This window comes from Anolis carolinensis, chromosome 1 (genome assembly GCF_035594765.1).
Source record: "Anolis carolinensis isolate JA03-04 chromosome 1, rAnoCar3.1.pri, whole genome shotgun sequence".
NCBI classification, from domain to species: domain Eukaryota; kingdom Metazoa; phylum Chordata; class Lepidosauria; order Squamata; family Dactyloidae; genus Anolis; species Anolis carolinensis.
This window is the reverse complement of record NC_085841.1, coordinates 255,833,612-255,977,790: the sequence shown is the minus strand read 5'-3', so window position 1 is coordinate 255,977,790 and position 144,179 is coordinate 255,833,612. Positions and strand designations below refer to the sequence as shown.

General features: G+C 38.0%; 2 protein-coding genes across 6 annotated transcripts in view; one reads left to right on the top strand and one right to left on the bottom strand.

Annotated features, from left to right (window-relative positions):
- slc35f5 (solute carrier family 35 member F5) overlaps positions 1-48,919 on the bottom strand; it is a 51,301-nt gene extending 2,382 nt beyond the window's left edge. The window contains exons 1-18 of one of the 5 annotated variants that reach the window (XM_016993891.2): positions 48,735-48,919; positions 42,401-42,455; positions 39,957-40,029; positions 37,832-37,938; positions 30,534-30,681; positions 28,285-28,428; positions 26,574-26,636; positions 24,988-25,069; positions 23,523-23,713; positions 20,767-20,848; positions 19,317-19,404; positions 17,925-17,989; positions 17,517-17,621; positions 14,298-14,457; positions 10,463-10,553; positions 4,048-4,202; positions 2,228-2,319; positions 1-1,773 (exon numbers count right to left, since the gene is read on the bottom strand). The exon at positions 1-1,773 is cut by the window's left edge and continues 2,382 nt beyond it. In XM_016993891.2, the coding sequence (XP_016849380.1) occupies positions 2,235-2,319; positions 4,048-4,202; positions 10,463-10,553; positions 14,298-14,457; positions 17,517-17,621; positions 17,925-17,989; positions 19,317-19,404; positions 20,767-20,848; positions 23,523-23,713; positions 24,988-25,069; positions 26,574-26,636; positions 28,285-28,428; positions 30,534-30,674 (1,452 nt within the window). In that variant the 5' untranslated portion in view covers positions 30,675-30,681; positions 37,832-37,938; positions 39,957-40,029; positions 42,401-42,455; positions 48,735-48,919 and the 3' untranslated portion in view covers positions 1-1,773; positions 2,228-2,234. The remainder of the gene's footprint in view (positions 1,774-2,227; positions 2,320-4,047; positions 4,203-10,462; positions 10,554-14,297; positions 14,458-17,516; positions 17,622-17,924; positions 17,990-19,316; positions 19,405-20,766; positions 20,849-23,522; positions 23,714-24,987; positions 25,070-26,573; positions 26,637-28,284; positions 28,429-30,533; positions 30,682-37,831; positions 37,939-39,956; positions 40,030-42,400; positions 42,456-48,734) is intronic. The other 4 variants (XM_016993896.2, XM_016993890.2, XM_008109612.3 and 1 more) reach the window with 4 other exon arrangements.
- A 27,987-nt stretch (positions 48,920-76,906) lies between these two features.
- On the top strand, positions 76,907-123,636 carry actr3 (actin related protein 3). The gene is made up of 12 exons (XM_008109634.3): positions 76,907-77,200; positions 100,448-100,503; positions 107,365-107,489; positions 107,925-108,035; positions 110,471-110,566; positions 114,466-114,573; positions 115,451-115,594; positions 116,998-117,171; positions 118,845-118,937; positions 119,532-119,657; positions 121,977-122,060; positions 122,698-123,636. Exons 1-12 carry the CDS (start codon positions 77,157-77,159, stop codon positions 122,791-122,793), a joined length of 1,257 nt encoding a protein of 418 aa, XP_008107841.1. The 5' UTR covers positions 76,907-77,156; the 3' UTR covers positions 122,794-123,636.
- The last annotated feature ends 20,543 nt before the right edge of the window (positions 123,637-144,179 follow it).

Here is a 144,179-nt window from a genome sequence, read left to right as displayed (position 1 = left end):
TGTGAAAGGAAAAAAACACACACAAATAAAGATTTCTTTTTTCCTAGTAAAACACCTCTCTTGTAATTTTTAGGTCTTCCAATGCAATTTTGTGGAAGCTTACCATAGAATCCCATTGGAGGATTCTCTAGAAATCTCTGGATCAGGCCTGCACAACCATGGCCCTCCAGTTGTTTGGGACTCTAACTCCCAGAAGCCTTAGTCCCAGAACCTAAAGAGAAAGCTTAATCAAATTTGTGAATAATCAAATCTGCAAAAGTCAACACACAAAGTGGAGGGCTGACTATAGTATTGAGCCCATATGATTAGCAGCCATTTCTTCTGCTCTCTCTATGCTGAAAGCTACCAGACAGATTTTTTCCTTGACTGGGAAATCAGTTGTTGTGACGCCAAAATTCTTTTGCTGTTGTGGATTTGTTTTTTTATATGTGGCACCATCAAGTCAACCAGAACTTGGAAAAACATTATAAAGACATACTTCAGCAGCATTTTATATCTATAGAGATTGGAAATCCTTTTCTATCCCAGAATGCATTCCATGTGTATAATGTTTTTTTTCTGTTTCCAAACCGACACCTTCATTATTTTTCTTTAGGTGTGAGCAAAAATTCATTTAGGAGTAGCAGGATTTTTGCTCTCGCTGTTCAAAAATTAACCATCCTACTATAGTCTACATTTAAAAATCTTTCAGTGATAAAACTCAACTATCATGCAGACATGGTGCTTTGGCTGAGAGGCAAAATTCTGCCTCGAAAGATCCCAGCATATGATGAACTCTTTGGCCCCAGAGGTGACCTACAAGTGCGATCCTGTATACTTTCCTCTTCAGAAGAACAGTCTGTAGGAAGAAGATGGCAGTGCTGAGCAGATAAACAAGGTAAGGGAGACGATGCAGCTCCAGTCACTCATTCCCAATTCAATCTATTGTGGTTTTTCAAAAGAATTAAGAAGGAAAATAAATAAGAGAACTTCCTTGTCATATAATTCAGCCCACATTCTATTGATGCAAGATTAGAATTTTTTCCTCCTCTGTCTTCACCAGAGCATAATTTTGTTTTCAATTCCAACATGAAATAATTTGGTCCGCATCAACCGTTACTGGATTCTAATATACTTTAGAGGATGTTATTTATCTTTTACATTACTACTTCTTTAAAGTCTTGAATTTATCAGAACATGATGGGTATTTAAAGCAGCAGACAACCCACACAATAACAAGGTCTCTCATATAGTCTCTCAAAATGTGGAATATTAGGGACCCATAATAACTTCAACAATAACGAAGTTATTCAATAAATTAAAATAATTTTCTTATCTTTTGTTATTTTTCAAATAAAGACTATACAGCATACAATGGTGATTTGTACAAGTTACTAGTACATTTTAGATTTTCATTTTAAAGTTTGTACAAAATTATGAATCACACTTTTTTACAGATTTTGAAAAGTATTTGTAAAAATATCCAGCACTTAACAAAAATAGGAAAGCTTTAAAATGTCACTAGAACAGCATTCACTTTCTCGATTGCATCAAGTAATTTCACCAGCTGAGTTCTGTAAGGCAGGCTGGCTTTGTAAAGAGACTGAAATTTCCTGCAGTAATGAAGCTCTTTAATAAAACTGATTTGAGATTGGGAATAGAGAAAGTGAGAGTATATTTTAAGTTTCAAAAGAACTGAAACATTTAAAGATTCAGAAGAGGCACTGAAACATTATTCCATAAGGACTCTCCAGGAGATTGTCTCTTCGCTGAGTTATCAATCCATCTTATGCGCTATGAAGAAATGGGAAAAATATTATTAGCATTACCATATTACAATCTGCTTTCCTTTGACTGGGCTTCCTAATCTATGTAAACTAGTCATGTAACGGAAGATTAAATAGCGCTGAGGCTATGGTGCACAGCACCCTTTAAAAGATTTTAGACATAATAGAAAGAAGTAGGGAACAGATTTATGATGTTGTATGACTGTTAGACAAGTATATTTTGAAGAGTTGCTACCATTCCAAATCATTGTGACTAAATTATAAAAATAATTTACATATTGAAACTTCAAACATTTAAAAACTGAAACCAAGGTAAGCAGTTATTCAAATAGTACAGGCATTCAGCAGGCATATATAATCAACAACAAATAACAAAAAAGAATGGGGGGGGGGTCACTCCATTTTGGTAGCTCGGCAAGTTTTTCTTTCACACCACAGGTGTTAAGTCTAGTCATACACACCTGCTGCCTAAGGACAACCACTTTCTCCATCTTCTTGAGAAACACTGTGCATTGCAATAAGACTTTCACATTGTTCATTTTCTTCAGATGTTCTATGAAATGAGAAAGTATTACACAATAATTATTTTTAAGAATCTATGCACAGTTTCATGGACATAAACTAATTTACATTTCTATGAGAGATTCCCCAGTATAAATAGAATTATCTCAGGAATCTACAAAAAAAACCCAACTCTCTATAATCTACTGAGGTGATGTTGAATTCTAAACATTTCTTCTGGAGTATTAGCTATCCTAATTTGGTGTCATCTGCAAACTTGATAAGCAGGCCTTCTAAACCTTCATCTAAGTAATTAATAAAGATATTGAAACAGCACTGGGCTCATGACAGAACCCTGCAACACCCCACTAGTCATTTGGTGAGCACCTGTTGGGTTTGGTAGCTTAACCAATTACAAATCCACCTAACAGTAGTATTATCAAGCCCACATTTTACTAGTTTGTTTGCTAGATCATGGAGAACCTTGTGAAAGGCCTTATTGAAATCAATATATGCCACATCCACAGCATTCCCTGCATCTATCAAGCTTGCAACTCCATCGAAAAAAGAGATAAGACTGGCATGACTTGTTTTTGAGAAATCCATGTTGACTTTTAGTAATCACAGCCGTCTTTTCTAAGTGATTACAGAATTTTTTCTGGTATTGCTGTCAGGCTGACTGGATGGTAATTCTTTGGATTCTCTTTTTTCTCCTTCTTGAAGATAGGGACAACATTTGCCCTCCCTTCCAGTCTCCTGGGACTTGTGTTCCTCTTTGAGAGCACCTCTTCTTCAAGAATTCTCAAGGATTATTGTCAGTGCTTCTGAAATTACTTCTGCCTATTCCTTCATCACTCTTGGATGTAGTTTATCTGGCTCTGGAGGCTTGAATTCATTTAGAATAGCCAAGTATTCTTGGAATATTTTTAAACCTATTTTGAGTTGCATTTCCCCGCTCCATATTGTTCAGGTTGAACACCAATTCCCTTTTGGGAAAAGGAAGAGGCCCTGCCATTTCCTTGTTCTTCCTTTTTTAACTGACATAACAAATATTCTACTTTTATTGTTTTTAATCTCTTTGGCAAGCTTTAGCTCATTTTGCACTTTACCTTTAGGACCTTTCCCCTCTTTGGTGATTTCCCATCTTTTCCATTTCTTGCACATGCTCCTTTTAAATCTTAGCTCAGTTGAAAGTTCCTTGGACATCCATTTTGGTTTCTTTAGACTTCTCTTATTTTTTCTTCTTGTTGGCACTGTTTGCATTTATGCCTTCAGTATCTTACTTTAAAATAAACTCCCATCCATCATTAACTCCCTTCTCTTTTAGCATTCCTATCCATGGGATCACACTCACCATTGCTCTAAATTTTCTGAAGCCAACTCTCCTAAAATCTAGAATGCATGTTTGATTTCTACAGTTTTATCTGTATCACAAACTCCAGGAGCACAGTCACTCCCACCTAAAAATCCTACCACTTACATTCCATGAAACCCCATAGATTTAGGGTTAGTACAGATAAATATTACATGGAGGCCTAAATACTTCGCAAGCTCCAGATTCTATCTGATTAGGAAGACAAGCAGGGTCAATCTTGGTTAGTATCTGGGTGGGAGACCACTAAGGAATACCAGGTGGTGGGTGCTATATTTCAGAGAAAGGTAATGGTAAGCTATCTCTGAGAATTTCCTGCCTCTGACAATCCTACGAAATTACAGACAAGTGACTTGAAATCCTCCAATCAGATGAAATGCAGGTAGAATAGGGTAGAAGTTATATCACCTCTGAATGCGATGTTTTCGGCAGATGAATACAAAAACTCTTCTAATTCCCACCATTACTGGATCCCAGTTGTTGTAGTGGCATAACAGCGTTGCAATGAAAAATGAAAAAAACACAGGAATTGCTCCAGCAAAAAATAACCAAGAAAACTGGACCTGAAATTAGAACAAGGAACAGCAGGCTTGTCATTTCATCAATAGTAAAAGCAGAGAAAAAAGGCAGGCAACTATCTCCTGGATTAAATAAAGTTCCTCTGGTCACGTGGTGTAATTTGGACATATTTTTAAGTGCTAAAGGACACAAATATTCAATATAGCTGCCAATGACTTATATACAAGCAGCTATAACATAATGCATTCTTCATATGAACTAAATACAAAACTAGGCACATTTTGAAATACAAAACTAGGCACTTCTCTATTAATCTTATCTAAGTAATACAGAACAAAATAGCATGAAATGTATCCAAGTGTGGGTCTTTTTCTCAACTGTCAAAAAACCAAAACAAAACAAAAACCCTCAAACAAATCTACAAATTTTATCAACAACTGGGGTAGCCCCCCAAAATTCTGGGTTGAGAGAACTGAGCTAGTCAAAAACACAAAGTGAGGCAAAGCAGCACGAGCAGAGGAAGGGAGTATTGGAATATGGCAGAACATGTTCTGGGGCTGTCTCCCCAGGCCCTATGGAGGAGGGAAGTGGGAGATCACTTAGCATTGGGATGGTAGTTAGGATGATCCAGTGAAGGACATGCAGGAGGGGGATCCTGCATTATATCCAACAGTGATAATGAGGATCCACAAAGTATTTACCTCCTTTCGAAAACCAGGGAGCAGATCCTGTGTGCATATGATCTTCCTGCAAAAAACCCCAAATGAGGAGGAGCACAAGGTGAAGTACCTATGTCACAAAATGGAGAAGTAGGAGAGACTTTGCCAAAAAAAAATCTCCAACTACAGGAAATGCCAGAAGATCTACAAGTTTGGGCATAACTGGGGCCGGGCTGTGGCGCAGCTGGCTAGTAACCAGCTGCTATAAATCACTACTGACCGAGAGGCCATGAGTTCGAAGCCTGGGTCGGGTTAAGCCTCCGACCATAAAAAAATAAATAAATAGCCCCGGCTTGCTGTTGACCTAGCAGTCCCGAAAGACAGTTGCATCTGTCAAGTAGGGAAAATTTAGGGACGCTTTATGCGGGAGGCTAATTTAGCTAATCTACAACACCATAAAACTGCTCACGAGGAAAAGAAGAGGAAGAACAGCCACCAATGGACGGTGAAGCAACAGCTCCCCCTGTGGCCGGAAATCGTGAAGCTGGAAAGATGTTAAAAAAATGCCTCTGTGTCTGTCTAAAACTGAATGTTGTTTGTCTATTGGCATTGAATGTTTGCCATATATGTGTTCATTGTAATCCGCCCTGAGTCCCCTTCGGGGTGAGAAGGGCGGAATATAAATACTGTAAATAAATAAATAAATAAACTACTTAAGGAGAATTAGTGGTCCGCCATCCTTTTGTGGTTCCTTGCCCCCCTCCCTCCCATTTTGGCAATGGAAAGAAGGGAGGTTCTAGCAAAGCAAGAACCTGGGATATTCTACAAGTAGAAAAAAATAATGAAACTTATACCTCTGCTCATGCAAGAATCATTGAATTGAGCTGGAGCTTGCACCCAAGAGTAACATATTCAGGAAATTCTAAATTCAACAAAAGGTTTTGAAGAGTTGAGAAGGAAGGAAAACAAACAAAATCTGCTTGAGTGAGACCCGCAGCCATGTTGAATAAGATGAAGGGAGTTGTTCACTGTTTCTGAGTGGCACCAGCTTGGGAAGAAATGGGTTGTGTTGCAGCTTTATACATATTTACTCAGAAGTTACATTACAGTCAATAGACCTTACTCCCAAGCAACCTGTTCTGTATGGATGCTTCAGAAATTTAGTTTAAATTGTGAACAATAACAACACAAAAATATGCATTTGCTACCTGGTTTCCATAAGGAACATTAATTTTTTTTAAAAAAATGGACTAGAAAAAAGAAAGCAATGACTATATTATTTTTATTTTCATTTATGCTGAGCATGAGTGAATATGCACTGAATAAATCGGTTCTGTTAGTTTTATTTTATGCTTAGTAAAACCAAACAGCATTTGTTAACTTTTACCAACTGAATAACTTTTAAGCTTCTAACTTCTCCTAAAGCTTTGCAGACTACTATAATTTCATACTACCTTCTTCCATTTTGTACCTTTTAGATGTTTTAATATGAACAATGCAAGTTATAATAATCTAAAACCTACTGTGAAAAAGGACAAGCTTAGACACTAAACACAGTAGGCATAAAGACACAATATAAGGGGCAAGATAATTTATAAGGAAATCTCACTGCCTGACAAAAATAACATCTGAGTATTGGCTATTACAGTGCAAATACACATCCTAAAAGAGGGCAACTCAAATCAAACATCTAAGGGTATGTCTTTATTTACATAAGACATCAACTCTTGAGGGGAAAAATATTTCCATGCAAAGTTCTTTCAAGAGCTGGAACTTGCACACAGTTAAAAGTAAGAGAGTGTTTCCAGTTTCATACCTTTACTGTTGCTTTTTTATCCAGTTTTATCAGGGAGAAAGATGGAGGGCTGACCCTTTTGCAATTTAGGATAGCTTTGCAATTGATTCTATTAGTTTGTCTGGGCATATATTTATTTCCTGGAGGAAAATGTGCAGCCTATATAACAGCCTCTCTCGCCTTTTTTTAACCTCTCAGGGAATTCCTGAATAAAAAGTATTACAATATATCTAAAAATCAAAAATGTGTATTTTTCCATCACAATTTAAAATTATCCATGGTGTTAATTTTAGCATTGTTCACTACTTTTGAGTCTCTTTTAAGAGGGAAAAAGCAGCATATAAATCATCATCCCTGTATCATGGAATCCCTAATAACCTCTCGTAGAATGCCAGGGTTCCAAGGAACTCTGACAGAGGAACTCTGCCATCTAAAACTGCCCTTCTATTCTGTTTCTGTTGTATTTGTTAAACGATAGATTTTTTAAAAAAACATAATCACAGGAAGCCGGAGGAGCTGCCAAATATTTAAAACTTCTGCGCTAGCTGCAACCATACTTGGAAATGGCTGATTTGGCCATGGTAGTCCATGCCTTAGTCACATCTCGCTTGGACTACTGCAATGTTCTCTACGTGGGGCTGCCTTTGAAGATAGTTCGGAAGCTTCAATTGGTTCAAAGATTGGCAGCCAGATTACTAACTGGAGCTCCGCACAGGGAGAGAGCCGCTCCCATGCTGTGGCAGCTCCATTGGCTGCTGATCTGCTTCTGGGCTAAATACAAAGTGCTGGTCATTACCTTTAAAGCTCTTAACAGTTCAGGCCCAGGCTATTTGAAAAACCACATTTCCACCCATAAACCAACTCAGACTGCAGTCAGTAGGGGAGGCCCTGCTCTCGGTCTCACCCCTGTCTAAAGTACGACTGGTGGGAATGAGCAAGGGCCTTCTCCATAATTGTCCCCCACCTCTAGAATTCCCACCCTAAATAAATAAAAATGCCTCCTCCCTTCTCTTCTTTAAGAAAACAATTAAAAACTCATCTCTGCACGTTAGTATATGGAGAGGAGGAGATTTAAATTATTATAAATGGCAAAAATACCTCTGATATGGAATTACTACTGCTACTTGGCTTGCAGGCACTATTGGCCTGTTGATATAACCGGTTACATACTTAATCTACTTTTTTAAAAAATGAACGTTTGGTGTTTCTGTAAACTGAGGTCTATGTTGATGTTTTTATGTTGAGATAAGCTATTTGATAGGCTATGCCACCATTTAATTAGAGGTTGTAAATTTATAATTTGAGTGAAGATGTTGGCTTATTTTGGGCTTTGGTCGGACTGTTATTTTATTTGTATTTATGGTTGTGTCATGTCATTGAATGTTTGCCTTTTGCCTGTTTGAATCTGCCCTAAGTCCCCTTGGGGAGATAGGGAAGAATACAAATAAATTGTTTTTGTTATTACTATATTAAATATAGACGACAAATAGCACACTCTGATTTGGAAGAAATGAGAAATTATGCTTTACCATTTTCAGTGCACATGAGGTTCATATAGGCTGCACAGTTGTACAAGGAATAGAAAGTTTTGTTTCCATTTTTAATACATCACAATTTAGCAATAAACTGTGGTTAATCTTAACTATGGCTTGTTGAAACAGGGCAGCTTTCCATCTCCTTGCAACCACACCAAACAAGATAAAAAGCAGACACATGCACTCCCAAGATGCTCTATAGTTAGGTTCTATAATGACGACGATAAAGCCAGGCTGCAGCCATTGTAGCGAACAGAAAGTTTGGTGCCAATAGTAATTCTTCTTTGGTGGTACTTCTTTTTTAGATATATATGGCAGTGTCAGGACTCTGCTACTTCTACCCATTTCCTTATCAGTATTAAGTGGGAAATTCAGTTTTTAGTTTTAAAGATGAGGAGGGAGAGAAGGTAAAATCCTAAAAGGAAAATAAACTTATAATATCTATCAGAAACATTTCTTCAACAGGAACAGCAGAACGAAATATCAATCTTTTAATTTGAGGGTCTGAAGTCTGTGAGTTACTAGGATATCAATTCAAAACCATTTGTGACTACTAAAATTTGAAGCTATATCAGATAATAATCTTGCACTATATCTGCAACATCTCACTTCAGAACAGGTCAAATTCTGCCAGCATTAAAAACGATTATTAAACAGGAGCAACACCTCTATTATTTCATGCTAAAATACATATACATTTCACACACTTGGGATTTCTAACATGGCTGTCTATTTACATAGTTTTCTAGCAGGGAACCTAACACATTGATATAGCAATCTCCTCAAAATGTATACATGCCTGCCTGTGCTCTGCACTACTATTAAGGGAGGAAATATAAATTTAATGAAATCTTTGCTTTGAAATCGAGAATACAACTCAAACTATATTATATGGCAGCCTGCAGCCTATCTGAATGCCAACTTAGCACCTATAGGCAAATTGTACTACTGTGGTCCCTTTCCTTCTGCCTACAAAGAGCTTTCAGCAATGAAGGCTAAAACCAAGGTATGTTCGCAATAAAGTTTTCACTGTGATGGACATCAGAAAGTGTGAATAAATCCTTTTTAATGGAATGACAACTACACACTATGAAAAAATGCAATGAGGGAAGCAGCAATACAAGAACATGTCCACAGAAACATTCACTTCTACAATGAACCTAAACAGTCCCATTCTAGTGCATTCTGTTAAGAAGTCATACACTTGAAGGCATTTTAGGCTTCCTGAAAACAGAAATTTAAATAAGAGGCCATCAGTACAAATACAACCACTTTATCTACCTGGCCCAAACCTTTGCTTTAGATCACTCTAACGTCTTATGATATGCCTATTTAGGTAAAGGTAAAGGTTTTCCCCTGACGTTAAGTCCAGTCATCTCCGACTCTGGGGGTTGGTGCTCATCTCAATTTCTAAGCTGAAGAGCCGGCGTTGTCTGGTAGACACCTCCAAGGTCATGTGGCCAGCATGACTGCATGGAGCGCCGTTACCTTCCCGCCGGAGCGGTACCTATTGATCTACTCACATTGGCATGTTTTCGAACTGCTAGGTTGGCAGAAGCTGGAGCTAACAGCGGGTGCTCACTCTGCTCCCGGGATTTGAACCTGCGACCTTTCGGTCTGCAAGTCCAGCAGCTCAGTGCTTTAACACACTTTGCCACCGGGGCTCCATGCCTATTTATTTTATAAAATACATCTTATTTTTAAACAAATATGTGAAGCTTGATCCCTTGACCTCTGGAGAAGGATTCACAATGGAAGCTTCAACCATTCAGAAACCACAGACAGCCTGCATCCTGAGAAATGAAAGGTCCACATACAACTACAATGTTCTCATATAGCCTATGTCTACTTTACTGTGTCATTAAATATGAGTATGACAGAGATGCACAGCCATCTCATTTCTTGGATACTTGCTATTTCTATGTGATAAGAAAAACCGTGACAAGAGAAGAAGCGGAGTTCTACAGTGATCCCATCATGTGTGAGATTGAATATGAAAACACAATTCCCACTGTATTCTCTCCTTCGTGTGTTAAAATTATCACCAAATTACTTCTCACCATTTCACTCCACTATTTTCCTTCAGAACATTTCATGTGGTGCTGAATTACTCAAAAGAGATAAATGCACTTAAAGAGAGTGAACATTAAATAATATTGCTGGAGTAACAAAAGCTATTATCTGCAATTAAATATAATTATTTCTCCTTACCAAAATCTATTTTAACTGTTCCTGTTCATGCAATATTGCCCTTAATCAATCTATTTAAGACTCTCAGCAGAATTTACAATTGTCACGAATAAAATGTACATTACCTTTTGCATACACATGTCAGCTATTATGGACAGAGGTATTGTAAGGCTCAGGGCAAGTGTGCCTATCAGTGATGAGGTAAGGAAGCAGCCCCTAGGGAGATATTAAAATAGAAAGACTTGGATTTAAAACAGCTGTAGCATTGCTGAAGTACAGAAGCCAGTTTTCATAAGAGTATACCAGGAATTAAGAATTTTGCAGGACCAGGTACTATGTGTATATGGAACATTGGTATTCACCAAGAAGATCCCTTTTCTGCAGTTGTTGGGATGGAATCCTTAATCTGAGTTTGTCTCCTCCTTTGTGCTTCACAGGCAAGGCTTTTGATTTATTATTCATCTTTACCACCCCAAGATGGAGGGCCGGTCCCATCTTCCCAGTGATGGTCTAACAGAATTCAGGACAAACAGAATGCATACCAGTAGCGCCTAACACATAAAACGATCTACTAACCAGGGTGGGAAGGATTCCCTCCTTACAACTACAGAAAAGGAAACTTCATGTTGAATAGCAATGTTTTATTTTACTGCAGTGTTGGGAAGCAATCCTTCATGCTGGGTCCTACATGAGCAGTCACCCCACCACCTGGTCAGATAAGCTTTCAACTACAATGATCTTGGACTGTGAGATTGAACAAAGAAATTTGAGGGCTTCTGAATGAAATCGGTGGTACCCAAGCATCAGAAGACATTTGTTCACCGCAAGGGGAATAATGCAGCAGACAAGCCTCCCCTGGGAACTGCTCCAAGTCAGAAGAAATCATTGGACTTCCCACCATGATATTTGGAAGATGCAGAGTTGCCTTTACTAAATGCCCAGGAACTGGTGATGGATGTATTGATATGATGCAGCCTAATCCAAAATTTTTGCTGCTAAAATTTGAAAGGAACAAGTCCCAGTATGAAAGGACTTTTTTTGTCCTCTTTTTTTAGTCGATACAGTTAGCATTTTCTTTTTGTCTTTGGTCTCAATCACCACTTCATCCAAGACTCCATGAAATAATTCAGAACCCCTAAAAAGCAATAAATTATTTTTGAGTTTATTATACACATTCTAATTTCTCAGCCAAAGCTGATGCTTGGTAGAATCAAAACTGGCAGGCGCCTTGGCTAATTTATTAATCCCCTGCTAAAGGATAACCACTTCCTTTGGAACCAAAGAAAGCAAACCTTTTGCTGAATGAACAGGTGCCCGAGCAAATAATGATCCTGCAGATGCAGCTCGAATGGCAAGAAATGATGCCTCATGAGACCTTCTTAGAAAATGATTGAGGTTCTTATCTTTTGGTTTTTTAAGTGTGTCATCTCAATCTTTAGGGAACAGAGAATTTGACCATAAACTAGCCACAGTGGCATAAATAAGGGATAGTATTAATTTCTCCACTACCTCAGGTTACCATAAATATAAGCTCAGAGCAAAAGCTGGCCTTGCCCTTTTCATACCAGGAAGAGTCCCTTCACTTTTCACAACTTCTGCAAAAACATCAGGGAAAGAAACAAGAAAATGATCCTGCTTAGCCTTAGCTCTGATCTTTAACATTTCTTCGACAGTTGTACCAGCAATCTTATTACTAGCATTAAAACCCAGCGTCTTTTATGCTTTCCACAGAAGGATTGGAAACTGCTCAGACTCAAACAAATGGGGAGAAATATATTTAAGTAGAGGATAACTCTCCTTAATCTCTGCCAAATAACAGTGGAATCATAGAAGACTTTGCATCATCAGCAACAGTGACAAACTACACATGCTTGGTCTTTCTTTTCACATTTTTAGGAGGAGAAACCTCTGCACACAGGTTTCCCAAATTCCCTCTTCTCCTCCTAAGATGAGGAAGAGGACTCTACAAGATGATACTTATTTATGCATCTTACCCTCTTCTGGTCACGAGAGCCCATCAGAGAGATGGTGTAATTTTACAATGTTCTTTTTGTGCTCAAGCCACTTGTCATATTGGGCTGATAACAGACTTGTTGCCCCTTCCCCTCCACCCCTAGAATCACCAAGAACCACGGCCTACCTAGCTATAAGGGAAATCCAGCTACATAGCTTCTTTTCCCCCCCCCCCTTCCCAACCTTCCTTTTTTTTAACAGGTTTTTTGTGGTTTTATTTCTGAAAATCATACAGATAACAATGCATTACAGTACATTGTTATTTGTACGATTTTCAGAAATAAAACCACAAAAAACTGTTAAAAAAAGGAAGGTTGGGAAGGGGGGAAAACAGCTTCTGAGTAGCTCTTGTTCACTGATTATCAGAAAGGAAAAGAAGCAGAAGCATCCAACATACAGTATATACCCATGTGGTCAAAGCCACACTAGCCATATCGCATGCATGGCCTGGTGTACAAAACCATGCTGCCTGCCTTTATGGCCACAATGAAACCTCCATCCAAACCCCCCACATGGGCTTCCACAAGCAATGTCCAAATTTAGCCAGAGTGTGAAAAACTCTGACCTAATCCAACCTGAGGCAGGAAAAAAAACCGGGAAAGTGTGAATGGTTTTTCCCCTTATGGTGGTAGGATGATTGAAAGCCCTGACTGTGAAATATGAGAGGAGCCAGGTCCAGCATAAAGGATTCCCTCCACACTGCAAGGAAAACTTTCTGGTGAAACACAAAGTGCATAGCAAATGCTTAATCATTTCTCTGTATATATTAAACTAAATATTTCTGGTCACATTTCAAAGCAGAGAGGGGTAATGCAGATCAATTTAATAATTTCAACATCCTTTCCCCTTGAAACTCAAGTTTTTCAAACTCTATTAATGATTTATAATTTTCACATTTGGAATTATCATTTCAAAAACACAAAATGACTGACAACTATAATTCATGCTAGTACATCTGGCATGTTTTCTATGCCCTCTGACTCAAGAAAAATATTCACTTGGTCCCCTAGTATGCAATCTGTTGTCTAGCTTGGGTGATACTTGAGTGATCTACTGCTTATTTTTTTATCTTTGTGGTAGTTCACAAGAATATTTTCATCTTTCAGAAGCGCATCTTAATATGATCAGGCTGTCTTAATGACCCACCATAGATTTACTATAAGATCTAGATGCTATTAATTAGTATGATATAAAGGCAAATAAAATTCTCAGTGAAGACATTTGGCCCTGAGACATTAAATAATTAATCAACTGAGGAGAGATACAGTGATGTTCATAAATGGCAACATCTGTATTTGGGTCTTGATTCTCCCAATCTGATTCTAAGGAATCAATTCAGGCTAATGGAAAAGTATTTTTCAAGTGAGTACTCTGTCTTAAAATGTAGAGGAACCGAGAAATGCTATGTAGCAACGTCTAAATATATCTCAGAGTCTCTGTGTCCATGCATAGCTCTGAGCAGCCATGTTGTCTGTTGACTATTTACAATGAAATGTTTCTTTTACATTCTTATTGCTGTGGCCAATACTGTACTTTAATTTATTCCCGGTCAAGGACACAAAACAAGAATAGAGTTCCATATAGTATTGGCATGGAGTCGCCTGTACCACCTTTGTTCAGAGTGTTCTTCCTATTTCAAATGACCCTTGCTTTTCATGGCCCATTAATTTCATAGTGTTGTGCCTTGACAAATAGCTACGTGTCCCTAAGAATCCACAAACATTTTAGCTTTCATTCAGTGAATAGGGAACACCTAATTCTTGTGTATGACAAAAGGTAATGTTATCCCTCATTACAGAGTAGCTTGCATTAACCATTGCTCTCTGAACATAGCCATATTTGCTCTTTTAGTAAAATGAAAGACAATCTCTTTTGCTGAGCTACTGCTAATAGTAATGATAATGATAATAATAATAATAAGAAGAAGAAGAAGAACAATGCACATACCACAACCAGAGGAATTCGGACAGAACAGTTCCAACAAGGCCATTGATGACAATGCACATAAGGACTAATTTACTGGGAAATTCAAAGGCCTCAAATCCAGTATAGTGTAGTAGAAAGAAACCTGGCCACAGCAGCAGCAAATTAAACAAACCTACAAAACCTGCAAAACCCCAGAATAATAACAGTGTTAACAAGAAAAGGAAAACAATTTACCCTATCTTTAAATGCTCCATTTTTCTGGAATTATATTATTACTTTACCACATATTGAGGCTGGGCTCCATAAAAAAAGTATTTTGTATCAGGCTAAGTGAGGCATGCCATTTCAGAAGTCAAAATGAAACATCATTACAGAGATTTTTAAAAAGGACATATTGCTAACATTTATACCCTTCTCATCTACGATTGGATATATCCTACAATTTAATTAGAATGTGTTAGATATGTATACTCCACTATTCAATTATATCACTTACTTTTTAAAATCTTATATATACACAGATGGCCCACTATATCCAATGGCACCTTAGCTTTTAATAAGCACATTTTGGTCTGCAATCTCAGACAGCTAACAAATAGGTCTGAAAACTTTTCATGAATCAAAATAAAGCAAGTATCCAACAAAATAATAAAAATAACAGGAGCATGACAGATCATCTTAGTACTCTTTACTGCAGTAAGCAACACATGTAGACAACCACATATATCCATATGCTTTCTAGAAAACTGTTTTGCTGCTGAGCACCTAATAAGCAACAGAAAAGGAAAGAGGGTGAGCACTGCCTTTGAAAAGCACCTATCCCCATATAGCTACCCACTCACTTCAGATGGTGAAGACTTGTAAAACATTTGCTTCAAATAGTGATGGCATGTAAAACAAAGATGGTGATGGCATATAACATAATTTTATTAGGACATCTGAGCGAATTCATTAAGATTTTCATCTATCATAATAACTATGTTCACATGTCACAATAACTCAGGCTTCCTAGGAAGTCGTGTTTTGTTTTTCAGATTTGCTGTCATTTGAACTGCAAGCAGGAGTCTCTTAACAAATCATTGACTATACAGCTGGCCCTTCTTCGCATTTGTGGGTTTGAGTTTTGTGGACGTAATTATTCATGGATTTAATTAAAATGTTCTCTCTAGGTCCTCCAGTATGACTATCATAAACTTATTGGCAGAAGTTGTGCTGGAGAATCGAGAGATTCCTAAAGAGATGTCCTCGCAAGTAAAAAATTAATCATTTTAAATTTGTGGTTTTTTACTTTCATGGGGGTCCTTTGCCCCTAAACGCAGTGAATGTGGAGTGTTCACTGTACATCTGTAGTTTGCTTGCTGTGGTGCTTGAACGTGCCTTATCTTTCACCTCAACAAGCCAAAGAAATAAGCCAACAACAAATAAAGGATTATTTCTCAGACTTGTAAAGAGAAATAAAAGCCATGGTATTGAGTGCTGCCAAGGTTAAATGTCAAAAGAACCATAATTTGTGTAGCCATTTTGATTTGACATAATGCATGCATTTTTTTAAAAAATTAATTCTAGAAGATATCCAAACAGGTTCATTACATGGTACATTTATGTACTGTAAGACAGAAACATGGGACTTTAAGAGAAAGGCAGCTTCTAGACATCAATTTAAAGTTATCTATGACGCATCACCAGAGCCAAGTGATCCAAATAATAGACAAAATACGGTTTTTATTTTTTATATTTATTTTTTCCTGCCACTTAACTAAAACCACGCACATTTAAATTTTGATCAAAAACATAGGAACTGCGTGTGCAATGGTATAGAATTCGATACTAGTCCTTGAAAAATATGAAATGCACATATAACAAAACGAATCTTCTCAAAAGTTTTGAACCCAGGGAAACCAACTTTTGAAAAGCAAATTTATGCTTCCACATGTCAACACTAACTGATGACTGTAAAGAGCAGAAACACCTGTATTGTCACATCCAGCCTTTTGAAAATTTAATGCAAGGCAAATGGATTTTCTTACATTCTATTCTGCTCCCACAACTGTATAAATATGTTTGATAATCTGAAGCTTTAATATCACTCTGTACTGCATCTGAAGAAGGGGGTTCATACCATGAAAGCTCAGTTTAAAATAAAAACCTGTTAGCTTTAAAGGTGCCAGGCTATACCTTTTTGTTCTTCCTTTTCCTTCCTTCTTTTTAGGCTGCAAGCAAAGATAGCTATTACGTACTTTGAAAATTATAACAAAGGTTCAAGCCAGATTTAAAAGTATATACGTGAAATGTTGGTTTTATCTAGCTTTGAGATAATTGTAGTTCAGGTATTTGCTGGTCCGAGACCTTTGGAGGCAATGGCAAGTCCCAGCTGCCAGCAAGTGGAGTAACCTGAGGAATGCAGTGAGCCTACCCTGTTTCCCCTAAAATAAGACATCCCCAGAAAGTAAGACCTAGTAGAGGTTTTGCTGAATTGCTAAATATAAGGCCTCCCCCGAAAGTAAGACCTAAAAAAGTTTTTGTTTGGAAGCATGCCCGCCTAACAGAACACCAGAGCATGCAGGATCGGTAAATGTATGTACCATAGAGTGTTGTACATGGAAATAATGGTAGTAACAAGAAATTCTTGATAGGATTCAGTTTGTCTGGTTATGCTGGTTTGTGATGACAACTACTGTACAGTATATAATAAACGTTCATTTTTTTGTTCGACAATAAATGTGAATTCTTCTTCATGGAAAAATAAGACATCCCCTGAAAATGAGACCTAGCACATCTTTGGGAGCAAAAATTAATATAAGACACTGTCTTATTTTCGGGGAAACACGGTAGCAGCTGAGATTTGCCATTGTCTCCCTTACTGCCCTACACAATTTTCAGGAGGGACTTGGAGGCCTCTCCTAACATTCTCAGACTCCCATATAAGCCAATATAAAAAATGGGCAGCAGTGGAGGCAGCGGTAAGCCCCATCAGTCACCCGCTTCTGTTTTGAAGGAACCACACCACCTCAAAGACAAGTGAGTGGCTGGTGTGTTCCCTGCCATAGATTCAAATGTACACTACTGTGTACATTTGAGTCCACAATGAGTTGTGTATGGATTGTGAGCAAGCAGATACAATCAAACCCAATTGAAAAACTATTCAACTTTATCTTGCTTTTTTTTTTTGCCAAGATAGAACCTGTTAAATAACACCAGTGCTAGAAAAAAGACAATTTTTCTTTAAAAGTATTTTCTTACCAAAAAACATTGGAATATCAAGCTTGTCTTCTCTGTCTACTTTTCGTTTTATCATAACAATGTAGATTGCATAGAGCATAGCTCCCACAAGAGACCACAAGGACCCTGCATATGGAGAAAATCCCATTTTAAAGTAACAGGTTTTTGCCACTGTATTATAGATATAATTTCCTAGCACTGCATTATACATTTCTCACAAGTTAACATACTTTTCAGATCCTGCTTCAAATGAATCACATGAAACAGAAGGGAAAAATTTGGCAGTCACACAGCTCTGCTTCTAAAATTGCAATATGTTGCAAAATATATATAAATGCATTAAAACAGTGCTTTGTTACAACTTGATAGCACATAGTACATACCTAGATATTTCATTTCAGAAAGATAAGATTTTGGGGGGAAATATACCTATTGTATCTCTTCCAGCAGACTTCTCAGAGCCGGATAGATTTACAAGGACAACTCCTCCAATGCTGTTTGGGAAAAAGACCAACAGGAGTATTGTATTAAACTATGTAAAACCAAGAATTCTAAATGGAAATCAGTAAATAACAATCCTAACTCTTTATAATTATAACATTTTGAAGGGAAAAGACCTTTTAAAAATGATTTTATATTTAAAAATTAAAGTACATCTCAGTCTTAAAGATACTACTAGACTTCCTGTATCTCTCTCCCTGCCAACCACAATTCTATTTTACTTGGTGTTGCTGAATGGGTCCTTCAGGTGAAGGAAGGTAGCTGGCATAACATGACTAGGCAAGACATTTGTTTATTGGCAGTATAAACAAAATGAAAATGTTGTTTGAAAAAGGAGTACAGTCGAGTCTCACTTATCCAACACTCACTTATCCAACATGCTGGATTATCCAACGCATTTTTGTAGTCAATGTTTTCAATATATCATGATATTTTTGTGCTAAATTCATAAATACAGTAATTACTACATAGAATTACTGCGTATTGAACTACTTTTTCTGCCAAATTTGTTGTCTAACATGATGTTTTGGTGCTTCATTTGTAAAATCATAACCTAATTTGATGTTTAATAGTCTTTTCCTTAATGCTTCCTTATTATCCAACATATTTGCTTATCTAACATTCTGCCGGCCCGTTTATGTTGGATAAGTGAGACTCTACTGTACTATGAAATCCAATCTATTTATCCTATCTCTGTAAAATGTAATGTTCAGTGAAGCCACACAGTTATCTAGTCTTCCACCTGGAAACCGATGTCCTCACTGCGGGAGAACATGCGGATTAAGAATAGGTCTCTTCAGCCACCTACAGACACACCACCAAGACACCAGAATGGAAGGACCATCATCCTCGGCCTACAAGGGATCGCCTAACTAAGTACAGTTCTCTAGTTTAAAAAACTCATGTGATTACATCATAACCTAAGTAGCTCAGGTTAGGATTGATGAAAATTCTGATTTTCAGTAGTGTGTAGTAAAATTAACAATTATTGCCAAAGCAACAGATAAAACAAGTGTAACAGTTTTAGCAACATTCTGAATATGTTCCCCTTTAGCTCTACCATGACCTCCTGTTTCTAAAAATAGTGACAGATATTTAAAAGAGTATAGGAAAACCCAAACTATTGGGGGAGAAGAAGATTGGATATTTAGGTCTCTTCCACACTGTGCTATATCCCAGGACCTGATTCCAGATAATCTGCTTTAAACCGGATTATATGAGTCCCTACTGCCAGATAACCTGGGGTAAATAGATAATATAGGATCAGATCCTGGAATACAAGGATAATGTGGAAGGGGCCTAAGTAGTCTATAGTCCTACCTTAAAACAACAGCTAACAGTTTTGAAAGTGTAAATCTGTCTCCACTGTTACTTGGAAACACTGCAGCTAGGATTAAGGTAAATAATCCTGTGAAGAAAAAAATGCCACAATGTTTATTTTGTAATTAAATACACAATAGTAATGCTACTAATAAAGACACAACATATAATATGATAAAAGGAATAACAAATGGTTTAAATTTGCTTAAGCATACATTTTTGAAGAAAGGCAACACACAAATCCAATCAAATAGAGAACTAAAGTAATCTCGTTTAGGCCCTGTTGGAATTAATGTCAGAAATAGTTAAAACCTGCCTGGTTTTCATTTATTTCAGAAAGACGTCAGTGTTATTAACAGTCACAGTCTGATCCCAAACATTTCACAGCATTAAGGGTATGTGGTTTTAATTACCACATGAAATACAAATCCATTTTAAAAACAAAAGTTGAAGACCACTGTTTTCCGTAATTTTAAAATAAATATATATACATACTGTGAAAAACAGATGCTTTTATTTATTTGTTCCAACAAAGGGAAACAACTTTGTTTTGAACACCTATGTGATAATGCTTTTCTTACAAACATTTATAATGGAGTTCTGCATGTGACTGATGGAAAATAAGCTCCACTAATTCAATTTGACTTACTCCCAGATAAGCGTGCGTAGGATTCCAACCAAATTCTTCAAAGAAAAACTGCTTGACTTCAGAAGGTGTTTTCTAATTCCTATTTAATACTTTAGCCATCACCAGGCACATATTTATTGTTAGAATAGAGATTACCTGTCTTTGGCATCTTGTGCTCATGTTACCATTCCTTCTTTTTCATGCCTGCCAACTCTGATTCAACAGGGAAAAGCCTTCTGAAAATTCAGCTGGCATTCCATGCTACTGAACATGTATTATAATTTAGTATCAAAATGTGTACTTCACTGTACCTCACTTTCTAATAAAACACCCACAACAGCTTTTTTAAACAATTGCAAGGAGATAAACTGCTAGAAGTACTATAATTTATACTCTATATTTTATTAAGTTTTCTTTAAATAATTTGCTATGTGGATTAGAAAATTCCCAATTTTAAACACAGGCTGAGACACGCCGACATTTCTTGTAATCTTTTACCTATGTTTTTAGCCAGCATGTTTTAAAGCAGTTTTTAACATTTTTGTGTTGTTAATCTCATTATTCTGCATACCGTGTACACCTATTGCAATAAGGTCTTTGACCATAATAACATGCTGTTTTTTCTATTAAGTTTCTAACAAATACATTCCCACCACCATTTTTCTCAGTAAAAATGATGTGGGAGGTCCCAATCATGAAACTCCCTAACAACACAAGAAGAGACAACCATTTTTTAAAACATGCAATTCATGAGGGAATTTAAACACTTACAAAAAGTTTTAGGTGTGTTAACAGTCTGTGAATACATGTTTCATTTCTTACCAGAGGTTGAAGACAGAATATTAACTATGGCCACTTGGGTGTCTGAAAGCGCTTCTTGATAAGAGAAGTTTGCCAAGAACCACTAGGATATTAAAGGATAAGTGTTTTAATTTCTGTGATTTTTAGTTTCCATTCTGCGTTTTTAAAACTTAGGGGCAGGGGACTAACCAAACACCCTTCCCCGCAAAAAATAAAAAGTCTTTGAAGATGACAAAAGCATGCTCAGAACAAAAAACAATTTACATTGAAATTAAAGATTAGACAATTAGGACAAACAATAACTTAGTCCATTAATGCTCTAATATACAATGAATGTTATGAAAGTTAAAGGAGCTATTTTTAAAAGACAATTTGATTTTAAACTTCATATAAAGAGATAGCTATTTTGTTCTGCTTTGTGAAACACTGTTAAATACTATGACAATTTAAAAAGTCCCTCAAAATGCCTAAACTGGAATAATCATGAAGAATCTAGTCAATTCAAAGTTACATGTAATTTATCCTTAAGTCCAATTAAATAAAATTCATGGATTTAACAAGACAATTTAGACATGACTAATTTAAGTACAACTACTTCCTTCTGGACTCAAGTCAGTTAATGACAAATATCATTGTTGGAAAGATGAATCACTTTCATATTAGGTTTACAGACCTTCCAAAATATGCTATTTGTTAAAACATTCTGCACTGCTCCAGTTCTTTTTTGGAAATGGGGGGACATATTTCTGGCATCATCATATGATTACCAGATTCAGTTATACAAAGTCATCTAAGTGATGGCAATTCATTAACTCTACCAATACTACAAGTGTGTTTCAAACAATGGATCCAATTTGAAACCATGAACCTCCCACGCATGAAACTCTTACCCCTTGAAAGCGTGGGGCATGGAGTTTCAAAGGATTACCGCTACATGCCTATCTTGGAGCACAAGCAGCCTCAAGCTTCAATCATTTTCAAGATGGTGACCCCACAACATAATGAGATATTTTCCATTTAAGGAGTTATTTTTATATTTATTTTTGGATCAAAATGATTAGTAAAACTTAACAACTTGATAGTTTGTTAAACTGTTGTAACTTTTTGCGAATTGTAACATGTTGACATCATAAAACATACTGCTTTGAAACTGGGTCCATTATTCTGAAACACTGTATATATCCTAATGTCATAAAATCATTAATTACATTTAATTTGTGCTGAAATCCATGACAGATCCGCGTACAAAAATGTCAAGTACAACCCAAATGCCCCAACCATATGGATCTAAGATGAGTATAGCCCAACTCCTATAAACTGGAATGTATGTAAATAATAATGGAATTTTGCCACTCCTGCAGTCGTGCAGACATGGAAAATATGAAAGCATTAAAAAAAGAGCTCTGTGGCATCCTAAAACTAACATGTGTACTATAATAGCAGCACTGCTCAGGAGAATCATTAATTATTATTAAAGATTGGTTTCAGCTGCTTATTTTGGAGGGTACTTAAATTTCCCTACAATGTAGGTTACTCTATAAACATGAAATTTTATCAAAAAGCCAAAACCAAAAATCTGGGTCAACTTATCCATGAGTCACTGCAAAAACTGCACATTTACCTCTTCAAAAAAAGGAACTATCTCATTCTCTGGGCAGAGTAGCAAAGGGCATGAGGTCAGTCCTGGGAGGAGCTAAAGGCACCAAACGGCTTTACTCTCTCTGCATTGCTGCCACTTCTGTCCTTTTTGAATGTCTGGCTAGGGAAATGGCAGTGGAGGTCAGGGGTGGCTTTCTCATTTCTGCAGAGCAGTGGTTCTCAACCCGTGGGTCCCCAGATGTTTTGGCCTTCAACTCCCAGAAATACTAACAGCTGGTAAACTGGCTAAGATTTCTGGGAGCTGTAGGCCGAAACACCTGGGGACCCACAGGTTGAGAATCACTGCTAGAGAATGACCCTCAAATTATTCATGACCCATATCAAAATCTATAATTTTGGCCCCAAAGCCTGCCCTCAACTTATACATGAGGTTAACTTGTACATGAGTATATATAATATTCTCAGTTGCTCTTAAGAGAGCATTCATCTCCACAAGCTGCCAAAATACACAATTCTGTATAAATGGAAAAAATATGACCTTGTGAATCTAAGCCTACTTGACTGGAATTGTGCGTACATCATGTAGGCTAATTTGCAAGTTAGACAATAGTAGACTTTACAGCCCACATATCATGAACATCTGTCCAGCCGTTTTCATATAGTATGAGAATAAATAGAAACATGGCATTGTTTATTTAAAAGCTTTCCTGGATTCTATATTACTAAAGGTGGCCATAGTCTATGAAACCTCATTATACAATATTGTTGTTTGGTTTAAGGTGTCATAGGATTTTGTTTCCTTGGCCACAACTGAGTAAGACAGTTACTGTTTTAGAAATTATTAAGAAACTACTGCACAATAAAAGCTTTTAAGTTCAATGCAAGGAATAGGTAATAGCTTTGTCAATCTTCTACTGTGTGACCAGTAGTGGCAGATTTCAACCAGAATGAGAACATTTCAGCCAAAAGAACTAAGTATGATGGGTACAAGTTTATTTTTGAATTTCTATTCATTTTATTGATTTATTGTACCAGAGAATGAAGATGCTGAAGGTGGTATACTCTTCCGGTAATGAATGATAGGTTCTTTTTAATAAACTACTCTTATGTCAGAAAGATTCTTATGGTGCTTTTAACCATATTTAAATGTGATCAATCAAGTATTTTAAGCAACATACCACAAAACAGAAGAAAAAGCTGATTTTGGCCACTTGCGACGCAGTAAGCTTCCCTACAGCTTTTAATATTGAATCCTGCTCCTTTACTGTTGGATAAGACATACGAGACAGCTTTGCTTCCAATGCATGATTTGATGGGAGTTGTCGAATCTCCATAATATTACTGAATCGTACCCGAGGCTTTTTGGAAGCTTTAAGAGAGGAAATGGGATGCAGGTCATAAAAAAAATATTAGATGGACACTGAAAAATAATCTGTGAGACTAAACCTAGATTTCTACAAAATCACAATTCAGTATTATCTCTTCATGTTCAACTGCTTACATATTTAGTTTAATGACAGCAATAAGGCTTGTGCCAGCAGTAATCTGTGAAAAAGACAAAGTGTAGCCACAAAATGCACCTTTTTCTACCTCTGCTGAATGTATTGAAGGGACAGATGTGCTCAATTTGAGGACACTTGATTGTCTATTCTGAAAGAACATACGTTTTCCTATATTTAGTTCTGAGCTGAAAATCAAAGTTAGGCATTTGATATTAATGCCTTGTCTCAGAGTTAGCTTCTGCATGGCTATTACACCATCTTGTGGTTATTCCAAAAGGAGACTCAGATAAGCCATTTGTTAAATTAAGTTACAAAATACCTTCAGTTATTAGCCTGTTTCTAGTATTATGCACTTGCTTCTTAAATAAATAAAACAACAGTTTGAAACAGATAATCAATGGCAAAGTAAACTTACAGAATCTAAGAACTGGCTGTAGACTATGTGCTGCAGTGTCCATGAGATTTTATGGAAGCAGAAAAACTTTCAGAACAACTAGAAGAATTTATGTTGCAACATGAATACTCTCAAACCCAGGATGGTGGTGTTAATTTGCCATAAAAGCAAGATCAAATTATGAAATATTATAGTGTTATTTTAGAAGGAATTTATTATTTATATTAGTTAAATTATTGTCCTATCTTTAATCAACATAGCACTAATTAGGCAAGCTGTTTTTTCCAAAATGTAATGTGCTATGCCTCTTTATTTTCACTGAATACTGTCGAACTATATTAACTAGGCTATACTGAACTTAGGTTTTTTCTATGCTTGCTATTTCAACAAAATATGCCAGTCAAGTTGCTTATTGCATCACTTGCCTTATGAACCAAGGTCAAACGGAGGCAATATAAAGCTTTGAAAAAAACATCATTTTTCTGTCTAAAGGTATGTACTCCCCCCCCCCCCACACACACACACACTATTTTATATCCTTGGGTACATACAGTAGGAGACATGTAGGAGAGACATAAAAATGAACTCTTTGGGTATAATAGATCTATCACCCTAATAAAATTATGTATGTTAGGGAAAAAAGAAAGAAAACATGTTCTGCTCTCGGCTTTCATATCATCAGCACTAAAATGAACATAAGAAAAGTTGTATAAAAATAGAAAATTAGATTTTGAAATAGTCACTCACTTTTTTCATTATCACTATTAGTGTTGCTACTTTTTTCAGCTGGCAAGTCATTAAACTTTACAGGAACATATAAAGGTTCGCTCTGAAATGCAGCATAACAAGTTCCAAGTTATGTATCAAAGTTGCCAGAAAAGACAAGCAAACCCTACCAACATTGCAACGCTGTGAATGTTTTTACATGAATACACTCAAAGAGATAAACAGACTAAATTAAAAAGCATTAATTAAATTAAATTAAATTAAATTTCCACGATATATGGCTTGTTAACTTGAAATATAATTATTAACTAAATACAGTAGAAACCATCCACATGAATGCTTCAGAATAGAAGAATTTAGTTGCTAGTACAGGTTGAGCATCCCTTATCTGAAAAACTACAAAATCCAAAGTAGTCCCCAGGGTGGCTGAGATAGTGACACCTTTGCTTTCTGGTGATTCCGTATTACACAAATTTCATTTCATGCACAAAATGCTTACAAATAAAGTGTATAACATTATCTTCAGGCTATGTCTATAAAGTGCATATTTCACATGAATGAAATTTTATGTTTAGATTTAGGCCCCATCTCCAAGATCTCGTTATGTAGGTATATGCAATAGCAGGCATTCAAAAACAAAAATAAATTCAAAATCTAAAGTACTTCTGGTCCCAAGCATTTCTGATAAGGGATACTTAGCCTGTACATTTTTCAAGTACAATTAAAAGCTATATCAAAACAAAAAAGGGATGTGTATCTTCCCATTGACTCTTGATAACTTTAAATTCATTGGACAATAGAAAACATCCTTCATATTTCTAGCCTCTTGCATTTTTATTGCTATGGAATGAAAGTTGTAGTTTTAAAAAATCTGCGCAAGAGTACTGGTGCCTCACCAAGCTACATATCTCAAAATTTCATAGCATTGATTCAGAGCAGATAAAGTGGAGTCAAGCTGCAAGGTAGATGCACCATAGTTCTGACTTCTACTTGTTCAATGCAGAGATAGGTAACCTGTGGCCCTCCAAATATCCTGAGATTGTAACTTCCATAATCTCTAGTTAGCATAGCTAATGGCTCCAACCTCATATCTGGAAGGCTTCATGTTATCTCCCTGATCCAAAGATTTCAGTTCGGAAAATGTCTTTCCTCAGGCTTCCTTCTCAAAAAATCTCTCTGATGTTTTCCATGTTTTAATGCTGACAATACCAAAATAGTAATTAGATCAAAATTGCTGTACCTATCAACCACTTCTAACAAATAGAATTATCTATAATATTAATTAGTATTATAATAAGACAGAATGCTAAATATTTTTATTAAGAGAATTGTTAATTTGCTTTCTGATTTAAAATTCAATTACTCTAGTAGAATGAAATCCTGAACTAGATTACTGAATTAGGTGACATAGGTCTTCCTAAGTATTTCAGCTATGTTCTTCTTCCTTTCCTTATTGATAGCCATTACTGAGTTTCAGATACTAAGCATAATGGAAGCTGCAATCCTAATAATTACTTTCATAGAATAAATTCCACTGAATCTAATGAGAGTTGCTTTTGAATAGAATGGCACTCTTGCATATTTCAAATATTCCACTTAGAACTTACCAAAGAACTGTTTACAGAGTTATCAGTTGTACAAGCAGCAAAATAACCTTCGGCATCTGCAAACTAATAAGAGATTTAACATTTAAGCATTTAACTACAGCACTACCAGCAGTTTAGATTATATGTGTGTGTGTGTGTGTGCGCGTGCTTATAGAATTTACAGAAAAACATGCTCACAGAACAATGCCATCATTAAAACATTAACATGTTTTGGATTTCAGAATTTTTCAGATTTTGGAATACCTGTATTTGAATATACACACATAATGAGATCTTGGAGATGGGATGCAGGTATAAACCAAAGATTCCTTTATGTTTCATACGCATTTATACACATAGCTTGAACATAATTTTATAAATATTATAAATAATTTTGTGCATGAAACAAAATTTGTAAATATTGAACTATCAGAAGCAAAGGTGTCACTATCTACGCCACCTACCTGGACAATTTCAGGTTTTGAATTCTGGATAAGGGATGCTCAAGCTCTTCAGGTGAGATCTACACTCAGGAAGGTTGGCCAAGTAGCCAAGATCTTCCTTCTTACTACCACAATAGTCTGTGCTGGTCTCATTTTAGCTGTTCTAGCTTCAAAGTCAAGATCTTTGTGATATTACCTCAGTTAATTTTACTCAAGAATTATTGCTTCAATTCTAACAAAATTACTAATTTCATTTTACAGAGATAAATATCTGAACAGTTCCTATTCACTCAACAGTCTTTACTACTACTTTACTACAAGGAGTTAGGCTTTTGTCCATCTCTGACCACTTTTTTTGTCTTGACTGGGAATGAAACTAAACTCCAACATCATCCAGAAAGTCAAGTTTGGGAAAGGTTTTAATCAGACCACTTGCAATGGGATCACTTACAGAAAGAGTTGAGAAGGTTAACTTCTTTTGAGTATTTTTCACCTTTAAACTACACTACAATCCTAGTTAACCATCTTAGAAGTCAGGGGACATCAAAAGAGGAATGAACACGCATGCAACCTCCTTGTGGTATTTCCTCATCTACAAAGTATCCAAATACTGTGTGGTGCAACTATTCCCTTCTCTCTGACAGAGATCACAAAGGACTGTAATGTTATCACTACAGTGTTATATTCAGCCTTTTCTCCAGCAAAGACAGAAAGTCAGCCAGCTCACCTGCAGGATGAAAATCCCAAATTTCCCATATAATGTTAAAACAAACTGATTCAATAGTCTACTCCGAATTTCTAAAATATGGGAAACATGAGAATCATGGTGGAGAAGCAATTCATTCAGTACTACTTTTTATTAATAAGTACATTTATTCAGAATCTTTGTAGAGCAATTTGAGAAAAATAGTCTCCAAAAAGAAGACATTTGCTGACATTTCCTTTAATGGGCTAATAAAAATGTTTTATAAAGGAAAGAAGAATATAGCAAAGAAGATAAATCACTCATCCCAGGATTGATTCCAAGGATATATTAAATTTCACATCATTTATTCCATTTCAGTTCCAGTACAAAGCATCACCACAGTGCAATTATCACTTCTGTTTATGCAATGATTCAATCTGAAATGTGAGACTAATGGAGGAATTATTTTACGCGCTGAATATCTGGGGCTTTAACTTACATTAGTTTATGAAGCCTTTTCTTTTTAACATATGCTCTTATTTTATTAGTTTACAGAAGCCACAATGTTTATACCATTATTAAATTGAAATATAAGGACACTTACAAAAGCTGCATGCCTGCCACGAAGCCCACGTGTACACTGTTGCCTCCATGGTTTCCAAACAATAAATCCCAGGAGGTAAAGAACAAACATTGATGTTTTCGCAAATGTGCTAAAGAATGGCTTGTTATACGTAGAAAAAACATACTGCAAAACAGAAAGAAAGGGGGAAGTTACTACTGCTGTCAAATCATGACATATCACACAAAAGAACTATAACTATAGTGCTCAGCAGTTCTGCATCATTCACACTTCTCTTGAGAGCTGCAGCAAGTAGATAATTATTCATAAATACAACATGCTGATTTCAAACCAAAAAAGGCTGCATGTGTCTTGGGAAAAGAGAACGAGTGTGGCAGATAGCTGGCAACCTATCTAAAGCTTCATCGGAAGCTAACTGAGAAGTGTTTGTAAGAATTTGCAACTAAAAGTTTAGTATTCTGCTTTCAAATCTAAATTGCTATGGAGGAAGCTATAAAAGAACAGAATCATCCCTACACCTTAGGACAGAAGAACATGAGCTTTTAAAGTGAGGATCAACTCAGAGGACTTCTGGAGCCACCAAACACTTTCTGTTTGTAGCGGTCAATGGACGTGAGACATTTCTACCTTGGTAAATTACTGAGAAAGTGATCCTGAGATCACTACGTTCTATTTGCATTTTAACATGAACTCAAGAGAAGTTTACATAAGCAACATTTAGAAATTGTTACGTAGGATTCATATGAGTCCCAGACTGTCAGACAGGGCAGATTACTGGTCAAATCCCCACAAAGCCCATTGAAGACATTTGAGCTTCTAATTCTAAACTTACTGTGAAGATAGAAATGGAAAAATCTCATATACAGTGTTCCCTCACTACTTTGCGGTTCACTTTTCGCGGATTCGCTGTTTCGCGGTTTTTCAATAAACTCTAAAAGACTATTATAAATCATAAAAAATTTACAGCCTAAGGAAGGGAGGAAGGAGAAGCCAAAGGGAGAGAAAAGGAGCCCAAGCAGCAATGGGAGAAGGAGGCGATTTATCAACACACTATTGGTTGATAAAGACTTAAAATAGTGTATAACTACTAAAAAATGTATAAATATTAAAATAGATATAGTGTTCCTACTTCACGGATTTTCACTTATTGCGGGTGGTCCTAGAACCTAACCCCAGCGATAAGTGAGGGAACACTGTATACTATATTACACTCCTCAGAGAAAGGATAGGATGATTACACACACACACACACATATACAGAGAGAGAGAGAGAGAGAGAGAGAGAGAGAGAGAGCTTGAGGTATGTGTTATAGATTATGCTTTCAAATCTAGTCTTCTGACCATTACGGGCTATTTTCTAACACATTTAGAATATGTAGAAGATGGCGCCAGCTTATTTTCGGCTGCTCCAGAGACTAGAAAATTAACCAAATGATTAGATCCAAGAATATGGATCCAACCTAAAGGAAGAACTTTTCAAATGTAAGAGCTGTTAGACAGTGGAATGAATTGATTTGGAAGGTAGTCGACTTTCCATCCTTGAAGATTTTTAAACAGATTGGATATGTATCTTTCTGTAAAGCTTTAACTATGTACTCCTTGTCTGCCACGGGGATGGACGAAATGGCCCTTGTAGTCCCTTCCAACTTTGTTATTCTACATTAGAAATATGTATTTCACTATAAGAAACACATAGATCCTAAAAGTAGCTCTTGTTGGACCTTCAAAACACTACTTTTAGAAAATCAGTCCAATAACTCAAGTTTACTTCGACATCTTCTGAGGATTGTTGCTTTGATCAAATGTGCTGTGCCCAAATTTTAATAAATGCTAATGCATGCACTATTATCACCTATTTATACACCATGACTCAATTTCCTGTAACTATTTGAGTTCCAGGGACCTAAAGTTGTTTCTTACACAAATTTCATGCAGCTCAAATTGGAGAAAACTAAACTTGTCTAATTTGTAGAAAACAAGGAAGTTTTAAAATATATATAGTTATACAAGAGAGGCACTGAAACGAAACAGGACAGATTAATTATATCTAGGTATTATTTAAAACAATATAAGTGCTGGGAAAAGCTAGATCATAAAATGTTGTGAATCAGGTTATGAAAACCTGTCTATCCAGCACTGGTTTTGCTGGTTCAAGCATGTGCCAAGATTACTACACATATTAATGGATTAAACACAAACATTTCTCTTTGTGTGGAATACAGTTACTTTAAGGCTACATTTTCTGATGGTATTGCAGATTAGAAACAAACCCTTACTGAAGTGAGTTCAGAAGAAGCAACCCATATAATGTCAACCAGGAGAAGAATGACAATTCCAAGAGCCATTCGTCTACGCTGACTGGGAGAACTGCCTTGCGGGTTCATCCGATTCATGATAAAAATCCACACCATTTGTGATCTGTTTGGGAAACAGCAGTTTAAAAAAGTTCTAAAACAACAGGCTTGGTATTTCAGAAACTAGGTGAAATTCAAAGCATGAAATGCAGTTACAATGTAAAATAACAGCCAGTTTTCATGATGTGACATATATAGGATGCATTGTTAAAATAGTCTATTCATTTTAAAAAGTTATCAATCAACACATATAAATACTATTTTGCTAGTAGAGTCTCTGAGATTAATTCATAATTCCTATATTTCAAGCTTTTTCATGGCAGAAACATTCACAGGAGGGCAAAAGCAGGGAACTTACAGGAGCACGATTTCATTCCTGAGACGGCAAGAAACTTACTTGTGTCTTTATGACAGTGCTAGGATTAAAGGCAATCCATTAATTCTGTTGTCTATATACCCTCATAGAATTGCTTTTTTATATTTCTAAACAATTGTATAAAAACCAGGAAAACAGTAGAAAAGTATACCAAAATATTATCAACACATATTGTAGTACAAATAATTACAGCATAATATGTTTTTTTTAAATGACACAAAAATAGATACAGGCCTTATGAATAAATATTATGTACCCAAATTAACTTAGCAAAAAATACTATTGTACATTTCCAACAAAAAAGATTCCGATTCAAACAACTGAAGACATATATAAATCCTGTTGATCCAATTAAGACTACTACTGGAATGACAGCAATCCAAAAGATAGAGATAGGAATCATTACATGTTGACGAAGAGCATTCACCAACTTATTGAATGTAACCATTGTGACCCATGAAGACCTTCACTGTTTACCCCTAGTTAAGCCGTTTTCAGTGAGAGGGATTAATATTTTATTACACTTTCTGGGGGGTCAGTCTAGACAGCCCTTTTGCATTTGAAGCCTCCGTTGCCCTGCCCCGTTAATAATCCCCTCGGGGCGGAGCCTCTGTGAAGGCACTTCTGGCTCTTGGAAGAGTCAGTCTTTTTGAGACTGGAAGGTGAAGAGAGAGGAAGGCCAGAAGGTCTACAAATAGCATGTCCCGTTGGAGCTGTATGAGCTGTATTCAAGTCCAGTCAAAGTTAAATAGTGAGACCATCTTAGAAAAAGTTGAAAACCATTCAAAAAAGAGAAACTAATAAGAAATAAATATTCAAGAGCCTCAGTTCGGCCAGAACTGTGTCTGTTTCTCAAAGACTTTACCTCTCCTCATAAAGACTTTGTAGTGAGAGTCAGGAGGAGAGGAAGTCTAAAATTCTTGTCAGTTAATAAATTCTTCTTTGATTCAACTATATAGTCTCTGATCTGTTCCCTGCGCAGCCAGTTCACCTTCCAAGTAGCTAGAACAGCGTGGGGACAGAAGAGTAACAGCTTACATTATTTATAATTATTTGATGCTTTACACAACAGAAGTACAGTAGAGTCTCACTTATCCAATATAAATGGGCTGGCAGAATGTTGGATAAGCAAATATGTTGGATAATAAGGAGGGATTAAGGAAAAGCCTTGAAAAAACATCAAATTAGGTCATGATTTTACAAACTAAGCACCAAAACATCATGTTATACAACAAATTTGACAGAAAAAGTAGTTCAATACGAAATAATGTAATGTAGTAATTACAGTAAAACCCCGCTCATCCGAGCCCCGCTCGTCCAAGCCACCGTGCAATCCGAGCAGGTGAATGGGGAGGGCCGCAAAGGCCCTCCCCGTTCACCTGCTCCCTGGCTGGCTAAGTGTGTGTGTTGCTAGGTAGATAGCACCTTCTAAGGGGCGAGCGCCCCGCGCGTGTTGCTAGATAGCTTGCTATCTACCTAGCAACACACACGGCTGGAAGCCTCTCCGTTTGGCGGGGGCTAGGACCCAGAGAAGAAGCCTGGTAATCCGAGTGATCCGGGTTGACCTAGCTGTTTAACACAGGCTACCGGGGTTCTACTGTACTGTATTTACAAATTTAGCACCAAAAAATCACGATTTATTGAAAATATTAACTACAAAAATGCGTTGGATAATCCAGAACGTTAGATAAGCGAGTGTTGGATAAGTGAGACTCTACTGTTTACTATATTAGAAAACACAAGCCAAAATGATAAATGTATATCATGCAGATACATGAAGAGAATCAAACTACTCCATTTCATGGAAGATCTTCAGGTTTAAGATTATGCAAACAAACAAATAACACAACCACTGTCTATCTTTGGTACTACCATTAGACACTCTGTTAACTGTGTGAAGGTGAATAAGAAGCTTCCTACTACCTAAGGGGAATACCGGATAGGTGTCTCATTGGCTGTAATAATCATAAAAGTGTTATCGTTTTGGAATTGCAATGAGCAATAAACAAATTATTATTATTATTATTATTTAAACATGTTTGCAAAAAGCCTGCTAACACACTATAAGCCTAAAGTCACCATAAAGGTAAAGGTAAAGGTTTCCCCTGACGTTAAGTCTAGTCATGTCTGACTCTGGGGGTTGGTGCTCATCTCCATTTCTAAGCCGAAGAGCCGGCGATGTCCATAGACACCTCCAAGGTCATGGAGTGCTGTTACCTTCCCACCAGAGCGGTACCTACTCATCTACTCACATTTGCATGTTTTCGAACTGCTAGGTTGGCAGAAGCTGGGGCTAACAGTGGGTGCTCATTCCGCTCCCCGGATTCGAACCTGGCAACCTTTTGGTCCGCAAGTTCACCATATCAGCCACCATATCAGGTCTGGAAATCGGTAGCTGGTTTCTGAATTTAGACATGTGGCTTATTTATCTGCTAAGCTCACGCATTTATATAAAAAAAACCTCCAATAACAGATGCAGATGCCATACCAGCTACTCGGCCTTATATGAAATATACTCATCAAGAGCAGAAATACTGCATTTCACCACATAATAGTAGCAGCCCCCCCCCCCTTTTGCCTTCAAAGAAGCGGTGTGCTGCTATTATGTCATGAAGGTGAGGTCTATGGGGCCTCCCCAGCTGGCAGCCAAGGGAGCTCCCATAGGCCTCTCTCACATGTGCACATGGGCAAGCGGAGTCTGCAGGGCTTCCTTAAGCTGTTGGCAGCCAAGGGAGACCCTGTAGATCTCTCCTGCTGGCATGCATGGGTGTGTAAACCCTCATCTGCCTGCTTGACAGAGCTAACACGTCTCTCTCAGCTGGTAGCCCCCAAGAAAGGCCTCCCTCAGTTGACAGCAGTTGAGAGAAGCTCCCTTGCTTCTCTCAGCTGCATTCACCCACCTGCGCACCTGCTGTAAGAGACAGGTAAGCTGGCAGGGGCACAACGATTGTCAGGACGATTGTCAGGACGATTGTACTGTGATGATGACTATTATGCAATGAAATACAATACTTAAGAGTATTTAATATATGTACAAGTTTAAAATGACAACTAAAAACCAAATTCAAATATAACCTAATGAGATCAAGAAAGGCATTTAACAAAGTAGTACTATGCTATGTTATGTTATTCATAGCAGGCAGCTTCTTATCCATCTCATCTCATACCCTTATGGTCTTTTGAAAAAGATTAAAAGGTTAATAAGGCAACAGGGGGATAAAACAATCAAAAGAGGAAAATCTGCTAAATGCTTACTTAACATCTAAAAGTGATTATGAATTTTCTGGTGTAGGTTACATAAGGCCTTCCAAAATGCTCTGTATTTCATGTAGAACTGGTAAAAATATGCCTCAGTTACAGCCCTGATAGATTTATGGTAACAAGGAAATATGTATGTGAATCAAGTTATCTAGAGCAGTGGTGTTCAACCTGTGGGTCCCCAGATGTTTTGGCCTTCATTTCCCAGAAATCCTAACAGCTGGTAAACTGGCTGGGATTTCTAGGAGATGTAGGCCAAAACACCTGGGGACCCACAGGTTGAGAACCACTGTTCTAGAGGGATGTGTGTGTCATTAGATATTCTGGTTGAAGGCTGTTTAGAACTCTAAAAGTCAGACAGAGCATCCTGAATTGAGTCATCAATCAGTGAAGTTGGAAGACTGGTATAATGTGACAAATTGAAAACTTGAGATCATTAAAACTTTCAAACGAGGCTCAAATGGAGTTGATAAACTTAAAAATGTAGTCTTAATCTAGAAGTGACAGGAGCATATATGGCTGATATAAGTTCTAGTTTCTTCAAAGCACATACAATAGAGTCTCACTTATCCAACACTCGCTTATCCAACGTTCTGGATTATCCAATGCATTTTTGTAGTCAATGTTTTCAATATATCGTGATATTTTGGTGCTAAATTCATAAATACAGTAATTACTACATAGCATTACTGCGTATTGAAGTACTTTTTCTGCCAAATTTGTTGTCTAACATGATGTTTTGGTGCTTCATTTGTAAAATCATAACCTAATTTGATGTTTAATAGGCTTTTCCTTAATGCCTCCTTATTATCCAACATATTCGCTTATCCAACATTCTGCCGGCCCGTTTATGTTGGATAAATGAGACTCTACTGTACATACAATAACACCCACCCACAGACTTCCTTTATTTTCTGTAGATGAAGTCTCAATTTGCACAACCTTAGATAATTAAATCCAAAAGTGACATTAGACAGCTATTCAAAGGTTCCACGTTCACTCCAGGACTGGAACGTGTGGAACATGGGGAAGACCTGGGAGTCATCTGCATATTCATTATATTGAACTAAAGATCTCCGGATTCATTTTGACCTCACCAAAAGGGAATATCAAGATAACAAAGCTATTACACTGGTGAAAGAAGGAAGAAAAAGGAGGCGATAGGGCCACTGCAAGGAGAAGATGGGGTGATGGCAACAGGGGATAGGGAAAAGGCAGAACTGCTTAATGCCTTCTCACAAAAAGAAAGTCTTCTCACAAAAAGAAAGCCATCTTCAACCTCAGCAACATGGAATGGACGAAGGATTGGGGGAAATCCAACCCCAAATAGGGAAACAAGTTGTCCAGGAACACCTGGCAGCTCTAAACGAATTCAAGTCCCCAGGGCCAGATCAGCTACATCCAAGAGTATTGAAGGAACTAGCGGAAGTTATTTCAGAACCACTGGCAATTATCTTCGAGAGTTCTTGGAGAACGGGAGAAGTCCCAGCAGAATGGAGGAGGGCGAATGTGGTCCCTATCTTCAAGAAGGGAAAAAAGAACGATCCAAACAATTACCGTCCGGTCAGCCTCACATCGATACCAGGCAAGATTCTGGAAAAGATCATTAAGGAAGTGGTCTGCGAACACTTAGAAACAAATGCGGTCATTGCTAATAGTCAACACGGATTTACCAAAAACAAGTCATGTCAGACTAATCTGATCTCTTTTTTCGATAGAGTTACGAGTTGGGTCGATACAGGGAATGCTGTGGATGTAGCGTACCTGGATTTCAGTAAGGCCTTCGACAAAGTCCCCCACGTCCTTCTGGCAAACAAACTAGTAAAATGTGGGCTAGACAAAACTACGGTTAGGTGGATCTGTAATTGGCTAAGCGAACGAACCCAAAGGGTGCTCACCAATGCGTCATCTTCATCATGGAAAGAAGTGACAAGTGGAGTGCCGCAGGGCTCCGTCCTGGGCCCGGTTCTGTTCAACATCTTTATTAACGACTTAGACGAAGGGTTAAAAGGCACGATCATCAAGTTTGCAGACGACACAAAACTGGGAGGGATAGCTAACACTCCAGAAGACAGGAGCAGAATTCAAAACGATCTTGACAGACTAGAGAGATGGGCTGAAACTAACAAAATGAAGTTCAACAGGGACAAATGCAAGATACTTCACTTCGGCAGAAAAAATGGAAATCAAAGATACAGAATGGGGGACGTCTGGCTTGACAGCAGTGTGTGCGAAAAAGACCTTGGAGTCCTCGTGGACAACAAGTTAAACATGAGCCAACAATGTGATGCGGCAGCTAAAAAAGCCAACGGGATTCTGGCCTGCATCAATAGGGGAATAGCGTCTAGATCCAGGGAAGTCATGTTCCCCCTCTATTCTGCCTTTGTCAGACCACACCTGGAATACTGTGTCCAATTTTGGGCACTGCAGTTGAAGGGAGATGTTGACAAGCTGGAAAGCGTCCAGAGGAGGGCAACTAAAATGATCAAAGGTCTGGAGAACAAGCCCTGTGAGGAGAGGCTTAAAGAACTGGGCATGTCTCTCAGTCTCTGTTTGATGTGTTTATGGGCATTGAATGTTTGCCCTATGTGTGTTATAATGTGATCCGCCCTGAGTCCCCTTCGGGGTGAGAAGGGCGGAATATAAATACTGTAAATAAATAATAAAATAAAATGTTTAGCCTGCAGAAGAGAAGGCTGAGAGGAGACATGATAGCCATGTACAAATACGTGAGGGGAAGTCATAGGGAGGAGGGAGCAAGCTTATTTTCTGCTGCCCTGCAGACTAGGACACGGAACAATGGCTTCAAACTACAGGAAAGGAGATTCCACCTGAACATCAGGAAGAACCTCCTCACTGTGAGAGTGTTCGACAGTGGAACTCTCTCCCCCAGGCCGTGGTGGAGGCTCCTTCTTTGGAGGCTTTTAAGCAAAGGCTGGATGGCCATCTGTCGGGGGTGCTTTGAATGCGATTTCCTGCTTCTTAGCAGGGGGTTGGACTGGATGGCCCATGAGGTCTCTTCCAACTCTACTATTCTATGATTCTATGATTCTATGACACCACACTTATATCAATGTGATCAAACGGTTTGTGGTATAAACAATATGAGAGATAGATCTATAAAAGGACGTATTTTCAGACACTTTTGCATCTTATCTATTTTAGCATTTATATATTCTTATTACGATCAACAGATAAGATAAAACAAACAAATGTTTATACATAATTAAACAACCATATATAAATGCCGAAGTAGGTTAATGCCGATGTGTGAGAAAACTTTTAAAAACAGTCAAACAGCAAATATCTCCCTTGTAAAAACATATAATGTAATATTTGTAGTGGATGACCCTTAGTGTGGAGTAATATCGTGTTTAACATCCATAAATATATCACCACTGTTCATTCAGAAACTACTACCCTGATATTTGCTTTAAAGAAGAAAAGATAAGAGAAAGAAAAACATCAGTACATACATCATACTTTTTCTGATTCACATTGAGCTCAGCCAGAAAAAGTGATATATTTTAATTTATAAAATCCATATTTGATAAGGAAACTTCTCCTGCTATAGAGGTACCTGCTATTTCAAAGGAATACAGCCATACCTTCTCAGTAACCGTTTACAGTCAAAATGTCTGGGCTTTAATCACCTTCATGGCATCATATTAAGATGAAGATCACCTCCTAAAAATAATAATAAATATGAAGAGTGTCAGTAAGTACTGCAGAGCATGTTGCCTCCAAACTGTTAAATGCATGTCATGGATGCTTTCACTTATGCTCTTGTATGGAATCAAGATATTCTCCAAAATTTGCATTCAAAGTGAGCAGCAAAACTAAAGGACTATGTCAAAAAGCAACATAAAAAAAGGGGGGGGGGTAAAAACCTCAACACAAGGGTATGAAGTATATGTGAACAGTGAACATCTGTTTTTATGCTAAAGTGAAGAAAAGAAAATTATTGATGGCAATACAATACAAAATATACTGCATTCACTGCATAGAAACAATTAATTTAAAGACACAAAAAATGTTCCTGAAAGATGCCAGCGTGAATACATTCTTTTTAAACAAGGGTGAAACAAAATCACCCATTCAGATGTTGCTGGACTTCAACTCCCATGAGACTTTCCTAGCAATGCCCTTAGTGGAAGCTGCACTTCTAGGAACTGGAGCCAAACATCTAGAGAGTGGCACTTTGTCCACACCTCTTTTGAATACAACACGGTCAAATTTTCAATTGTGATTTTGCAATTTTCATATTATGTTATTACAATGTAATACTGATGCGTTAGGCTGTAATCACTAACTCAGATTGTGTTCTTAGTCAGATATACTGTTTTCCAGGCACTAAATATTTTATTGTAACTTTTATTTGTTTCATATTGTAGCCGATATTCAGAGACTATTTCATTAAATGTAGACATAAGACCTGCATGAGTATGTTGCAGTGTTCCTCATACACCATGCAGAGTAACAGCAGCTTCATAGAGATGAGTTTAGCAATAGATAAGAGATACACAAAAACTTTTTTCCTCTTTTCCAACTTTCTACTACTGTTTTACATTGTGCTGAAATGGAGGAGGTATACACAATGTGTTGGAGATAAAAAAAAACACCACATACACCAAATTCCTTCTTACTATAAAGAATATGCAATATAAACAGGAGCTTGGTTGTGCCAATTGTCCCTTTTCCACCTTTGGCAGCATGGTGCCAAATTACAAATCATTGTCAAACTGCTTTTGTTACAAATTCATTGCCAAGATCACACAATACACGGTAATTTCAGTGTTTCCTGTCAGATTTATTTTTTTAATATGTTACTTTATGAACAATTCACAAGCTAATGCACATACTACAGGACAAATGGGAATACGGTTGGTAAACTGCAAGTCCCAGCAGCCTTAAGCAGAATACCCAATTGTGAAAATGCTTCGCTAACAATCTCTGAAAGGCTTCATAACTGATGCTCTCTGTAATTTGACTTAGCTTTATCATGTATAATGATAAAATCTCATTTCAAACAGCTGAGCATTGACCCTTTTAATTGCAAACACTAAGTTTACAAGAGTTGCTAATATAGAAGCTCCTCATTTTTCTTAGATCAACCATGTGAAGAATACTTTGTGGCATGCATTAATCTACAGAACATTTACTGCTCTATGAGATCAGACTGAAATGTGCAGAATATGTTTGTGGAAATGAGGATTGAAGAAAAAGGAACAACTTAAAATATACTTCCAACCAGACTTAATAAACCACTTGCAGATTGTTTTTCTGCTAAAAATGTTTTGAGCCTCCCACCCTACTCTCACCCCCCCCCCCCAATGTGTCCCTTTATATGGCAGAGACTCAAAACAGCATGCATGGTATCACTATGCTGTTCTAGTAACAACCTCTAAAACATTGCAAAAAGCTTGCAAGGGTATCACACCATTAAGTACAAGCATCTGTCACCAAAAGAAAAAATTAGTGACCTATCTGAGTGCATCAGTTGACAAGCAACTTGAAGGCACACATATTGGGTGAACTAAAATGTGCTTTGCATTTGCTAATGAGCCTCCCTGAATCCAACCATAGTTATCTGGGGAAAAATAAAAACAATACAAATATCTTGGTATGTACTTAACTTTTAGGCATATACTGGGCAGCAAAAACACATCTTTAAAACATTGATGGCATGATTCCACTCTCCTTACCTTTTGGATTTCTACTGGTGTCAAACTGACATTTTGTATTGGCCACATGCTTTATCTACATGTTTGGACATATCTGCAAAAATTCGAAAGGAAATCAATCTTTAGCAATCACACAGCTTAGCAATGTTTTACAAGATACAGATCAGCTAGCTTGTCCCTTTCATTCAATGATTATTTTAGACTGGAGTTATTCATTTAAGCAAATGCACCCTTCAATAGATGATTAGAAGTTTCAGATAACTCTATAGATAGATCGACATATTTCGATCATACTTCAAAGCCTCAATCCAGAGATTGAAAGTATATCCAGTCCTATCTGCTGAGATCAGTCTTGATGTGCAAGGGAAATTGTTGTATAACAGCACCTCTAAGAATTGCTTGCTGTTTTTACTGTTTATGCTTGGTTTTCCAAGTGACTTCCTATTTCCCAAATAAGCTTCTCTTGCTCAAACTAAAAATGGTAATATTCCAGGATCCATTTGTTTTTTCCCCTTTGCTAGGAGTCTCATTACATTATAAGCAAAGGAAACAGGGATTACTGGTAAAAATGAGTCAGCATCTGCATGTGCTCAGGGTTGTGAGCCAATGATATTAAGCTTTATTAACTAAATAGAGACGTTACTGGTACAAGTTTTAGTGAATGTACAGCTGGAGTTAAAATATTTCTGTGTAGGTGTGCTGAAATTGATATTTTATGATATTTATAACAATTTTTCATTCTTGACAGGCCACTGAGAATTGATTTTTTTCAGGATAAAATGGACCTCTTATAGTGTGCTGGACTTGCATTGTGCTGTTTCAAAGATTTATATTTTTATTGGTTTTATTTTCTAAGGGCTTAATTGGTTTGTAACTTTTGTATACTGTGTCTTTTTAATTATGTTTGCCTTAAACTGTTGTAAACCTCCTTCAGTCCCAGACTGGGAAAAACATGGCTATAATTGAATATCGTCATTGTCATTTCTTTGCTCTGTTTTATTTTGTAATTAAATTGGTTGTTTCGCAGCACCCTCTTCATTAATCTTAGTTATATTGTATGGTGATTAAGTGACTTCACAAAGGGGGAATATACACAACTAAATCATTGCCCAAAGCAACTGGCTGAAGAATTCTGCAGCTTAAAGAAAACCACATTTTCTGCATGCTACTCAATAAAGACTTAATTCCCTCTTCCTATAATCTACTGAATGTTCAAGATAAATAACTCAATAACAGAAATCAGGTCTTAAATACAATAGGGATCCCAGGTTCAGTCTCTCTGGACAGACTATCTGAAAAAACTGCATCTTTCTTGATAAACTGCCAATCTCTTAAGATCCACAGAGGAAGGCTTCTCAGCTCCATCAACTTCACAGGTGAAGGCATAAGAGAAAGCCTTCTTGATGGCCACTCCTACCCTCTGGAATTCCCTTCTACAAAATGTTACGCTGGTCCCTTCCCTGCTGTCATTTCAGTGGGCAAACACTTTTTTTTTATTTAAACAGGTTTTTAATGTGGAATTTCTTTATTTTTAACATTTGTATGAATGGTGTAGTGATTTGAGCATTGGGACTATGACTCTGGAGATTAGGTTTCAAACCCCACTTAGCCATCTGGGTTACCTGAAGCAAGTCACATTCTCTCAGCCTCAGAGGAAGGCAAAAGCAAACCCCCTCTGAACAAATCTTGCAAAAAAAAGTTTTGACAGGCCACTTTAGGGTCCTTATTAATCAGAAAGAAATTGAAGGCACATGGTAACAACACTTAAAGATTTCATACTGTTCATAATCTATTCCTGGAAACTGGTGATTGAAAGTGTTAAAACTGTATTGTTTCTAGCTAATTCTTTTTTTAGACATCTTGGGTCCCACTCCTATCCAAGTACTAAACAAGACTAACTTTGCTTAGCTTTCTAGATTAGTTGGAATCTGGTCCCTTTAAGATATAGCCCACATATTCCTGCATAAGTCTAGAAATGTTAGTAAAGAATCAACCCCCCAAAACAGGTTCAACTTCTTCATGCATCAGTACTGTACCTTAACTCTTATAACTATCCGCTTCTGTGAGTAGAGTGGTGAAAGGCAGGAGTTAGTCCATTCTGAGAAAACCTAAAAGAAGGAATGAACTCCTCCCCTCTCTCCCTTGTGGTACTGTTTCTTGCTTTTTTGAATGCCTGGGTGGTGGTGGAGCGGCCAGGGGCAGCTGGCTCCTGAGGCAGCAACTGGTGCTTTCCCCTCTCTGTGGATTGACCCTTGACTTTTCAAAGGATCATATAAAATGAGTACATAGTGTATGAGAAGTACACCAAAAATTGTGCTCTTTTGCTATGGCCTTAAATGTCAATGCTCATACCTGCCATGTCTACCCAAACATAAACAACAGATTATAGTGTATGGACTATTACATATTTAATGTATTTAGACAATTTGAAAGGATTCTATACATCTCCGTGATTGAATACTTACCTGGAAATATTTTTACAATGGCACTGATGTAGTTGTTACTGGAACTGTTCAGTGTCTATAAAGTAAGAATATTTAGCATTATTACTGAAGTTCTCTAGATTCAAACATAACATTTCCCTGATTATTTTTTTAAATACTCTATCAGTTAAGTTTTTACAATGTTCATACTCATCTTGTAATTAAATAAAATCAAATCTTTCAAGACCTTAAATCACCACATATCTGCATGCACACCTGATTATGAATCACTAAGGAAAGGCCTCTCAAATCTGATCAGCAACAAAGGAATCCTTGCCAGTCGTACTGACCACATGCAAGACCAGCGCTATAGGTGTTTTGATATGCTTTACATATTGAACTTAATATTTTGTAAATCCAAGTATCAGGGGAAAGATGGAATATAAATTAATATAATAACCATTATGCAATGTTTCATTAGAGGAACTACAATCATTTGGTGGTGGATGGAGAACAAGAAGGTAGCCATCCTATCTTTTCTAGAGATGAAGCTTCAATGGGAACAGCCATTAAGAATACCCTATCTTTCGTCCGTCCCCCCACACATGCTAGGGATGTTGTTAGGATTAAGAAAGGTCTTTATGTCCTTGGATATGCTGTGTGGCTGTCATAAGCACCTTATGATGCATGCACCATCAGTCTAATGTGGAACGTCAAGATAGCCCTGTTCTAGTACACAGCAACCAATACAAGAAATAATAAAACTGATCTGAGATATTTAGAGGGAGTAAAACAAAATATACAGTAATACACAACTAGGTAAAGGTTTTCCCCTGACGTTAAGTCCAGTCGTGACCGACTCTGGGGGTTGGTGCTCATCTCCATTTCTAAGCCGAAAAGCCGGCGTTGTCCATAGACACCTCCAAAGTCATTTAGCCGGCATGACTGCATGGAGCGCAGTTACCTTCCCACCGGAGCGGTACCTATTGATCTACTCACATTTGCATGTTTTCGAACTGCTAGGTTGGCAGGAGCTGGGGCTAACAGTGGGCGCTCAATCCGCTCCCAGGATTTGAACCTGGGACCTTTTGGTCCGCAAGTTCAGCAGCTCAGCGCTTTAACACACTGTGCCACCAGGGGCCCCATACATAACTAGACTATATAAAAATTAAGGACATACATATGTAACTTTTTAAATAACAGCAATAAACATTACTAAATTGCAATTTCTTTTTTTGAGCTGCAGTAATATACTTGACTGTTTCTGAATTCTTCCTGACAACAACAGAACTGTCTGGATTTACAGGAAAAGTAGTTAGCATTTCATTTGCTTTGAGTACTCTGCCATGACCCGTAGCTTGAGACTTGGAACACTTCCTTGACAACAGGGGTCACAGCTCAGCATTCTGCATGTAAAATTTCCAAATTAATCTCTGATAGCAATATACCGTATGTGCAATGCTATTGTCTGAAAATGACCTCTACTTGATAGCTTTCAAAGTAAATGCCAGCCAGAGTGAACAATATTGGACATGGTTTGACTGCAACTTTAACTGAAATGTTTTTGTGTGCCTGCAATAGATTTAAGCTTACTTGCTCTTATTATATAATTCATTAAACTGTACTCAATATTTCCTGGCTTCCTATAGACCAAATGGGCTTCCATTTCCTCACTATCTTTTTCATTTTACTTCCAGAATCTTACCAGCAGTGCCTGTATAAGCCCCTTCCTATTTTCCCATTTTTCAAACATCATCATCAACTTACAGGAATCTTCAAATTAGTATCACAGTTATCTTCTATTTGTCTGTCTTTTTTTCCTGACTGGGAATCTTGGCTGTGGTGCCTTATAGAGAACTCTCTCAATTTTAGCTTTTAGAAAACTGCCTCTTTAAAATTTTGACACAGACTGGCCACTGCAATTGAGGCAATAAACACAAACTCTATTATACTTTGAATTATCTGTCACAACATCCTAATGAGCTGTGGCGGGTCCCCGCTTGTTGCTTCTAGAAAATCTTCCCTTTTGAATTTCAATTTGGACATGTCTCCTTGAATTTGGACAAGGACTAAAAACTCTTGCAATGTCTTGTTTAGTTGTGGCTGCCAGACATTCTCACTCTTAATTCGGGAGGTGTAAATTTACTTAATGAGACAGGCTCATTTCTCAAAGTTACCCACAGTCCAAAACAAACAATGAAAGCAAACAATACAGCCTCAGATGACATCTTCACAATCAATGGGGGACACCAAATGCCTACCTAGTCAAACATCCTGGTTCCTACAGTGGCCTTGGAGAAGGCCAAACACAAGTCAGGAATGCAATACCCATTTTATGCTCTTTTCCAGCTGCTACCATTCAGCAGCCCAAGACCTCTGACCTTAGAGGGTTTTTTTAATTACAAACATGCTTAACAGCTCCTCACAGAGTGATCCTCAATGCATCTGTGTAATCCTATTTTCAAACCATCCAAACCGACAGCCATCATATTTTATGTCAGTGACAACAATGCTAGATTAGATGCCTTCTCTTCTGATGTTACGTCAATCCATTCACTTCTCACTTTTGCTTCCCACATCTGTAATGGAGTTTGCTTAATCAGGGCTGCATCTACATTGTAGAACTAATGGCTATGCTGGGAGATATAGTTTACAAAGTCTTTCACCTTTTTTTACTAAAGAGAGCTGGTGTATCACCAAACTGCAACATCTGGAATTCCTTAGCATTGAGCTAAGTGTACTATAGCCTAAATGCTCATGTCAGTTCTGCGTAAACTAAATCAATTTAATTCTCCATGTTGAATTACCATTCAACAATTGGTCTACTCTAGTTGGGAGTAGCCAACTGAATGCCAGCTTGTATCAGAATTTATGATTTAAAATCCATCAGCTGTACATCTATGCATGCAGCTAATCCCATTATAATTGTTCATGAGTTTCAGGTAGGTAAGGTTTGACTCCATTAAGTATCATTTTGCTTATAATGCCCTATATCTCCCTCCAACACATTTCAGTTTCCTGTAATTTTGTACCTAGTTCTGGTTTGTAGCCTCTGGAGTTCTCCTAATTTTTTATTTTTTAAATCACCAAGCAGATCTCACAACATCTTGCTGTCTGCAACTTGAACACATAGGAGAAGGAGAGCCAAATTTTTGAAAAAGCAATAAGAAACAGTCAACATTCATGACATGCAAGGTTAACAGTCAGAAAATGGCTATTAAGAAGACTGTGTTCTACCTAAATAACAAATGAAAGTACATGCTGAAAATCCCTTATCTGGAATTACAAAATACTTCAAAATCATTCACGCAGGTGGTAAAGATAGTGACAACTTTGCTTTCTGATGGTTCAATGTACAAAACCTTTTTCTCATGAACAAAATTATGGGAAAAAATACTGTGCATACAATTAACTTCAGGCTATATGTATAAATGCTTATGAATTTCATGCTTAGCCTATATGCAAGTATTCCAAAATCTTAAAAAATTAGACATATGGAATATTTTTGATCCTTAGCATTTCGGATAAAGACTCAACTATTTTGGATGCAATTAATGTTGCCATGCATTTATCTGTAGTATTAATATATTGCCCTCAGTCACATATTGTATCATGCACATATTTCTGTCTCTGTGAAGGGCCCATGCTCTCGAAATGAGATTTTTGCACGGCTGTATTTACATCAAAACCAACTCAACTATGATGTTCAAGGCGACACCCATGATTTGACTCATTACACACAGTACATCCAGATGAAATGGCGATAATTCAGATTTGAGATACGGTAAGTTGTCGTCTTCCCCCCCCCCCCCCCCCAATATTATGTCTGTTTTTTATGCAATTTTTAAAAACATAATTAAAAACATCATACCATACATAGCTCTTTCACAAACTTCATTACTAATTTCAACACCAATTCCATTCAATCACAAAAGCCAGGTGCAGTAGCCTGTATATCAGAGGAAGGAACTGGCAAAGGCACTCACAGCAACCCAACCTACCGGTTGTTAGGAATTGTGAGAGTCCAAAACACTTAGAGGGCCCAAGTTTGCCTATGCCTGTTCTACAATGTGGAATTAATGCAGCTTGAAACCCACTTGAACTGCCATGGCTCAATGCTTGGGAATCCTGGGAGTTGTACTCTGGTGAGGCCCCAGCACTTTGGCAGAGAAGACTGAAGACCTTGTAAAACCATGGCAGTTACAATAGTATCAAGCTGTATGAATTCTACAGTGCAGAACAAATTTTAATTTTACCAGGCAATAGTTCTAACTGTTGTCGAAGGCTTTCATGGCCGGAATCACTGAGTTGCTGTGAGTTTTCCGGGCTGTGTGGCCATGTTCCAGAAGCATTCTCTCCTGACATTTCTCCTACATCTATGGCAGGCATCCTCAGCGGTTGTGAGGTCTGTTGGAAACTAGTCAAAAAGGATTTATATATTTGTGGAAGGTCCAGGGTGAAAGAAAGAACTCTTGTCTGTGTGAGGAAAGTGTGAATGTTTCAACTGATTTCTTCCTGCCTGGGGGAACCATTGCTGGGAGGTGTTAGATGCCCTGATTGATTCATGTCTGGAATTCCCGTCTTCAGAGTGTTGTTCTTTGTTTAGTGTCCAGATTTTAGAGTGTTTTTAAAATTCCAGTAGCCAGATTTTGTTCATTTTCAGTTTCCTCCTTTCTGTTGAAATTGTCCAGATGCTTGTGAATTTCAATAGCTTCTCTGTGTAGTCTGACATGGTGGTTCTAACTCAGAGGTTCTCAACCTGTGGATCCCCAGGTGTTTTGACCTACAACTCCCCAGAAATCCCAGCCAGTTTACCAGCTGTTAGACAGTGGTTCTCAACCTGGGGTCCCCAGATGTTTTTGGCCTTCAACTCCCAGAAATCCTAACAGCTGGTAAATTGGCTGGGATTTCTGGAATTTGTAGGCCAAAAACATCTGGGGGCCCACAGGTTGAGAACCACTGTGTTAGGATTTCTGGGAGTTGAAGGCCAAAAACATCTGGTGACCCCAGGCTGAGAACCACTCTGTTAGGATTTCTGGGAGCTGAAGGCCAAAAACATCTGGGAACCCACAAGCTGAGAACCACTGTAATCTAACTCTTAGGACCTCAACACACTAGAAATTGGATCAACTTTAAATCCACTTTAGAGAGGGGCTTTAAACAGCTCAGCCAGACAGGTCCTGGGCCTCACCGAACTATAAACCCCAGAATTTTGCAGGAGGCAGAAACCGGATTTAAACTGGATTCATAGTGTGATGAGGCAGTCAGTATCTTTCTGCACTGTATGGCTAAGGGCCTTGTGAAGCTACACCCTCCATGATTCCAAAGGACCGGGCTGTGGTTGGTAGCCAGATGCAACAAATCACTACTGACCAAGAGGTCATAAGTTCGAAGCCAGCCCGGGTCGGAGTGAGCTCCCGTCCATTAAATAGTCTAGCTTGCTGTTGACCTATGCAGCCCGAAAGATAGTTGTATCGGTCGAGTAGGAAATTTAGGTATCGCTTTATGCAGGGAGGCCAATTTAACTCATTTACAACACAATAAAACCTTCCAGCAGCCTGCGGAAGAATGAAGAAGTACTCCATCAAGGACTTGGAGCCTCAAGTGGATGGTGAAGCAGCACCTGTGGCCGGAATCGAACATACCCTCATGAAGCCGGAAGCTGGAATGTTAAATTGCCTCTGTGTCTGTCTATATATGTCGTATGTCTAATGGCACTGAATGTTTGCCATGTATATGTGGATTATGATCCGCCCTGAGTCCCCTTCGGGGTGAGAAGGGCGGAATATAAATACTGTAAATAAATAAATATTACTGCACAAAAGGCAGTTAAAAGGGAAGGGTAGCAACTCTATTGGTTCTGCAGTGGTGATGGGAAACATCAAAGCAAGTTGAGGATGAGAAGAAAACTCATCTGAGGTCATTTTCTGGATTCCTAAAATATACATACATTATATATAGAGATACATCTATCTAATACAGGCATGGGCCAACTTGGGCCCTCCAGGTGTTTTGGACTTCAACTCCCACAATTCCTAACAGCCTACCGGCTGTTAGGAATTGTGGGAGTTGAAGTCCAAAACACCTGGAGGGCCCAAGTTGGCCCATGCCTGCTCTAATATAAACGTCAAGTTCCTATCAAACCACCGGCATATCACAAATATATATATTAACGACCCTTAATTTGTTAGGCCCTGTCAAAAGAAAGAGAAAGAGCGAGAAGTTTCCTTGAGGAGAGGGCTGTTCCCGCGCGGCGGCGCCCCTCCCTCCACGGCTCGTCCCCGGAGGCGCCCCCCCCCCCCCCCCCCGGCCTGTTCCCTGACAAGAACAGGCTTATGTATTCCCGCCTGAGTTTGAAGGGGAAAAAACCACGTACCGGGATCGTCCCCGTCCTCCCACGCGTGGCCACAGGTCCCCTTCTTCCTTCCTTCTCCAAAAAATAAATAAATTACATTAAAAATGGTCGCGACCCGCCCCTCCACTCCCACAGCTGACTCCGGGCGAGAGGGAATCGATCGCGGAAAGGAGCCGCCCGAGTGGCTTCAAGGCATCGATGCGCTCGGAACTCTCCTCGCCGCCCTGGCCGCCTTTGACGCGGAGGGAGCGGAGCGCCCAGGTGGGAAGGGCAGGGAGAGGGAGAGGCGGAGGGAGGGAAAAGAGCCAGAGCCAGGCTCGGGCCTGGCTTGGAATAGCGCTCTGTTTTTTCTTTCCTGCCATGATTAAGGCTACGTATTGCAGGAAAATATTTCCATATTTTTAAAAATTCTTTATTGGTTGCATGCTGCATGCAGCCAGCACGCCAATGCCATAAATCAAGAAATAGCTTCCTAAGATCTACAGAGATACTTGCAGGAACGCCTCAGCAAGCAAGAGTCCAAAAGCGGCAGGCTAAAACCTGGAACCTCAATCAGCACATATTTCCATATTTTAAAATTTTTGTTTATTGGTTGCATGTAGCCAGCATGCCAACACCTTAAATCAAGAAATAGCTTTCTAAGATCTACAGAGATACTTGCAGGAACGCCTCAGCAAGCAAGAGTCCAAAGCGGCAGGCTAAAACCCGGAACCTCAATCAACACATATTTCCATATTTTCTTTATTGGTTGCATGTAGCCAGCACCTTAAATCAAGAAATAGCATGCTAAGATCTACAGAGATACTTGCAGGAACATCTTAGCAAGCGAGAGTCCAAAAGTGGCAGGCTAAAACCCAGAACCCCAGTCAGTGGCTGAGACCGGATGAGAAACTCCCCCCTGGGCACTGAACAGACTGCGCTCTGGCACCACGAGATGCAGAGCCAACCTTAAGAAATGGGGCCACAAAGTGGAGTGCACAACATGTCAGTGTGCAGAAGAGCAAACCACAGACCACCAACTACAATGCAGATTGAGCCCCGCCACATGCACAATGGAAGACCATCTTACAGAGACACCAGTGGCACTTCAAGCGGCCAGCTTCTGGTCAAAAGAAATGTAGTATAATGCCAAATTTTTAACTTTGTGGGTTTTTATATATTATAACTGTATTCCCATGTTGCTTCTGACATGATAAATAAAATAAAAATGTATATGTGTATGAGTATATATGTATATGTGTGTATGTGTGTGTGTGTATATATATATTCTATATATCTACAATACAGTAGAGTCTCGCTTATCCAACATAAACGGGCCGGCAGAATGTTGGATAAGCGAAAATGTTGGATAATAAGGAGGGATTAAGGAAAAGCCTATTAAATGTTAAATTATGTTATGATTGTACAAATTAAACACCAAAACATCATGCTTTACAACAAATTGACAGAAAAAGCAGTTCAGTATATGGTAATGTTATGTAGTAATTACTGTATTTATGAATTTAGCACCCAAACATTGCAATGTATTGAAAACTTTTACTACAAAAACATTTACTACTTAAGGCAGACTGTGTTGGATAATCCAGAACGTTGGATAAGCAAAGGTTGGATAAGCGAGACTCTACTGTATAATATAAAATGGCCACTGGGGCAATATTTTGGCCATCCAGCCTCTGTTTGAGAGCCTTCAAAGAAAGAGCTTTGACCACACTCTGAACAGAGAGTTCCACTGCTGAACAGCTTTTACAGTCAGGAAGCTCTTCCTAATGTTCAGGTGGAATCGCCTTTCCTGTTATATATATTACATGATTTCACAACACCACTATATGTAATGGGACTTGAGCATACATAGATGTTGGTATTTATAGGGGCTTCTGGAGCCAAACCCCAGTACCAAGGGTTTCATATAGTTCTGCATATCTACATTTCTCTTCATCTATATTCTAATCTATCGATCTATAAATAGATATAAGTGATTAAAAAGAAAATCAACAGCACCTTTCCCATTTGTTCTGGATTCCAGAAGGATACACTTAATTACTAGAAATGTACAAATTATGTTTTCTGTACATATCTACATATATATGGTTTGTAATCACTTCAAAAATATACACAGCCTTAAATAGCTAATAGTAGTAGCCATGATGATTATTTGAAGGTTATGTGAATAGATTTATATTGAAGAATACATGCCATAATAATGATTTGACTAGTTATTTATTCCATTTAAATATTGTATATGTAAAGGTAGAGGTTTTCCCCTGACATGAAGTCTAGTCATGTCTGACTCTGGGGGTTGGTGCTCATCTCCATTTCTAAGCTGAAGAGCCGGCGTTGTCCGTAGACACCTCCTAGGTCATGTGGCTGGCCTGACTATAGGGAGCGCCGTTACCTTCCTGCTGGAGCGGTACCTATTGATCTACTCACATTTGCATGTTTTCGAACTGCTAGGTTGGCAGAAGCTGGGGCTAACAGCGGGAGCTCACCCTGCTCCCCGGATTCGAAATGCCGACCTTTCGGTCAGCAAGTTCAGCAGCTCAGCAGTTTAACCCTCTGGGCTAGGGCTAATGCAAAGAAGTAACATAGAGCCTGGGGGGGGGGGGGTAAAATAAAGTGCAAGGATAAAGCTTGGGTTACTCGATTGCAAGACCTGCTAAGTAGCTATAGGTTAAAAGTAACAGGAAAGTAACATAACATCAGTAACCAATACAATATATACAGTAATCAGTAAGTAATTTCACATTTGAAGGCTTTCATGTTTTAGCATATTCTCTGCCCAGGGTGACTTTCATCTAAAACAGTATTAACAGGCAACTGCACTGTGAGATTATATAGGACTGAAGCTTTTATTCTGAATAAGTGTTTGTCAGCATACAAGGCTGCAATTGGTATCCTTTACTGATGTTAGCTAGACATAGCCTTCAAAGACCTCTAAATGCTTTTGAAGGAAATATTAAATCTCCTTAATGTAACACAGTACCATTGATTGCAGTTAATCTGATGTGGGCTAAGTGTCGTTTTGAAAAAGGTCAAAAGTTTGAAAGCAATGTAGCACAAATGGGCAGAAAACAAACTGCACGAGGTCTGATGGTGCAATTTTTAAAATTAGAGTTTGAACTCATTGCCAAGTATTTTTTGTCTTTTAAAAAAAGCCTAAATTGTGTAATTGAATGTTCACACATGTAAAAATCCAAAGATAAATAGCAAATAAACAGCAAAACCAATAATCTGTCTCAGTCACCTGATTCTATTTGTTTCCCAAAGTTCTGACAATGAACACTTTGCCCGCAAATAAAATTAGTCATAGGTCATTTTTACATTGAAAAACAGTGTAAGAGAGTGAAAATTCAGTATAGTAGTACATAAAGTTCAAAATGCTACAATGTCATGTCCAGCTAATTTCTTGAGAACTCTTCTTGAGACTAAATGTTACATAGTGGACGATGAAAAGGTACCAATATGGGACTGGTTCTCAACCTGTGGGTCTCCAGATGTTTTGGCCTTGAACTCCCTGAAATCTTAACAGCTGGTAAACTGACTGGGATTTCTGGGAGTTGTAGGCCAAAACACCTGGGGACCCACAGGTTGAGAACCACTGCAATATGGTATATGCTTTTAGTGTTGGACTACAGCTCTGGAGACCAGGGTTTGAATCCTCATTCAGACATAAAAACCCATTGGGTGACTATGAGCAAGACACAATCTCAGTTTTGGGGGAAGACCATGGCAAATGTCCTCTGAATAAACAGTGCTAGGAAAACCCTGATGGGGTTATCATAAATCAGAGTTTACCTGAAGGCACGTAATAGGCACACTGTGTCGCTGCCTTTGCCCAAGCTAGGCTTACTAGTGTTTTTGCATTAATGCCTAAGTTCAGGAACAATTGGACAAAAGAAATAGAGTATCCACATTGTAGATGCACATGAATGAATTGTAATTCTATGGTTCCTTAAACCCAACGTTTTCAAGAAGATTAAGCTCTGGAGATTATAATTAATAATAGTAATATTCATTCTTAAGAGCCCCAGTGGTGCAGCAGGTTAAACCACTGGTCTGCTGAACTTGCTGGCCAAAAGATTGGTGGTTCAAATCAGGGGAGCGGAGTGATCTCCCACTGTTAGCTCCAGCTTCTGCCAACCTAGCAGTTTGAAAACATGCAAATGTGAGTAGATCAATAAGTACCGCTCCAGCGGAAAGGTAACGGTGCTCCATGCAGTCATGCCGGTCACAAGACCTTGGAGGTGTCTATGGACAATGCTTACTCTTCGGCTTAGAAATGGAGATGAACACCAACCCCCAGAGTCGGTCACGACTGGACTTAACGTCAGGGGAAAACCTTTACCTAGTTGTGTATTACTGTATATTTTGTTTTACTCCCTCCCAGCAGTTTCACTTAGATGTTAAACAGCATTGTGAACAGAATGGCACTTTGTGGTATGCCATATCACAGCTCCTTTTCTGGAGCAGCAGCCACCCCTGGGCACCGCCATCTGGAACCTGCCTGAGAGATACGACTGGAACCACCAAAGCATACAGTGCCTTTTGAGTCCAAAACCACTCAGGCATTCCAGGTCAATGCTATTGAATACTGCTGGAATTCCAAAGGGACTAGCAGGGGCATTTTCCCTTGTCGGGAGTAAATCAAAACTGCGAAGCTGTGCTTCACAGATCCATAGGGATGAAGATGTTCTCTATACAGTGTCTTGTCAGATATATCATCGAATCATAGAGTTGGAAGAGACCTCACGGGCCATCCAGTCCAACTCCCTGCCAAGAAGCAGGAAAATTGAATTCAAAGCACCCCCGACAGATGGCCATCCAGCCTCTGTTTAAAAGCCTTCAAAAAAGGAGCCTCCACCACACTCTGGGGCAGAGAATTCCACTGCTGAATAGCTCTCACAGTGAGGAAGTTTTTCCTAATGTTCAGATGGAATCTCCTTTCCTGAAGTTTGAAGCCATTGTTCAGTGTCCTAGTCTCCAGGGCAGCAGAGCTGAGTTTTCAGTCCTCATCCTTTCCCCTGAGGTCTTTTGTTAGGAGCCTTATTAGGAACAGGTTGGAGAGGATAATTGAGAGCAACAATGTTCGTAGCTCTAGTCAGATCTTTATTCCATCTATTGACCATGGTTTCAACAGGACTGGCAGTGATACCTGCTGTAAAACCCTATATCAGAGCTTTCCAAACACATTAGTATGTTGGCTGCAGTGTGTAGGTGTATCATGTGAACATAACAATAAACCATTGAATCTATATGAAATAAGATTCATACATTAAAAAATATATAAAGAAAAGGTTTTCATGAGATACTGTATGTTGTGTCTCCATATATGTATGTGTCTGTATCTCTTGTAAGGGGTTGGCTTAACCTCCAGTTTGCTATAAAACTGAATTACTGTGTTGTGAAGTGATGCATGTCTAAAAAGGTGTCACCTTCATGAAATGTTTGGAAAGTTCTGCTTTAGATTAATAATAGCTGCAATAATAAATATTGATAGATTAAACTGCAGTCATCAACGCATTTACACACAAAGACAATCCCTATAATATTCATTTTTGCCATTAAACAGTTAGTTGTTTGTCCCTTCAAAAGTTAACTACCAAAGATGCTCATCTTTTTTTTAAAAAAACTTGGTAAATCTGCTTTAAAAGCAATGAAATGGGAGATTAAAATTAGCCTGGGTGTTATGCTTCATTCTTTGAGTTCACTCTGGCCATATATTGAACTGTTGTGATGCTGGAGAACTAAATAGTTTTTTATTGTGTCAGAAGCGAATTGGGAACATACTGCAAGTCACTTCTGGTGTGAGAGAATTGGCCGTCTACAAAGACGTTACCCAGGGGATGCCCAGATGTGTTACCATTCTGTTGGAAGCCTTCTCACATGTCCCCGATGGGAAGCTAGGGCTGACAGACGGGAGATCATCCCATCTCGTGAATTCGAACCTTCAAATTTCATGTCAACAGTTCAGCCACCACAAGGGTTTAACCCATTGTGCCACAGTGGGTACTTAAATAGTGATCTATACTTCCAACCACCGCCAAAAAATTACTGTGATGTTCTGGAATGACCACAAATATTATAATAGGTCAGAAAATAACTGTTTAGACGATGAAACAAGGAACAGAAGGCTATTTGTTGCAGTTGTCGAAAGGATGTAGATATGTGAGAGACTAAATCCTGAACTCCATCCTCAGTTCTTCCACTCAGATAGATGTCTCTTAATTATAGTCATTACAGAAAAATGACCGGAATTGGGGCATGAAAGCATCCACATCCATGCTGTTAATAGCAGGAGAGCAATAAGCTGTATTTAGAATTAATTGGAATGAAAGTTCTGCATGCCCACACACAGGCGTGCTATTGAATATTGTTCCTTTTAAGTTCAAATCATCCTTAATGCCAAAACGTTGCTCTGCCTATAAGAAAAACCCCAATCCTCACACATTTTTTTCATTCTCTGTCTTCTGCCCACATGTGTGCCATTTGTTTATTTCTTGGCTTGTAGAAAATCGTAGTTTGCTGCTTAACGTAAACTGGCAATTTCCAATACTTACTCTTCAAACCAAGATGGCAAATGTTTATTTTGAGATGGTTATCAAACTGGGTTTAGGGTACCTCCAGACAGTGCCAAAATTGTCATCCTCATTTCCCTGCCCAAAAACCTGGGCTTTCCCGGAGGGCGGTGGCTACATGCCATCCTGAAGCCCCCCAAATGAAATAATGAAATAATTAAATTAAAAAAAAATGAAATAAAACTTACTTGGCCACCATAACTTTGCTCCTCATGCCAGGAGACAGGGGTTGGAGGAGGAAAATACCCCCCCCCCCCAGTTTTCTGGTGCATCATTTCTTCATGCCAGGAGGGCACGATGACAAATGTTATCCAGCCAGGTAAGTTTTATTTTATGTTTAGGGGAAAATGGAGGGCTGGGGAGGAGGGGTGGGCACCATCCCAGACCTTTGGCTTCCAGGAGCCCAAAAGGTTTGGGATGGCAAATGGAGACTCACCTCCCGGGTAGTCCCAGGATTACCTAGAAGTGAGCCCCCTCAGGCCCTGTACCCCATCAGACATGGGTCTTTCAGGCCCGGATCTAATAGGGTATCTAATTAATTCAGAATAACTTAAGATATATTTTACTGGAGATGTCGTTTGGATGCTTCCGTTAAAAACCCAGATATGCCCTGGGATAGGGGGCTTGTCTGGATGGGCCCTTAGAGAACAAGTTGAAATGGTAGACTGTTAATGCGGAGGTAATAGGGAAGACCAGTTACTACAAACTATGAAGTCAGTAATTAGTAGGAAACCTAAGGCTTCTTTATGTACCACCCCCATGATTTGCAATAGGTAACACAAACACTATCCTTATTCCTGCCTGAAAAGGTGGGGCTGTGCTATTGTTTAATGCCTAGCCTAAAATTTTAATAGGTTTTGAAATTAAATATATATGTAAACAAAATCAAAAACTATGTTGTTTTGGTTAGGAAAAAGGGACTTAATGACTAAGAGTCATCCGACTGACTGGCACAAAGCCTTCCAAATCAGACAAAGAAACTACCATTTGTTTCTGTATGATTTTCCAGATGTTGATCTTGGAGCGTTTCTTAGTCACCCAGCTGCAAAACAGCAGGAATTCTGGCTGGCTGACGTTCATCTGAAACTAATTTCTCTTTGAGGTAAATGCAAACAGTAGAAATAGTTACGGTAAGTTATTCTGCCAGTCCTCTGCAGGATGTGGTATTGAAAATATGGTTCTTAAGGAATCTGGAGGAAATGGACCCAACTGATAACAAATCTCAAAGTTTTGGAAGAATGATAAACAACAAAAATAAGAATATCACAGGATCTGTGTTATAGGTTTCAGCTCCTGTTGATTTTACAAGATATGTCAGATCTGTAATAAAATATTATTTTAAATTGTTACATTCATCAATGTGAAAAAAGAAAAATTAAGGGTCAGGATCCAATAGTGGCTGTACCTTTGTATTGTGAGAGCAGTGCATTTTCAGTTTGCTCATTGTACTTTCCTGAAGAAGCTGTTCTCCATTCTCTATTTATATGCCACTTGGGCAAAGTTCTTCAACCACCCCCCCACCCCCCAACCCAAGTCCGTCGCGTTCCCAGGCAACTGGGCAGATACTGAAGTATTTATTACTCTGTTAGCTGATGTTACATATATTGAATAGTCTTTGTTCTTGTAAAATCCTGTTAAGGTGATATATCTTTAAAAATGATAACTTTTGAGGAAGCCTCACAAATGAGTGAAAGATAACCGATAATGATTGTATGAATGACCATAATGTTGTGTTTCCAGAGTTCATAAAAGTGAGATTATGAACTGATTAGCATGTGTTTATAGGAAGTCTGTGGGGGGAAAACCCAGCATAATTTGTACAGGTTTGTATATTGATAGGTAGTAGCATTTTAAAGATACGTTATCTGTTTTAAGCACCATATATATTCATGTAGGTCTAGAAATCTTTGTCCAAAATTTAACCCTAAAAAAAAGGCTTGACTGGCACAAACACTTCAGTATATAGACACCAAGTTAAAGATTGACTGTCCACCAAATCCTTTGGGCCTCATTCATTGAACCCCAAAACATTCTATATAGTTTAAAAATATTTACATATATTTTAAAATCTTTTTAAAATTTATGTTGTTGAATATCTAGTTTAGCCTATTTAAATTATTTTACTAATTTTAACCTGTTTAAATGCTACAGTAGAGTCTCATTTATCCAAGCTAAACGGGCCGGCAGAACCTTGGATAAGCAAATATAAGGAGGGATAATAAGGAGGGATTAAGGAAAAGCCTATTAAACATCAAATTAGGTTATGAATTTACAAATTAGGCACCAAAACATCATGTTATACAACAAATTTGAAAGAAAAAGTAGTTCAATACGCAGTAATGTTATGTTGTAATTACTGTATTTACGAATTTAGCACCAAAATATCACGATATATTGAAAACATCGACTACAAAAATGGCTTGGATAATCCAGAAGCTTGGATAAGCGAGGCTTGGATAAGTGAGACTCTACTGTATTTGCGAGCCACCCTGAGATCTCTTGCTATAGCATGGGATATAAATATTTACATTTTATGCAATCCAAAGGTGAACCTATCATAGGGCTTTCTTGGATAGATTTGTTCAATGGAGATTTGATGCAGCTTTTCTCTGAAGCTGAGAGATTGATTTGACTAACATCACCCCAGTTGATTTCTATGGCTGAGTGGGGATTCAAACCCTGGACTCCAGAGTTATAATCCAGCACTCAAACCACTGCACCACACTGACTACAACATACTATGCCACACCATCATTCAAACTACTGCACCATGCTCCCGCCATGCATACAACAAAAACATTTATTAAAGTAAATAATAATTTATGTCAAGAAAATACGTATGTCAAGGATATACTGGTCTTAGTCCCACATCCTTTGCAGGGGAACGAAGGACAGGGCCTTCTCAGTGGTGGCCCCATGGCTATGGAACTCCCTCCCCAGCGATATTAGATCGGCTTCCTCTCTCCTGGTATTCAGAAAGAAAAACCTGGCTGTGAAACCAAGCGTTTGGGAAGTAGCACAACCACAGTGCAATATGCAACCACGGAGTCTACATAAACAAATCAACTTGGACTATAATTGCGGGATTAGGGGCTAGGTTTTTAACAGGTATTTATCTATTTACCTTTGCTTTGCTTGATTTTAAAATCTATGCTTTGCTTGATTTTAAAATCTAATTCACTGTGTATTTGTGTGCATTTATGTTTTAATGTGGCATTGAATAATTGCCAAAACTGAAATCCGCTCTGAGTCCCCTCCGGTGTGAGATAGAGCAGGGTATAAATGCAGTAAATAATTAAATAATAAGTATTCATGTCCCCGGGGAAACTTTTCTGGTCTCTTTTTAATGTCTAAACTATATTTGAAACATCCAAATTATGTTTTAAGTTGCTGCAATGGTGAACAAAAAATGAGAACTAAAAGACAGCTACACCTCTGATTATTGTAAAATAAAGAGTGCTTCCTATTTTAACCAAAATGGAACCAGTACTGCAAGGATTACAGTTTTTAAAAACACTGAAGCAGGTTATTTTTTGAAATGTGGAATACTGATTTTTGTTCTGTTATGAAGGAGCAGGAAATCACTCGGACCCTTCCTTGAGAAATCCAAGTGAAAGCAGAAATGGAAGTGTCCAGCTGTTTATAACAACACTTAGACACAGAATATTCTTAGAAAGGGCATTTGTGAGTTTCCGGCTACAGATCAAAAGCCTGCAATTGAAATGCCAGCACTTGGCAAAGGAAGGACATCCTTATCTTTTATCTTGAAAAGCCTAACAATTTAAATTTAAGTGGCGAGCAACCACCAGCTTCCCATCAAACATAAATTGAGCTTTTCTCAATTTTTTCAAACCTTTTTCCCCTTCTAGTAGCAGATACAGAGATTTCATTTTAAAAGCTAAGCTGCAATTATTTTTGTATTAATTAACAATTGAGACATTGTGCTGATGTCAGTGATAGGACCAAGGAAGCCAAGTTCAACTCATTTAGGTTGATTACTCTCCCTGAGCTGTTGTGATCATTAAATGTGTTAGAAAATCCAGGGTGCTGTTCTGAGCAATTTGGAGGAAGGGTAATATTAATATGTGATTAAAAATCCAAAAATACCCAGATATTCAGAGATTTCGACATCTGGGTATTTTTGTTATTAGTACTTTTGAAGAATCGCTTACTATTGATGAGAGGTTTTTCAAAAACATGTCAATAAGGCATTCTTTAGCCATTTTTTGTTGTAAAATAATATTAAGAACATCTATCTCTCTTGTTTTCCATTTTCTTGTTTCTCCTTTTTTCCTTTATGTGATATTGATGTTTTTTAGGGGCAGGGGCTGCCGTTTTATTTACCTGGAATCTGCTCTGGTTGAAGAAATACTTTAAAAGCACAGGAAGAGGTTGCCAGATCTTTCTATATAAAAGTCTGCTGAAATCTTTTGAGTGCAATCTAGCAGAAGTATTTTTATTAGTATACAAGCTTACACTATGTAACCTGTACATGTACACAATGAGGACATTGACCTTAACCATAGTCTGCCTTTATAGTGCTGCAAGATGAAATGTGGCCAAGTGTGTATGTCTTTTCTGGGTAGCTTTACCATAGTGTTAAGGTGGGCAGCGGGTGATGACAAAGAATCATGTTAATTTGGCATTGCAACTCATAAGGAATGATCTAGTGCCCAGAATGTAAACACAGACCATTCTCATTGCATTTTTCATCTCCAGCCTCTGAACGAACAATAAAATAACAAAATAATGTTAACTTTATGTAGTTTGAACCAACTGAAATGCACAACATACATTATGCAATCTTTCAAAACTCTGTTGTCTCCTTCATCAGGCAATCATACAGGGAACAAAGGTGATGATAGTATAATCACAGACTTACGTTTTATGCCAGATATTATAGTTGGGTTTTTCTGGAATGATCTTGATATAGGCAAAGGTCAATCCCGTTCATGGCCATGTAGGGACCAGGGACAAAGGGCAGTAAAAGGAAGGCAATAAAATTTCAAGTTCATTAGCAACAGCAAACTAGTTTCTCTAGTGACCTAGCTTGCCCCTGTCATGTACAAAGCAAACAAACAACTTTTGCTTTAAAGGGAAGTATATAAGAGAGATTTACAGTTCTCAAGGAAGTATTTCACTACAGGGTTAAATATGCACAAGGGACACACATCATACCTCATGCTCCTCTTGACCTACTGAGAGAGCTAGAGTGTTTGCAAATGTTATGCTCTCTGCCTAAACTCCTTAAAGGCACCAGATTCTGTCTGATCTTGGAAAATAAGCAAGATCAGATCTGCTTAGCATTTGGATGGGAGACTGCCAATGAATACCAGGAGCTGAAGGCTATATTTCAAAGGAAGGAACTGGCAAAACCAGCTCTGAGTAATTCTTGCCTAAGAAAAACTTTAGAAATTAACAAGGTCAGTATACGTTTTTTAAATTTTTTAAATGTTTACATACATTAACAGCTTACATACATTAACAGCTTATAGTTCACCTCCAATGAATTAGCACTTCAATAATGACTATATTTTTAATCTTTCCTTTTAAGGATGGTTTTGTGTCTCTTTATGAAAACTTTTACTCCCCCTCCCCCACCTTACCCACCCCCCTGATGTTGCTGGTACTATTTTCCCTCACTGAGGCAAAACTACCACCAACAGGCTTTGGCCTACTCACTCTAACAGGCGTGACACATACAATCCCCATGACCTACTATACATCCTGGCGCTGTTTAGAGTGGGATGGACCATGGATGATAGACTTCCATATGGGAGTTGTAGTTCACCTGCCCCCACTGACCCCAGCTGACATTAGATCGAGACTACACTTGAAGCACAGCAAACATTGCCTTTCTCAAATGACCCGGGCACTGTTAGCCCCCCCCCCCCCCCGCCCGCCCCGAACACTCTCATTTCCATTGATAATTTATAATTTAAGGCTACGTTCCATACCTCCCCATACCATGCTTCCAGTGTGAGATTGGTTATAGTGACAAGGCCACTATAAGTTGACAGTCACTTTGAAAGCACACACACACACACTATATCAGGCCCCTTCAACACTATCCTATATCCCAGGATCTGATCTCAGATTATCTCCTTATCCAAGTTGTAAACTCATATAATTCAATTCAAACCAAATAATATGGGATCAGATCATTTATTATTATTTATTTATTACAATATTTCTACCCCGCTCTTCTCACCCCAGAAGGGGACTCAGGGTGGCTTACAAACATAAAACACATGTATAAAACAATTACAATTACAATTCATTACAATTTAAATTAATTAGATTAAATCATTCATATAAATATACATTCAAGGTGCATTCCGTGTTCAATCTGGGTCTGTCTTGAACTATATCATAGTTCATTATAGTTGTAATTGAGGCTGCTTTTATTGTTCAAAGGCCTGGTCCCACAGCCACGTTTTCACTTTCAAATCATGGGATATAGGGCAGTGTAGATCAAGTTTCAAACACACAATAATAATAATAATAATAATAATAATAATAATAATAATAATAATAATAATTTTATTTATAAGCCGCCCTATCTCCTTGACGGGACTCAGAGCGCTTTCCAGCAAAGGATGGCCCCATGAATAAAACATCTATAACAAATTATAACAGCTACTCACAAAGTTTAAATAATTAAATGAAACATATAAACCTATTAAACCTACAAAGCAACAAAACTAATCAATTAAAAAATGAAACTGAGGCCCCTTCCACACAGCTGAATAAAATCACATATCATCTGCTTTGAACTGGAATATATGGCAGTGTGGACTCAGATAACTCAGTTCAAAACAGATATTGTGGGATTATCTGCCTTGATATTCTGTGCTATATGGCTGTGTGGAAGGGCCCCCAGGGCATCAACCTCATCACATTGAGAAATTTCCCCCTCGTAGGACACTTCAGCCTCTTTTCAAGCATGGAGAGGCACGGAGCTCATCACATGTTCCAGGGTTTGAAAGAGGCAGAAATGTCCTGAAAGGAGGGAACTCTGAACACAGGCCAGCAATCGTGTTCAGAGCTTCTACCTCTTACTGCACTTTACTCTCATCTTAACAACTGAAAAGCAGGTGTGATGGGAACTGTCAAATTTTCCCATCTGGTTTCATTGCCCAACTGTCAGCAATCTCTTGTATCCTATGGGGTTTGATACAAATCAATAGGATCCTGTGGAAAGAGCATACACGAATGGACTTGCATCGTAAGTCTCATTGCATAGTTTTTTTTTTGATGCAAGTTACTGCTTTCCCAGAGGAAATCATCATATGCTGGCAGGTAAATATATAGAGATGTGTAGAGTGAGGTACAAGCTACATAAGACCTAAAGGTGTGGTGAGTTGGTCAGTTTTCAAACAATCTCTGATGCTGATAATGGTTCTTACCTTGAATTAGCCTGCAATGAATATGCAAGACCTAAACTGGAAAGCATCTTGATTTCGTTGCTCTTCTTTGTTTTTGTATCAATAACTTCCTCACATTGCACAAGTATGCACATGAACATTTGAAGTATGCTTGGCAGGGTTTTAAAGTAAACATGGCATTAGTTATGCCATAGCACCTTTTGACTTCACTCAGTGGAGTCTACAATGAACAAATGCACTGGAAACTCTGTTGGAAAGATTGGGTAGTGATAACAGGGATATAAAGGTTGGATGCTATCTATTTTGTTTGTTTTGTTTAATTTACATGCCACCATTGTCCTGGATTAGGAACCAAGGTGACTCACAAAAAAATCCAGCTAAAAGCAATAAATTTTAAAACACAATTATGACTATTAAAACTATAGATTCAAACAGTATGAACTGATTAAATTATTGCAGTTTTAGGTCATTTTTCTTATCTGTGTAAGAACTCATTGATTTTGTACAGCATATTTAAAACTGTTTATTGACTGTTATAATAGCCAAGGCCCTGTGTTGCTTTAATAAAATATATAGATTGGAATGCTAGGCATTGTAACTAGGGAGACAGTCTGGTTGATTCCAAATAGGGAAGAGTTGTTACCTTGACATAAGAAGTCAATGTAACAAGGTATTTGAATCTAATCTTTAAAGGGTTGTAGCGACAGTCCCAATGTCAACTGGTGACTGTCATTATTAAGGTTATTTCGTTATCTCACACGCTGTTTTAAAAACAGAACCTTTTTGTTCCTTACTTCAGATCATATTCCAATTTTCTATTTCTATAAACGTTGCTGAATTCTAAAAAAGAGGTGGGGCTATTCAACATATTTTTAACTTGCTTGCCATACTGCATTAGTATTGATCTTGCTTGCATATTTTACAAGTCAATATGTTACTGATTCTAAATTAATGTGTAGTGAGTTATATCCTTGTTATAATAGTAGTCATTCGCCTATCCTCTAACTATCAAGTTTAATTTTCTGTCCTTCCACTGTAATTGAGAAATCGGACTACCCCAAAATTATGAAGTATATAAAATATTTAAATCTATCGACGTGGCTCCGAATGTTATCTAAAATCCTGTCGGACCCCAGGAAACAATCCTTTAAAATTTTCATAATCCCCTCACAATGGACTCAGAGATGGAGCACATAATGAAACTTGTGTCAGAACTCCTGGGTCTCTTTTCTTGTTCCACTGATATGATCAGAGCTCTCAGCAAGAACAATCCATCTCCCATGCCTCAAGCCGGCTTCGCCCTCACAACACTTATTGAAATGGTCATCACCTTGAAGCACCCATTGTGTACTTTGGACTAACACCATTTTGTTTACCAGACCCCATCCATTAAGCCCATCATCTGCTCCTTTCTGGTTGCATTCCTCTCAATAAATTGACAGACACCAATGTTCCAATTACAGTTTATTACAATTTATTTTATTTCCTACCACCAAAAACAGCCAACCAGTGATGGTGTCAGACAGAGTGCTGAATCACTCTGGACTTGGATTCTAGCTGAACAGTTTCATAATCAATCAGGAGCTGACGTAGGTTTTTTGAATAGCTGTCAAAATGATATAAAATTGCTCCATGTTCACTATTGTGGCATGTCATTTCTTTGAAGGGCCATCTCTACTAGCATCTTATCTGGCCAATGAGAATAAAGCTTCTGATTTGGCCTTCTGTGTCCTATCTAGTCCTTTGGAAGCTTGGCACTCTGGGCCCCAAATCCATGGTTTTAGCGGGGCTGAAATCAAATAAAACCACTCCATCAGCAGATGTGCCAGTTACTCTGTCCTTTCACTACCACCTTTCTTCTTAGCTAACTGCAATTAATGTAAATTGAGTTGAAAGTAGTTTGCACTCTGTTAACTAAGCATAAGGGAGAGGGAAGATGAGGGCACACTTGCCCTTTTCAGTGGGCTCAACCAAGACTTAAATGCTGCGCCATCTCCTAGTTTCTCTTTATTAATTATTATTATTATTATTTTGCATTATTGACCAAACTCTGGATTACAGGTATCTACGTTTTCATATGCAAAAAGTATCTTCATGTAATTCTGGGCAATTTTCTTTACCCAAAACTCATAGACCTCTCAGTTTAGATAGATCCTTTGGTTCTGCAAAGACTAGTGGGGGAGTTCTTACCCATGCAAGCGTTTATTAAAATCCAACATATGTGTGTTGCAATTGTGCATGCACGTGCATGTCCAAGCATACCACAATTTGCTGTAACATGCTAAAGATGTTGTTTAGATAAGGAAAGAACAGAATAATCAACTTCTTAAACCTAGTTTCTCTCACTGGATGGCAAACCTCTATCCTTACAGCCCCATATCAAGATGATATAGTCTCCAACCTTCCCAATTTTGCAAGTATAGTCCTGATTGATCCTCTGCTGCCTTACTTTTCCAGGTGGTTTTAAAATGTCCTAATTTTTCTCTCCTGTTACTACTTTGTCCTTGGCATATTTCATGCCTCTTCCACACTGCCATATAAAATCCAGATTATCTGCTTTGAACTGAATTATAAGGCAGTGTAGACTCATATAATCCAGTTCGAGGCAGATAATGTGGATTGTCCACTTTGATAATCTGGATTATATGGCAGTGTAGAAGGGGTCTCAGATGATGCAAAAGTAGCTTGCACTTTTGGGAGATGAAAGGAGAGGTGGAGTCTTGTCATCCCCCAATGATTCAATTAAAAGCAAACTGCTGCAGCCTCTTCTAGGTTATGTGTTCATCATCACTTTTGCAATCTTGACCACACTCCAATATTGCTTGGACACATGTCCCAGTTTTAATCCATGTAATGTTGCAGAGAATGGGGTACAGGTAGATTTTCATACAAGTTTCATGCAAAACTTCACAATCCCTTAACAATCCCTTCTCTCCCCTCCGTCTTCATCAAAAACGATGCCCTAGTTTAAAATGTTTTTTTCCAGCAGATTTCCATGTGTGGAAAACCACAAACAAAAAAAACTGGTTTTCTGTTCAGAACTGAACCACAGACAATGTTTCTAGCATATTTGTGCTTCCATTGTGGTTAAGCAATGCCTCATTGATTTCATGCTAAAATGAAGCAAGGAATAGGAAAGTCTCTTGCTTATGGAGGATGTGAGCCAGAAGATCGCAACGCAGAAACAATAGTGCATTTGCTACAAGCAATCACAGGGTGGCAGTATAAAAGTCAAATCTTCTGCATTTAAGTGTTCTGAGGTTAAGGTTGGCACGAAATTGAGTGGGCTGAATTTTATACTTGCCAGCAAAGGAAGCTTCTATTTACCTTTCCATTAATGTTTGACAATGTTTTACAACCTTCAGTGTACTGTACTAGTTGAAAACATTTTTCTTTTAAACACACACACATTTCTCACATGGAACAAAGGTATTTTAGTGTTTCTACAGGTGCAGTTCTACATACTTTTTCCTGGCTAAAGAGCTATTCATGCTGAAATGTAGCAGTAAAAACAAAAACAAAAAAACAAAATCCAGTGGCATATTAGAGATAAACACATTCATTATACCAAGTGCTTTTCCTGATGCTGTTGTCTACGAAAGCTCATGCTGCTATAAAATAATACACTCCTAAATTCATGATACTTATGGTCAATATGGCAAAAGGTATTAATGAATAACACACAGGGCAGGAGAGGTTGCAGAATTTTGCTTTCGCCTGAGCCTGCTGACAAGGGCAAGGTTCCACCTCTCAATTTGCACCATGCTAAATTTGTTGTTCTTTCATGTTGGAAATGGCTTGAATGCACACCACCCACTACAGGCTTGCTGCTGCTGCTGTTGTTTTGGCAAGATTTATTCAGGAGAGGTTGGCCATTGCTTTCCTCTGAGACTAAGAATGTAACTTGCCCAAGATCACTCAGTAGTTTCATGGCAATGTGAGGATTTGAATCCTGGTTTTCCAGAATCATCACCCAATGATCAAATTACAATACCATGCTCACTCCTCTTCTACTAAGTTAATTAAGCAGAAACTACTTTTGCACTTTGAATTCAGTTTACAGCAACTGGAGTAGGCTGAGAAGATATTAATAGCAGAAGAAATAAACTGGGATATTTTAAATGCAGAGGATATGTAATTTCTTTAATGTTGCTCCTGTTGTTTGAACTGAACTCAATGAGCTCTGTAGACATGTGGAGAACAGCAAAGTAAAGCTTTCTTTTTCTCCGCTCATTTTTCTCCAAGTTAATAAGATTAGTCAGAATTATTATGTCATTTCCTAATTTTATTTATTAGGATTAAAGTGACTCCATTCCTTTTCATTGCCAATGGAAAGCAGGAAAAGCAAATCTGATTTGTTCACATAGCAATAATTTAGTCCTTTCAAACTACAATTTCCCATAATTTCTACTCATTAATAAAGAATTTACCTGTTCAGTCATTCAACCGATTTACCTCATGGATTGCTAGATTAGAATATTAGTTTTCAACTTCATAACAATAATGTAAGGTAAAATAAGATTGTGAGCTACAATCCGTCATACAAAAGTAACAGATAAAGAAATAGTTATGAATCACCAGAAAGCAATGGTGTCACTATCTCAGCCACTCAAGTGGACAATCTTGCATTTTTTAGCATTTCAGATTTCTGGATAAGGGGCATTCAGCCTCTAAGATCTATGCAAAACCCTAAAAGAAACTGTGGCTCAAGGAGTTTTTTTTCCTGATAAATAGGAGCTATAGATGAGAGCACAAGTATATATTAAGAACACATGACTCTCAGCTAAAAATGTAAGCATAGTCTATTTTTTATCTTGAAAACCACTGAAATCAATTTCAGGTGCCAGGGAATCACTGCATAAAATTATTAAAGCTGTAGTTAAAAAGAAACTCCTCCCCAATCCCATGAAAAGTTAGAATCCTATGTTGAGGGATCTTGGTATAAAATATTGCAAAATATTTAATCTCTCTTCTCCTTTGAATTCTAAAACCTCCTTTCAGGTGTCATGTGTAGTACATTATATGTCATGTGCAGTACATTACATGAGTGTGTATTTGCTCCACCCATAGGAATTTCAGATGTTACCAATATTGATTCTCTTCTTTCAGGTCTATACTGCATATATTTTGACCTGGAAATACAACTTTCTCTACTTGGTGATGGAGTGTGGTGTGGTGTAACAAGCTACACATCCTACACCAGAAAACATGCTGGTGAAACCAATTGGTGGTCATTCTGTGGTTTGGGAAGAGAAGTCAGAAAGATATGTGGAGTAACTAGGATGATATGTGATACCCATAGCTGCATGTGTCTCAATTTCATATAAACAAATGCATTTATTCTTCTGAACTGTATTTAGGGCTGAGAGGGTTATAAGCAGACAGCATTCCCAACACAGTTATGGAAATGGCATCTACATACATTCCTTGCAGAAGACACACAGATGAAAGTCAATATAGTCTCTTTTGGGTCATACGTCCTGTACCGAATGGAGGAGGTAGGAATGTTTGGAGTTCTTTACCATGAGAACTTCCAAGTTTCTGTTCATCTTTTGGAAGCATTTTGTCTGTTCCCTTAAAGCAGAATGTTTGACATTATCAGTCCACAGTATTTCCACACACACCCCTTGACACACAGGTAACTATAGGGAATGCTTAATAATTTTATTTTTATCTAACCATTACATTGATCTTATTGTCCACAGATTTTCAGTGCAAGGCATTTCTGTTTAGTGTATTTTCTCGCTCCCTCCCTTCTTTGGTAGTACAAGGGAAATATTAGTTGTAGCTCCTTTGGCAAATAAAGCTGTCCAGTAAAAGTGTGAGCAAGGTTTGTGCTCCAGGAGAACAAGGGCTGGGCACTAGACAACACCTATTTTGCACCACTGTTCTTAATTTAATAAGTATTCCATCTCTAAGGTGTTACAAGATCCCTTTTCATACCGATATTCCAGAGTAATATTGCTATGTCTTTAAAAAAAAAACTGTCATATAGTATCTCTAAGAATTGCTTACAGGATGTTACACAAAGTGTTGCATCTATTTATTCTACACATTCTGCTTTTCCCCCCCTAAGAGTGTATATGTGTGTGTGTGTGTGTGGGGGGGGGGGTCCTTTTGTTCAAAGTTATTTCACATACATCACAGGCTGCATCCTATGTGTCTCATAAATGTGAGGTAGGTACACACAGTATATCTTTGGTAAATTATTATCAGAATCCAAGCAAACATGAGACCACTTCCATAAGCATCTGTGCACATCGTGCTCACTAATCTCAAATAAATTCCCAATTTTTTAGTTATAATCTGATGAATAAATATCCCCTCCTCTAAAGTGTAAGTACTAATAAAAATCTATTTACATTAAAGCTACTGACATAGATTAAACCTCAGAAATTCCTTAACAGAATTAATATTGAAAGTTAAAAAAAATAGTGAGCAAATAAACGTATGATACACCCAGGGTGATTCTATGATCAAAGATGCATTACCAGAACTTCCATGAATGGAATGTAGCTGTAATCCTATACATGGCAAGATATATAGGAAAACTGATGAAAGGAGTGTGGTGGGGAAAGTAGAAGAAAAATGCTGCATACCCTTCAACATTTAATAGATGAAAATCAGGACACAAATAGCCAAACAAAATTTAGAGTGAGGTCAAGATGGAAAACTTTATCTGTGAGGAAGAACAGACAAGCTAGGAGAGGCTACATCAGTTTGCTTGTCTGAGTTTACATCTACATTGTGGAATTAATGCAATTTAATACCACTTTAACTGCCATAGCTTAGTACTATGGAGTCCTGAAAGCTGTAGTTTGGTGAGGCAGCAGCCCTCTTTGGAAGTGAAAGCTAAAATCTTGCAAAACTACAACTCCCATGATGAACTAGCCTTGAGCTATATCAGTTAAAGTGATGCCAAACTGCAATAATTCTACAGTAAATATGCACCCTGAGTTAATTAAGTGGATAATATGTCATCTTAAGATGGCGCAGTTCAAAAATAAGTTTACAATCCCAGTGAAAAAAAGAAGCAGGCAAGCATGAAGTCACAAGACTCCCTCTTTAAGAGGCAAGTTCCAGCTGTCTTGATGCTTCAGGATGTACTAAGTTTAAATTTTGAAGGGAGAATATTCATTTTTGACAGGTGGGGCCAAAATGATTAGTTAGAGGTGGACAATCCTGAGCCTGTAGTACTAGACAAAGCAGATTTGTACATTGAAGAAGTTCTGTTCTTTAAAATCAGGTGTGGCTCTGCAGTCTGGGAATGTTTAAATAAATGCCTGTTAGTTGAAGGCATCTTTGTATTTTGGTGTTTCCTCTATTCAGAACAGGAAACAACATAGCAGCACCAGCAGACATTGCCCAAGTATCACATCAATTGCTGCACAGAAATCAACAGGAAGGAGGTTTACTTGCTACATAAAAGGAAATGGGAGGTGGTCTCCATACCTACATGGGCAACCCTGTTCCCTGACGTACCCACCAGCTATGCTTTAGCCATTGTAAGAATTCCTTAAGTTGGTACACATGTCTGTTTATGCATAGGGAGACAAAATACATACAGTCCCTTTTCATTGTCATTGAATAAATGGTCAGTGGGTACAGTGGAAGTGCATGTGACATATGGAAAAGCCTGTTTCAATTTATATTGTAAGCCATTTAGTCTCATTTAAGTAAAAAGCAGAATCATCATCATCATGGGCGACCGCTCGTGGCCAAGTACGATTGTCTTCCAGAAGCAGAGTTTTAGCAATGGATCTATACATGACTGTGAAGGCCTATTCTGGATACACTAGATCTTTCACATTGAGGACTACCCACCTTAGCATTCCAGTCTCCTGTAATGATAATGTCTCTTTTGGTGTATTATCCAGTAGGTGCTGCAGATCCTTATAGAACTGATCTACTTCTGTTTCTTCAGCAGCTGTGGTTGAGGCGTATATTTGGATCACTGTGATGTTAAACAGCTTACCTTGAAATCGAATTGAGATCATGCTATCTTTTTTGGGTTGTATCCAAGCACCACTTTAGCAACTTTATTATTAATTGTGAAAGCTACTCCATTTCTTCGGTGTTCCTCTTGTCCGCAGTAGTAGATCTGGTGGTCATCTGTTGTGAAGTGGCCCATTCCAGTCCATTTCAGTTCACGGATCCCCAGAATGTCTATCTTTAATCTTGACATCTCACCAATAACCACATCCATTTTGCCCTGGCTCATAGATCTTACATTCCAGTTTCCTATATTGTTGATCTTTAGATCATTGGATTCGTCGTTCACCCACAGAACCATCGGCCTTTAGCCTTCCTTTTGGCTTTGAGCTAACTCCATTATCACATTTGGGGCAAGTTAAACTTATCCTCTGATCCTCCCCAGTAGCATTTTGACCATCTTTCAACCTAGGTGTCCCATCTTTCGATGGTATACCAACATATCTCTGCTTGTACTGATCCATTTAGTTTACATGGCAAGAGTACTGCGGTGGGTTGCCATTACCTTCCCCAGGAATCATATTTAGTCTGATCTCTCTGCCATGACATTCCCGTTTTGGGTGTCCCTTCACGGTTTCACACATAGTATCATTGAGGTGCTCAAGCTCCAGCACCGCAACAAGGTAACGATCCTTTGAAGATAGACATAGATTTCCATATGGAAGGTGGTCACAAGAGTTTGTTTGCCATGCCTTCCTCTTGGCATATTTCTTCCTTTCACCTTGTATTCATGCCTCTTCAAAATCCATAGAACCATTGGCAACAGTTGATTTCCAGTTGCCAGGGCTTCCCAGTTCTTAGTGTTTATACCATATTTTTGTAGGTTTTTAGCCCATCTTTAAATATCTTTTGTTGTCCACTGACATTCTGTTTTCTGTTCTTGAGCTGAGAGTAAAGTAACTGCTTTGGGAGGCAGAGGATCAGGCATTCGGACGTGACCAGTCCAGCAAAATGGATGGTGGATAATCATTGTTCCAATACTGATGGTTTCTGCTTCTTCTAGCACACTGATGTTTGTCCACCTGTCTTCCCAAGAGATTTGCAGAATTTTTTCTAAGGCAACACTAATGGATTCTTTCCAGAAGAGTGATGTTTGTAAATGCTCCTTATTTTATAGCCATACAACAGTTAGAAGGACAATAGCTTCATAAACAAGCATCTTGGTATCTCTACAAATGTCCAGATCCTCAAACATTCTCTGCGTCATTTGAAAAAATGATGCACCCACAGAGACTAGACGGTATTGTATTTCAATGTTGACTCTTGTGGAGTGGCGGCTGCAAATGGAAGCAGAAAGTGTCAACATTCTCTAACATCACATCATTAGGCTGTGTTGGTTTGTGCCTCCTGGTAGAGGCACAAACCAGATTTTTTCGATTTTAAGTGAAAGGCTAAGCTTTTCATGATTCTGCAAAGATGTTTAAAATGGCTTCTAAGTCTTCCTCTGAATGAGCATATTATCACCAGCATACTGAAGTCCTATAATAGAAGTTGTTGTTACCTTACCTGTTGAGGTTAAAGAGCTTGCCAACATGTGATTTCCACACCAGTGGGAAGTTTCCCATATAAGCCAAACAAACAAACAAACAAACAAACAAACAAACAAATAAATGGATTGTGCAGTAGTGTCAGACTCACACCATCAGTCCTAAAGACACTGAATACGCAGCAGTAGTACAAAGTTTCCCAAGAGATTACCATGTCCATAATGGAGAAGCGTACTGGTAGAAAGTGCTCCAAGGCCCAATGGGCAAAAGTGTGGTAATGATAAATGCAGCCAATCTTTCCAGATGTTTTATGGAAACCAAGCAATTACAATATGATCTTGTTATCAGTGTATTTAATGCTCATGGCTTCACTTATCTATGTTCCAAACATTATCCTCTTGTCCTGCTTCTGGGAAGTGTTTATAGACCTCTATAGGGCCTCCAGTGCAATTCCATGGTATGCTTACAGCCTTAGTATAGTCAGAATATAGGGTTTGCTATTATCATGGCTTCATGATAATGAAAGAGGTTGTGTGGGAGGTTTTACAGTATTAACAAATAACAGCCTAAAATCTTTTCCATGTAAAACCTATGCCAGGTCATAACTGTGTTATCTCCTTTGTTCATACAGAATATACTAGGGCCCTCCTTCAGGCTTCAGTACATTGAGGAATCTGGGGCAAGATACATGATCAACCCCTATCTTTCCAATTTTTTCTTGTATGAGGGCCTAGTTGTTTTGGTCTGTTGCAATTTTATGTTAAAATTGCATTAGTAAACAGTGGTGGGTGCTAATGGAAAACTTGGTTGTGTTGGGATTAGCAGCAGATATTATAGAGTCTTTGGTTTGTTGAGATCCCAACATTTTGTAACATATTGCTTATTTATTTCACTCACCAGATACCTTTAGGCTGATGTGGCCCAATAAGACTGATGTGGCCCTCAATAAAAATGAGTTTGACACCCCAATTCTAAGGTCTCCTGTGGATACCAAATTTTGTGAATGCTCATGTCCCATTGCATACAATGCTCAGATTTATCTCAGACATGCAATTTAGGGCAGAAGAGCTTTTCCAATGCATGAATATTGTGATTCCAATGTGCACTTATACATTCATATTATTGTTAGCTGAGAAGACAGTGAAAATATATGATAAGTGTATTTTTACAAACCTGTTCATCTCCCATAATTACCAGGGCCCATGATTTCATATAGATTTTCTGATAGTAACAGCACCTATTCTCACTAATATCAGATGAACATCTCTCATCTGGGCTTCAAGGAGCACTTACACTAATGCAGTTTATGGAAAACATCCAAAAGATTTCCTTTATGGCTCAACCATTTTCAATTATTTAGAGGCTGGAGATTAGGAAAATATAACTATATTGAATTTTGTGAAGAGGCATGTAACCATAGGAAGAAGCCTGAAAATTTCCTTTGTTGTCCTATTTTAGCAGCAAGCCTATGATAAATTGAAATTAGAAAATATTGGTAGATGTAAATTCTTTATCTCAAGTGAGAATAAGCAGCCCCCCTGATGTTGGTGGATTTCAACTCTTATAGCTTAAAAATAGATATGTGGGTTGCAGGCCATATGTGGTCCCGGGGTTAATTTTTTAAAAACCTGAAATGCTCCCAAATAATTGTTAAAAGAGTCTATGAAGGGCATTTCCCAATACTTATATAACTATGCTGGGACTCATCAGGGGTCAAAACAAAACCCATAAATTTCACAGGATTTTCCTAGGCAAGAAACTCAAAGGGAGTACCGTCTTCAGGAATATAGACTACAGTAGTTGGTCTTCCATTCAAGTACTATCCAGGATTGATCCTGTTTAGCTTCCAAGACTAGAGGTGATCTGGTGACTTTAGGCGTTTCTTAGTGTTGACCGTCATCAAGTCAACTTTGTTATGGCAACCCCCGTAGATTAGAGCAGTGGTTCTCAACCTGTGGGTCCCGATGTTTTGGTCTTCAACTCCCAGAAATCCTAACAGCTGGTAAACTGGCTGGAATTTCTGAGAGTTGTAGGCCAAAACACCTGGGGACCCACAGGTTGAGAACCACTGGACTAAAGACCTCTAAGGACCTTATTAGAGCTTGTCCTCTTTTTCTACACACTTCAAAGATGGAATTCCACGGATCCCATCAAATGACACAGGACACTTCCGTGGATCTTTGTAGAAATGGGTGGATTTTAAAGACAAGGTGGAATTGACCCCACTCGTTTCCGTGAGCTTAGAAACAGGTATTTTTCCGTGGGATAGGAAACATGCATTTGTCAATTTTCAGTCCCTATTCTGATGTTTCAGGGTGAGCGCGCATGTGAGGGGTCTTTTCATGCTCCTTGTTGCTTCTTTTGCCACCATTAGTCTTCGGACTTCTATTTTGTTGCTGTTACTGTAACTGTGCAATTTTGAAACTTTGAAATTCTGTAATTGCACTTAAAAAACACACCTTAAAACAGTGGTTCTCAACCTATGGGTCCCCAGATGTTTTGGCCTTTAACTCCCTGAAATCCTAACAGCAGGTAAGCTGGCTGGGATTTCTGAGAGTTATAGGCCAAAACATCTGGGAACCTACAGGTTGAGAGCCACTGCCTTAAAATAACCACAGTTCTCCACGGATGACGGAATAAGAGGAGACAACATCCACCTATGTGATGAGAAATGAAGCACAGGGTTAAACAGAAACAGAATCCTGTGTGATGGGAGTGAGCAAATTCTCTTGTCTTCTTTCAAAGAGATCCTCTTGCTTTCTACCTTTGTGGGATAAGGTCCTAAGTCATCAATAAGCCTGGCTTTGTAGACTTGGAGCAATGGATTCCATGACTGAGTCCATCCATATGGAATGTGGTCTTCCTTTCTCCTTGTTGCCTTCCACCTTCCCAATCATTGTTTTCTAGTGAGTCATGTCTTTTAATGATATGGCCGAAGTATGACTGTCTCAATTTAGTTATCTTGGCCTCTAAGGAGAGTTCAAGCTTGATGTGCTCTAGGAAACATACCAATATTTTTTTAGCAGTCCATAGTATTATTCTCCAATACATTTCAAAGGAGTTGGTTCTCATCTACTTTCTTTCCTATTCCTATTCTTTCCTATTCTATGTATGAAATGGGAAATATAATGGCACAGACAATCGTGTCATTGGTATCCAATGGTACACTTTAATACTTGAGGATCTTTAGTTCCTTCACAGCTGCCCTTCCAATTCCTAGGGTGCATCTACACCAGGCATGGGCAAACTTTGGCCCTCCAGGTGTTTTGGACTTCAGTTCTCAAGAGTTCCTAACAGCTCCTTCTTTGGAGGCTTTTAAGCAGAGGCTGGATGGCCATCTGTCGGGGGTGCTTTGAATGTGATTTCCTGCTTCTTGGCAGGGGGTTATACTGGATGGCCCATGAGGTCTCTTCCAACTCTATGATTGTATGATTCTATGAATTATGGGAGTTGAAGTCCAAAACACCTGAAGGGCCCAAGTTTGCCCATGCCTGTTCTACACAGTAGAAATAATGAGCTTGAGCTGCATCGGGTCTAATTCTATGGGATCCTGGAAATGGCAGCTTTACAAGGCCTTGAGCCTCCTCTGCCAAAGGTACCTCAGCAAATTACATCTCCAGGGTCCCATGACATTTAGCCACGGAAGTTAAGAGTAGTGCCAAATAGCATTCATTCTGCAGCGTAGATGCACACAGTCTGACAAATATCAGTTATTAGTTAATGATATAGAACCCTGGGCTTTGTAATTTGATTAGGCACAAGCACTCAATGGCTTTCATGGCTGGACTCACTGGGTTGCTGTGAGTTTTCTGAACTGTATGGCCATGTGCAAGAAGCATTCTCTCCTGACATTTTGCCCACATCTATGGCAGGCATCATCAGAGGTTGTGAGGGCTGTTAGAAACTAGGCAAGTGGAGTTTATATATCTGTGGGAGGTCCAGGGTGGGAGAAAGAACTCTTGTCTGCCTGAGGCAATGGTGCAATGGCCTTGCAGCTTCTTCCTGCCTGGCCTGCCATAGATGTGTGTGAATGTTGCAATGGGCCAACTTGATTAGTATTGCATGGCCTTGCAGCTTCAAAGCCTGGTTTCTTCTTGCCCGACCTGCCATAGATGTGTGTGAATGTTGCAATGGGCCAGCTTGATTAGTATTGGATGGCCTTGCAGCTTCAAAGCCTGGCTTCTTCTTGCCCGGCCTGCCATAGATGTGTGTGAATGTTGCAATGGCCTTGCAGCTTCAAAACCTGGCTTCTTCCTGCCTGGCCTACTACAGATGTGGGCGAAACGTCAGAAGGAAACGCTTCTGCTGCATGGCCATACAGCCCGGAAAACTCACATCGACCCAAGGCTGAAGATCTTGTAAAACTGCAAATCCTTGGATGACCTACCATTCTAAGCCATAGCAGTTAAAATTGCGTTAAACTGCATTAATTCTCGGTTTCTAAACTTCAGTTCCCCCTTCTGAGCGACTTTTGCTGGAGAAGCTCACCTTCCTGCCTCGAGCTCGGCTATGAAACCCAGGCAGGCGAGAAACGGAAGTTGTGAGCGGGGGGGGGGGGGGGGGAGGGGGCGGGGAGAAAGAAGAGAAGCCTGGCCGAGGGCCCGCCCGCGCCACTTCTCCTCAGCCGCACGCTTCCCGAACAGCGAGCGCGTCACTGCATGCTTCGGTTTGACGCGCCCGCCCGCCCCCTCCTCCTTCCCTCCCCCTTTCTCCGCGGCTCCTCCCTCTCGCGCTCTCTCTGTCTCTCCGCCGGGAGGGTCGGAAGAGGCGGCCATTTTGGGCTCGTGTGAGTGAGTGAGTGAGTGAGTGTGGGGGGGAGGGAGGCAGGCCGAAGCTGGGAGTGACTGACTGGCTCCTTTGCGGAAGTGGGTGGCTTCGCTCCCCCCGCCCCCTCCTCCTCCGGTCCTCTGAGTGGAAGGAAGGAGGCGAGCCAGTCCCGCGGGCGCCTCGGCCGCACCTTCTTTTCCCTCCGCGCCACCGTCGCCGCTCGACCCGGGAAGGAGGATGGCAGGGCGGCTCCCGGCCTGCGTGGTGGACTGTGGCACCGGGTGAGCCCAGGGGCAGAGGCAGGCAGGGATGAATGGGAGCGAGGGAGGCAGGCAGGCAGGCAGGGATGAATGGGCCGGAGGAGGCCAGCCCCTGGTGGCTGCTGACAGGTCGATCTCCTCTCCCCGGGGTGGGAAAGGCAAGGCTGCCATTGCGCTTCCCTTTGGGGACGGCCCCGCTCTGGGTATATTATATGCACACACACACACATACCCCATACACCTACGTATAATGTATGCATGTATATAGATGTGTTTGTGCATATTGTATGGTGTATGTATGTATATAGATGTGTGTGCATTGTATGGTGTATGTATATATACATATGTGTATATAATGTATGTATGCATATGTGTGACATTGTATGGTGTATGTATCTTTATGTGTATGTACATAACACATATATAATGTATGTATATAAATATGTGTGTATTGTATGGTGCATGTATATATACATATTTGTGTATATAATATATAATGTATGCCTGCATATAGATATATATGTGTATTGAATGGTGTATGTATATATACCTATGTGTAAATGTGTGTGTGTGTGTGGGGGGGGCAGCTGCCTGCTTCAATCCAACCCCTCTTCAAATCAAATAAAAGGTCCTTTTTAAGCATATCTAAACCTCAGTTCATTGACATCCTACTTTCCCGCCCCTTCTCCATTGCACACCCTTCAAGTTGTGTGTGTGTGTGTGGGGGGGGGGGGGGGTATTGGTTGTATATATGTGTGTGGGTGTGTACCTTTTCCTGAGGTATAGCTAAACCTCCCCTTTGGCTCGCCACACCTCATTGACATCCCTCTTTCCGCCCCCCCCCCCCCCCCAATTGCAAACTCTTCAAGTTGTGTATGTGGGTCCAACAACCTGCTTGCTTTACTCACCCCTGAAAATAAACTACAGGGTTCTTTTCCGTCCCTCAGATGATTCAAAACCTCCTCTCACCTCATTGACATCCCTCTTTTCCTCCCCCCCATTGCAAACCAAGTTGTGAGGTGTGTGTGTATGTGTGTGTGTGTGTATGTATATACACACATGTATAAGAACAGAACAGATAAGAACAGGCTGAGCAAACCGTCAAAAACGACAGCCAGGAGACAGGTCCTCTTTCTCCACCAGCAAAATCCCTATATATATGGGAATTTGCTGGTGGAGAAAGAGGACCTGTCTCCCTGGTTGTCGTTTTGACGGTTTGCTCAGCCTGTTCTTGTCTTGAAGGCATCCACCTTCAGGAAAGGTGGCTTTGTAGGAGGAGAAGGGAGTCACGCCCTAAAACAGCAGGGCTCCTTCCAGGTTTAAATATGTGGGATTGGCTTTTGCTCATTCCTCAGAGGCGGTGGCCTCTCTCACGCACTTCTTTATTTCTTTCCTTTCTGGAAGTGGGTTTGCATTGTCTCCCCATTATAAAGTCACTGAGGGTGCCAAAGCTACTGTTTGTGGATATTGTTCATTTAAAGACTAACTGGACGTTTTCCATGAAGAGGATGTCCTCTGGAAACTGGGTGTTTGCACGCCAATATTATAATTGCATACTTTAATTTTTCTACTCATTTCAGTGCCCTAGACATTTCACCCTTCAGTTCTTTGAGGAAGCAGAGCTTCCCCATTTCTTTCATAATGAAAACGTGCACTTTCATGCAGCTTAGCCACAGAATCAAGCTTGGGCTGTTTTAATATTTTATGCTTTCCAAATCAAAGCCGGCTAACGAATAATTTTGAAAGTATTTCACTCTTTTGTCTGTAACCTGAAGATAGATCTTGTGGAGTGGTAGCTTTATTAAGCAATGTCATGTTTTTTCCATATGTGTCATTTCTTCAGCATTACTTCTCTGTGTGTGGGTGAAAAAAAAAGTGCACCCGCTCTAGTGAGCAAGCGCAAACCAACTTCCTTAGTTTTGTCAAAGGCTCTTCCTCCTTTCAGGCTTCTATACCTTATAAGGCAGTTTTCAGTGTCAAACCTGAACTAAATCCTTTTTAGAAACCGCTTTTCTTATTTTACAGTTGATAGTTGCAAGAAAAAAAATAGCAATACTCAATATTTAATATCTGCTTATAGGATAGAGCTTTCTGAAATAGTTTATTTTTGCTGTTCTTTCCAGCAGACAGTGAACCAAAGCAGTTGGAGATACAACTGTAGGAAGCAAGGACTTCCTGAAATGAGTGTCTTGTATCTTTCTTTTTGGTGCTTTAAGAAACTGGGCGTGAGGGAAGTTCTTTTTATAATGGCCTTTGCTTCATGCCAATGCAGATGACTTTGAAAAAACTCAGCAGTATTTTGATATGTAGATAATATTTGCAGCATCTAACAATGAAATGATAACTTAACAGAGCTGCTTTTTCAGCCCATATAATCGGTTTATCAGAATCTTAATTCCATTTTTCCTATTAATTTACATGGGTAGAAGGAGTTTACAGTTTATTGTTGTATCACTCGATAAATGTTGAGCTTGCTTTTCAATCTGAAAAAAGCATGTGTAGGTGAGAAAAAGAGAAGGAAAAAATCACATGATAATTTCAATAACTAAAAGACAGCTAGTCATTGACTATTTAAAATTAAAGCTATAATGAAAATCTTAAAATATAAATTCTTTTGATTTTCTACTCTTATACATTTCCGGAACCTGTGGTGGTATGGTGAACTTATGATGATTCAGTATCACACTATACTTAACGTGCAAGTCATGTTTTCTCATTTGAAAACTTTTTTAAATGAAGCTTTGACTATGCCATCTATATGAGGCTTCTTTACATCTCTGAGGACTTGGTGTGAATTATAAACTTAAAGTGATCTGTGGGTCAAAGAGGTAGAGATAATCATAAGTTAGCAGGGGATTTAATTCCAGATTCTGTAAAGGGACTTGTCAGTGCACACGTAACTGCTTCTTTGACCATTGAAAGGCAGGATTTTTTAATACAGTAGAGTCTCACTTATCCAACACTCCATTATCCAACGTTCTGGATTATCCAACGCATTTTTGTAGTCAATGTTTTCAATACATCACGACATTTTGGTGCTAAATACAGTAATTACTACATAGCATTACTGCGTATTGAACTACTTTTTCTGTCAAATTTGTTGTCTAACATGATGTTTTGGTGCTTAATTTGTAAAATCATAACCTAATTTGATGTTTAATAGGCTTTTTCTTAATGCCTCCTTATTATCCAACATATTTGCTTATCCAACATTCTGCTGGCCCGTTTATGTTGGATAAGTGAGACTCTACTGTATTAGGTATAATTGCACAGGCAATTTTTAATTGTTCTTTCAAATGACAAACGATTTCTATGAAAATTGAAAGATGGGAGTCCCAATCCTATTACCCTGGAATTGCATGCTCAGTACTGAAGCAGCTCCTTTTGTGTTTAGCATATAGAGGAGACACATAGAGAATAGGGGGACCCATTTTAAGTGCCCTCTATCCTACATGAGAGTTGGATACCAACTGGAAATGATTTTCCAGTAACATCCAGTAACCTTTTTGTTTTGCTTGTTTTGGGCTGGGTTTTGGAAAAGGGGGAGCTGAAACTGTTATTAACACTTAACATTGAACCCCATGAATACTTTTTTGGGGGTGCTGGAAGTGTCCATGGGCACATGCTGTCTAGATGCTTGCCTAATTACATGAGTCCTGCACCTGTTTTAGAATATTGATTTGTTTTCTTCAGGTTCTTATGTATAGATTCAATTTCCAATGATGTATTCTACTCCTCTGACTTGAATTGTTCTCATGCCATTCTACCCTGCATCTGTCTCTGTCTCTTCTGTTGATGGAGATTGGCTGTAATGTAAAGATGGGCATTATAGTTCTTAGAGTACAAGGATTGGAAACTACTGTGTATTTTTTTCTCATTCACATAGTCCACAAATGTTGTGTTTACCTGTAAAGATTTATTTTCTGATTATGTCAATTCCTGTTATAGATTACTTATGAGGTACTCATCATGCAACAATGTGCTTATACTAAGAGCTGCAGTAAATATTTAAAAGTGAAAATAAGAAATGCAGATCTCCACTTAGACATGGAGCATCAGTCAGTGCCTGGTTCATGTCTCTGAGATTCTTCTGAATGTTCCTTTCCCTGCTTCAAAACTGGAGTATTAAGTTGTACTGCTTAATTAAACGTTAATTGGGTTTTGAAAGCTAAGTGTTTATGGAGGTTGTTGCAGAATTGAGATCTTAAAAATGCAGCATAGTGAAAACTTAGAATTCTGCAAGATTTATTTATAGGGTTGAATATGAATCTGAATGGTTCATTTCAGACATGGACCAAATTTTGATTTGTGCTCATTGTGGTTTGATCTTTCAAATGCATTGGTTTTTACCATCTGAAATTAAGGTTGGTTTATTTGAACACCATGCCAAACTATAGTACAAAACTTGATTTCTAATTCTGGCATAGTGTAAAATATGGCTTGTCAGTTCAGTCATGATGTCACAGTAAAGTTAAATGTAATGTTTGATGTATGGCATTGTAACTTGGATGAGATTAGATGACCTTTTTTTAAAAAAAAGGTACCCCCCCCAGATTGTGATTTTTTTAGAATGAAATTTTTTTCATTGTTACCTTGCATTAAACTTGTTTCATGGTTGGTGGTACAACATGCATAAATTGTGAACCTGATGATACATACATATACACATGCATGTGTGTAAGGTAATATTCTATTCATATTATATTCTATTACCTTGCACATCGGGATTCTGACCTTAGGCAGCGTCACATTTAGGCCATTGATTCTAAGCATGCACTTTTTGTAATTACAGTTTATTTTTAAAATGTTTGCATTTCTATAAATATGAAATATTCTTTAATCATAAACTGTTGTGAGGACATGTGTTAGTTACTGCATATTGGAGCCTATGATATTATTTTGCAGATAACTTTTGAAGTCCATTTATTTAATTGATACTCAGCCTTTCTTCTAACTTGGGTTCTTTGTTGGAACAAATTAAAGCAAGGTAGAATTAAAAAATTAGATAATACACAGATTAAGCAAATGTTGCAGCCCCATGTAGAGTGCTATACTGTAGTGGCCCAAGTGGAAGATACTCAAGTGATGGGTGCACTGTAGCCATATTTAACATATTTAGGATACATTATTAGGATACATTAGCCCTAACAGTGCAGATGCATTCATAGCTATTATGAAAACTTGAGCATTCAGATTCAGGGCTGAAGTCGAGATTACACCTAAGCAACAAACTTGTAATTTCGGTGGGAATACAATCCCATTTAGCACAGATTGAATCCTTATTCCCTGGTTTAACTTTTGACCAACTTTTGCCTTATCAGGATTAGGTTTCAGTTTCCTCACTTATGTCCAGTCCATTGCTGAGAATAGAAACTGTCCTAGTAATGAAACAACTTCCTTGAAATTACTTGTAAACAAGATATAGAATCTTGGGCATGACGTTTTCTTTTGTAGGAAATTTGCTTAATTTTACATATATAAAAACTTTGTACTAATTATGATAAAATAGTATGGCCCTGTACTCATGCACACATTTTTCTAATCATAATGTTACTCACATACATGGAACTCAAAACATGTTTTATTACATAGAACAGAAGAAGGTTGCTCTCAGGCTGTGGAAGTACATTTAAAGGGAAGCTATGCTACCTCTCCATGTTGTCTTTTGATGGCAGGCTAAGCCCTATTTATTTCAGCAAGTTTTCAGCAGCTGACTGCTGAGAAAGTCTTTTAGTGGGAGGTGCTGAACTTACTCATTTTAAAAATAGTTTTATACTAATTTGACTCTTAATTTGCCTAATTACCATTTAATATCATAACTTACTTTGTTTTTATTTGTACCTTTTTTAGTTGTCTCGCGATGTGTTCTGAGTCCCAGTTAAGGGAGAGATATGCCAGCATACACATTAAATATAGTAAAGAAATGTTTAGCAAAGGGTTTGGATATTGATTTATAGAGTCCTAAAATAACTGCTTTTTCATCTGCGCAAAAACAGGTTTATCAGTGTGATGAGCAAATTTCACATAGAATTTGTAGCTTTTTGTTAGAAACATCATGGCTGAACTGACTTCTTGGGAAATTCCTAAGTGAAAATCCTGGAAGAATAATCTTGATGTTATCCATTTTTCAGTTATTTAATCCCACAAAAAAGGATTAAATACTCATCTTGAGAATGTGATAAAATATAATCTAATTAATCTTCATCTGAATATGAAGGTTTACATATTTTTAAAGATGGAAGCTTTTAAGTTCAAGTAGGGGTGCTGTGGTTTTATATGAATAGGTTTTAAATTTGTTTTAAAGGTTTATTTTTAAAATATTGTTAATGCTTAATTATATTTTAATGTTTGTATATTTTTAGGTTTTTAATTATATTGTATTGGTTTTACTGTGAGCCCTAACTGGGCTGACATTTGGAGAGATGGATCCAGGAGCCACTCCCAAGCTGCGAACATAGTCTTTCATGCGGCATGTAATCCCATCCAGAACTGGTCGACATACCTTCATCACCAGATTGAACCCTTGATGGCAAGCAACTCTTTTGTGTTTGGATTCAGTTTCAGTTTGTTTTTCTACAAAGACATTCATTCAGGGGAGAAATGCTATTCTTAGCTGAAGCTGTTTTTGAAGGCATGAAAAAATATATTTGGGTATCATCAGCATACTGATAATAGCCCGCCCCATGCTTATGGATGATCTCTCCCAGCGGCTTCATGTGAATATTGAAAAGCATTGGAGATAGAATGGCACCTTGTGGGATGCCACATAACCGCTCCTTTTTTGAGAAGCAGCTATTCCCAAACACCACCATCTGGAACTTTTCTGAAAGGTATGACCGGAACCAATGCAGCACAGTGCCTCCTATTCCCAGCCCCTCCAGGCGTTCCAGAATGATAACATGGTCAATGGTATCAAAAGTTGCTGAGAGTCTAGAAACACCAACAGGGACACACCCACCCTTCAGTTTTAAGATGGAGATCATCCACTAAGGATGTGGTTCTCAACCTGTAGGTTCCCAAGTGTTTTGGCCTACAACTCCCAGAAATCTCAACCAGCATACCAGCTGTTAGGATTTCTGGGAGTAGAAGGCCAAAACATCTGGGGATCCACAGGTTGAGAACCACTGCACTAAGGTGACCGTAACAGTCTGCTACTCAGTTGACACTGAATGTAGCCCCAAATACTATACCTTCATTGTCAGTTACATAAGAAATTCCTTATTTTTTTTGTTTTCTTATATTCAGAACTCCATGCTGGTAAGCTGGTAAACAAATGTCTTTCTTTGGCATGCATTTGGTTAGCTTTTATTCCACTTCTTCAGATACACTGATTGACCTCCAAAGAAGTGGGTTGAAATTCACAACAGCTCATACTAAGATGTTAGTTAATGTTGATAGATTCTTTTCCCCTAGCTTCCGTTTTATGCTGCAACAGATCAGCAGTGCTATTTCTTCATATACTTTTGTTTATCTTCAGTTAATAAGTTGAATACTAAGTGAAAGAAAATGATACTTCATTTGTGCCTTCAAGGTGAACATGCAGTATTCCAAGTCATTTTGCATTCTTGAGAATTTTTATTATCGGTTTTAAATACGGTATGTGTGACTGAGCTGAAATTTGTGCAAGTGCTGAATATTGTTCTGCTCTGTAGTAAAACTTGCCTCAGTACTGCATTCTTTTTTCCTTACACATTTATTGTTAGTGCCTAATTATTCTAGTCTTTGCAAAAGATTTCTTAATGGTAGTACTTTGGATAGCATAGCTTGATGGAAGCACTTGAACCAATCCTTTATCATTGTATTTTGTAATGATTATCTGATTTTTGTGTAAAAATCGTGCCTTGTTTTTAACTTTGCTTGAAAGCAATAGTACATAGTTAACTTCACAATTTTTGATAACTTAAATTTCTGCAATAAAATAATTTACTATTTAGCAGCCTGTAATAAATACTGCATGTTCCTTTTCACATAGTATGGAAGTAAATTGGGTTGATCTAGAATTGGTTATGTCTAGAGTAGAATTGTAGATGTTGGTGCGACCTGAGTTAGTCATGGCTAACATAATTCATGCTGGCTTCACCAAGTTTACTCTATAAGTAAATCTGGTTTTAACCCTTATACTTTACTTCTTTTTATAAGAAGCAGGAAATAATCATGTTTCCATATAGAGGTTAAAAATTCAAATCACTTTATTGATCGAAATGACTCAACTTTCAGACTCTGCTAGAAAATGTTCAAAACGCAATTCTGTATCTGATATAACATTAATACCTCTGTGGTTCTTGAAATTCAGATTGCATCCCTCTAAGTACTATTCATTGTCCTATATGCTGTTTCTCCCTAAAGATAAATATGATATGCATTTTCAGGCTTAAAGTAATAGATTGAATCATATCCTTTTGCTCACTAACTTCCCTCCACATGTGGGTAGCTAAACATCATGGATAGAAGTCTTAAAAGATTTTGACTGGGAATACAGTAGCTGCATAGATTATACAGTTTATAATTTGTTCAATATTTTCATTTTGTATAAAATGTTGTAAATTGGATGATATGTTCATTTATATAATTCATGTTACAACAACAGCTAGAAATAAAAATTTCCCCAGTGGGTAATGAGCTGAATATGTGTCTGGAATCTGCCTTCCACGTTATGTCACATCCCCACCAAAAGATAAAATAAATAAAACTCATTTTACTTTCTTTCTCTTACATGTTATGCAGAAATGGGGTTAAAATTGTCTTTAAGAAGATAACTGTGTTCATCTGTGCAGTTTATTAAATTTGTGCTTGTAGTCTTTTGGAAAAAAATAGCGTTTGTAGGTAGTGACAGCAGCAAAAAATAATAGTCATGTCATTAAAAGAGGTCTGAAGTCCCATTAATAGTGTCATAATGGCAGAAATGTAGGGGGTTGCCAGTATAGTGAAATGACAAATTGTGTAATCTTAAGGAGAAGGGAGAAAGTAATTCAGAAATATATTCATAACTCTCTACAGAATTCAGAAATGGCAAAGAAAGAGTAACAAGTCCTATCTTGATTAATATATTGCAAGGATATGTGTAAACAGAGTTGGTCACAAATCAAACAGTACAGCATATAATGCAGGGGATGAAGAAAATTAAAATGGAGAAGTATAAAGAAGTGGAAAGAACATTTATATTAAAATGGTACAGGACCCCAGCCCAATTATCATACATGACAAAGGGATTAAGCCCAATGTATTGGCATTGCGGTAAAGATAAGGGATGGTATTCCTATACGTGGTAGGAATGCCCAAAAGTAATTCCCTCCTGGAAAAAAATAAAGAAAATGATTGAGAAAATATTTAAAGTACCATTACAGATAGATTTTGATATGCTATTAATGGAAGTAATGGGTGACACCAGAATCAAAGCAAAAGAACAATAATGGTTCAAAAGTATGATTTGGGCAGGACAAGCAGTAATTGCATGGGGCTGGAAAGACAAAAAAGAATGGACTATGGAAAATTGGAATAGCTATCTATATGATCAGGTCCAGTTTCAAATTATAACAAACATAATGGGGGATGATCTCAAGAAGATAAATGAAATAAAGAACAAATGTATATAAAATGGGTTAAAAAAGCCTACATAATTATCTAACAGAAATTAAGAAAATTGTGTGCATGGTAAAAGATAATAGTATAGAATAAATATGTGGTCGGAGGGAAGGAGAAGGGGTAGGCAACACAAATGGCTTTAATATTTTAAAAATTAGTTAAATTTTTAAAAATAATTTTTAAAGGATGTACATAACAAGACTTGCGTCAACAGCCTGTTGAACGAAAGTGGAAAGTATCATACAATACGGTATATGTACAACTGTTAAGGCAATAATGTTTAACACATTGATATTTGGTAGAACTGTACGAAATAAAATATAATGGGGGGGGGGGGAAGATCTAAACAAAAATAATAATAAAGTAAGAGTTGGTAACCTACTAACGGGGCATGTTAATTTAAAATTACAGAGCCATTCTATGACTCCTTTTGAAATACCTTTTTCCAGACTGATTTTGAAATTAACTTTGTAGTTAGTACTTTAGGTGCATAAGGTGTCTTTCAATGCACAAATAGCATGAGTAGAACTCTTTTCTGTGTCCATCATTTTAGAATCTAAATACACATTTATTTAAAGCTTACATAAAAGATTCATTCAGTGTGAGAAGCAGAACTGAAAATCAGTCTTTGTAGGCTGCACAAATTCTGCATTGGTAGAGAAAAATGTTTAGACCAAAGCATATTAATTGGGGAAATTGTCCCTCTTTTAGTTCATAATTCCTTCTGTTGTGTTAACATTGAATAGGCCATTGGTCATCTTAAACTGTGTTATTGTTCAGCTTGTCTTTCTGATCTCCCACTTTGTAAATAGCACTAGGCTTATAGCAAAAAATAAAATATTCAATAACTTGAATAATACTTTCATTGTGCATGGATGTGTGCATTAACTTAGTGCTGCAAACATTTTACTCATAGGAAATTTGTACCTTTATTCTAAATAAAAGAATATATTGGTTTAGGTCAGGGCTTCTTAAACTTTTCCACTCTCCTTCAGTCTCTGCCTAAGACATTTTTGTGTGACCCTGAGTATACAGGCATATAAAACATGTATAAAGATAAAACACTGAATACTCAACATTTAATTGTTTTCAAATAATTATGAACAAAGCCAAAACATAGCCAATTAGCAATGTGCTATTCATTGTGAGTGTGTTGTTATTACACCTGACCCTTCACATTTGCAAGAGATAGGACTTGCAGGATCTCATGAAAGTGGTAAAACTGTGATTATCATAAGTGTGCCCCAAAACGTGCATAACTATAGACTCCTTTCCCTCCAGCAGACCTGGCCTATAGCTCATGTTCCTGCCTTGGCACCAAGACACCTCAGCCAGATTTTCAAAACAGCACACATATGCCACCTAGGACATAGATGCTGGTTTTATTAGGTGATGATGGCAGATTGAGCTTTTGCACCTTTTCCCGTTTCTGCCAATACTCATTATGTTATCATAGAGTGCGGCTTTAACTGAGGTATTGTGCTCTCACAGTGTGGAAGAGTGCGTTGGGTGTGTTGCCAAAACTGGAATCATTGAGGAAGAGGAATGAGAAGATGATCTGTTACCAGCTGCTGCTAAAATCAGCTTCAGGGTCCTAGGCACTTTGAAAATCTGGCAGTAGCATTGTGATGCCAAGATGGGAGTTGTGGGCTGGGGCTTTTGATAGGACAGGAGACAGAGAGAAGGGGGAGAGCAGAGAGAAGGTATTCAGTCATAGATGCTGCCTTCTGCTCTTAAAATTGGGTTCAGTGTCCTGTGGAGGCATAGTGGCTTTGAAAATCTGGCTGAGACATCATGATGCCAAGGTGGGAAAAGAGGACGCAGGACAGAGAGATACAGACAAAGGGATGAGGAAGTTGAACTGGTTAAGCAGAAAATACAAACTGGAATAATCAGATCCTCAAATAGTAAACTTGTGAGTCTGGAGTGGAGGGCTGATGATTTATACGTCTTGCCTAGCTTTTCTTTTTTTAAAAAAAAAAGAAAATGGCAGTGGCATGCCCATTTTATCTTCATGATGACAAACTGGGCTGAAATAATTAGGCTATGAGTGTAGTCACTGGTTAAAGCAAGCTCTCTAAAGTTTCCCAGTGTGGATCTAACACTGAGCCTATGATACTGACTGTGGCACGCGTTTGTATTCTGAAAAAGTGATGTATTAGGGCACTGCTAACCCTTCATGCCAAATGAGATTTCCAAATCGTGCTATTTTTCTTAATTGCAACTTTTAAAATTATTATATCCTGATTTAGGCAACACCTGCCATTTACACCCAGTAGCATTTTCAGTAGACATGGAGTGACTTTGTATACTGGGAAAAATATAAAATGTGATTGAGATGTGAACAGTCCTCCTGTTGATTCTTTGCTATTGATTCTTTCCTTGCCGCATCATCCAGGTTATCCTTATAACCCTTAATGACATTTTTTTTTTATTTTTGCAGAGGAGTGCATAGTTTGCCATTCTGTTTACATTGAACTGTGTATATTTATAGGTAGACCAGTTGTGGATTTCACTGTATAAAATCAGTGTTTGTTTCCTATTATATACCCCATCTCCCCACACACATTGTTCCTCTTGTAAGAGTCAATTGTTCACAAGTCAATAATTTTTAAAAACTAAATTTGAATAAAAAATTCCTTTTCAAATATTTATTTAAAATAATTCTAAAAATAGACCAGGGATCATCAAGAAGATTAGCGATACAACTTTCAATTGTCTTCCCTGACTGCTTCACTTGAACCTTGTAGATTTAAGGCCATGACTTTCTTGTTTGAGTCTATCCATCTGTAATGTGGTCTTCCTTCTTCCCTACTGCATTCTTGTTGTTGTGTGGTCTCAAGTCATTTCAGACTTATAATAATTCTATTAGTGGGGTTTCTTTGTTCAGATGGGGGTTGCCTTCTGAAAGACTGTCTGTCCTATGTTCACTCAGTGGATTTTTATTGGCTAAGCATGGAGTTTGAACCTGGTTGGAATTATTTACAGCCAAACTCTAGAAACTAGTTCTTTTCAAAAAGACCATCACAAATATTTTTTCTATAATAGATATATTCTGGATTTCTAAAAAACACAACATCTTAAAGAGAGCATGGGCTCTTTGCTGATTTCACCCTTAAGTCATAATCCTACCACCATATCCCTAAAAATGGGGAAATGCAATTTAGATGGAAATTTAAGGAAGATTTATTTCTGAAGATGAAAATAGTACAACACTGTAAACTTATATATTGGCATACCCTGAGTTGTGAACAAGATCACTTCTGTAGGTTTGTTCTTAAGTTGAATTTGTATATAAGTCAGAACAATTATATTTTGCAAGTGTAACTCCAGACAAAAAATGTTTTTAGTTTTGGATAGTACAGGGAAGAGTTGACACTCCTGTAATATTTGTTTTGCTGTCTGTGTCCCTGAAGGTTTCATCTTTCTTTCTGTCCCTGTGAGAATTGGATTTTGAAAAAAAAAATGGGTTGTTGTGGAAACAAGGATTGGATTCAGTGGAAACATCCTTTTCCCATGATAACTCTTACAGAAGCGAATTTCCCTTCAGAGGGGTAATTTCCTCTCACTTCCTGTTGTCTCCAGAACAGGAAGTGGGATTATATTTTCTAATGAGACTAGATAAGAGAAAATATTTTTCTACTTTATATGCATCCAGGACAGATTTTGTCTTACCATATTATTTATTTTTTCCTGTTCATGTAAACATTTTCAAAGACTGCAAAAGGCTGGATTTTGGGCTGCATCAACAGGAATATAGTGTCTAGATCAAGGGAAGTCATGGTGCTTTTGTATTCGGCTTTGGCTAGACCTCACCTGTGTTCAATTTTGGGCACCACAGTTCAAAAGAGATATTGACAAGGTGGAAGGTGTCCAGAGGAAGGCGACTAAAATGATCAAAGGTCTGAAGACCATGCCCTATGAGGAGCATCTTAAAGAACTGGGTATGCTTAGCCTACAGAAGAGAAGGTTGAGAGGAGACATGATATTCATGTATAAATATGTGAAAAGTATCATAATGAAGAGGGAACAGACTTTTTTTCCTGCTGCCCTTGAAACTAGGACCAGGAGCAATGGGTTCAAATTACAGGAAAGGAGATTCCACCTGAACATTAGGAATACAGCTGACCATAGGAGCTGTTCAGCAGTGGAACTCTCTGCCTCGGAGTGTGGTTGAAACTCTTCCTTGGATATTTTTAAACAGGCTGCATGGCCATCTGTCAGGGATACTTTTATTGTGTTTTTCCTGCATGGCAGGGGGTTGAACTAGATGGTCCATGTGGTCTCTTCCAACTATGTTATTTTGTGGTTCTGCATGCTGCTGGCTGGTGCTCCCAGGCCACCACTCCCTCCACTAGTAACTAGAAATCCGGATGCAAATGTCTAGCAAACACATACCATAGAATCACCTGGAGAACCTAGAAAAGAGATATTTTAATGGATACTGGTAGTGAAACTGGTGGTACTGGTCTAATGAATACAGGATTTGGACTGTACTTAACAGTGTCACAGTTTCATGAGGGAAGTCTGATACTTTTAGATATAAAATGAGTATCACATCATAAATTACTGGCTGGCATCATATGATATACAGTAGAGTCTCACTTATCTAACATTCGCTTATCCAACGTTCTGGATTATCCAACGCAGTCTGCCTCCCGGCCGGATCCATATCTGTTTCTCTAGGCAGCAAGGATTGAACTTTTTACAGATTTAATTTTCAACAATGTTGTTACTGTAAGTTCATTTTATGCAATTCTATCTTTATTTGTAGTCAGTTTGTTAGTAGCCAATGTTTTTGTAGTCAGTGTTTTCAATACATTGCGCTGTTTTAGTGCTAAATTTGTTAATACAGTAATGTAACGTTACCGTGTATTGAACTGCTTTTTCTGTTGATTTGTTGTAAAACATGACGTTTTGGTGCCTAATTTGTAAAATCATAACATAACATATTTATGCTATTTAATAGGCTTTTCCTTAATCCCTCCTTATTATCCAACTTTTCCCCTTATCCCGTTTGTGTTGGATAAATGGGACTCTACTGTACCTGTGTTGGATTCCCATGCTGCTTCAGAAATGGTAAACCCCCTTCCCTCTCAACCCCCTCTTGATAGAATATATTATATAACTATGTTAACAATACTTAAACAAAATGGAAGACAACCTAATTAAGTTTTATTCTGTAGGTGATATATGTGTGTATACATGTGCACAGACAGCATGTACATATTCACCCTCCTTTTCTCTTTTAGCCTTGCCTCTTTCTCAAGTGTAGCTTGAGTGCTTTTCTGGATGAATAGACAATGTGGGGAGATTGAGTAGATTTGGAAAAAATGTAAAGATGTAAAAAATGTAATGTGCTCCTACATTCCTGACTGTGTATTTATGCTATTTTTAACTATGTACTTCAACTTTAAATCATTACTAAGAAAGATTTTAGTTAACCATTATTTTAAAGTGATTTTATAGGTCATATCTTGGAATTACAGGTTCTTTAGGTGTCTAGGTTTTACCAAACTTTGATAGTTTATATGTCACATTTTCACATATAAATGAAAGCCTGAGCCCAGTTGCTAGTGGCCACTAGAGGAGAACCACAGTGCATGAAATTACTGTAAAACATTCTGGAATAAGTAACATATTGCTAATGCCAAAATTCAATAAAGCATATTGTTTGTTACTCTAAACTTAATTGAAACTAGGGAGTGTCTTTTTCTGCTTCATGAATGAATTGCATTTTGCTTGTGTGACTTGTTCTAGGAGTATTGCATCACAAAATATGGTTTGCCCAAATAGGTATTGAGTAAAAATCAGTAACAAGAGTGATTAATGCACTTTTGGATTTTTAAAGAAGTTTAAAATATTTTATTGTATCAACCTTTAGGAGGCTTACGGATATTTTTCCTTGCCTGTATCCTTGTCTTTTGATTTTTATTATGACTCAGTGATCTCCTTCTTATTGTTGTAATTGTGAGACAGCTATTTTTAAAGAGAAGTTTTAGCTCTTTGAACAGGAATATAGTAGTAGAGTTGAAACTCAGGCTGTGTACTGAATGGCCTGAGTGTCTGCCAATACTTTTATTTGTGTTCATGACTCATTCTTCATTTTTGCTAAAGTAGCTGAATATTTTTAGAAATGCTGAACTGTACAATTTGAGCTTAGACTTTACTGGAAGTATATCTTAGCATTTTCCTTCTAAACTTCAGGATTTATTTGTATGGAGTGGATCACTTCCTACATCGTTATTAAACAGTTTTTAACATCTTGAATGGTTTTCTGTGTCATGTTTTCTTGATCTTATTTTTATAGTGCTGGTCTGTTCTCTTACATTTCATTCTTTATTGAACATAATCCTCCTATATGAAAGCCTGATCCTGTATTTATTTCTTCAGATATAAACCCTGTTTAGTTGATTGGCACCTGTATCACTAGAAATGTGCACTGTGATTGAATTATGGATTTTCAGTATTGAAAAATATGTACAATCAGCCAATGCCTTTATTTCTATTCCGCCATTCTAGTAATTCCTATAGATAGTACTTCTATGAATTCATGTGGCATTGAAAGGTTATATTTTTTCTATTTGGAATGTATTACTTTGAAAACTAAGTACTGTATGCTGAATCAAGCAGAATTTTTCTGTTCCTAATTTGATGCTTCTAAGTCTAGAAACACAAATTGTTTGGAATACTGTATATTTTAAAACTACTGCAAATGTTAGTGGTTTTAGTTAGACATTAATGCAAGATTTTTCAGTAGATTAAATGATGAAAAATGTTTCATAGATGTTGAAAGAAATAAAGGAGTCATAAATTGTAATTTGAGAATAGCTGAACCTTTTTGTATGTCTGATGTTCCTGATCATTATGGGAAAAGAGTATCCATAAGTCTGTTTTAAAAAGGTTTGCCTACCATCTCTTAGATTATCTTCCTAGAGGTCTCTGAGCAAAAGAGAGCATTTGATAGACTGAAAAATAAACTAATAATTCTTGTCACTGTCTCTTTGTTGTCCCAGGAGTCCTTACTACCTATTTTCTGCACTACCTAACATTTATTTCATCCTATATATGGTGTACTTGCCAAAACCAAAGCCCCCCAATTTCAGGCAGTTTATGTGAATTCTTATCAGTTCAGAATCTGAATTTGGTAAATGTTAGTGTGGCTTAGAAAAGACTATGTAGAAACTTTCTTAGAAGAGTAAGACAGTTCCCAAACAAATAGACATGTTGCATCTTGCTGGCGACTAGGTCCACATTCTAGAGTATGTATAGGCAATTGTGGAGGTGAGAATCCTATGGAACACTCCCAATGTGACCAGAAGTGAGATGAAGTCACTCCCAGTCCTGGAAGTCTTCTGAAATGTCATCAGTTTCCCAGGTTTTTTTGTTTGTGTGTTGTTTTTTGCTTTGGAAGAGATAATGCAAAACCAGGGGCATCAAACTGCTAGTTTTATGTGATGGCTTGGCCCCCAACTTTATTTAAATACTTTGTCCTTCTTCTGTTCTACAAGTACTATACACATAGGGTTAAGTCTGTACAGTCCGTATGTATAAATCTAATTTGTGTAATTTTTAACTCTCATCTAAACTAATCCATTTACAACAAAGGTATTGTAAAGATAGGACAGCCAACTGAGCTTTACTTTTCCTTGCCTCGTGATGAGACTCATTTATGTACTTGACAACATATATTTGCAGAGGCATTATGTTCTCTCTTTAATTTATTCCTCCTTCTCCACATATGTGTAGGTGATTTGTAGGTAGAGGTAATAATATTAAAGCATTATAAGACAAAATTATATAAAGTTAGAACTTAATGTTAACATAAAATAATTATATTAATGTACAAGTTTAGAATAATAATGTGCCATTGATCTTATAACCCTTGGTACAAACCACATGTTTTGGTATGGTGACATGGAGTAAATATTAGGTCCCTGTATTCTCCTTCAAAAAATATCTGGACTGCCTTTATTCCATATCTGTAGGAACTTTGCAATATATCTTAGAAATATGAAATAGATAAAAAATGTGTTCTTGGAAAAGCAGCCTTCTCCAATGTGAGTACCACTTTGAATACTTCCCGAATGCTATAGGGAATGATTGATTGAAACTTGGTTGCAATTCAGCCAAGTGTAATGTGTAGTGTGTCAGTTTGCCATATACTTTATGGGAAACTGATTTATACTTTCCTTGGTGCTTGACATTTAATTATGGGTGTGACCAATTTCACGAGAAAGGTAGTCAAGGAGTAGCAGTTTGAGCATTTTATAAAATTTGTAAAATATTAATGGAAGCTTACTGTCTATTTTATAAAGTCCACAATCGTGTGTATTCTTGTCACCTTTTGATGGCCCCATAGATTTTGTAGCTTTCTTGTAGACAAAGAGTGCTCATAAGTGGTTTGCCATGATTTTCTTCTGAAATATAGCATTTATTTATTTATTTATTTGCTGTATTTATACCCTGCCCCCTCTCACCAACGAGGGGGACTCAGAGTGGCTTACACGCAAATATAGCATCGCAGCACTCTGTATTTCTTGGTGGTCCATCCTCTAAATACCTACCAGGCCACATCATACCTAGCTTCCAATAACAGTTGGGATGTGCTTTAGGCTGATAATTTTCCCCACAGAGTTCTTGATTTTTGAAAATTGTTGATTTGAAGCTAAAGGCATAGTTGTATGTTTACAGATTTCAGTTTATTGGCACCAGCTTGTTCATGGCTTTCGATACATTCCTTTGTCTTTAATCAAACTGAAGTGAAATCATCATTTAAATACAGACAGTCCCTGAGTTATGAACAAGATAAGTTCTGTAGGTTTGTTCTTAAGTTGAATTTGTATGTAAGTTGGAACATGCATTTTAACATCTAACCCCAGGCAATTTCTTTTAGTTTTGGATAGCCCAGGAAAGGGTTAACATCCCTGCAACATTTGTTGTATTGTCTGTGCCCCTGTTCAGATGGTTTCATGTCACCATCTGTCCTTGTGACAATTGGATTTTTAAAAATTTGGGCTGTCATGGAAACAAAGATTGGTGGTTAAGCTTCAGTGGAGACACCTTTTCCCCATGATAAGTCTTACAGGAGTGAATTTCTCTTCCTAGGGGCAAATTTCTTCTCACTTGCTCTTGTAATATGGATAAGAAATTAGATTAAATTTTTCTAATGAGGCTAGAGACATCAATAAAAATCTCACAGTGGGTCTAACCCCACACTATACTAACAATGACTTATATATATATATAATGTGCATGGAGTTCTGCTTTAATTGCAACTAGTGCAGATGTTTGTCTTAGCATATTATTTCCTTTTATCTGTGCATGTAAAAATTTTCAGATACTGCGAAAGGCTGGTACACGCTGCTGGCTGGTGCATCCGCTTCCGGACTTACCTACTGTCACCATCCCCCACATTTGTAACTAGGAATTGAACCTAAGTTGGATGTTTGTAACTTAGGGACTACAGTGTACAGTTAGGTTCCAGGACCACCCGCAATAAGTGAAAATCCGCAAAGTAGGGATACTATATTTATTTTAAATTTTATACATTATTTTAGTAGTTATACACTATTTTAAGTGTTTATCAACCAATCGTGTGTTGATAAATCGCCTCCTTTTCCTCCCGTTGTCACTTGGGCTCATTTTCTCTCCCCCTCAGCTTCTCCTTCCTCCCTTTCTTAGGCTGTAAATTGTAATTTTTTATGATTTATAATAGTCTTTTAGAGTTTATTGAAAAACTGCGAAACAGTAAATCTGCGAAAAGTGAACTGCAAAGTAGTGAGGGAACACTGTACCTGTATACAGATATCCCTGTCCTGCTTGTCCCTAATTGACCTAAATTTGAGAGTTTATTTCCCTACTCAGTCAGTAGGGGCTGCTTTCTATTATTGTCTTGAGTCATGAAGAGGCAGATGTTTGTTGATTTTAATTGATTTGTTTTTTTCTGAAGTGATTCATTGGCTTCATTTAACTGTTCTCTTTGATTTCAGATAAAGAATTGCTTTACTAGTTAGAACTGATGTGTTTGATGTTGCTTATATCAGGGCTTCTGAAACCTTTTTCACCCGTGACCCCTTTTCACTTGAGAAAATTTTATGTGACCCCCAGGTATATCAGTATATATAATAGGTGTGCATGGCATTGCTGGAGACCATAAATGCCTATAGATGCTCATCTAACTCTGCATGCACTGGGGAATGGGATTCATTCAGCCTTTTCAAGGATAGCTGGTGACAGTTAACCTGTTTTTATGTCTGTGCTGTTAATAAAACACTGTATAGTGCTTAATTGAGAAATGTTTTTTAAAAATTATTTTAGACCATACTTAATAAATGGTGATGGTCAGCAAATAGTGAAGCTTGTACCTACAAAATCTTTGTTCAGATTGCACATCTACCATTATGTAGTAGATGATACGTTTATGAGTTTATGAGTTATCCTTCACATCTACACTCCCTCCCTCCAATAATTTCATCTAAAATGTTGATTGGATGAGTGAGGGCTTCCCTACATTTAATGGAGCACAACTATTTGGACAAGGGGGTTTAATTTTGAATGTTTGTGCATTTTATGAAGAAAAATGTAAGGAATGTCCTGCAGCACTATCAAGGTGCCACAAATTGCACACTAAAGCTTAAGTCAGTGATAAGGAAAGATTATATCCTATTGTTCATGATAGGATGATGTGGTGAGTTGCATATGAAGAAAGCAACCTGATAACCTCCCCGAGGGGGACATAACCTGCTGCCATTGTAGTGCAACAGTGCTCTGCTTCACCCTTCTTAGAGAAGGGTTGAAAAATATGAGGGGGGGGGGGTATGTGAAATCTAAACATCTTCTAGCTTCGATCCATTAACAAAATCAGTCACATGTTATTACAAAACGTCAAATCTCCTTTCCTCTAGAGATCATTTTGTTTACACTGTATCTTTGAGAAACACTTGTATATTTTTTCCATTAGCAGAAACAGCACATTAATTCAGTTTTGCTTTCTTTCTTGCTAAGATGAGGTCCATTTCTTTCTCCTGAATTGTTGCAGTGCCATTGTTTTAAAACTCAGTGGAAACATGTACACTGGTGCAGTAGTCCCACAAAAAGGTCTTAGGGAAAAGGTTAATGGTATCTAACAGTACCGAAGTCTTTTTGAAAGCTCTCTGGCTCTGTCCTAGTTTCTTGTGAGTATGATTCAAATGACAAAGGACTAAACCAAGTACTGTACAAAAATCTAAACAGTCCCTTTACAGCTCTTTCTAGACCAAAATACAGGTTTCAGGAACAAGATGAAGTATTCAGACTGAAAGTACATTTTATTGATTTCCAGATGGTGTAAGCAAATTGGATTCTGAAAAATACAATGCAGGAAGGCATGTTAAAATCTCTTTCAAAGCTTCTGCATTTAATTAGCAAATATGGCAATTTTTAGAGGAAAGAACAATCAATGATGCAGCAATTACAAAAGAGAAAAGGTGAGAAATGAAGGATAGAACAGACATTTGATACAGAGAAATCTAAGAAATGAATGGATGAATATTTATATACTCAATAAAATTATTTCTAAACATTACTTTGCTGTAATTATGACCATATAATAGTTGTAAATCATTAGAGTAAGGCCCGGTGGCGAAGTGCGTTAAAGCACTGAGCTGGAGACCGAAAGGTCCCAGGTTCAAACCCCGGGAGCGGCGTGAGCGGCCGCTGTTAGCTCCATGTCCTGCCAACCTAGCAGTTCGAAAACATGCCAATGTGAGTAGATCAATAGGTACCGCTCCGACAGGAAGGTAACGGTGCTCCATGCAGTCATGCTGGCCACATGACCTTGGAGGTGTCTACGGACAACGCCGGCTCTTCGGCTTAGAAATGGAGATGAGCACCAACCCCCAGAGTCAGACATGACTGGACTTAACGTCAGGAGAAACCTTTACCTTTTAATAACTTATGACCTTTTTAAGCTCTTAACATATCTCCTGCATGTACAATGTTGTTTTCAATTGTTACCTAGAAAAATTGCACTACACCATTTGGTGTAGCTCTGTATTGAAAGATAAAAGTTTTGCTTTATCAATAAACTACCCTATGAAAAATCTGAAACTGATTTGTTATTTCTATGGTAAAAACCTTAAGTAAGAGTTATCAGTGATTCTGATGAGGTTTAAAATATTGTATTGATTTGTTCAGTTAGGATGCAAACTGATTTATTATGCTGTCACTAATTAATTAATTAAACAGTTTTTTTTAAAAGGAAACTTGAGATTTGTAGAGGAGGATAAGTTTGGTTTACATGGATATCCCCTAGTGGCACATTTTGTTATTGACTCCCTCAAAATTATACATTAGTTGAATTCCTTACTTCACCCTGGCGTTCTCCAAAATTATACAATTTGATAGCAGGGGATGTTGGCACTTGTGGTACAGTCTCTCAGATAGAAGACCTTCCTAAATCATTTGGTCTAAAAATTTTCAATTACCATTTGTGTTTGTCTCTCTCATTTTTTTAAATGTCATCCATCTGTAACAAGTTGTATAGAGTTTACTCATCTTTCAAATACAACTGTTCCACTGCAAAACTGAAATGCAGCAATCAGTGGCCACAGAGAAATCAAGGGTATAGCATTCTAAACAGAACATCTTTTGAGTGTCAGACTAGATACCAAACACACTGTTCAGTTAACTCCCTTAATGTTAACTAAAAATCAAGAAATACGCTCTACAAAAATCATTGCATGACATGCATATAGGGTCTGGGCACCCCAAATTCAGTTCCTGTCACCCCAGTGTCTAACAATCCCAGTGCTTTTCAGCCATCTTATTCTTCTTCATACACCTCTCCCCCTACAACTATCAATATAAAAGCTAATGAATATTCATTGCATCTTAGAGCTATCGATTGCTATTAACCTGCAGATTTGCTTCTTAAATTTTGCTTTGAGGAGGAAGGGTTCAGCTTGTCGTTTCCAAGTTCTGATACCCACAATATTAAACAGATAAATTACTGAATTAAATATAAAGTGATGTCCAGGCTCTGGACATTGATGAAACACAGTGGGCCTTCTATATTCACATAGGTCGGTTCTGGGACCCTCCACAGATATAAAAAGACAGACATTCACATTCTCTTCTTATTAAATTATAATTATGTGAAAGTGCATGCTTGAATGTGTCTAGATTATATCATCCTCATTAATTAATATGGGGTGCAATAGCCACAGTCAATAGAAATTGTGGATCTGTATCTCACACACCTGGAGGACCCATTGCATATGAACAGGAGCAGGAGCCGGAGCCCTCAGTGGCGCAGTAGGTTAAACCCTTGTGCTTGCAGGACTGATGACTTAAAGGTTGGGTTACTGACCTGAAGGTTGCTGGTTCAAATCCAACCAGGGGAGAGCGAAGATGAGCTCCCTCTGTCAGCTCCTGTTCCATGTGGGGACACGAGAACCCTCCCACAAGGATGGTAAAAACATCAAAAACATCTGGTGTCCCCTGGGCAACATCCTTTCAGATGGCCAATTTTCTCACACAAGAAGCGACTTACAGTTTCTCAAGTCACTCCTGACACAGACACAAAAAATCAACAGGAGCGAATATTTTTGTTTATTCTTGTGACATTGGTCTATACATACTGTCTTTTGATTGATTACAGATACTGTAATTTAATACATGGTTTTTTTGTTTTTGTTTTTGCAGGTATACTAAACTGGGATATGCTGGAAATACAGAACCACAATTCATCATCCCTTCATGTAAGTTTAGTTTACTTGTTAGCAAATGGCAGTTGCTTTTAAAGATCTATTCAATAGCTTTGCTGGAGCCCCTGGTGGCGCTGTGGGTTAAACCCTTGTGCTGGCAGGACTGATGACTTCAAGGTTGGGTTGCTGACCTGAAGATTCCCGGTTCGAATCCAACCTGGGGAGAGCGTAGATTAGCTCTATCAGTTCCAGTTCCATGCAGGGACATGAGAGAAGCCTCCCACAAGGATGGTAAAATCATCAAAACATCCAGGAGTCCCATGAGCAAAGTCCTTGCAAATGGCCAATTATCTCAAACCAGAAGCGACTTGGCAGTTTCTCAAGTTGCTCCTGACATGAAAAAAAGTAGCTTTGCTGTACCATTATTTAATTTAAACCTATTGTTCTAAAAATGTGCATCAAAATTTCAGAGTTAAACAGTCTTCTGTGTGATAAGTATTTTGAGCAATGGAAAACTTTTCAAATTCACTGGAAAAACGTTTGCATTTTATTCATTTTTAGAAGTTAATATAATAGGGATTCCATTGGACTTTTTAAAAGGTTTCCATTAAAGGCTGCTTCTTTAAGTAACATTGTTCTGGTTAGAATGTAAATCTCAATTAACTAGATCTCGGAGATCTGTTAACCTTTTTAGTAATGTCATTAGATGACCAATTAGTGCAGCCCTGTCCTGGTAGGAAGTTTAATTTCACTGACTAGTTGAAAAATCAAAACAGATGCAACAAGATTAAAATAAGCTTAATGACAGGAACATTAACAGCTGGCAAGATCCAAATTGCAATCTGGGTTTTGTTGGAATGATTGCCTCAAGTTAGTGATCCAGGATATTGTCGTCATATGTCTGTGCTTTTCTGCTCTGGATCTAAGAAACCAATGAGCATTGAGTTGCTGGCTTCTTCTGCCTTGTAGGTCTTGCTTTTTCTTTGTTGTGATCTCTGAGCCTCGCAAATAGGATCTTATGCTTGCACAATGACTCCTTAGAAATGTTTTAGAGCTGAACGACTTCGTGAGAACCCTGCTTTCTCCCCATCTACCATGCACATCCAAGAATGCCATGATATTCCCCTCATTTTCTCAAAGTGTCTTCCAATTTTCCTCCTCTGTAGCTTTTCTGTCTTTCCTGTGAAACATAGCCCTATTCTTGGGAGAGCTACTATTGAACTCTTTTGTGGACACTATTTTCTTGTCTTTTTCCAAAGAGAAAGAAACAGTCTAAGTCATACAAGTACAAGTAACAAAAATTGAACTAATTAAACAATTTATTGCTTCTCTCTCCTTGAGGCCAAATTTGCAAGTAGTTACTTGAATAGTAGTTGATTGTTGCAATTTTCTTGCCCAAAAGGGAATCATCTATTCGTTAAGGCATCGATGACTAATATTTAATGTTTGATAGATAGAGCAGACTCACTTGCTTTATTACAGACTGTGGTTTGATCTAGGAATGTTAAGTGATATTGCTGATGCAGATGTAATATTACCAGTGGCTAGTTCATTTGAAAACAAAACAAAAAATTAAAAAAATGAGAAGACTGAATGGTTAGAGACTGAATAATGTAATGGCTTAATGCCAGCAACATTCTAAAACAGAATGCTGAGAAACAAAAGGGCTGAGGAGCAGAATGTTTAAATCAGGGTTGTTGTGTGTTTTCCGGGCTGTATGGCCATGTTCCAGAAGTATTCTCTCCTGACGTTTCGCCCACATCTATGGCAGGCATTCTCAGAGGTTGTGAGGTATTTGGCTATACGGCCCGGAAAACACACAACAATCCTGTGATTCTGGCCATGAAAGTCTTCGACAACACAATGTTTAAATCAATCTCAAGGATAGAGAAGTACAAAAAATGAAGAGGGGAAAGCACTTTCCTTCACAAATCTTTGAGGGGGAGGACTGAGCATATTAATTGGCATCTAGAAACCATGCAGTGATAGATAGTCAGCTGGAAATGAAAATCATTAAATTTCCCTGCTGGAATTTCTTACAGAGAACTTAAGGGAGACATAGAGAGGTATTTTCAGGGAGAAAGCTTTTTTTAAATTCACAATTTTTCCACATTCATAAGAAATGCCCCTAACTTCAATGAATGTGGAGGACTTACTGTAAATTATTTTATACCACCTTTTGAAGCAAAGCATTTTCAAAGCAATTCACAAAGTATTTTTTGTAGATGTATGAAATGTAATTAACAATTCACTTTTTACCTTTCCTGCCATCTCTCACATGTTTACTTGGTCTGCCATCCATATCCTTTTTCTTCTTCTCTGGTTTCCATGTTTGCATTTTAAAGTGGGAGCAGGTTGCCATCTTACTTGCTCTTTGTCCAATGAGCTGTTTGATGCATATGTTAGTCCACTTAAAAAGGCTTGATATTAATCCACTAGTGGTGTGGGTGCCAAAGCAAAATGCCACTAGCCAAGCTGCGGGACTGAACTTCATCTGAAAGTGGATACAGAAGCCCTGGATTACACTTTGAAATACAGGCAGTCCCCAATTTACAAACATCCGATTGACAAATGACTCATAGTTAAGAATGATGAGACAACAGGAAGTGAGAGAAATCTACCCTTAGGAAGGGAAATTTACTCTTGAAAACATTATCACGAGGAAAAGGTGTCTCCACTGAAGCTTTATCACCAATCCTTGTTTCCACAACAAGCCAAGTTTTTCAAAATCCAATTATCACAGGGACAGAAAGTGTGGTGAAATCTTACAAATCTTCAGAACCTATCTTGTTCATAACTTGGGGACTGCCAGTATGGTACTTTTACTGTTCATTGTATGCCTATCAAGGGCATGGATGGCAGGGCTTCTTGAACACTAGCATTTCTGTTATGACACATTTTGTTCCAGACATCAGTATTTTTAAGTTCACAAGTGGGTGTACATTTTACTGCACAAATTAGGCTTTTAAATAAAAGATGGGAGAATTTGAAGAAATCAGATGTAGCCATTCTTTTCCTTTTCCCTGCAACTCAGAAAAACTATTAGTCATATTTCTTTTTAATTTGTTTCTTATGTCATGACCCCTTGACATTGCTCAATTTGCCATTTATTTAACTGCAGTGCTGAGCTTTTTTTCAGTTTTAAATATACAGGAAGTCCCCATATTACAAACAAGATAGGCTCTGTAGGGTTCGTCTTAAGTTGAATTTGTATGTAACTTGGAACAGGTACATTTCTTAAGTGTAACCCCTATCTATCTATCTATCTATCTATCTATCTATCTATCTATCTTTGCATAGCACAGGGAAGGGTTAACATCCCTGTGGTGTTTGTTTTACTCTCTGTGTTCCTGTTCAGAAGGTTTCACCTCACTCTCTGTCGCTGTAATAATTGGATTTTAAAACATTTGGCTTGTTGTGGAAACAAGGAGACACCGTTCCCCCATGATAACTCTTTCAGGAGTAAATTTCCCTTCCTAAGGGCAGATTTTTCTCACTTCCTGTTGTCTTACCATTCCTAACTATGAGTCATTTGTCAATCGGATGTTTATAACCTGGGTATTGCCTGTACTATATTTTGTACTAGCTGTGCCCGGCCACGCGTTGCTGTGGTGAACTATGGTGGTATGGGAAATAAAGTATTGAGGAATTTGTGGTAGTTAAGGTAATGGGTAAAGATTTTCCCCTGACATTAAGTCCAGTCATGTGTGACTCTGAGGGTTGGTGCTCATCTCCATTTCTAAGCCAAAGAGCTGGCGTTGTCTGTAGACTCCTCCAAGGTCATGTGGGATGACTGCATGGAGCGCCGTTACCTTCCCGCCGGAGCAGTACCTATCCATCAACTCATTTGCATGTTTTTGAACTTTAGGGTTGGGAGAAGCTGGGGCTAACAGAAGCTGGGGCTCCCTCTGCTCCCCCAATTGAAACCTGCGATCTTTCAGTCCAGAAGTTTAGTTCAGCGCTTTAACACGCTGCGCCATCAGGGGATATTATTTCCTAAAGCTTGTGAATATACAATATTTCTGATTGTTTTTTTTTTTTTTGTCTGTTGGAGGCAAGTATGAATGCTGCAATTAGGCAAAATGATTAGCATGTAATGGCGTTTCAGCTTTAAAGTATGGCTGCTTCCTCCCTTAGTGAATTTTTTGTTGGTAGGTGTTAGTTGGCCCTGTTCTTTGCGATATTTTGCTTTCAGAGTGTTGCTGTTTATTTACTGTCCTGGTTTTAGAGATTATATTGTTCTGTATTATTCTACCACAGTAATTATTTCATATTACAGTAGAATCTCACTTATCCAACATTCGCTTATCCAGTGTACTGGATTATTCAACGCGGTCTGCCTTTTAGTAGTCAATGTTTTTGTAGTCAGTGTTTTAAATTCATTGTGATATTTTGGTGGTAAATTTGTAAATACAGTAATTTCTACATAGCATTACTGCGCCTGGAACTACTTTTTCTGTCAAATTTGTTGTATAACATGATGTTTTGGTGCTTAATTTGTATAATGATTACCTAATTTGATATTTAATTGGCTTTTCCTGAATCCCTTTTTATTATCCAACATATTCACTTATCCAACGTTCTGCCGGCCTGTTTATGTTGGATAAGTGAGACTGTACTGTATATTTATAACCTTATATTATCTGTTTAGAACTGGATTATATGACGCCCCTTCTACACAGCTGTATAAAATGCACACTGAAGTGGATATGGTAGTGTGGAGTCAAGATAGTTCAGTTCAAAGCAGATAATATAAGATTAAAAATGGGTTATATAGCTGTGTGGAAGGGCCTTGAGTCTACACTGCCATGTAATCCAGTTAAAATCTGATAATCTGTATTTTATAGGCAGTGTGGAAGAGGCCTAAGTGAGGCCTAACTCTGCCTGTCCCCTGGGCTGACTGGGTTGCTAGGAGACCAAGTGGGCGGAGCTTAGCCTTCTAACTGGCAGCAATTGGATAAAAACAATTATTCCTCTCCCTCTAATTAGGACTTTATTTTTCTTTTCTTTTTGTTGTATGAACATAGAGGCATGGATGAGAGGTTGTGCTGCCAAGTTTAGTGTTTCTGGGATGTGTAGTTTTGTTGTTTTGTCCTAGGCCGAAATTTCACTACCCTTTTATATAGATAGATAGATAGATAGATAGATAGATTACATGTAGTGTTATTTTAATGCATTCTTATAAGTTGTCGGTATCTTTTCTTTGGATAATTAAAAGTGTAAATATTTGACTAGTGGCTTAATTATTATCTAATGTGTTTTCAAAGGTTTTTCCCCACAACTCTAAGACATTTTATATTTTGTCATAGTTCACATCTTCAAATACCATGGCAACATGATTCTTTTTCCTACTTAGATGTATTGTCTAGTTCATTACTTAAGAATATACTGCTTTTCTAACAGTATGCTTTTTGTTCTTTCATATTCCAAAGTTGCCCAACACATGATTTAGTGGCAGAGTAACATATCTTAAGCATAAAGTGCATTGAAATGATTCCTGCCTGTGAAGGCTAGGTTTATACAACTATGATGCACTTGGTTAATTAATTATTCATCTGAATCAGATGAGTGTAACAGGTCTCTTATATAAATCCAAAATCTTCTCTGGAGAATTTGGAGAATCTTTTGCAGACATATATGGGAAGAAGCAAAACCTTTTTTTCTGAAGTGGAAGAGTACACAACCCAATCAGTAATATCCAATCAGACCTGTCAGTTGATACTCCAGAGATCTACATGCTACCTTTCTTCTCAGTTGAAAGAGTGAACCAGTTTCCACTACAATCTCCCTTGGGAGATGCGAGTTCCTTTACTGTTAATATGATTGTGGAATTATGAGTTGGATGACACAGTGCATTTGCATACTTTTACAATTTTTAATGAAATCATATTAAAATTTGGGAAGGAAACTGCTAAAAATACTGAATGAATTTCACTATTAAGCAGTGACTTGATTCCCCCCTTTTAATAATAATAATAATAATAATAATAATAATAATAATAATTATATCCCGCTTTACTCCATCACAGGAGAGGCTTACAACATATTAAAATCACATAAACAACAATCCAAATACATCAGTAATAAGTATAAAACATCATAAAATAAACAGTTCAGAAACAACAATAATATACATTCACATTCTTGTGGCATTATGTCAGCTCATATTGCACTTTGTTCCAGTCCCTAAACATTATGATGTTTCTTATCACTCCAGGTTAATTTCCTTCACTAAAGGCCTGTTTGAACAGGAAAGTTTTTAATTGGTTCTTGAAAGAAGAAAGGGAGGAAGCTGTTTTAATTTCTTTTGGGAGGGTGTTCCACAGGGTTGGGGCGGCCTCCAAAACTGCTCTTCCCTCATTGATGTCAGGTGCATTTGCGATGGTAGTGGCAGTGAGAGTTGGGCCTCACGAGAAGATCTTAAAGAGCGGGCCAGTTGGCAAGAGGAGATGGGGACCTGAACCATTTAGGGCTTTAAAGGTCAAAACCAACACCTTGAATTGGGTTTGGAAACAAATTGGCAGCCAGTTCAGGTGCTGTAGCAGAGGAGTTGAGTGCTCTCTGGGTTCAGCAGCTGTAAGTAACCTGACTGCAGTTCTTTGGACTAATTGAAGTTTCCAGGCACTCTTCAGGGGCAACCCCATGTAGAGCCTGTTAGTAATCTAAGTGGGATGTGACCAAGGCATTGGACCGCCATGGCCAAGTCTGACTTCTCAAGGTATGGGCGCAGTCGGCGCACAAGTTTTAATTGTGCAAAGGCCCTCCTGGCCATCACTAACACCTGGGCCTCCAGGCTTAGCGATGAATGTAAATTTGAATGTAACTTTTCCCATTGTTGTCATTATTTTCTGTTTTTGAAATGTTGCAACACAATTCTTTCAGTAATTCAGTCACACTTTTCCTTTCTATTTTAAGGTATCGCTATCAAGGAATCGGCTAAAGTTGTCGATCAAGCACAAAGAAGGGTTATGAAAGGTGTAGATGATCTAGATTTCTTTATTGGGGATGAAGCAATAGAAAAACCAACATATGCAACAAAGGTATTTGACACTAAATCTGATATTTTGGAAAAACCAGCCACCTTTCATACAGATTTGTTGCTTAGTCTTTGCAGATTTTTTTTTCTGGTAGAGCAGTTAGGGTTAGTATGTACACAGCATGCTAATGATTTAGTCTAGAAATATCCAAATAGAATCAGTAGACAACATAATGGAACTGGCAACTTTACTGTATGACATTTAAGTTTTAGCTTTCTTTATTACATTTCTGTACAGCAGATGTGTCAAAGCAAAATGACAGCATGGCAAACGCCTATCTGAGTCTAGGCTAACTTCAGAAGTGAGCATAGTTTTGAATGTTCCTCATCTAAAGCCAGGAATCTGATCATAGCCTCATACGAGCTAGTGTAACTCCATGGCTTGTTGGATATATATATAGTTCTAACTTTACTTTAAAACTTCGTATATTTTAAACAGTGGCCCATCCGTCATGGTATAGTTGAAGACTGGGACTTGATGGAGAGGTTTATGGAACAAGTTATCTTCAAGTATTTAAGGGCAGAACCTGAAGATCATTATTTCCTGTTGGTGAGTACAACCTATTTTTAAAGTTTCTGGTTTGGAACATTACCTTCTCTGTACACAAAGTTGAATTAACCATATCATTTACTGCTGTTCCTGCCGTTTATTGTTTTTATTTATGTCCACTTATCAACAAATATCTTGGCTTCTCACAGATATATCGAAATAAGCAATTCAAAACATGCTACAGTAATTTGAAAGCAACTAGAAAATACAACTTGAACATAAGACTTTCTTATTATGGAAGACAAAATGTAACAGTTATAAACTCAAATTAAAAAGTAAACCACAACATAAACAGTAAAACCAAGATCATAAGGTGTCATGCACACTTTTGATGAGAACTTTTAATCAAGAAGACATGCTAGAAAAAGGTTACTGGTAAATGTACATAGTATTCTTTTTTGTTGTTAAGAGCCCCAGAGCTTCTGAATTTTGAATGTCTTCGCTTCCATTTCTGTTTCCTAACTAGCAAAAGCTATCTGAGTTGAATAATGGTGTCCTGGCAACTGCATTTTAGATAAGTATCTCTCCAGAAATACAGAAGGACTATGTCTGATCTTTGAATAGAATTGAGACTGTTGAAATAACTGCTGTTGCTAAGATACAATTCTTTGTCACAGGCATTCAATTTCCTTTACTTTTTAAACTGTCATTTGAGTGATACAAGTCACCTTAATTTTAATCTGTTTACCAGGATGATAAAAACAATGTATGACCTTGTAAATAGACTGTTTTACAACTTCAGTATTTAGTGGGGATCTAAATATACTAAAGTCATTGGAAATAAATGTTCAGCTTCTGATATTGGAAATAAACTATGCTCATCATCTTGATGGAACACCGGCAATGAACACCAGGTGCTTTATTCTATTGCAGAGGAAGGAATGGCAAAACAATTTCTCAGTATTTCTTGCCAAAGAAAATCCTGTGAAAATTCATTGGATCGTCATAGGTCGGCAGGCAACTTGAAGGCACAATATACACAATGACAAAGAGGAGGAGGAGGACTGACATGAAATAACTGTATAGCAGTGCAGTTAAGAATAGGACAGGCCCTTCCCCATCCATTTGCTGATAGAGCTCACATCATATCATGCATAACATACATCAAAATCCCAGAATTGTTTAGTTCAATTGTTTAGCCATTGGATCTCTCAGTTCATGAGATGGGAAAGATTTGGTATTTGCCCTCAGTTTACTATGGCTATGCTTCAATCATGTTGGCCTGCCTTACATTTAGTTGTGAGGCTGAAGTCTTGACCCCTGAGCCAGGCCACTGCGCAGCCTGTAACCCAGGATTCCCTGTAAGATTCCTCATTTAGGAATGGGCTGCCCCACATTTTCTCACTCTTAAATGAATTCACCCATGGCTACAGATTTCATAGAATTAAAAGAAACTATTCCTACAAAAAGCAATGGTATACAATATACAAAGCAGAGAACAATTAAATGAGGAAAGCGGTTTACTATTAAGTAGAAAAAAATCCTCACCAGGAAAGGCTAATCAACTGCTTCTTAGTAAAATTCCTGCCTTTGCCCATTAACTGTCATCTTGCAAATGCCGTTACAAGGTTTCTGGGAAATTATATTATGTAGGAAAGGAATCTTAGAATAATAGAATAATAGAGTTGGAGGAGACCACATGGGCCATCTAGTCCAACCCTCTGCTATGCAGGAAAAGCACAAAGTATCCCTGACAGACGGCCATACAGTCTCTGTTTAAAAGTTTCCAAGGAAGGAGCTTCCACCACACTCCAAGGCAGAGTTCCACTGTTGAAGTCATTGAAACATGCAGCCCCTCCCCAAGATGGCTGAGCAGAAGTCCTGGTGAGCTCCTTGTGAGGGAATGACCAACTGGTGCTTCCACTTGGTCTCAGCAGGCCTGGTTTCTGAGCAACTGTCTGACATACATAGACAGTTGGCTCTGCTACCATGGTTATTCACTTTCCCTTCCCCCAACATGGACAGAAATAGGGCACCCAAATGGTAGATAGCCACCTTCTTTTCTGTCTATTAAAAAACAAAATCCAATTTCCACATGACATTCCTCAGCTCATGTTGTTTGTGGGACAATGGATGGGAACGATGATACAGCAATGCACTAACTTGGAATGTTGCTTCCCTCTTATGGAATAAGAAACATCAGGTCATAGGTTGAAAAATACAAATTACTTTTTGTATTTTAAACTGAGTTTAGACAATGTGAGATTTTACAGCACTTAAAAAACTTACTAGCTTGTTAGATATATTATATTTATATGATAGATGCAGAATGTATGGATGTATAACATCCTAGAAAACTGTAAAAGTAAGTATCTTGAGATCCTTTTGGGAGTTCATGTTAAAAAGTCCAATCTAATATTAAAATAATATTTGTGTGGTATGTTTTGTAAACACTAGTATGAGTTTTGAATTGATCAGATCCTTTTCTTTTATAGACTGAACCTCCTCTAAATACTCCAGAAAATAGGGAATATACTGCTGAAATCATGTTTGAGTCCTTCAATGTTCCTGGGCTTTACATTGCTGTTCAGGTGAGATAAAAGTCAGTGTTGCCTTACATGTCTGAAATACAGGTATACCTCAGTTAACAAAGGAGATGTGTTCCTGGCATTGCTACTTCAGCGTAAAAATTGATACCAGAAATAACATGAAATGAATAAGCATAGGTTCCAACACTAAAAGAAAAAGAAAAAAAGAAATGCAGTTCAACCATTCAACATGTTTCAGCAAACATTTTATCTAAAACTAATAATATACACATGTGAAACTAAAAAACCAGGCACGATACACCATGGATAAGCTAACAAAAACATTTTGTATCTTATAGAGATGACCTGAAGTCCTACTGCATCCAAAGATATTTTTTTCTTTCATCAGCATCCATTTTTTAAATGATTTTCATCTGTGCTTTAACATGATGGGTATAGCTGTTGAGGCAGGCTTATCTCTGCTCCCTTTTCTCTGGTTTGGTATTCAAAGATGCTTAATAAGAGACTCTGAAGGAAACTGCTCTTTTTCTTTACCTGTAGAAAACAGGTACACACTGTCATAGTGCGACTTGTTACTGTCCCATTTTTCCCCCCAGCACAAGCTTTGTCCTATTGTTTAGTGAGGACATGCTGCTGATGTCTGACACTGATATCACTATGTAACATGATTTTTGTTCCTGAGTTATAAATGTTGTTTCCTAATTGGTTCTATCATAAAAAATAAGGAAAAAGTTTATTAAACTACAAAAGCTTTATTTTTGCGGGACATACTGCAGCACATTTTGCTATAGTTTTAAAATGAATATCTCATCGAGTCTCAACCAATTCAACATAATTTGTGGCAGCCACAAAAATGAGGTTTTTGGAGTATAACAACTACTTTGAAAGTAAGTACTGCACAGTTAAACAGGAAATAACAATTTCAAACCAGGAATAGAAAATACTTGACTTTTTAAAACATAGTGTAATCTGTGTTTCTCTAGCCTTTCCTCACCATTTTCTAAATACAAGTGCTGTTAAAAAAATTCCAGCTAGACAGAGGGCAAGAAGGAAAGGGACAGGCAGGTGTAAAGAGACCTTATAAAAACTTCTTTATACAAAACTGTTTTTCAGAAAATAAGGTGATATTTAAGCTAGAGCTTTTCATGTGCTTTTAGACCCAAATGAACATTGGGACTTTCTGCTTTAAATCTAGCTGGCTATACAGTGACTTTGGATGTTTGGTTATCAGAGATGCCAGAACATCATGTCTATTTTGTTTGAAGTCAAATCTCTAAAGCCCACTGTAGTTGGGCTGGATATGAGCATAGAGCCTGGCCTCTATTCCAATAGGAACGCCTCTCCTAAAACATCTTTTTTATTAGACTAGTCTCCCACTACGGCTTCTGGCTGGAACTTTCTTTATGAATAAAGAGAATTCCAGCCAGAAGCCGTAGTGGGAGACATTTTTTAAATGGCTTTACTCTATGAATGAAGCCATTTAAAAAATAAAAATATGCTGAGTTTGGAAGGAGGGCCATGTTTAGCTGTGTTTTCAATCATCTCACACCCATCCTGCTGTGTAAGAAATTATCTGTGCCAGCTGAAGTGATGAAATCATCTGTGAAAATTTTCCTAATGATTAATGTTTCCATGTTTAAAAAAATAAGTTAATTACAAAAGACATGTTTCATAAAATTCATTAAAATATCTGTTTTGAGAACTTTGCCTTGCTCACATAAATAGGATCCCAGGGAAACAATGTAATTCAAGCAGTTATGAATCGGAATCGAAAAATTCTGCAAACAGTTACAGTGAAATGAGCTGTCCCCAGTAGCCCCACAAGAAGAGAATTAAATTCTTTTTAAGTAGATCAGCAGATAAAAAGAAGACATTATGCATAGTTTGAGTGTGTTTGATTAGACAATGAGTGGACTGTAAGTCCCTGTCCTTCAAATTTAAATAAATGACGTATGGGAAGCACATGTTTCAGGGGAGAAAATAAATACAAGTATTTTAATAAAATAATTTCCACATGTTTTTGTCTGGACATAATTTTTGAACATTTTTGTCAGATATTTAGTTTAAATGGGAGGTTAGTACTCCATGAGCTTTCCTTTAGTAAGTAACAAACATTAAATCATATCGAGTTCTATTTACAACATTGGTTGACCTTTTAGTCCAGAAAGCACACAGCATTGCTTGAGATGTGTATTTTTGCTGCTATATTTGGCTAAAAGTACAGTTAAGTTGTAAATAAATGTTTAATAAGTGATAACAAGCCATTTTAGTGAAATCTTGAATTACAGCTTGGTCATAATTGTACCTTTGAGCCAAATGTTAAAACTTCTGATGTTCTATGTGTTTATTTCTAAATTTTGTTGGGTTTTTAGACCAGGAAACTGATGAACTGCAGTCATCTACTATATTGTAAAATTAATAATTTAATGTATTTTATAAACATCTAAATGCAGTTTTTTTGTGACTGTCTTTTAAGAAACAGATTGTGTACTTCATGGTTGTATCTTTGTATTTCATGCCAGGATAGAACTTTCCCAGGCTTCTCTTTAAACAATGTATACAGTTTCCAGTTTAGAGTTTAATAATGTTAAAAGTAAATTATTTTGCTATCAAAGGAAGCACAAAATTGCCACAGAGAGCATAGTTCACATTTCAGTCTGATCTATAATTACCTGTGCAATAAGGTGCACTTAAGAGGACAGACTCTTAAGTGATATTTCTATGCCAGTTTGCAGGTGGGATTTACAGTAAAAACTGCTCTTGTCTGTCTATTTCCAGTAAACAGAGCCATCTTTGAATATTTTTAGGATAGATGGATATTATCAGTACTGCAGTCTAATCTTTCTGAGTTGGGTCTCCATTAGTACATTAATTCCTTATCATGTTCTCCAGAATATCTCATTCTCTGTTACAGTTTGTACTTTATTGATTTTTATTTGCATCATTCTAAATTTGCAGGGATATTTGACATTTTGAGCTATAATTGGTTGATGATAGTTTCCTTTGTTTAAAGATAGGTATCTTAGAAACATTAGCAGTCTTTCACTTAATGACTTTGAGTCTCACAATGGAAAAGTAAAACAAATAAAGAGCCATGCTACTATGGTGAACTAGAAAAGAAATTTATGTTTCCTTACACCAATCCCAGAAACTGGGTCATTGATGCAGGAAGTTCTTCTCAGGGCCCTTCCACACAGCCATATAACCCAGAATATCAAGGCAGAAAATCCCACAATACCTGCTTTGAACTGGAATATATGGCAGTCTGGCCTCAGATATTGTGGGATTTTTCTGCCTTGATATTCTGGGTTATATGGCTGTGTGAAAGGGCCCTCACATGCTGAAAGGGAATATTCTCTGATAGTTCCTTTATCACAGTGGTTATGGGAAGGAAAGCACTTTTATTTCCAGGCAGTTAAAATTTAGCATCCCTTTGGTTGGGTAATGCCTGTATCTGACAGTGTCTTGTTTTATAAAAACAGCCCCAGCACTAGAGTTCAAAACACAACATATTCCTAGTTCTTGATTTTTAGCGTTGTAAATGTTTTAATGGATTTTAACAATGAATTTTAAAACTCATGTTTAATTCTGTTTTAATGTTTGCATAATTATATATTGGTATTCATGTGGTCATACTTTTAATTGTAAGCCGCTTTGAGTCTCCTTTGGGACAGATAAAGTGGGGTATAAATAAACATAATAATAATTATCATCATCGTTGTTGTTGTTGTTGTTTTCTTATCAATATATAGAGTACTGCTTCAAGTATTTATGTGATATTTTATGGTTTTGATGTCTAATTTTTGTATTCCTCTATTCACATTGTGTGGTGTAATGTGACTGTATTACATGGTTTCGCCTTATATGATACTGTTTTTTGGTGAATAGAATTTTAGAGTGTATATAAAATACCAACGTTGATTTTCTTTTCCTTTGATAAGGCTGTCCTTGCCTTAGCTGCATCTTGGACATCCAGACAAGTAGGAGAGCGAACACTGACTGGGACAGTTATAGACAGTGGAGATGGTGTCACTCATGTCATTCCTGTGGTAAGTAAACATTTCAATGTGCTGCATTCTGTTCTCTTTTAGCTCTCTAGAGAAATATCTAGTATGAAATTTGATAGTGTTTTGCCTTCAGTATACTGCTGCCATGTGTCGTATGAAAAATACAGTGCTATTTGTCCACTTCTCCCCATTGGCTATAAAAATGTGAATGTGCTTTGAAATATATTACATATTATGGTGGAGTATGACCTCCATATCCACAGGGGATCCCAAGACACCCCCCATGGATACCTGAAACCATGGATAATAGTTAAACCCCATACTTTGAATACAAAAATATGGAAGCATACCATAGAATCACCATAAATATTGCATCGTGGATAAAGTGTCATACTATAATTGAAAAATGAGTCAAATTTTCCACATATCTGTTGGCCTACTTCACTGTAGTTAAATAACAAGGTTTTAGGATGAAATGATGATCTGTATGATTATATCAATATGAGGCATTTTATAACAATCTGATAATATCTTTTACATCTCCCTCCAGAACTCTCTCTTTACTTGGGCTACTATATTGGTAATACTGATGCAAAGCTATCTCTATAAGATTGATTTTAAAGTCTTGGTTTCAATTCATTGGGGACCAGAGAACATTGACTGTTTTATTGTTGAGCTTAATGGTGACATGATTCATCATGTGTTGAAAACGCAGCCTTATCCCCATGTGAGAAAATTTACTGGAAGGCATAGAGTAGTGGGACTTTTATGTGATATGCACTAATTAGTACACCATAGTAATGGAATGTTCAGATATATCCTCTAAATCACAGCACATCTGCTTTCAAAGGTATTTTGTACTGGTTGAAGATTAAAGCTAAATTCTGAGATGAAGTTCATTGAGGTCTTTTATTTTCAGGCTGAAGGTTATGTGATCGGCAGCTGTATCAAACATATTCCAATTGCAGGACGAGATATAACTTACTTTATTCAGCAATTGCTAAGAGAGCGAGAAGTAGGAATCCCTCCTGAACAATCATTGGAAACTGCGAAAGCAGTGAAGGTAATTAAAAAAAGTATTGATAAAATAAACATGATTAAGTCAATTTTTTTTGCTAAGACAAAAAAACCTGTACTATGTAGGTGACATGCCCATGGGCCCTCTCCAACCCATATGGAAGTTTGTTAGCAACAACATTGTTTTCTTTTAATTGAAGCAACTGAAACTTTCTATAGCATTGAGACCTGTCAGTTAAGGTGCTATAAAACTGTATTTAATCCACAGTGTAGGTACAACCTGTGTTACAACAGCTTATCAATTTCTAGGCACAATTGATAAATGCTGATTATGACCTTTAGGACCATAAATGTATTAGGACCAGATTACCTGAAATAATGCCTTTTGCCATATGAACCAGCCTAAGTTGCAGGTTCCTGTGGGAGAGGCCCTTGTCTTTATTCCACCAACATCTAATACGTATTTGTCAGGAACATGAGAAAAGATTTTTCAAAGACCTTGTCTAGAATTTGCAACTCCCTACTGGACATATAAAAAAAATCTGGGGGATGTAAAGAATAATTAGATTGTTTTCTCCTCTAGTGGGTAGAAAATCAATGTACTGTACTTGTTTGTTGTGATTTGCAAGGATTAAATAAGCAGAGATTGGCATTCCCATTTCTCATAACAGGAAGCATTATCTATCTCCATTGATTGCCTTCTATTGGAATATAATACCAAAGTTAAACTGATACTTGGCCTTTCGATTTGATTTGCTGTCTCTGTTGCTCTGTGTAATAACCTTGCTTTTAATTTAATGATAATTTAGCTGGTTCTTATTTTTATATGTTCTCATTAAATTTTTAGATGGATTCATATTCATTTTAACTGAGAGTTTTACTATCAGCCACCTTGGGCATATTTTATGGAAAATCAGGGAAAATGTAAATATGTATAAAACAATCCAGGTTTACTTCAGATTACCCAGATGCTAGATATATTCTTGTTTCTCTTCTGGAGGGAAAAGTACTGTAGCACTAAAAAGGTCCTTACTTGGTTCAGCATAATGAAAAGGCTAATTACTTTTTTGAGGTTCTTTGTGTATTTTTTTCCCTAGAGCACATCTGTTATTACTGACAGATTTTAAATTCTTGACGTATGTGATGTTATAGTGTTACTACAGAAACAGTAAGTTTGAGCTTGTGGTTTCCACATCTCTTGATTGGAAAAAAATCCTAAAACATAGGCTTTTGGGACACATAATTTTTATCTAGTGGTGCATAAAAATGAGCTTAAGTTAACACCAATTGCTAATTACATAAACATAACTGGTACTAGCCCAACAATATTCAAGGACCTTCATTTCTATATTTCTTAAACTTCAGAGAGGTTTTTGTTTCTATTGCATTTACAATGATATATAAACATTCTGGAAATTTTTGTAATTGTTGGCTGTTCTTAATTTTCAGGAACGCTTTAGTTATGTGTGCCCCGATTTAGTAAAAGAATTTAACAAGTATGATGCAGATGGTACCAAGTGGATTAAACAATATACTGGAATCAATGCAATCTCCAAGAAAGAATTTACCATTGATGTTGGGTATGAGAGATTCTTGGGGCCAGAGATCTTCTTTCATCCTGAGGTAAATTGTGGCAGAGAATATTGACAAGCTAAAAGCATAATTCTGTGCATAGTTTCTAAGAAGTATATGCCACTGTTTTGATGGACTTACTTCACAGTTATTGTGATTTAGTTTTTTGTTCATGACATAGGAAACATGAACTTGTGGTTTTGATTTTAACTACGGGTCTACAAAGTTGGGATTCAATGTCAATTTTTTCTATGTAAAAATACATAATTACAAGAATGATATCTACCCCATCCCTAGTTTGATGAGGGCCAAATAGATTAAACATGAAATGTAGCAAATTTTCATGATGCAGTTGCTGACTTCTAAGGCACCCCCCCCCCCCCCAATAATACTAAATGGAGAACAGTGAGGAACACACACTTCACAGCATGCTTTCTGTAAAAGTTTCTGTCTTTCCATTTCAAATTATATACAGTATTAACCATATTAGGTTTTTCTGGCCAGCTGTAGGAACAAATGTTTCTTCTGATAGCTATTTTTTCCCATATTGAATTGAACTGCTTGATTCAGCGCTCAGCATCTGAAACGTGTGGGTGGCTTCTGAATTGTTCAGGACAATAGTGACAGCAGTTGGCAGAGTGCAAAAAGGAGCAGTTTAGATAGATTGGATCCCCCTCAAGCCCTGTTTTCTGTGGCTATGCTGAGTGTTATGTCGGGAGGCTTCCGCTTTCCCTCTCATACAACCCCTCCTGCAACCTTGCCATGTGCCCCAAAATATATCCCCCAAGTTTCCAAAGTGTGTTTGGGGACATAATTCCTGCAGAAGGGAGTAGGAATGTGATCCATGGTCTGATGCCATTTGAGTGGTCATGCTTGCTATTCTCTCTCTGTTTAAAAAATTATTTAGGAATGTGTTTTATTATTCTAATCTGCCATCAGTGCTGATGTGTCAAAGGGCATAATCGGTGGTTCTCGTGGGGCATGCAGTCCTTATGATTTTTAAAAATATTTATTTAATTTATGTGTCATTTTTTCTCTCAGAGAAAGACCCAAGGTGGCTTATAAAGCTTGTTCCTTGGTAAATCCCCATAGCCAAGAGTACTCTGCCCACCAAGCTGATAAAATCGGCTGCTGTGGTGAGGGCACTCTTCCAAGATTATTTTTCTCTAGTTGCTAATAGCAGCAGGTAAATAGCAAACTCGGTGGGGAGGGGATGGCAGTACAATGGAGTAACGTTTAGTATACGTGTGTATGTGAGCACTCACCCAAAGTCAGAAGCACACTTCTATGATGAAATGTTTTACACTCCTGATGTTAATGGTGCTTTATAGGAGGTCATAAACAGATACCTCATTGAAATCTAAGATTTCTCTTTGGAAAAGACCAAAGAAAGGTGAGAAGGGAGAGACAAGCATTTGATGATGAATACTTGGAATAAATAGTAATTTTCAGTTTAAATAATTTTAGAGATCTCATTTCCATTACATTAAGTTTAATTAGTTTTCCTTTTCCTTTGGTATTTCTTGTGCAGTTCTTCAGTTCAACCTCACAGCTTTTTGTTCTCTTATTAAGAATTCTGCAATAACCTATACTTGCTTCAATAGGTCAAAATGAATGTGGATGTTAAAATTAGACAGAGGACTCCTGTAGGTTTATAAACTGTCTCACAATAAAATTACATGAATTCCATCAGCTTTGTACTAATAACCACTTTTTGTTTTTAGTTTGCTAATCCAGATTTCACGCAGCCTATCTCCGAAGTAGTAGATGAAGTCATTCAGAATTGCCCCATTGACGTTAGACGTCCACTATATAAGGTTAGTAAAGTTAGAGAAGTTGTGTACAAACTGCTTTAGAGGGCTGCTTTTAGACCGGTACGTTTGTCCTTATAAACACTTCTATTGAGAGCAGACAATAGCTATATCAGATATAAAGGTAATTGCCTAAGAGAGACAATGGATCATTTAGCTCAGTGCTATGTGTACTCAAGGGCATTGGCTCTCCAGGGTTTCAGGTAGGAGTTCTTCCAAGATCTAGGTGTAAATACTGCAGACTGAGCCTGAACTTTTTCCTAAACAGAGTGCATACATTATCACTGAGGCATGACTCTTACCAAAATGCATTTTTAAACATGGCTTATATATTTCATTGATTGAATAAATATATTTTGGTACCAACTAGTTGTACATATTCAATTTTGGAAACATGTAACTTTTTTCATGCTGCTGTTTTCTGAGAGTCTCTGAACTATGATTCTTATTAGCATGAGCCATGGACTATACAGGCTCGTACAGCTATTTGTAGTCCAAATTATCTGGAAAGCCCCTTGTTGGAAAAACATGGATAGAGCGACCCTAAATTCTAGTAGTGGGAAAGTTACAGAATGAGTTAGCCCATATTTTTCATTTCAGAATATTGTTCTCTCTGGGGGCTCAACAATGTTCAGGGATTTTGGCCGTCGTTTACAACGAGACCTGAAAAGGACTGTTGATGCTAGACTGAAACTCAGTGAGGAATTGAGTGGCGGAAGACTGAAGGTTTGTTTCTCAGATAATATATTCTACTTTTGTGAAGGATCATGTACCTTGGTTTACATATCTGTTTGTACTGAAATACATTCATGAAGTCTGGTGCTTATTCTGTCTCCCTCTTCTTATAAAATATGAATCTACTTTTCCTCTCTGTCTTGGTGATTGTTTCTTTTATATGGAACATAGTATTCCTCTTCTTTAGAGTCAGCAGCAATTTTGAGGGAGAAATAGATTTTGCTGCTAATATGTAGGCAAGATGTGTTTGAGTAATGGGAACATGATGCTTTTGAAATCATGGTTACTGAATTATCTCTTTCACAGTAACCTTCCTTCCTTTTATTCCCTCCACCTCTCCTTCAACTGTTCATTCTAATTAATTTTAAAACAAACTCAGTCTTATAGCTTCTTAATTTCATTCAACCATGTGAATTGGCAACCTCTCCTTAACTCTTCTACATTTTGAATAGCACTACTTTTCACCCGTTGAGAAGGCTATTTAGACTTGAGCAGTAAGGCGCCTAAAGTTTTGTAATAACAGAATTGCTCTTATTAATTTGAACTGCTTTCTCTTAATCTTTTTTCTTCAACAATGAAACCTGTCGAAATAATGCAAGAGAGTAGTACAAGCATGGGCATGTCTTCCTCCCTGTATTCCTTTTCTTTTTACTATTTCTGCGAACAGTAAAAGTAAATGAGCTGTGTCACCTATGGATACCTCACGGTAAAGGTACCAATGGCAAATGAGGTACTGAGGTGAGGTGCCCATGGAGACTGCTATTGCCCTCCATGCCACCTCTTCCATTGTACTTTGCTCACAGTGAAGACATCTCAGATAAATTTATGAGGGGTTATTTAACCTCAGTTTTTTATTTTTGAACAACATTAATAAAACTGATCACATGAATTTTCAGATTTGTCACAGTAACAAGGACGATTTGCTAGTTGGTTCTCTAAACTATTTTGTGAGTCTGGATTCATTTATTTCAGGTGCTCTTTAAAAATGATTGAAACTTTTCTTGTTTGAAAGGTGAAATGATCACAGATCTAATTTTTTTCTGTGAGTGACTAACTGCTTTGGGCTCAGCCTTTTTAGCAACTTCAATTACTGTGTGCTGTGCTTTGCTCTGAGTCACAGAACATGTTAAAAATAGATGTAATATAGTGACTGCTATGAAAAATCTTGAGAATTTGAGGAGCTCTATTACAGCAATAAACAGTTGGGATCAGTAATATTGGGTTTGATTGTTGCTTCTATATTTTTTGTTTGGACTCACTATGGATGACATTTTAGGAAAAATAGTATTAACTATTGTAATGACAAACATAATTATTTGGAATATCAGTACTGCACAGAGTACTCCAAATTATCAAATCAGACTATTTTATGTATCTAGCTCAGCATCATCTTTGACTGGCAGCAGTTTTGACTGACAGCAATATTTTAGAGTTTTAAGGTGAAGGTCATTACCTGCGTCTTTATCCTTTTTAGATGGAGATGGATTCTTTTACCATAGTGGTTCTCAACCTGTGGGTCCCCAGGTGTTTTGGCCTACAACTCCCAGAAATCCCGGCCAGTTTACCAGCTGTTAGGATTTCTGGGAGTTGAAGGCCACAACATCTGGGGACCAGCAGGTGGAGAACCGCTGTTTTAGAAGGACTGAATTTGAAATTAGATTAAAAAAACACCACATGTTCTGCTTGCTTGAAAGTATGTATAAACCATACTCCCCAATAGAGTATTGAATTAATTATTATTCAGTAATAAAGGAAAAGAAGAAGAAAAAACAATACAAAAAAGCATTCTATCATCATATACTCATATAAAAAGTAAAACTACTACAAGACAATCACCCAAACATAAAGCATATGTAAACTAATAAAGTCCTTTCCTAACTGGCTGGGTGGGGAGTTCGTGGCACTGGGCGCTCCCCTCTACCCACCATGTTGGGAACTGCCTTTACCACTTCCCAGTGCAGTTTTCAAAATAAAATAAAATAGAATAAATCAGATTTGGAAATTCAGTTTTCCCTTCAGTAAGAAATCTTATTTTTTTTCTTAGAGAAATAGTAGTTTTTCATCATAAATTAATAGATTTTAAAAGACTTAATAGATCTGTTGTTCAACTTCATTATAAAAAACACTTCTTTTGATCTGACAGTTAATGAGCATCTTTATAACATTTATTTACTTAATTCTTGGCATACTATTAGTCTTAATACATTGGTATTTATATACTTATAGTAATATACTAGCCACATGTGCTACCTTCAATTGCATTTCTCTGTTGGGCAGAACTAATAACTTTTCACTGATTTTCCATTGTAGCCCAAGCCTATTGATGTACAAGTTATAACACACCATATGCAAAGATACGCTGTCTGGTTTGGAGGATCCATGCTGGCTTCCACAGTAAGTTGATGAAAAGCATGATAAGTCTGAAGGGAGCTTCTTTTAAAAAACAAAACAAAAACCTGACATTATCTTTCAGTTTTCAGTCTTACTGCATCTTCTCATAGGTTTTGACTTCAGTAGGGATTACTGTTAAAAGTGCTTGAGAATCCAGAATTAGGACTTGAGGCCAATTAAATATTGTATTAAGTATGCCACTCCATGTAGGATTTTATCCTCCTGCACTTCTTATCTGCAGTCTATCCCTTCCACTATGCACTGGAGGTACTATCAGTCAACTGGAGCAAATGGGAGGTATGCAAGGTGATGATATCACATGAAGGAAACATAACTGCTCTCAATATTTTCCTACTTATTGTGTACAAACCTGAGAGATTTTCTGAAGCTGGATGTAACCTCTGAACAAACTTGAAATAACTTTACCCTCTATTATTATCTATTCAGTAACCTATTTCAGATACATGTCTTTGTATCGGTTTCTGTGTTCTGTTACATAAATAATAGTACAAGGGCAAAGTTGAGATTTAATTTCTGAAATCAACTGTTTGCCTATTTCTCTATGTTACTGGTTTACCAGACCAAAAAAACAGAAACACTTCAGTGTTTGATTTCCCCTTTTGTCTTTTCTTTTTTCCAGCCTGAGTTCTACCAAGTATGCCACACCAAAAAAGATTATGAAGAAATTGGTCCTAGCATCTGTCGTCACAACCCAGTTTTTGGAGTTATGTCTTAAATCATGGAAGAATCAGATCTGGCGAGGCAGGGAGATGGTCTTTCTAAATACTTGTTTGTCTGGATGACTGGTATTAAGATAACAAAACATGACTTGAAAATAAGAAGAAAAAAAGACCAAACACAATTAAACAGGAATATTTTAATAAGTGTCTCAACATGCAGATGTAGTGGGAAGCCAAAACGATTCAAAGTGTTTTTTTCTTTTGATTGAATATTTGAACCTGTGCGTAAACAAAACAAAAGAAGTGGGTTTTTGTTCTTTCTGTGCCCTAATATTTTGTACATTAATGGAATATCCAAGATTTGATGGGATTTGATGGTGTGTAGATAGTCAGCTCTATAATTCTTCAGTTGTACTCTTGATGTGTACACTGCAAGAGCTTGTTTATATTTCATACTTTTTATACATTGAGAAAAATATCAGTGAATGAAAGAAATGTAATATTTGACAAGAAAAATACCAGTGACCAATCTGAAAATAAATTTTAAGAAAATTATGCCCACATGAAGATTAATCATGTGACACTCTAGTAATGATCATGTGACACTCTAGTAATTTCAATTATGACCAATCTTAAACTTTGGTTCCACACACAATGCAACTTGGCAAGTGCTTTTGGAACTAAGGAGCTAGTATCTTGGATTAACTGATGCCTGCTAGTGCTTTCTGATTACTCGGTGCATTTTCATTCTATTTCTTGCTTTGGAAAAAAAAGTAAAGACAAGACTGTTGGACCAGTATTGCAGTTCTGTAGTGTCATTTCTAATTACAAACAAATACTCCAATTTTCAAAACGGGTGTTTTCCACCATTCCAATAAAGGCACAAAAATTCTTTTTCATGTTTGTGTGGGGCCTTTCAGTCTCGTTAATTGTTCATTTGTGAAGGTCGTTCTAATCAGTCATGGCAGTACTTCATTTCATAACTTCAGAGACACAAGATGGGTATGTAAATTTACTACATGTTTGCAAGTGATACTTGTGTATCTGTTTGGTTTTGGTTACCCATTTAAGTACAGTTTTAGAAGCACAGTTTCCAATAATTATACTTTTTCATTATATTTTTAGTTATTAAAACATTATATTCTTGGGATCTCATAACTAAAGCTTTGTAGGTTCTGGCAGTGAAATTCATGTCAAATCATTCCTCTAGTGTGTAGGTGGTGTGGTAAGATAAAACACACAAATACTATGATTAAAATGTTCACACTCACTTCCTGTGGAATAAAGATACTGCATTGCCTAATTGCAATCTCAGGTTTTTTTTAAAGAAGAAGCAGATTTTATCTTATAATCGAGCTACAGCGGTAAGTGTCTAAGGAAGAAATAAATTTTAAGAGTACGGTATTTTAATTTATTTTTTAACATTGTTGAATTTTTCTCATAGCCATGTTTATATTTAATGATGAACGGAAATAGTAGTTTAAAACTATCATGTGAATAATGGCTAAACAATCCATGATAATGATAGCTTTATGTGACTTTTGAAAGATAGACAAAACAGGGAAAGGCTTGTAATTGCAAAATGCCTTTTTACTTTTTAAAATTATTATTTAAAGTGTATAAAGTGAAAGTGCCTTTGAACTTGTTAGGAAAGGTAGAAATAAATAATTATGAAGCCGCAGTCAAAAAAGATTCTGAATATACTTGAGTTGCACAATTCTTCCAGAAAAAAAGAAAATAAAAATGGGGAAGACAACTAAAAGGGGCAATGCACAGATTGGGAGGAGGCATGTTCCAGTAGCTGTGATAACCTAAAGATACTTTCAGGTTTTTTCAAGCACTTGGGGAATGGATCAATGCAGTAAGAAGAGTGGTTGTTTTTATGTGCTCCAACTCAAAAGTAAAACAAGTTTGCAACATCAGGACCCGTTTTAAAGCCTCATGTGATAAGGCCCTATGAATGTACATCCAAACAGTATAGATATCTACTTTACATTACATGTATAAATAGTCTTTTTTACAACAGTAGAGAGTTCCTGATTTGAGAAATAGCTCCTATCTTGTTTGTGGAGCTTCTTCGGATATGTCTGGGAAGGATTTTAAACTCTGATTTTAAGCAAGTATCATTACTTATTCTTATTCCTTATTCTGGTTACATACAGAGACTACCAAATAGAAATCTGTCTGTTGCATCTAAAAGACAATTCTTCAGAGTTGGGTTATCCTACTACATCATCTAAAGGCATAATTAGTACATTTTAAATTATAAAACTAGTGGGTCAGATCCTGCAGTATATTGGTGAAGTTTCCTTACCTGCATTTTGATGTATTGAATTGCCTTTTTACCAGCAGGCTTCCGGTTAGGATTATATCACCACCAGGATTGGAATCAGTATACTTTTATTGTTATAGGGAACCATTATTATTGTGGATTGGTGCATGATTTAATATACATTGGATGCTTACATAGACAATGAAAAAAATAACAACAGAAACCTAACTGAAATCAATGACATGTTTTCCTTATAATTCAATGTACTCAACGTACAACAATTAAGGCCAAGGTTTTTGTTGACTTCCAAGTACTCTGGAGAGTGTGGATGTTATTCAGACATTGTACTTTCAATATAGAGGGAGCTTGAGTGTCTCTTATGTTACAGAAGGCCAGGTTAAAGTGGATGTGGATTCCACTGATAAACCTGATGGTTTTGAGTTTGGTAACTACAAACACTCTTCACTCTCTTTTTGGCAGGTGTTGTCAACATGAGATCTGAAATGGTGATGGCAGAGCTGGAGCTCTGCTCAAGATTTTTTTTGACATTCAATGAAAATTATTTTGGATTATCATTGGGGCGGTGGGTTAGTCGACTTTTTAAGTTTAAAAAAAATATAGCTTCAGTTAAACATTTCAAAAGTACAGGCAGTCGCCAAGTTACAAATATCCAACTTACAAACGACTCATAATTAGAAATGGGGGTGAGACAACAGGAAGTGAGAGAAATCTACCCCATAGGAAGAGAAATTCATTCATGAAAAAGTTATCATGGGGAAAAGGTATCTCCACTGAAGCTTTAGCACTAAGCCTTTCCACAACAAGCCAAATTTCTCAAAACCTAGTTATCACATAGACAGAAAGTGAGGTGAAAATAACAAATCCACAGAACCTATCTTGTTCATAACTTGGGGACTGCCTGTAGATCTCTTACAATGCTTTTTCACTTAACAAAATGATTGTATTTCCCTGTTTCCAAAGGATGTTGCGGGACTTTTTTCTCTTTAAAATGGAGGTTTAGTAAAGAAGGATCTAAAGTCCTTTGTGCTACATACCAGTCATAAAAGTATGAAAAGTAGACTCAGATTTGCAGGAAGAAAATGAGAGGTGATTTTGCAAGTAATAAAATGTTACATAGCTGCTAAATGTCAGACTGCTCATAATACAAAATGTTTAATCCATCAACATATAAAACCAATTCAACCTTTAATAAAAGCTGTTTCTTGCTTTCCCCCACAAAGTCTGTCACCTAAGAGAAAATTAAGTGCAAACATTCAAAATTTCTAAATGCCAGTTTCTAAAGAGAAACTATTGGTCTTACTAACTGCAAATGCACATCATCTTGGAGTGTTCTGTCACTTTCATTATAGAGAACTGTTAAAGTTAACGCAAAAGTGAAACAGGGTTGTGTGTTTTTTGGGCTGTATGGCCATGTTCCAGAAGTATTCTCTCCTGATGTTTCACCCACGTCTATGGTAGGCAGCCTCAGAGGTTATGAGGTATATGGAAAAACTAAGCAAGGAAAGTTTATATATCTGGAAAGTCTAGGGTGGGGGAAAGAACACTCTTGGAGGCCAGTGTGAATGTTATAATTAATCACCTTGATTAGCATTAAATGCCCTTCTAAGCTTCACATCCTGGTCTGGGGGAATCCATTGTTCAGAGTCGTTAGCTGCGCCTGATTGATTCATGTCTGAAATTCTTCTGTTTTCAGAGTGTTGCTCCTTATTTACTGTTCTGATTTTAGAGTTTTTTTAATACCGGTAGCCATATTCTGTTCATTTTCATGGTTTCCTCCTTTCTGTTGAAATTGTCCACATGCTTGTGGATTTCAATGGCTTCTCTGTGTAATCTGACATGATAGTTGTTGGAGTGGTGCCGCATTTCTGTGTTCTCGAATAATATACTGTGTCCAGGTTTGTTCATCAAGTGCTCTGCTATGGCTGACTTCTCTGGTTGACTTAGTCTGCAGTGCCTTTCATGTTCCTTGACCCGTGTTTGGGCGCTGCGTTTTGTGGTCCCTATGTAGACTTGTCCACAGCTGCATGGTATACGGTAGACTCCTGCAGAAGTGAGAGGATCCCTCTTGTCCTTCGCTGAATGTAGAATTTGTTGGATTTTCTTAGTAGGTCTGTAGATAGTTCATAGGTTGTGTTTCTTCATCAGTTTGCCTATGCGGTCAGTGTTTCCCTTGATGTATGGTAGGAACACTTTTCCTCTGGGTGGGTCTTTGTCTTGACTCTCATGGCTTGTTCTTGGCCTTACAGCTCTTCTGATGTCCGTGGTGGAGTATCCATTGGCTTGGAGAACCCAGTTTAGGTGGTTTAGTTCACCTTGGAGGAGGTGAGGTTCACAGATTCTTTGTGCATGGTCTGTCAGGGCTTTGATTGTGCTTCTTTTTTGACTTGGGTGATGGTTGGAGTTTTTGTGAAGGTCTCTATCTCTGTGTGTAGGTTTTCTGTAAACCTACTGTTTGGCCCAATTGTTGATTGGGTTTGCGGATGACTAGGAACATCAAGAAATTGCAGTTTTCCTTCATTTTCTTTTTCTGTGGTGAATTGGATGTTTGGGTGGATGCTGTTGCAGTGGTCCAGGAACTTGCTGAGTTCTTCTTCTCCATGGCTCCAAATGGTGAAGGTGTCATCAACATATCTGAACGATATAGTTGGCTTTTTTGGTGCTGTTTCTAGGACTTGCTTGTCAAAGTTTTCCATGTAAAAATTTGCTGTTACTGGGCTGAGACGACTCCCCGTGGCCACTCTATCTTTCTGTTCATAGAATTCATTGTCCTTCTGAAAGTAGCTTGTGTTGAGACAATGGTGAAACAGGGCTGTGATGTCTTCTGGGAAGTTTTGTTTGATTAGTGCGATGGTGTCCGCTACCAGGACCTTAGTAAATAGGGACACCACATCGAAACTGATCAGAATGTCCTTGGTGCTTAGCTTGAGATTGCTGATTTTTTCTATGAAGTGTGTTGAGTCCTTTATGTAGTGCGTGGGTTTGTAGCTGTGTAGCCAGAAATTTTGCCATGTTGTATGTCGGGGATCCAATGGCACTCACAGTGGGTCTGAGTGAGGTGGAGTCCATAAAGCCTAGGTGGGAGGGCTTCCGATTTCCAAAGTTGTTGGCAAATGTCCAGGTTAAAAAACACACAACAACTCTGTAATTCCGGCCATGAAAGCCTTCAACAACACAAAAGTGAAACATGAAGCAAGTACTGTAAATGAGCTTTTTGCAACTGGCCAGAGTTATAATGGCATTTGCTGTGTGAGATGGGTCTACAAAGAATCCTAAAAGAAATGAGCATAATGGCTGATTTATGAATAAACACTAGTGTGGGATGGGAATTTCATGTTTTTATAAGATGGTGTTAATCACAGGTACAGTGCTTCCAAAATCTGGATGTCTATTACTAATACTAACTTAAACCTGTCTTTTCCCCAAGATTGTCTTTCAGTATTACTCAGATGTAAAACTGACATATAGTACTTTTCAAGACAATTTTGACAGGTTTTCATATACCCAGCACTTGACAATAGGAATTAGATGAAATATCCAAAAAATTCAACAGGAACAGTTTCCATTGATGATATGCTTTAAAAATGTGTCTTTCTACCAGATGATTTTGTTCAGCAGTCAGAGTACTTGGGAAATGTTAATGACTATCAAAAATGTAGGAGGGCTGGGTTCTTCTGCTAAACCCTCCTCGCAGTAATTAAGCATTGTCTTTTAATTTAAAGCTTTGCACATTCTCTAGTTGACAGATACCTGTGAGGAAATGTATAGATTTAAAAATGTAAAACCATAACCAAAAATGATAAATAGATAAATTTTTAAATGTTGAAAAGTTAGGATGCTAAGATCCAGCAATATGAATAGTAAAAATGAATCATAAAAATACAAACTGAGGACTAAATGTCTCCAGGAGGATGAATGTAAGACCTCAAACCACCATCTAAATGTTACTGATGAGGATGTCCCTTGAGAGAGCATCCCACCAACTACTATGTAGCCTTTTTCTCTACCTGTATGATAGAATGTCACCTAGATAAGATTTTCTACATTTAATTGAGCTGAGCAAGAATGCATGGGAAAAGGCACCTCTTTAGGTGGATTAGTATTGAATCATTTGAGATTTCAAAAATTAACACCCACACTTTGAATCACAGCCAGAATCTGGTAATCAAACAGTATCACTCTGACATACATCTGTTGGGTTGCTATTTACTGACGAATATACTTAGAGGGTGTTTCTTTAATAAAGGACATTTGGAGATTAACTCTACTTAGTGTGTTCACATTCTGTTCTCAAGTGATGTTTTTAAATTACTATGGATGTCTGCGATTCAGAAGCATCTGTTTTTACACTGCAAGGTTTAAAGTTTCCTCTAATCTTTAACCTAAGAAGATTAGAGAATGGTGCCCAGAGATCAGCAAATGTGGCCGTGGGGTCTCCAAACAAGAGCCCTCTGGCCTTGGTCTGTGTCTGGGGTTAATTATGACATCAGACAGATCAGTGCAGCAGACAGTTTTCCTAATGCATTTACCTAGGCTTTTCTACCTCTGTTGACACAGTTCTCTCACTCTCTTTGGTGATATATAATGGGCCCTTAGTATCTGCTGGGATTTGGTACCAGGTCCCTATGTGAACCCAAAAATCCATAGATTCTCAAGTAAAAATTTCTGCAGTGGCACATAAAATGGTATACCCCATAAAATGGCAAAATCAAGTTAGCTTTTTGGAATTTAAAAAAAATCTCTTAAAGTCATGGACTGGTGAATCCATGGATGCAGAATCTAGATATAGAGGGCTAAGTGTATATAAATGTGTGTATTTCTTGAACATATGTGACAGAATTAAGCCTGAGATTTTTGCAGAATTGAGGGCATGTTTTCATTTCTTACAGGTCAGTCTCAGTAGTGTATTACTCTCATTGACAACAGAGTGAAACTCAAGCATCCCTAGCCTGAGATTGTAAACAAAAAAAAAATACTGTGGATCCATTGAGTGGATCATATAGAACATAAAAGATAGGTTCTGTCCATACAGAGACAAGTGCCAACCAACCATTATGTTTTGTAATGTTCAGGAAAATCTGTTTGCTCAATTGCAGTGAAACCAGAATACAGATAGTATTTTGATTCTCCCAATTGTGTTTATTTCTAAAGCAAGGCAGGAAAATTTATGCGTGGCTAGTTTTCACTGGGGAAGCTATGTGTCTAAAGAAATGGTTCCAAACTGGATCTCCAAATGTAATTTAACTCTCAGAAGCCAAAGGCAGCATGGCCAGCTGTGAGGAGTTTGTGGAATAAAGTCCAAAGTCTGGTAAACCAGACGCTGTTCTAGGGCCCTTCCAGACAGGCCCTATATTAAGTTTAAATAATAAATATATCCCAGGATCTGAAGAACCCAGCCCTGCAAAGATACAGAATGGGGGACGCCTGGCTCGACAGACAGCAGTACGTGTGAAAAGGATCTTGGACTCCTTGAGGACAACAAGTTAAACATGACCCAACAATGTGATGTGGTGGCAAAAAAAGCCAATGGGATTTTGGCCTTCATAAATAGGAGTACAGTCTCTGTGTCCAGGAAAGTCATGCTATCCCTGTATTCTGCCTTGGTCAGACCACACCTGGAATACTGTGTCCAGTTCTGAGCATCGCAAGTGAAGAGAGATGTTGATAAGCTGGAATGCGTCCAGAGGAGGGCAACTAAAATGATCAAGGGTCTGGAGAACAAGCCCTATGTGGAGCGGCTTAGAGCTGGGCATGTTTAGCCTGCAGAAGAGAAGGCTGAGAGGAGACATGATGGCCATAGATAAATGTGGGAGGGGAAGTCATAGGGAGGAGGGAGCAAGCTTGTTTTCTGCTGCCCTGGAGACTAGGACGTGGAACAACGGCTTCAAGCTACGGGAAAGAAGATTCCACCTGAACATTAGGAAGAACTTTTTCACTGTGAGAGCTGTTCAGCTGTGGAACTCTGCTCTGAAGTGTGGTGGATGCTCCTTTGAGGCTGGATGGCCATCTGTCGGGGGTGGTTTGAATGTGATTTTCCTGCTTCTTGGCAGGTGGATGGACTGGATGGCCTGTGAGGTCTCTTCGAACTCTATGATCCCATGATTCCAGGTTTTCTGTTTATCTCAGATTATCTGGCAGTGAGGATTCATATAACAAAGTCTAAATCAAAAACCTGGGATCAGATCCAGGGATATAGGACCTGTCTGGAAGGGCACGTAGAGAGTTGCCTGAGATGTGAGAAATCACATTTGCATTCCATAATTCAACATTAAGGTTGTCATTATACTTTAAAATAAAATTAATACCCTAATATGTCAGGAAAGTATACAAGCCGTGACTCTGTAGTAAATTTTCTTTTTCTAGACCCCGACATTAAAGTCCAAAATCAAGAATTGTTCCTTGATCTTTAACTCTGGAAATGTATAGATCTGAACAGCAGTTGCTTTTTACTGGGGCACTGCTGTGTGGCAACTGTTATGTGTAGGTGCCCAATTTTAAAATTCTGTAGTACAAGTTATTTTGAATAGCAGAAATAAGAATTAATTGCTTTTTTTTTGAATGGGCATTACTGTAGTTTAAAACAGCTCTTTAATAATAACAGTTAACAGTACAGCAAAATCTTTACATGGAGTTCAAAAGACTTTTCTGAATGTCCTAAGCCACCTCCAGTGTTTCCAAGGATACAGCTTTTCTAATTCTCTAAAGAAAGAAATTCTAAACTGTAGGTTATTAATAAAAATACTGCTTTACCTCTACTACTTTCTAAGAAAATGTTTCAATTCAGCAGTGATTTCTCTTTTCGTATTCTCTCTCATTTAAGAATAATGACCTTTCTACTGTTTTTGCTTTGGTATATCCGATCACTTCAATGCTTTCCAGAATGTTATGTTCACATGTTGAACGTTGTGTGCTTGTGTTGTTTGCTGTATATAATCTCCGATATCTGCTGTGGCTTGACTTCACTACCGGAACGCAGAGAATCTCGCCTCCAGTTCTTTTTTAGCAACAAGACAAAAATCATTGCAGTGTGTTTCCAGCTTGAGGTCTTAGAGATGCAAGGATTCTGGCAACCTCACTGAAGCTGCCTGCTTGTAGGCGAGGTTTGTACGTCATGAAGCCACACAACCTCAATTTCCTCAAATCTGTTAAATACCATTCCTTATGCTAAGAGCACTACCATCTGAAAGTATGTTACTATTTTTGGTTGGCTTTTAAATCAGTTTTCAAATAGGAAATGAATAAGTCTTCCTTGGCCAGTAATGCCTGAGAAAGTCCTGGAAGCAAAATTGCAATGCTTCCAGGACTGAACATTCACAAACTACAGATTATAACATTTTAAAAATTTGATAAATTGTAACAGTAACAATATGGCAGTTTTCAAAGAAGCAACAATTAGTCTCTTGCATGTAAAATTGAAAGCCAGTCAAAGGTGCACTTAAAACATGATGGCTAAATGGGATGGAGTTGTAAGCAGGACCATTTACAAAGGGTAACTGGATTGCAGTTTGGAATGGAGGAACCTCTGGCATGCAACAAAGGGCTGTGTGCTTTTTCATCTCCACTGCATTCTTATACAAACCCTTGCCCTGGAAGCCAGTCAGCTTTACTAGTTTCCATTTAGGGTTGACAGTGAAGTGTGACTCTATTGGAGTATGATATTTTCTGATGGACTTTAAACCCTTTAACCTTAAATTAATGACCTGGTCCACAACCCATGAAGAGAACTGACCCTTTGGTTTCTCAATTAAATTTCCACTCTTTTCTGCTTCTGAAAAACTGTAAGTTAAAAATTGCTGTTGTTTTTTTTTTAAAAAAATCCTTCAAACAATGGTTTCTGTACAATGTATGAAAGAACAGTGCAAAGTATTCAAGCTTGGTAAATGAAGGGAATATTGTGGATGATTTAGACCTTTGACAAGGTTTCCCACGACATTCTCCTAAAGAAACTAACAAAATGTGAGCCAGACAATGCTGCCACTAGGAGGATTGGGAATTGGTTGACCGGCCAAACCAAAAAGTTGCTCAACTATGGTTCTTCAACCTGGAGAGAAGTGACTGGTAGCAGTTCAGTCTTGGATCCAGTGCTATTCAACATCTATATAAGCCCAAAGTAGAATTTATAGTAAGATCCCCATTTCTCAGGACCTGGGTTACCTTTTGCAGTCTTTGGAGCAACTGAAAGAATCTGACAGCGAGAGTGCTGCCCTGAAAATTGTGTGTACAGCACTTGTATGTGGAACCAATACTGGTGAGCTCTAGGGCTGGCTGCAAGGTGTGCTCAACAACCCTGTTGCAACCGCAGCCAGTTTGTATCTAGGCACAATTCAAAATGCTGGTCATGGTATTTTCTACCTCTTCCAGTGCAATGCTATGTTTCCACTAGAAGTTGACGACAGAGTCATGCTGAAGGACTCAAAGGCCAGAGAGGTGTTCTTTCTGGGCAGTTTCTAGGTGCTCCAGTGCAAATATATCATATACTTCTAATGTAAGTTGATCATACAGCCATGTTGGAGGACCTAGAAATGTTAGAGAGGTTCTCTCTAGGCATTTTCTAGGTCCTACAGCACAGTTCCCCGGCAAAGTTCTGTGGTATTCTTTCACTGAAGGTCATTCATTTCAATAGATTTCATGATTATCTTCAGTTTCACATTTCCAAAGAAGCCCAAGAATGTATTCCCACCAATAAGGGGGCCATACTGTATACAATACATATTTCCATTTTTGTTGTTTTTTTTATTGATAGGTGTATTCTGTGTGCAGTTGTACCTCCTGATATCCCCCAAACCAATTGCCTGTGACATCACTAGGGGTTATCCCTCAGTTTATCACTCTCAAAACTGTATCAGGCCACAAAATCTCAGAGCCTGGAACACTCTTGACAGCTGTTCTTACCAGAAAGCATAAGCCAAAGGCTGATATTTCACCGAAGCTCTGCTTCTGGTTGCCACAGTGGGAACAGAATTAAGTCAGCACAGATTAGTTATTTGTGTTCTAAAATGCAAGTCTGTCTTTGGGAAATGAAAGGTATACTCAGTGTCATCTATAACTTAAGACTGAGCAGAGCTTTTGGTGCTGCTGTTAATCTTTGAACCCTAAATGGCATTGCCTTCCCTTTTTTCTGTCAGTTCTGGGGGAACTGACATTTCTATGGACTGAAATGAGGAATTCAATTCTCGGAATGATAAGGAACATAGGAGGAAATTCTTCTGATTAACCTGTCAGAGGAAGTGATTAAAAAAGAGCTATTTAAAAATAACACTGGAACAGTATGGCAAAAACAGTGTGTTCTGGAATAATAATTAGTACCGCTCAGAAAGGAGTTCTTGTGAGGAGCTAATGCACAGGCATCTCATGCACAATGCATAGCCTTGAGTCCTCTCTGGGGTTGAGAAAGGCAGGGTATAAATGTAAATAAATAAAATCAGGGTTTTTTTTTCCGTATTGTGAATTTAAAATTATAACATGGCAGTATACAGTAATGCAAGTGCACTAATCAATATGACTACCTAAAGATAGCAAGTTATAATTTGAACCCATAGTTAGTTTAGAAATTTTATATAAATTGAAACCTATCTGTAATATGGTTTGGCCACCTATTTCTTGTGTTTGTGTATGTGCCTTTAAGTTGCCTGTGGATTTATGGGTTATGGATTTACCCCTGAATTTCATAGAGTTTTCTTCAGTTAGAAATATTCAGGGATGGTTTTGCCAGTTCCTTTCTCTGAAAAATAGCCTATAGCACTTGATATTCTGCTAAATAAATTACATAGCTGGGCAGAGGAGAATAATATTATTGCAGAAGAACAGGCCGGATTTCGGCAAGGCAGAAGCACAATAGACCAATGTTTTGTGCTTTCGCACTTAATCCAAAATAGTCTGAAGAAACCAAAGGGCATTTGTGGATTTTACCTCAGCTTTTGACTTAATTGACAGACAGCGTTTGTGGGAAAAGTTGGCTAAGACTAATGTGGATAGACAACTGTTGTCATTATTGCATCAGCTATATTCGGGGACAGACCTAAGAGTGAGGTTAAGTCTGTCAGGCAAGCTATCGAGCAACATTGAAACAAAAAGAGGCAAGGCAGTTTGCTAGCACCTTTTCTGTTTAATTTCTACATAAACATTCTAGTTGCTGAGTTGAGCTCCCCTGACCACTTCCCTCCATTAGGAGGTAGTAGGAAAATTCAAGTCTTGTTGTATGCTGATGACATGGTCCTCCTGTCAACTACACAAATAGGTCTCAGGGGACGTTTAAGGTCACTAAGTAGAATCTGTGAACAAGAGAAGCTGATGATCAATCACTCTAAAACCAAAGTGATGGTATTTTCCAAAAGGAAGCAAATACATAAATGGAAATTGGATGGCCACTCAATAGAGCAGTGTCATAGCTTTAAATACCTGGGCATACACTTCTCATATAATGGGAACTGGAAGAGCCATATAGAGGCAGCCAAATTATCTGGAGGTCAGTGAAATCAATCCTAGCCTTTGGGAAAACAAAGGGAGGCTCCTTGGTATGTCCCACAGTAAAGATTTTTGCTGCTAAGATTTCACCTCAGCTGTTATACAGAGCAGAAATTTGGGGACAGGGTAATACAAAACAGGTTGAATGTATTCAGAACAAGTTTGCAAGAGCTCTTTTAGCCCTTCCCCCTGGGACTCCAGGTGCCTTGTTAAGGCTTGAATTGGATCTTCCCTCACTTAAGGCCAGAATGCATAAGCTTAACATCTCATACGGGAAGAGACTTCTGGGAATGGAGGACGAGAGTATAACAAAGCAATGCATGATGGAGTATGCATAAGCGAGGAGGGTGGGTTCAATACTGGCAAGCCTTGCTCCATCAGTATTTTGATGGGTCAACAACAACTCTAATGCATCTGGACAAGAAGGCGATCAGAGACAAAATCTTTGAGATGGACGCAGCTGACAACCTGCAGATTAGTAAACAGCAAGGTTTCTCTACCTGGTATCCCCGAATAAAGAGTGACCAATATTGTCAGCAATATCTTCAAGACCTAACATCTGCAGTCCTGAGGAAAGCATTTACAGCTCTGCGCTTCCAAACAATGCCTTCCAACTGGCTGGAGGGAAGATATAGAGGGATCCCCCATGTCCAACGACTTTGCATTTGTGGCACAGGGAAAAAAGAAAATCTAACACACTATCTGCTACATTGCCCCTTGTATAAGGATCTTAGGAAAAATCTCCTGGGAACACTCTTGGAAGAAAGGGCAGCATGGCAAGAATCTGCTGTGATCTGTGACTTGCTAGCAGATTATTCCAAAAATATAACACTAAAGGTTGCCACATTTGCAATTGCAGCCCAAAAGATCAGAGCTAAAGTAGCAAAATCCATGCTTGAGGACAGAAATGGAAATGGTGATGGTTTGGGATGATACAAATCAGATACTGTCATTGTTATGTTGCTGCTATCATAATTTTAAAGAGCTAGTTTTAATTTTTGAATAAGTTTCAATGTTTATATTGGAAAGTGTTTATAAAGGTTGTATATTACTGATGTCATGGCCTATGGCTAGTACAATAAACAATTCATTCATTCATTCACTTGATATTCATTGTTGGTGTCCCATTCAAGTGCTATTCAAGACTGACCCTGCTTAGTTGCTGAGTGCAGACAGGATCTGGTGCTTTTAGGAAATTCAGACCCTAAGCTATTCCTTAGCACACTGAAAACCCAAATGTTGGAGAAATAGCTTGCTCCAATTCTGTTAATGGTCCATCCATAACTTTCATAGGCATCAAGTTGTCAAAAATGAGTTTTGTTATAAGCATGAGACATGACATCATCATCATCATCATCATCATCATCATCATCATCATCATCATCATCATCATCACCATCTCTATCCCACGTTTCTCCTCACAGGGATTCAAAGCAACTAACAATAACATGACACAACCTAATAAAAATTCAAAACAAGGCGTATATATATATATATATATATATATATATATATATATATATAAAACAATTAAATGTTTATGTCATGAATATAAAGTTAAAATACAATTAAAATACAATAAATACAATTAAAATTACATGTATTTGCTGACACACAAGGAAGACAAATAATTGCAATTCCCTTTATTGGCCCAAGGTTCTTGTAGATTAGACAAACTCCAAATTCACTAATTCTTCTTAGAAGCTAGGTAAAGGTAAAGGCGTTCCCCTGACGTTAAGTCCAGTCATGTCTGACTCTGGGGGTTGGTGCTCATCTCCATTTCTAAGCTGAAGAGCCAGCGTTGTCCGTAGAGACCTCCAAGGTCATGTGGCCAGCATGACTGCATGGAGCGCCGTTACCTTCCCTCTGGAGTGGTACCAATTGATCTACTCACATTGGCATGTTTTCGAACTGCTAGGTTGGCAGAAGCTGGAGCTAACAGCGGCTGCTCACGCCGCTCCCGGGGTTTGAACCAGCGGACCTTTCGGTCTGCAAGTTCAGCAGCTCAGTGCTTTAACACACTTCGCTATTAGGGCTCTCTCTCTCTCTTTTTCTTCTTCTTAGAAGCTAGTTAGTAGCAAAAAAGTTCAATCTGTGGTATATGATAATATAATTTAAGCATTTCTTACGTCTAAAAATCAAGACGAAAGTAACACGTCAGTTCTGCTCAAGTGTTCTGCCTTCTAAGAATGTACCCAAAAACCTGGCGATGTGTGCTCCAGTCCAATTTCCTCAATTTCTGAACTGCCTATGCTGACAAGGAAAGCGTTCAATGAGCTCTGCAAGTTGACATGCAAGCCTGAATGCAATAGATGCTGATATTGCATTATTCTATAGGTGCCGAGCACACATTCATCATGAATTTGTCTTCATTTATTTTCCCATACCCATTCTCCGTCTGTGCCATGGAATCTTTCCTTGTCCCCTGGAGTCTCATTTGTTATCTTGCTTGTCTTTTCTCTCTCCTCCCTAAGGACACGAGTGAGCATAGACTATCTCAGTCAGAGATAGGTGGACCTGTGTTTACGTGCAAGTAAAACCATTGTATGTACTTTAACAAAGAAGAGTAAATGCCTTTTCTTGACTGCAAGATCCAGTGTTGTGGTGTAGGACTGGTAGTTTTCAGCTTCTGCCTAGCTGATAGATCACTCCATGGTGACACTAGGGTTGATGCCACCTAGTGTGATGCCCACTGGCCTCCCACCCATGCACCTCCCTCTGCATCATACCATACTACACCATAGCACAGTGTTGTCACTTTTTTCAGTGTCAGGAACGACTTGAGAAACTGCAAGTCACTTCTGGTGTGAGGGAATTAGCCGTCTGCAAGGACGTTGCCCAGGGGATGCCCAGATGGTTCACCATCCTGTGGGAGGCTTCTCTCATGTCTCTGCATGAAAAGCTAGAGCTGACAGACAGGAGCTTATCCCCCTCCCCGGATTCAAACAGCCAACCTTTCAGTCAGCAGTCCTGCTGACATAAGGGTGTTGTCGCTAGAATGCCAGAATCTGACAGAAGCAGTGACTATAAAAAAGCAAACAGCAATGAATGCAACAGCAACAGTGGATGCAGACAAATGAAACCACAAGATTCAAAGCATCATTGTAAAGATATATTGACCGCTCTTATCAGAGTGAAGCACATTAGAAGACCCAAAAAGGTAAATTAGCAGAGAGTTTTATCCTTTACAGGTTTATTGATACAGACCATGTGTTTTATAAAAAGAGTATCCCCGTGGTTAGTTTTAATCACTAAAATTTTTTAAATAATGTTTTTGTGATCAAAACTACCTACAGGGATATTCATTTTATATATAAAAAAATCTCTTCTGAAACACTGCATAAAATTATAGATGGTTGTTTGGTGTCACCACCCTGATGGTGTCACCTAGTTCAATTTGTATGTTCCCTCCACACCTGCCACTTGGATTACACAGCTTTGAGAGATCCATTTTTGTCTCTAACATTTCCCAGCAAGATGAGAAGAATGTCACTGCACCCAAATTTACCATTTCTTCACTTCATGCCACAAGAAGAAGTGGTACCTGCATTACTCTATAACAGAATTGGCTATTTCAGATACTGTATAGCCAGTGTTATAGAGTCATCTTGCTCATTTTTGGGTACCACCGTTGGCTTCTTGAGAGAGGAGTTGGGTACCACTGTGTATACCTGAACAGGGTATAGGGTTACAGCCTGTGTTGGATGGAGTTACGCTCCTCACAGTTTGCAGCTTGGGAGTTTTCCTGGACTCATTGCTGAGCCTGGAATCCCAGGTTTCAGTGATGGCCAGGGGAGCTTTTGCACAATTAAAATTTGTCTACCAGTTCTGTCCGTACCTTGGGAAGTCAGACTTGGCCACGGTGGTTCATGCTCTGATCATATCCCAAATAGATTACTGCAACGTGCTCTATGTGGGGTTGCCTTTGAAGATAGTTCAGAAACTCCAAATGGTCCAATGGGCAGCAGCCAGATTGCTACCGGAGTGGCGTACAGGGCGCATACAACTCCCCTGTTATGTTAGGTCCACTGGCTTCCAGTCTGCTACCAGCACAATTCAAAGTGCTGGCTTTAGCCTATAAAGCCCTAAACAGTTCTGGCCCAGCTTTCCTGTTCAAATGGATCTTCCCCCTATGAACCACCTCAGAGATTAAGATCGTCTGAGGAGGCCCTGCTCTCGGTCCGAGCTCCTTCACAGGCGCGACTGGTGGGGACAAGAGACAGGGCCTTCTCAGTGGTGGCCCCTCTGCTATGAGACTCCCTCACCAGCAATGTTAGATCAGCCCCCTCCCTCTTAGCCTTTAGAAGAAAGGTAAACACTTGGTTGTGGGATCAGGCTTTTAGTGAATAGGGCAGTGCAATGACAGCTTTGGAATATATGGAACGACTATGGAAAGGCTTGGTCTACAGTTATGGATGGCGTGGTTTTTCTGAATTGTAATGTTTTAAAATGTTTAATGTATCTGATTTTAATCTAATTTAATTTTAATTTTTAAATTGTATATGTTTGAAGGCATTGAATAATTGCCTCTGTGTAAGCCACCTTGAGTCCCCTGCGGGTAGAGAAAGGCGGGGTGAAAATAGAGTAAATAAATAATTTTTTCTCCTCCTTCTGGAGAAGGAAGGGGCATGCTAAGTTAAAGGAAGCCCTTTGGAACCATATAGCCTACTGATGTGATCACTTCACTGAGTCTAACAGCAACACAGGCCCTGAACAGCCATCATATCATATTAGAAAGCACCCCACCATGGTAATCCTTTCTTAACACAGAAACTGTCCTCCTATTTCTGACTGAACACCCGTTTGACCCATTCTCTTTCACATGATGCCCTTTAGGAACTCATTTTTCAGGATTTTTCAGAATGTCAAATTGATTCCACTTTGTAAATCAACTTTGTGATGAATTTAAAGAGTTTAATAAGCAGGACTTGGCTGTGATCTAATTCTCCTCAGGCTAGAGGAATTGGAAATTTCTCTCAACTATGTCCTACAATGCATCACACACACTGTAGAATTAATGCAGTTTGACACCACTTTAACTGCCATGGCTCAAGGTCATGGAATCATGAGATCTGTACAAGGTCGTGGCCTTCTACGGAATAATGCTGGTGCCTCACCAGACCACAAATCTGAGATTTCCATAGCGTATGACCCATAGCAATTAAAGTGATGTCAAACTGCATTAATTCTACAGTGTTGATGCACCATTGCTTAGGAGGCATCAGAGATAGCCCTAACATCAGGCAAATGCAAAGTTCTTATTCAGGCTGCTGATCTATGGTGTTGAAAGAGGGCAGGTAGTTAGCATTATTGTATTATATTTTTATTGCCGGATTAAGGTATCTGCCAACTGAAGACTCCTTACACTTATGGAATCCAAGCCAGAGTATATTAGAGTCCGAGAAGAGGTGATATTATACAGCCTTCCAAATGTTGTTGCACTGCATGTTGGCTACTGATTTTTTTCCATGTCAGGAGCAACTTGAGAAATGGCAAGTTGCTTCTAGTGTGAGAGAATTGGCTGTCTGCAAGGATATTGCCCAGGGGATGCCCAGATATTTGATGTTTTACCATCCTGTGGGAGGCTTCTCTCGTGTCCCCGCATGGGGAGCTGGAGCTGACAGAGGGAGCTCACCGCTGTCCCCAGATTCGAACCACTGACCTGCCGGCACAAAGGTTTTACCCATTGCACCACCGGGGGTACTGATGAAGGGGAAGGAGAAAAGTAATATCTTCATATGGCATACCTTCTGCTCCAAAGATTTTCTTATATATATTTATATAATTGTAGAGCCAAATAAAGTGCATATTTTTGGAATTCACATGTTTATACTGTCATTTATTTGAACAGCCTCTTCAGTGTTTGTGGCACTTCTTAAAATAAAACTGTAAAATATAAAAAAATTAAAAAGACAGCCTTTCCTGCCAAAGGTGTCCAATATGAATGCATACATAAGAAGGAAGGAATAAGTCAAATACAAACATGCATTATGTAAATAACAAAAGGAATTAAAATTAACATTGGAATAAAGGAATTTGGGACAAAGCTAATCCTGGCATTTTCTATGTTAATTCACTATTTGAGTTTTTGTAGAAGCTGTGTATTTACGATCTTTTCAAAGTAAATCTCTGGCAATTTCCAAAATATCCACCAGATGGTAGTTTCCTACAAGGTATATTGTTCCTGCAAATGAATCAAAGCCTTGTGAAACTGTTCCTGCAAATGCTTGAGCAGCAATGTTTTGTCTTCTTGCTTTCTTACATAAAATTAATGCCTTTTAAAACTAAGCTTAAATGACAGATTAACAAATGAAGAGAAAGCAACAAGGGAAAAAAACCCAAAACAATTGTGTGACGAAATATCAAAGGGTTTATTATTAGCATATTTCTTCAATTAATAATGCTAGTGCTTCTGAAACTCCATGTCTATACTGGATCTCTTATCTACAGTACAACAGAGAATTATGCATGCTTAAATTCATTGATTTCTCTTGGCTTAAGTGCACCTAAAAAGGCGCTGGATTATGGCCAAATGTATATGGATTTAAAAGATAGAGCATAATTTCACAGACTTTTGATGTCGCTTTCAGAAATAGAGCTAGGAATGATGTGAGGAAAAAAAAGAACAAAACTGACAACTGTTTTGAATATGTGCTTAGCATAAAGTACAAGAAAACAGTCAATTTTGACATTTTATAAATTAGTTCCAATTGTAAAATCTATCTATCTAATCTATCTATTGTCTACCTATAAATGATCTCCCCCTCTCTTATTGGTCATTTTTTAAAACTGTGGGCCCCGACCCCAAATGGGGTCTCTTTAGCTCATTGTTGGGCTTACAAAAACAGTTAAAGGTTTCTGAACACCACCCATTTACACAAATATGTTCTATCATCGTGCAGTGTTGTTTACAGTGCACTCTGCAGAAAATGCTTCAGCTGTACTCCACAAAAAGGAAAGCCAGCCTCTTTTGCAAGCTTTGCAAATGCTGATTTAGTACATCTTTGATTTGTATACCTATATTATATACCTGTATACCTGGGGTCACATAACAATTCTCAGGCAGAAAGAGGTCACATCCCCCCCCCCCCGGGGTAGAAAAGGGTCATGAATAGAAAATGTTTCAGAAGCCCCAATCTACAGCAGAAGGTTACAATCTTGGGTTCACAGATAGGGTGGACTTGCAGATGTTGTTGGATGTCAGCTACAACCATCATATAATAATAATAATAATAATAATAATAATAATAATAATAATAATAATAATAAAACTTTATTTATACCCCACCACCATCTCCCCAACGGGGACTCAGGGCGGCTTACATGGGGCCATGCCCAAAACAATACAATGTAAACAGCATATAAAAGAACAGCACAACACAATACAATAAGCAATACAGTAAATAATATCCATTACAAAATAAAACAAGGAGACAATAAAAACAAGGGCAGACCACATGAACTATAACTATCATGGCCTATATTAGGAGCTCCCGGTGGTGAAATGGGTTAAACTCTTGTGCCAGCAGGACTGCTGACTTGAAGGTTGGGTTGCTGACCTGAAGGTTGCTGGTTCAAATCCAACCCAGGGAGAGTGGGGATGAGCTCCCTCTGTCAGCTCCAGCTTCATGCAGGGACATGAGAGAAGCCTCCCACAAGGATGGTAAAACATCAAAACATCCGGACGTCCCCTGGTCAATATCCTTGCAGACAGCCAATTCTCTCACACCAAAAGTGACTTGCAGTTTTTCCTGACATGAAAAAAAAAGGTTTATATTCAGGGATTCTATAGGGCCTGAGTTTGGGAACTACTGATTTAGAGCTTTCTGCAGGTGAGATTTGTTTCTTTCAGTGTTACCAGTTCCAACAATGGCTAAAGACAGAATGTACCAAAATAAATCATATGAACCTACTATCTATTCAGTTATAATTTATTTCTGGATACTACTGTTTCAAGCCACGTTGGGAAAACTTTTGTCTTGGAAGACTACAAGGAATTACATGAAACTAACATTAAAAATTAATGCCTGAAACTGTGTTGATGGCAACATCCCTACATTCCTGCTTCTTGGCAGGGGGTTGGACTGGATAGCCCATGAGGTCTCTTGCAACTCTATGATTCTATGATTCTGTGATTTATCTGTTGCTATGCGTAAGCATTGTAATGCCCTATATGGATAGATAAGTTTGTCTCTCTGTCCAAATCCATAGTCATAGAGTTCTGCTTGCAATAACTGGAGTTTCCTTTCTTCTCTGCTCTCATACTTCACATCTTTCTTTCAAGCCTTCCAGAATAGACTTATGATTCATAGGAAAGACTATGGGGAGGAGGTAATTTTGAGTCATTTCAACTGGTGGAAATAGGACTGTTGACTATAAACAATTTCTTAATTTATTTATCATGTCAGAAATGAACTGAGGGTACAAGTTGTAATGTTTTTGAAAAGACAAACAAAGTTAAAAACTTGGCATTATACTAAGCATCCTTTGACCAGTAGCTGCCCACTTGGAGTGCCTCTGATGTTGCTATAAGAAGGTCCTCCATTGTGCATGTGGCAGAGCTCAGACTGAATTATAGCAAGTGGTCTGTGATTTCCTCTTCTCCACACTTGCATGTCATGGACTCCACTTTGTGGCCCCATTTCTAAAGGTTGGCTCTGCTTCTCGTGGTACTAGAGTGCAGTCTGT

What these genes read in the sequence shown, in the direction of transcription:
- actr3 (XM_008109634.3), top strand. Translation starts at nt 77,157, where the DNA reads ATGGCAGGGCGGCTCCCGGCCTGCGTGGTGGACTGTGGCACCGG. An exon ending in GGCTTTACATTGCTGTTCAG is followed by an intron (nt 110,567 to 114,465) that starts GTGAGATAAAAG and finishes TCCTTTGATAAG; the next exon opens with GCTGTCCTTGCCTTAGCTGC. An exon ending in AGATCTTCTTTCATCCTGAG is followed by an intron (nt 117,172 to 118,844) that starts GTAAATTGTGGC and finishes TTTTGTTTTTAG; the next exon opens with TTTGCTAATCCAGATTTCAC.